This window comes from Phocoena sinus, chromosome 15 (assembly GCF_008692025.1).
Source record: "Phocoena sinus isolate mPhoSin1 chromosome 15, mPhoSin1.pri, whole genome shotgun sequence".
Classification (NCBI taxonomy): Eukaryota; Metazoa; Chordata; class Mammalia; order Artiodactyla; family Phocoenidae; genus Phocoena; species Phocoena sinus.
Window position 1 is genome coordinate 32563545 of NC_045777.1, and position 103496 is coordinate 32667040.

The 103496-nt window shown below is 40.4% G+C and overlaps 3 protein-coding genes and 1 pseudogene across 6 annotated transcripts; 2 read left to right on the forward strand and 2 right to left on the reverse strand.

The window, feature by feature from the left end:
* Positions 1–1093: 1093 nt before the first annotated feature.
* CHGB (chromogranin B) lies at positions 1094–14267 on the forward strand. Its single transcript, XM_032607200.1, has 5 exons — positions 1094–1323; positions 5809–5855; positions 6321–6414; positions 11299–12995; positions 13883–14267. Exons 1-5 carry the CDS (start codon positions 1275–1277, stop codon positions 13964–13966), a joined length of 1971 nt encoding a protein of 656 aa, XP_032463091.1. The 5' UTR covers positions 1094–1274; the 3' UTR covers positions 13967–14267.
* A 5528-nt stretch (positions 14268–19795) lies between these two features.
* On the reverse strand, positions 19796–20224 carry LOC116739467 (annotated as a pseudogene).
* A 1691-nt stretch (positions 20225–21915) lies between these two features.
* TRMT6 (tRNA methyltransferase 6) lies at positions 21916–36862 on the reverse strand. Of its 3 annotated transcripts, none has more exons than XM_032606520.1 (12): positions 36499–36773; positions 33827–33954; positions 32275–32384; positions 31797–31880; positions 31632–31723; positions 31419–31502; positions 31029–31153; positions 29904–30262; positions 29425–29510; positions 28680–28782; positions 28491–28577; positions 21916–27569 (listed from the first exon to the last, which is right to left on the reverse strand). In XM_032606520.1, the coding sequence occupies exons 1-12, from the start codon at positions 36624–36626 to the stop codon at positions 27360–27362; spliced, it is 1596 nt and encodes a 531-aa protein (XP_032462411.1). In that variant the 5' UTR covers positions 36627–36773; the 3' UTR covers positions 21916–27359. The 3 variants fall into 3 exon arrangements, with proteins under 3 accessions (XP_032462411.1, XP_032462413.1, XP_032462412.1); XM_032606522.1 differs by having other exon boundaries at positions 36495–36761; XM_032606521.1 differs by lacking the exon at positions 31797–31880 and having other exon boundaries at positions 36499–36862.
* A 44-nt stretch (positions 36863–36906) lies between these two features.
* On the forward strand, positions 36907–85545 carry MCM8 (minichromosome maintenance 8 homologous recombination repair factor). Of its 2 annotated transcripts, none has more exons than XM_032606798.1 (19): positions 36907–37235; positions 40280–40426; positions 40721–40804; positions 42820–42902; positions 44413–44562; positions 46418–46521; positions 47310–47508; positions 50854–50939; positions 64512–64663; positions 64908–65103; positions 68198–68228; positions 69395–69535; positions 71589–71730; positions 75736–75931; positions 77676–77895; positions 78178–78387; positions 79260–79336; positions 83762–83951; positions 85258–85545. In XM_032606798.1, exons 2-19 carry the CDS (start codon positions 40282–40284, stop codon positions 85348–85350), a joined length of 2499 nt encoding a protein of 832 aa, XP_032462689.1. In that variant the 5' UTR covers positions 36907–37235; positions 40280–40281; the 3' UTR covers positions 85351–85545. The 2 variants fall into 2 exon arrangements, with proteins under 2 accessions (XP_032462689.1, XP_032462688.1); XM_032606797.1 differs by having other exon boundaries at positions 36917–37235; positions 40223–40426.
* The last annotated feature ends 17951 nt before the right edge of the window (positions 85546–103496 follow it).

The window sequence follows — 103496 nt, forward strand, 5'->3', positions numbered from 1 at the left end:
TTCTTTTCTTTTCCTATAGTAATAGTATTCTGTACAACTTGAGATAAAATTATATCCAGAACAACATCAGCAATCAAAAAGCTAGGTCAGCCCACTATTGTAAAGATGTCATGTGTTCCCAAATTGATCCACAGATTAAAAATGTCAGCTATTACCAAATTGATCTATAGATTTGATGCAATTCCTATCAAAATCCTCAGAGTTTTTCATGAAAATTGAAAACTGATTCTAAAATTTATATGAAAATACAAAGGGCCAAGAATAACCAATAACATCCTAAAGAAAAACAAGGTGAGAAGACCTTTTCCACCAGATATCAAGATTTATTTAAAAGCTATGGTGATAGAGAAAGTATGGTACCGCTCCAAGGATAAACAAATAGACCACCGAAATGGAATGGACTGATATTCTAGAACAGTCCAGACACATACCTGTACACATGTGGACTCCAGGTTTTATTCAAAGTTAAACTACAGAGCAGGTGGGAAATATGGTCATTTCAGGAAAAAAAAAAAATTCCCAGAACACTTAGGTGGTGATATGGTTTAAAAAAAAGTGATTGTACCCCTATCTCATACCATGTTTATTCTAAAGCCCTGTTTCCTAAGGAAAATATTGATTTCCTCTGTCATCCTGCTTTGAGAGAATTCCTGAGAAATGTTCTTCCCAAAGGCTTCCCCCCTCCCTGTACATGCTGATCTGAAATAATAAAAAGATTATAAAATAATGAGAAAAAAGAAAAGTAAGTCTGAATGTAGGAACTGGCTGTCGACCAACTGACAACAGTGAAAAGACATACACAGCCTCAAACACATGTTTCTAGATATGGAGGTTGGGGGGTGGTGCGGTGGAGATGAGAAATAAGCTTGAACAATCTAAGCAGGACCTCGCTCCTCTCCCCCCGACTCATTTTAACTACCTCCCCTCACCCTTCCACCCCTTCTTCTGCCTAACTCCCCACCCCCGCTCATAGACCCAGAGCACCAAGGCGACTGTACTGGCGTAAATTTCTTCCTACTTGCGCCACCGCCCCGGGGCCGCCTCATGACGTCAGGGCTGAGCGAGGGGGCGCCGCCTCCTGGGTGCCCGCCCCTCCCGGCCCTGCGGCCCCGGCTTGCTCTTTAAAAGAGCGGGGCCTGCGCCAACCGCGCCACACCGCGGGCACCAAGATACAAGGCTATTTTCCCCGAGTATCTTCATCTCGCCTTCCGTCCACGTCTGCTCACCGTCAGCCGCCGCCCTCTTCTCCTGCGCAGATTCCGGCGAGCCGGACCATGCAGCCTGCAGTGCTTCTCGGCCTCCTGGGAGCCACGATGATGGCGGGTGAGTGGGCACTGTGGGGAGTTCAGAACCGCGGACAGCGCCAGCCTCTGCCTCTCCAGCCGCTCTGGGCATCCTGACTGGCGGATACTGGAAGACGGGGAGGGTTGAGTAGATGGTGTCTCCCTCTTGCTTGAGGTTCTTACTTTCTTCTCTTCCCTGGGTATTTCCCTTCAACTCTCCGCCCCAACGTCTGACTTGGAAAAAGTCAGAGAGCTTCCTAGCCCAACCAAAAGAGTCTGTTTTAATCGATATAAAGAAGACGTGCCCGCGCCTCCAAGGAAACCCCACATTTTGTGCTCACTTCTAAAATGTCACATCCTCTTTACCTGTTTAGAGAGATGCTGTGATAGTCTTATTCTGTATCTGTAATTAAGTGTTTGTTTGGCTTTTTAAAGCCAGATGACCACGGAGAGACAGGAATACATGTATTATATTAGTTGGCAACTGTATAATTTATTATTTTATTATTTAAACATGATTAGATAAAAGTAAGTCTCATGTATATATGTAGATAAGATATATCTTTTTTCTTAACACATTCATATATGTGTGTTCAGGTATATGTATGCACAGGTTTAGTGTAATATTTTTCTGTATTTTGTATTTCTGCCTCTGGGGAGAGGTAATTTCAGATTCAAATGAATCCATCTTTAAGTTATAAATGGTAACTGCAAGAGATATTTTGACTTTTGTATTCCAGAAAAATAATGAGTATAAAATAACCACGAAAAATATTTTTAGAGTAGTAAAAAAAAATCGTTTTAGTCAATTTGGGAGGATAAAATTTTAAGTAGTAGATATTTGAGTGCCTCTTTATGTGTGGAAAATTGTGGGATTGATCTTTCAAACTACTCTGAATCTCAAAGAAATGATCTTTGGAGATTTGGGGAAAAAATGTGTGTGTGTGTGTGTGTGTGTGTGTGTGTGTGTGTGTGTGTGTGTGTGTTGAAGTAAAATCCATGAGTCCATTGAGAAGTAAATATGCCACCACCAGTTTAAATTGGAGGGGTTCTTTTAGCTGTCTTAATGACCTCATAGAATATTGTTCTTATCTGAGATTGAGGTCCCTAACTAGAGTTGAGGCATCGCCATCCATGAATATGAGGGTTTCATTGACAGCAATTACGGGATCCCAAAGAGAAAATGAAAGCCACTGGTAATTTATTTTATTGCAAACTACATACATGAAGAATTTTCTAAAATTCTTGTCACTCTTACAAATTGCCTATAAATGTTCTCGATTTAATTAAAGGAAACCAAATGAATGTTTAGAGTCCTTCCTGGTCAAAAATATTTTCAGAAAGGAATTGCTTAACAAGATAAATCTGTGCTATACATTGTGCTATAGACCACAAAAACAATGTCTTTTATGAGACTTATTTAACTATAGTGGTAAAATATTTATGTCTCTTACACAAGATAATATTTTAAGAAGGGTTTATATTTTAACAGCAACTAAAATCAAGATATTATATTCTTTAAAAATTTTTTTTACTGAGCTATAATTCACACACCATAAAATCTATACTTTTAAAGTGCATAATTCAGTGATTTTTAGTACATTCACAGATTATCACATTTCAGAACATTTTCATTGTGGTAGAAAGGAACTCCATACGCATTAGCAGTCATTCCCCATTCCCACCTCCCCCAAATGCTTGGATATTAGGCATGGTAGCCTTCAAGCAGAGTTTGTTCTTTAGCAAAATCACAGGAAACCTGCAGAAACCATCTGGCTCATTTCCTACCATTATGAGCTTCTGAAGGAGATCCACACCTTTCTACAGGAGTTGTTCACTCTAAAAATTAATATGAGTGAAGGAGCTATATGCTATTCATATATACTAGGTAAGATGGTTTCTGCATTCAAAAGCGTTAGCGGGGACTTCCGTGGTGGTGCAGTGGTTAAGAATCCGCCTGCCAATGCAGGGGACACGGGTTCGATCCCTGGTCCAGGAAGATCCCACATGCCGTGGAGCAACCAAGCCCATGCGCCACAACTACTGAGCCTGCGCTCTAGAGCCCTTGAGCCACAACTACTGAGCCCGTGTGCCAGAACTACTGAAGCCCGTGTGCCTAGAGCCCGTGCTCCGCAACAGGAGAAGCTACCGCAATGAGAAGGCTGCACACCACAACGAAGAGTAGCCCCCTGCTCGCCACAACTAGAGAAAGCCTGCACGCAGCAACAAAGACCCAATGCAGCCCCCCCCCAAAAAAAAAGAGTTTGCGTACCATGTTATTTTATAGCTGTATTTTCATTCTGGGATGAAACCTTAGTTTGGTAGTCTTATGGAATATTAATACTTTGGAAGTTATTCTCAGATTTATCATATGATATTATTTGAAAAAATTTCTGCCATTTGACTACTTCACTTTTATCACAATTATTGGGTTTTCTTTTGTGCACCCTTAATGTTAACTTTTACAAAAATAAGTTAAACTACTTTAGGGGTATCAACATACCTTCGGTTATTACTTTGCTGCCACAGATTCTATTGGAAGAAATACAATGGAACTTAGATGTCTCACTAGATGCATAATATGCTTTCATAAGGAGACCTTAGTTCCTTTCCATCAAAAAGATGTCTGAAGAGCCTCAATTAGGAAAGAGAGTTGTTCTGTAAAAACAAACATGAGCTACAAATTGTTCAGAGTCACAAAAGAAAAATATTCCTCTCCCCTCAAATCAGATGACTGTTACTACTTTAGCAATATCAGTAGTTAATAATAGCACCTATTAAACATTTGTGGAAAAAGAAAAGTTATTAGCAAGAAACTGCATTTACCAAAGAAAGTTTAGTAAAGCTAGAATTTTAAAAGGCACTTTCTAGTTTATGACAGAAGTAATTCTCTCAGTTATTTCTTTTCAGAGCATTTTACAGATCTCAGGTGGAAAGAGTAAGTGCCAAAGTGGGAATGTTCTCAAATAACAGCCATTTGGGGGATAAAATAATGGACCCTGAGTACCAAAGGTGGCCATCCAGATCTTGTCTGAACTACATTTCAGGAAGATAGTGGGGTCATACCTTGTTAATCACTTCTTAAATATTTTACCAGTGATTTTAACATGCTGCATAACTTTGGGCCTATTGAAACAATTGGAGTAGATCCCAGGCTGTGCTTTGAAAAGGAAAATTCAGTAAGGTGAGCAAATGAAATAGGAGTTTTATTTCTAGATTGAGCCCTATGATATGTAATTGATTGGGAGGAGGTAAAGAGATTGGAAAGCAAATATTTGGGGAGGAAAGGTCAGGTTGCTGGTAATAAGAAACAGCATTTGAGCAGCTTCCATCTCTGACGTCTGAGAGTTTTGCTCTTGCTCCAAGTAGCTCTTCACTTGTCTCAGAGACCTGGAAGAATCTTCTGCACTGAGCTCTCCAGCCATAATAGCAGTTTCTCTTCTAGGGAGTGTCAGGAGAACTGTAGAGATGGGCCTATATGTAAATGCTTTGAGCTTCTCCAGTGGAAAGGGTTTAGACAAAACAAAGTCAAAGTGAAAGATAAAAGAATCAAAGCAACTTTGAAAAAGGAAAAAAAAAAAAAAAGCACTGTAAAATTAAAAACACCTGAAGCATTTCCTAAGCTGAAAAGGCACTTCAATCACTGGTTGAAAATAAGCAGAATCTCATGAAATTTAATTTAAATAAATTAAAATTTATCTTTTTGCAATATCCTCATGAACTATCCATTAAACACCTATTTGCATATGATATTATGGATTCAACAATATCCTGGTAAAATTAGATACCTCCCATATTCTTTACATGGCTGCAGACAACATGGGGGAAGGGAAACAACACTGATACAGACACATAAGTGTGCTTGTCCAAGAAAAGGCTTGGGGGGTAAAACGAGGTAATTAATTATATAAGATAATCATAACCACATTTTGTAAATAAAGTGAGTTTCAGGGAGAATATTTTCTTGGGGACAGGAAAAGGCAAAGGGAATCACAGATCTTTACCCATTTTGAGTAGGCAGAAGGGTTGAGGAGGGCACCCCCGTTTCATTTAAACTAGGTTTGTTTTAAACTTTTTATTGACATATAATATATGTACAGAAAACTGCATATAGATCATAAGTATACAGCTTACTGAATTTTTCCCTCCTTAAGCACAGCTGTGTAATCAGCACCCAGATCAAAAACAGAACATTGCCAGTATCCCAGAAGCTCCCCTTGTGTGGATTTGATTTATATTGGATATAAGATAGCATTCATTTTCAAATCATGTTTATGACATTGCTAGGGGAAACAGCTGTGTGTGTATGTGCATATGTGTGTGTGTGTGTGTGTGTGTGTGTGTGTGTGCGCAACTGGGGCAATTCTTGTCCCTGGGACAGACATCCGCAACTATCTCCACTCTGCTCAGCTCTGACTTTGCCCCTCCCTCCAAGTAACATGCTGGGGGTGGGGTGATTTTGTGAGTTTGGGGACACACAGCTTCCAAAAATCAACTCACTTCCCATTCTTTTTTTCTTTCAAAGCTGTCAGTTCTATGCCAGTGGACATCAGGAACCACAGTGAAGAAACGGTAAGTTGAAATGGAAGTCTGGAATCTAGACTTATATCTAGACTCTGGATTCTCCCACCCCTTATCTCATCAAACTAAACAAAATAAAAAACAAAAATAGACAAACAACAATGAGGAAATGGGAGCAAGTGATATCCCTCCTGCCCTGGGCTTTTACCTCCTTCTGGATGTTTTAGTGCCCCTGAGGATAGCTGTCATCACACTGTTTTCCTTTGAATCTGTTCAGAAATGGGTGTTTATTTCTCTTCTCTGGATAGTCTTGACCCAATGCCTTCTTGCATTGCTCTGTGGGGTGGCCTGGGAGGTTTCATTACAGTCCTATATGTAAGTCTACATTCCTGACCCAAGGGGTCTGCATCGGTACGGGTCACATAGCCAAGCCTCTTTTGACAGCAGCTCTGGCTTAAGTAGTCAGGCATCCCAGTGATACCAGCTTTCCCAGCCTGCTTTCTGGTTTCCCCCTAGGTGACTCGCTGCATCATCGAGGTCCTCTCAAATGCCTTGTCGAAGTCCAACACTCCACCCATCACCCCTGAGTGCCGACAAGTCCTGAAGAAGAGTAAGTATCCTCCACTTCAGGAGATCTTTGTCCCTTGAGTAGTTCTTTCTCTTGCTCCCTCCGTTTCGCCTTCCACTTTACTTCCATATGAACCAGGGGCATGATGCAGTGGGAAGACTACAGGCTAGATCAGTATCTGGGAGATGACATATGGCTTCCAAACCCTGCTCTGCCACTTAATAGCCGTGTTACCATGGGGAAGACCCCTTGCCTCTCTGGGCTTATTTCCTCAAAGTAAAATGAGGGAGTTGAACTGAATGATAGTCTGTGAGCTGTCTATATAGTTCTTAAATTCCTTGGTTTGAGAGTTTGGAATTTTAAAACAGACTTTCATTTGGGTGGAGTGAGGTATGGGGAGTGCTCATTTGTGATTAGACAGGGAGGCAAAGTGTTCTGGAAGCAATGGAAGATGAAAGGATAGAAGGAGACAAAAATTATTCTTCTCTTTACCTTCTACTCTTCTGACAATGAGGAGCTAGAAGCTTGGAAAGGTGACTGGGAAACTTCTGGCCTGTTTACATGACAGATTGGTTAAACCATTTTAATACATAGCCTGTTAGAATGAGAGGACTACCAAGTGGTATCAGGAGTTCCAGGCCTGAGAACTGGAAGGGGTGGGGGTAGACTTAGAGCATCCAAGGAGTCAGAGCAATGCCCTTCTGGGTCTAGACTGGAATGTTCCTCTATACAAAACAGCTTATGTTGAAAACAAAATTTAAACAGTGATACGAGCAGTATCCATTGGAAGTTGACATAAAGAGGTAAATTTTACAAAACTATGCATCTCTGGGACTTCCCTGGTGGTCCAGTGGTTAAGACTCTGTGCTCTCAGTGCAGGGGGCATGGGTTCAATCCCTGGTTGGGGAACTAAGATCCCGCATGCTGCACAGCATGGCCAAAACAAAAACAAAAACTATGCATCTCTTTTAGCATGAAGTCAAATTGATTCAAACAAATCCGAAAAGCTCTGTTCTCTTCAACACCTTTCTCTGCTTTTAAATTTTGAGTCAGGCTGAGAACAGTGGATTTTCTTTCTTCTTTTCACCTTCAAAATCTCCTATTGCAAGATAATATTCTCTTCCTGTTGCTGCACATGAGGCCCATGCATAAAATTATAACAAGTATGAGTGACTAGCCAAAAGAGTAACCTGGGGGGACTCAATCCACTATTGGGGGCTTCAGGATAACCATAGTAGGTGTGGGGACCTGAGACTGTAGGAGACCCATGCACAGTGGAAGGAAGCTTCTCTACCACTCCCAGCCTACATGCCTCTTTCATGAGCTTGTCAGAATGAGTTTATTAGCCATTGCAGGGAATGAGTGAGAGCAGGGTGGGTCTCCAGGCAGGGACTAAATGCTGCTCCTTTGGGCAAACCCATCTCGTTATCTCCCTTCCCATTTCTTTGTTTACCAGACGGATGCAGAAGTTTTGGGTCTGTCATACTAGGTCATCAAAGAACCAAGATTGCTTAGGAAGAGTTGTTGATTGTAGGGCTTTGCTAACTGCCAAGATCAGATTCTTAGCTCTCAGGTAGGATTCTAGCCTCTGCTCATCACTGATTGTGCCCTGGGGTCTTTTGAGTCTCTTGAGAAAGCCCCAGGAAAACTGGTAAAAATCAAATGACCCATGTCTATCAGTACCTTGGAGACATCATACCCAGAGAGCCATTAAATACTGAGATCAGGGAGATTTGAGCTCCTCCGGGGTTGCAGACTCAAACACCAGCCAGGGCCAGGAAAATACGTAAGAGAAAGGAATAAAACAGGACAGGAAGTGACTCACAAACTGGAGGATACAGGCCTCTTCTAAGGAGGAGTAGATTTTTCTCAGCTTGAAACCTATTGTGAGAGAAATATAGATTCTGTTACCAGATCTTGGGATTTTTCAAAAGAATTTAAAATTTGGATATCTAAGCAATATCTCCTAGTATTTAAGTATTGCCTCTGAATTCAAATTTACTAAAAATGTTATTTAGGCCAAATAGAATTCACCTTTGGGCTACCAGTTCATAACTTCTGTCGACTGAAAAAAAAAAAAAGAAGCACAACCTAAAATTTGAGATTTATATTTTATTCCATGGACATACTAAGGACTTAAGCCCAGGAGACAACCTCTCAGATACAGTCTGAGGGACTGTTTTGAAGAGGTAAGGGAGGAGGCAGGATATATAGGCGTTCTTGCAATAAAAACCAGATAGTCAGAACATCAAAATATTACAGTTAATGAAAGAAAACCAGACATCTTAAGTTAACGAATTTAGCACTTTTCTATGTATGGGAAGATGCAAGAGTCTGGGCTTACTGAAGTCATTCCTTTCATATGCACCTTAATTATCTTGTTTTTTCCATCCTGAATCCCCTCTGGGTACACAGTGAGGTGTGGCTGCAGTGCCTAGATGGCCAGGACACCCTTTGTTTACTGATTTGGCAGGCGACATTCTTTGTCCACACTTCTGTTCTATTCTGGTTTTCTCTCTCCTGCTGAAATGTCTTATGCTGATCACAGGACTGGTGGAGCTTTCTGCCAACAAGTTGGATGAATTCCTTCATGTAGCCTCCCTCCCATCCCCAGCCCATCTCTGTCTCCACTCCCACTCTCTCCAGCACATCTCAGTTAGCACACGCTTACTGAGCAAACAAACATTTGGGGAGCAGGGAAGAATCATTTTTTCATGGCTTGAAGAGATCTTAGGAATTCATAGTCCAATTTCTTAACAGGTATAACAATTTCTTTGATCTGGTCATCTCTGCAACATGATAGTTAGGGATGGAAGGTGCATTTTCTCCTTTTTACTTGAAGTAAGAGTGAGCTTCACACCTTGGTTTTACAGATTGACAAGACTGTATGCTGCTAATCACAGCCTTCCTCAGATCTCACCTGAGGGGACTTAAAGCTAAATTTAGGAGGAAGTGCTAAGCCTCAGGCAAGCTGCTACAAGCAGCACACATTTAACCTGGAAAAAATAAAAATGCTTCTCTTCTTGACCAGCAGGCAGTAGGAAAAGGGCCACACAGCCTCTGCCTCGGGAAGCTGAGATTCTGTCCAGATGACATCAGTATCTGCTCAAAGCCTCCCTGCTTACCTGTGCATACCTGGTCAGCCCTGCCTCAGTGCTACACACACCACCACTGGCTCTTAAAAGGCAAAGGCACTGGTGAGGGGCCAGCCCTCAGGTGTCTGGGTGTGGAAGGTCAGGGACCTTTCAGTTGCCTCATAAAACATGAAAATATTATCATGCCAGGCTGGGCTTTTAAGCAGAGAGGAATAGACTGTCTGCTATTTCTTGGACATTTTTACAAAACAGACCAATTTTTTCTATTTTGCAAATATCAGTTCAAAATGACTCATCAAGAGCCATTCAATAGAAACATCATGTGAACCACAAATATAATTTCAAATTTTTCAGTAGCCACATTAAAAAAGTAAAAAGAGACAGGTGAAATTAATTTTAATAATACATTTAATTTTGTCCAATTTATTTTATTCAATATATAATTTGTACATACAATATGTTTATAATATATATTATCTTGTACATCCAAAATATTATCATTCCAACATATAATCAATATGAAAATTTGAGGTATTTTACATTCTTGTTTTTCATCTGAAGTCTGAAATCTGGTGGTTTCTTACATTTACAACATGTCTCAGTCTGGACCAGCCACATTTCAAGTCCTCAGTAGCCACAAAGGTTTGGTGGCCCCCACCATGGATGGCGCAGACGTCAGCCTAGAGCTGTGAGCAGCCTTGGCTTCAGGTGTTCTATATGAACTCAGTGACATCAGTTGAAATCCAAGCCCTCCCAGCTAACAACTCAGACAGTGTTAACTGCATATCTTCTTTCACAGGATGCCCTTGAGTTAAGGAGGATTTAGTGAAGATGCTGTCAACATTTGGAAAAGATGAGAAAAAACAGCATTCAATTAAAATGTCGGTTATACTGTCTACTGTTGATTTGTGCAATACAAAGATAACTCCGTTTACTGAAGTTCATTCTCAACCTTTGAGAACATGTGGGGTGGATGGGACCTGAGTGAGGGAAGGACATGGTCCTTTCCACTGCTGTGCAGTTTTCTCAGGGAAGAAACAAACACCCTGCTTATCACCAATTACTAAGTTTTATTGTCACTTACTGCTAAGTTGCAGCTACACAGTTGATTGGATAATAAAAGTCTGGTAAACTAATTAAACACATTTTTAATCCTTTGTTGAATCTTATATTTCCCATTTTGGGCATTTAACTTCATTTAGCTGGATTCTAGTGGGAACCATTTACACAATGCTAACTTTTAAACCCCTACTTAGAGCAAACATGGAAATAATGGTCCTGAATTACACCTCTCTGAGCCTCAGTTCTCTGTCCACAAAAAGAGGAGGTTGAAATACGCAAACTCTAAGGTATCTTCTGGTTCTAAATTCTAGTATTTTATAAACCTATATTTGGATTTCAATTTGGTCATTGAAAGATGCTTGTTCGGGGTTATGAAAAAATAAATATGCAGAGAATTTATTATCAGATTTAAACACAGCTAAGGAGTTTTCATACCATTTCTTTCTTTCTTTTTTTAAATATTTATTTGGCTGTGCTGGATCTTAGTTGCAGCGCGCGGGATCTTGGTTGCAGCAGGCAGGTTCTAGTTCCCTGACCAGGGATCGAACCCTGGCCCCCTGCACTGGGAGTGTGGAGTCTTAACCTCTGGACCACCAGGGAAGTCCCCATACCATTTCTTTTAAAAGTAATCTGAGTATATTCTTTATTAACTTAAAAAATTACCCAAGGACTTTCAGGATCTTTAGGATTTGTAGTGATCACTGAGGCTGTGCTTACTGAACCACAAACAATTCTGAAGTATACTTACTCTTTTTTATTTTCATTATAGGTGGAAAAGAGCTCAAAGATGAAGAGAAAAGTGAAAATGAAAACACAAGGTTTGAAGTGAGATTGTTAAGAGACCCAGCTGACGCCTCAGAAGCCCCCAGGACCTCCAGTAGGGAGGACGCAGGGGAGGAGGACGCCCAAGGCCAGACAGTGGCAGACACAGAGGGCGGTGGGCACAGCCGAGAGCGGGCAGGCGAGCCCCAAGGCAGCCAAGTGGCCAAAGAAGCAAAGGCACGCCATTCTGAGAAGAGCAAGGGACACGACAGGGAGGAAGAAGAGGTGGAGAAATATCAGAAAAGGGAGCGTGTGGAAGATGGCAGTGAGGAGAGACACCCTGGGGGGCCAGGAGAGGCACAAACTGCTCTTCCCAGTCACAGAAACCAGACTCCAGCTAAGAAAGAGGAGTTAGTGTCCAGATACGATACGCAGTCTGCGGGGGGCCTGGAGAAGTCTCACAGCCGGGAGAGGAGCAGCCAGGAGAGTGGAGAGGAGACCGGAAGCCAGGAGAATGGGCCCCGAGTGCCGCAAAGCCACCCCGAGCGCCAGGAAAGACCTGAGGAGAGCGACGAGGATGTCAGCCCCGAGGCGGACAAGCGACGCTCGAGGCCAAGACACCACCACGGGAGGAGCAGGCCCGACAGGTCCTCTCAGGAAGGGAGTCCTTCCGCTGAGGGAAGGGGGTACTCCCGGGAGGAGCCACACGTGGGCACAGGCGGCTCAGGGGAAAAGAGAGCCCGCCATCCAACCCTCTCCAGGGCTTCGGAGGAAGAAGCCGAATACGGGGAGGAAGTGAGGAGTCACGTGGCTGCCCGGGCTCCCGGGGACCTGGAGGGGGCACGATATGGGGGCAAAGGAAGTGAAGAGCACCGGGCTCCCAGGCCTCGCAGTGAGGAGAGCCCAGAGCAGGAGGACAGGAGAAAAGGCCTCAGCCTAGAGCTGAATAGCATGGCGCACGGCTATGACGAGGAGAGCGAGGAAGAGAGAGGCCAGGAGGGGGGACCCCACCACAGAGCCCGGGGAGGGGAGCCGGGAGCCTACTCCACTCTACACCAAACAGAAAAGAAACGGTTCTTGGGTGAAGCGCACCACCGTGTTCAGGAAGGCCAGACAGACAAGGCGAGGCGGCATCCACCAGGCGAGGTGCGAAATTACCTCGACTATGATGAGGAAAGGGGTGAGGAAGGGGCCCGAGGGAAGTGGCCACAGCTGGGGGACCCGCAAGACTCTGAAGAGAACAGGGAAGAAGCTAGGCTTCGAGGTAAACAGTATGCTCCCCCTCACATCACCGAAAAGGAGAGATTAGCAGAGCTTGTCAGTCCATACTACGACCCTCCCCAGTGGAAGAGCAGCCGGTTTGAGAGAAAAGACCACCTGGATGACAATTCTCTTGAGGGTGAAGAGGAGAATGGGCTGACCTTGAATGAGAAGAATTTCTTCCCAGAATACAACTATGATTGGTGGGAGAAAAAGCCCTTTGAGGAGGATGTAAACTGGGGGTATGAGAAGAGAAACCTGGGCCCCAAACTGGATCTGAAAAGGCAGTATGACAGAGTGGCCGAACTGGACCGGCTCCTTCACTACAGGAAGAAGTCAGCTGAGTTCCCGGACTTCTATGGCTCGGAGGAGCAGATGCGCCGTCGCCACGCAGCAGAAAATGAAGAGGAGAGAGCTGGCCAAGGAGTTCTGACGGAGGAAGAGGTATGCTGTGGGGCTTTTGCTTAAAACTAACTTCAGGTGGTTAATTTTAATATGTTATATACAAGACTATCTGATATTAGGGGGAGATATGGATGGGGATTAATCACCATAGGACTGTACGCCTAATAACGGAGCGGAGACAACCTCTGGGTTTGATTTCCACCTGGCATCTAGCCATTGTCCACAGCCCTGTCCAATTCCTCCCACTGCAGTGCTGCAGTGCCTCTCAACCTCGGCTGCACGTTGTAATCACCTGAAGAGCTTGAAAAATTACTGACATCTGGGACCCACACCCAGAGATTGTTTGGTACTGGATGCTGCCTGGGCATCAGGATGTTTTAAAGCTCCCAGGTGGTTTCAATGTTTAGCGAAGGTTGAAAACCACTGGTCTAGTGTCTTCTCCTTGGTCATTTGACTTTTCATCACTATTTCCCAGGGTATGAAAGAACAGGTGATACAGAAGTTAGTTGCTTAGTTTCTATCTCTGTCATCTCTTGGCCTATAACAGTCAGACATCTACGTGTAGGGGAAGTAACATTACCAGAGCTTTACCTTCCTTAACAATGTTTTTTTCCCTCAATATTGATTATGTAGGTTGGTGCTTCTCAGGCTTGAATGTGCCTCAGAATCATGTGGGATTTCTAGCCTTAGAGTTTCTGATTCAGTAGGTAGGCCCCAGGTGGGGCCCAAGAACCTGTATTTCTGACGAGTTCCCTGGTGATACTGATGCTGCTGGTCAAGGAACCACACTTTGAAAACCACTGATGTCGGGTATCTCCTATAGCCTCTAACATATCAAAAATTCCCCTTTCTGTTCAGACTCCCTAAAACTGCAAAGAGCTAAATTGATCTGGGACCTCATGCCTCTACTTTTCTGTATTTTCTAGGAAAAAGAACTTGAAAACTTGGCTGCGATGGATTTGGAACTACAGAAAATAGCTGGGAAATTCAGTGGTAACCGAAGGGGCTGATGGTCGTTGGAGCAAAGGGCAGATTTTAAAAGCAGCCTTCACATGATCTGTTTTCCACCACTTCACTGAAAGACCCCATTTATTTACCCAAAGGCAGAAAGTAGAATTTACTGTTCATCAAATGTTTGACATGATTGGAAATGTCCTTAATTTTTGCCAGAATGTTATTGAAAATATGAATAGCATGACTTGTAGCATATTCTTTATCAAATAATAGATATATTAACACGCTTGTGACAATGACTGTGCTACTGTCCTTGAAAAAATGTCTCAGTTTGAAGTAATAAAAGATTCACCTGAGGCCAAAATTGTCATGTTCTCAGCTTCCTTTGGGCGAATAGGGAGGAGTGTGACTTTCAGATCCATTCTTCAAAGTAAATTCTAAAATATAGCACTAAGATTTGTTGGTTTGTTGGTGTTTGGATACAGAAATGAAAAAAAAAAAGGAAAAGAGCAAACATCTGAAATAAAAGAATGTGGAGGGGGCTTCCCTGGTGGTGCAGTGGCTAAGAATCCTCCTGCCAAGGCAGGGGACGCAGGTTCGAACCCTGACCTGGGAAGATCCCACATGCCGCAGAGCAACTAAGCCTGTGTGCCACAACTACTGAGCTCGCGTGCCTAGAGCCCGTGCTCCACAACAAGAGAAGCCACCACAATGAGAAGCCTGTGCACCGCAACGAAGAGTAGCCCCCACTCACGGCAACTAGAGAAAGCCCGCGCATAGCAACAAAGACCCAACGCAGCCAAAAAAATAAATAAATGAAAAAAAGAATGTGGAGGATATAAAGAGAAAGAGATCAGGAAAAGACATTGCTCCCCCAGGCTGGAGAAAGATTAAATAGGCTTGAAGAACCTGTTTCAAAAATTATTATAAGCCATTACTTTTAGAATCCGATTATCTGGAGAGCTCTGGGAATAGCTGGCCAAGGGTCATTTTTCAGGGCTGAGGAGAAAGCCTGGATAGTGGGAAGAACTCCAGACTGGGAATCACAACATCTGGAGTAGGCCAGACAGATCCTTGGACCTTCACGGCCTGTCTCATATCTGCTCTATAAGAAGACAGGGCTCTGACTCTAAGTAACTGTGTGACTTTGGGCAAGTTACTTTCCCTCTCTGGGCTTCAGATTCATCAGTAAAACAAGGATATCTGTTCCATTGGGTTGTTGTGAGGATGACTGAATTTAAGCAAAACACTCGGAGTAGTGCCCAGTGTAAGGCAATGGTGCAGAAAACAGTGGCTGCTACGATTTTTATGGCTGCAGCTTCTCACAGCAAGACCAACGGACAATAGCCCTTCTCCCTTCTTTTACTTGGCATTTCATTCCTCACAGATGGTGGCTTCTACTTGGTTGATTACTCCTGTTTTGGCAGTTCAGGTAAAGCGTTGTCCTCTGGGCATCACCCATGACTTTTATTCATCTGGAAGGCCTGGTTCTCCTCCTCTTAACTAAGTTAAGACTTGCCTGTGATAATTTAGCCAGATTCTTGTCAGGTTAACTCTTGGTGACATACTTCTCCAGGAGAGTGTCAGTTTATCATATAGAGAGCAAGCCAGTGTGATGAATCAGTGTGATGAATCTGACAGAAAATTGTTCTAAATCTGGGCACACACACTTCTAAAAGGCTGCTTATTGTCTCTCTAGGTATTTTACCAGCCATGGGATCATGACGGGCTGCTCGCAAAGGCGAGTGGGAAGCGCTGGGGGTCATGGCTGCTGGAAGCAGTCCTCGTGGGACAAGGAGTTAGGATACAAATATCGTTCTGGTTTCTGGGGGCTGCCATAACAAAGTACCACAAACTGGGTAGTTTAAAACAACAGAAATTTACTCTCTCACAGTTCTGGAGGCCAGAAGTTCAAAATTAAGGTGTTGGCAGGGCTACACTCCCTCCAAAGTCAGTAGAAGAATGTCCTTCCTGCCTCTTCCAGCTTCTGGTGGCCCCAGGCGTTCCTTGGCTTGTGGCAGCATCATTCCAGTCTCTGCCTCCATCTTCTCATGACCATCTTCTTTCTATGACCCTCTCCTCTTCACACAATGTTCCTTTTATAAAGATACCAGTCATGCTGGATTAAGGGCCCACCCTACTCCAGTATGAGTAATTACCTCTGCATCAATCCTATTTCCAAATAAGGTCACATTTGGAGGAACTAGGGGTTGGAACTTCAACATATCTTTTTCTGGGGGCAAAATTCAACCCAAGCAGGCCAGCTCCCGCACCCCTCAGGTGGATTAACTCTGAGCCGCATATTCTGTGCCTCCTAGAACTCCCCGGGGGATTGAGCCCCAGGTGCCACAGGTGGCCTGCTCTCTAGTGCACCCTTTATGGGCTCTCTTTACCTCCCTGTCCTGCTCCTACTGGTGACCCTACTGGTGTTTCCTGGGATCACCTCCCAGATAAACCGATTGTCCTCAACTTCTCATCTCAGGGATTGCTTCTGGGAAAGCCCAACCTAAGAAACCATTCAACAGCAAGCTCAAACTCGTCTTATGGTAAATAATGTAACCACATGTTGTAATACATTGCAGTTATAATCTCTTGTGTTACTGTGTCTTGACAGAAGATACTGGGAAATGCTTAACACGTTACAATACATGCAAAGCAATATGTCTCTCCCCTTCTGTACTGCAGTCCAGTAGAAAACAAAATCATTTCCTAAATAAAGAGAATTCAAGGGGCTCAAAATGAACAGGGATTTACTTACTGGATGAGAGAAACACTGCAATGCATCAAATGCCAGCCTGGCAAGTCACACACACACACTCACACACACACACATGGTGGGCACTGCTCATGAGGAGAAGCTGCTGGCATATGGAGCACAGCTCTGCATGGTGCCCCAGGCTTGGAAATGGTTCACACAGCTTCCTCCTGGCCCACTGCCTGGTGAGGCCCTGTGCTCTAGCACAGCTTTTCATCTTAGTTTGCTGACACTTCAGGGCAGGGGAATGTGCAGGCATGAATGACCTATCAAAGTTGCAGGAGACATCCAAGAGAATCCCACCTGAGCCGTGGTGCCCAGCAGAGTGCAGTTAGGACCTCTGGGTGCCACCATTTCTTTGAGAAGGAGTCAAGGACTGACCGGGTTACTGTTTTTTCCCCCTTTAATCAAAATAATATATGTTGATGGCAAAACACTGAGTGAGTGTTATGAGTTGAATTGTGTGCCTCAAAATGGTATGTTGAAGTCCTAACCCCTGGCACCAGTGAATGTGACCTTATTTGGAAATAGAGCTTCTGCAGATGTGATCTATAATAGTTACGATGGGGTCATTAGGGTGGGCCCATATCCAATATGAAGAGGGAAATTTAGATACAGACACATACAGAGAAGAATGCCATGTGAAGACAGACATACAGGGAAGAAGTCCATGTGAAGACAGTGGCAGAGACTGGAATTATGCTGCCACCAGCCAAGAAACACCTGGGGTCACCAGAAACTGGAAGAGGCTAGGAAGGATTGCCCCCTAGAACTGTCAGGGGGAGTGTGGCCCTGCTGACACCTTGATTTGGAACTTCTGGCCTCTAGAATTGTGAAATAAATTTCTGTTTTAAGTCACCCACGTGTGGTACTTTGTTAGGGCACCCTATGTACCTGATATAATGAGAAACAAATGGCCTCTGCCCCTCCTCCCAAATCCTTCTGCAGATGCAGCCATCTATAGTTACTTTACAGTTTTTTTTCTTACTTGAGTATTTAATTGTCACAGTCTCTAATGTTTTATCAAATGATGGGACAGGAGGGGAGAAAGTGTCCTATCATTACAAAATGAAAATCCACAACATACCATTGTAACATATACATAATTGGGAGATCTCAGGTGCTAAATAATTAACTAAATGCAACAATTACTATTTTTAGCTCAGGAGCTAGTCACTTGGACACATAACAGGCCTCAGTGAGAAAGTGAAGACCAAAAGGAAGCAGGATGAGCCACATGGACACCTGGGGAAGGACACTTCAGGCGGAGGGAACAGCAGATGCAAAGGCCCTGAAACAGGAATGTGGTTGGCACGTTTGAAGAAGAGCAAGCAGGCAGCATGGGGGACAGTCATAGGGGATGAGGGTAGAGAGGGTGGAAGGGTCCAGATCATGCAGGGCTTTGTAGGTCCTGGTAAGGACTTTTGCTTTAGCTATTGGAGAGTTCTCTGGAGGACTGACATGATTTGCTTTACATGATAAAAACACTGTGGCTGCTGGGTTGAGAGAAGGCTGTAGGGGAAGTGAGGGCAGAAACACAGAAACCAGCAAGGAGGCCACTGCAAAACATCCTGGCGGGTCATTGTGATGGCTTGGACCAGGGTGGTGGCACTGGGGGTGGGGAAAAGTAGTCACACTCAGGATCTAGTTTGGAGGCAGATGACAGGCAGGGCCGATGGATTTGGTGTGGCAGGAGGGAAAGACAGGCATCAAGGATGATTCCAAGGTTTCAGTCCTGAGCAACTGGGAAGAAGGGAGGTGGGTAAGGTTACAGGAGGGACTGGCTTAGAGGGGAGGTATGCGGAACTCAGGTTGGGATTTGTTAAGTTTGAGATGTGACTAGACGCCCAGTGGAAGTGTTGAGTAGGTTGTATGGGCCTGGAGCTCAAGGAAGAGGCCGGCTAAAGACAGTGTGGGAGTCACCATCACAAAGATGGTGTATAAAGCCTCAAAATGGGGTGAGATCACCTAGTGTTATATAAATGAGCCAAAGATGACCTCTGTATATCTGCCCCAAAGTTGTTTATTTCTTCACTGTAGGCTGCGAACTGTTAGCTCAAAAGCCCGTCAGTGCCAGACCCAAATTTTATACATTCATTCATTTTAAACATAGCCCAAAGGAGCACATTTTTGGATATTCAGGGCCCATCTGCTTTGCATACCCCTGCCAAAATATACTTAGCATCTGCTGGCCATTGATAAGATAGAGCCATGTGACTACAAGACAGACCTCAATCCTTATAAGCTGTGAGACTCCTGCCCCTTGGACCTCTCTGACTCAGCGACTCCCTGCCGTGCCGAGCGGCATTACCTAGACACCAAAGGCACCACCCCGACTCCCCTCTCCCTGGGAGTTCTCTTGCCTTCCTCCCCTTGAGTAGCAACCCCCTTGGTGTAGCTTCTGGACAGATTCCTGCTATGAGGAACATCTCTCCCTCCCCGCCCTTGCAAACCTGTCAGAGCATCATCATCACCCAATAAAGTAGGTATGCGCTCCTGCCACCTCATGGTGCTATCTTTTTCTTTTATCAGTTCCCAAATCCCTTGAACATCCTACACCCAGGCAGCAAGTATAGACAAAGAAAAGGAAGAGGTGCAGTTGCTGAGCCCTGGGGCACACTGATATTTTCCTAAACATTCATCTCAGAAATGATGAGGAACCAGCAACAGAGATGGAGGAAAAAAGGCTAAAAAGGAAGCAGGGAACCAGGAGAGGAAAACTGTCACACGGAGAGGGGTCAAATGCTGCCAATAGGTTTAGAGGACTGAGAAAGAGCTTTGGATTTCACTTTACATCTTTTTTATTCCCTGTAAATTCACTTACTGCTTTAAAGTTTTTAACTGTTTCAGCAGTTACAGGAATTTTTTTTTAAATCAGAAAAAAAAATATTTACATTTTAAATACAAAAGAAAAATTTTATTCTTGGTTTACCTCTAAAAACCAACCACTTACATGCTCATGGTTTTGTTTTTTTTTTTTTTTTTTTTTTTTACTAACCTATTCTATCTATACAACGTGTGCATCCTGTGTGATTACTAAGCATTTATTACCCTTGGATTTTCTGTGTCAGGTTTACTTTGTTGTGGAGTTTCTTTAAAAAAGCTAAGTGAATTTGTCCAATAAAAAGTCTCACATTTTTTGGAAAACCAGTGATGCAACATTGTTTCCAGATCTGCCTCCAAAGCTGAACTTGGGTGTTGGTAGCTCTTTGAGAAGTTCAGATCTTCACTGAATTCATTTAGCAATGATTCCTTGGTTAAATTATATTAGGTTATTAGAAAAAAGTCTTTCACTTTTCAACATTCTGGAAAGAGATTTCACATAATGCTTCACCTTCTCAATTGCACTGTTAGGATTAAGGCTTATGGCATCAATAGTCCCTTTGGCAATAATAGTATGAAATCGAGGCAGCTTTGCAGAAAGATTCAAAAAGTCTTCTACCTTCAACTTAATAAACCTTCTTTCTCTATAATATTTCTGGAAAGCTGTATCAATTCCAGTAATGTTAGGGAAACCAAATTCTGCCATTTCCAGTTTCACTATCAAGTACTGAACCATCCAGTAGAATCTTGTGTTTTTGCATCTACCTTAGTCGAGCTATACCTGCTTCTACAAATGAGATTAATCCTGTATCTCCATATTCTTGGAGAGTTTGCAGTTCTCTCTCACAGATAATAGCATCCCAGTGCTCTTGGGTCCCCAGCCATTGGGACGAAGCCATCCCCTCTGGGACTGCCCCTCTGACTGTGCCTGGGGCCCCAGCGCCACTGCTCTGTTTGTTCCCACCACGCTCCGAAATGCTGCCCTCCTGTTCCATTCATTGCTTCACTTAAATCTGTGGTCAGCACACTTTTCCTTAGAGGGCCAGATGGAACATATTTTAGGCTTCGAAGGCCATATGGTCTCTGTCACAACTATTCAGCTTGGCCATAGCAGAAAGCAGCCATGGACAGACAATACTTGAACAAATTAGCCTAGCCGTGTTCCAATAAAACTTCATTTATGGGCACTGCAATTTGAATTTCATGTAAGTTTCACATATCACAAAATTATTCTTCTTTTGCCTCCATCCCAACATTTAAAAATGGAAAAAACTGGTTTTAGCTTGAGGCCATACAAAAAAACTGGCGGTGCACCAGATTGGGTCTGTGGGCTGTGGCTTGCTGACACTTGGTTTAAAGCAGGCATATTCTTTCTTATTTTTGTCTCCTCTATTCCTTGAGTCTGTCGCCTTACAGCTACTTTGTGTCACTCACAGGTGATGGAAAAGAACTGTGAGAGGCCACCTTACTTACACGTATTTGTTTGTGGAAAATACTCCCAGAAGGCAAATAACTTTTCACTCTCACTTCCTCCGCCCTCTGGATTAATTTCTCTACTTTTCCAAGTGTGCTGGTTTAGAATGATAACAACATACAACATATTGAGGCCACCCACATTTTAAAACAAGTTTTCTTTAGTACCTTGTTAACTTTCTGGCAATGTGAAAATGAAATGTCTAAATCTTTCCAGTCCTGTTTTAATATCTCATTTAAATGCCAGAAGCCCAGGCTACTAATGAACTGTAAGAGGCAAAAATAAAAGGAGGGGGGAGTACATCACATTAATTTCCTATGCTTCGAAGATTTTGCACTTCCTCAGAAAGGGTCAAAAAACAGTGGGTGCCTAATAAATGTTAATGGGGGTAATTAACAGCTTATCAGGTACTCACATTTCTTGCCATCTGACCTGTATTACATAAGGCCAAGAAAAATCTGTAATTTATTTTACAAAAATTAATACTAGCCCAGAGGCAACATACTATTTCTAGTAAAGATATCAGATGTAATTGGATCCTTTCTAGCACTAGTTAAATAGAGTCCAAAATCAGGACCATTTAGAACAACATGAATTTTAAAAATCAGATTTTTAGGACATGCTTCTTAGTATTTACTATTGCTATTGTTAATATTTACAATCAATGCTTTATTTTTTTAAATTAATTTTTATTGTAGCAGTTGTTTTACAATGTTGTGCCAGTTTCTGCTGCACAGCAAAGTGAACCAGTCACACATATACATATAAGCCACTCTTTTTTAGGTTCTTTTCCCATATAGGTCACCACAGAGCACTGAGTAGAGTTCCCTGTGCCATAGAGTAGGTTCCTGTTAGTCAACCACCTTATATATAGTAGTGTGCATATGTCAGTCCCAATCTCCCAGTTCACTCTCCCTTGCCCTTTTCCCCCCTGGCAACCATGAGTTGGCCCCCTACGTCTGTGACTCTCTCTCTTGTCCTGCAAACAAGTTCACCTGTACCATTTTCTTAGATTCCACATACAAGCAACATCGTATGATATTTGTCTTTCTGTCTGATTTATTTCACTCAGCATGACAATCTCCAACAACAAATGCTTTAAAACAAAATGTACATGCCCTTTTTCTTCAAAAGTTTATACATATTAAAAAAGAATATATTTTTGGCTTTTCCATATACAACCAATAAATGAATGATTACCCATTAAGATCTGGTTCATATGAGGGAATTCCCTGGTGGTCCAGTGGTTAGGGCTCCTAGCTTCCACTGAAGGGGGCCTGGGTTTGATCCCTGGTCGGTGAATTAAGATACCGCAAGCCACGCAGCGTGGCCAAAAACAAAAAACAAAAAAATCTGCTTCATATGAGAGGGGACCAAGATGGCAACATAGAAGGGTCCTGAACTCCCTCATCCCTCATTCGGATACAATGAATGTTCTCAACTTCATCCTTGCCACGGTACTGTACAGTCGAGAGGGAAATGCCAACCCCAACTCCCAGCCTCTCCCTGAGGGCCACAGGGTTTGGACCACAACATAGCACCCCAACATTTAAGAGTCCCACTCAAGGAACCAACGGGCCTCCTAAAGACCTAGCTCTGAAAGCCAAGGCGGTTTAGGTCCATGAGACCCACAGGACTGTAGCAAACAAAGTAGCAGTTCTTAATGGCAACCAAACACTTGCTGCTGTGGCCACCCCCCAGGGCTCAGTGCAGAAGTAGCAGAGAACAATACCCATCTCCCAGCCTTTCCCTGAGGGTGTGACTACACACTTTACAAGCTGCTGCTTGAGCGCTAGGCTTCAATTTAGCACACATTTAGGGACTGGCTGTGATCCAGGGCCAACAGAGTCTATGAGCACTTTCCCTACTTTCCACCTCTGGTTTGCCCCAACATTATCCGATTGCCAACCTCTCTGGAAGGAGCTTGTATGCATGTCTGGCATCCCAGCTGCCACCCAAGGAATAAAACCCCAAATCTAATAGCCAATGAGAACTGCATTCACGAGTCCCACAGGACTTTAGCAAAGAAGTTTTTATATGGGTGCAGGAGCACCCCCTGCAGCTATACATCTGGGTTCAGTGTAGAGGGAGCAGGCAAAAAATGCTCACCTCCCAGTTTCTCCCTGGAAAGGGCTTAACTACATACTTTCCCAGCTGCTGCCTGAGGATCCACTTCTAATCAGCCTGCATCTAGGTGTTGACAGCAATTCTACCCTTTGGGATATTGATGGGTCATGGCACACCCTCAATTATTGGGAGCCACTAAGAACAAAGTCAGGGGTACTTAACAGCTTATCAGTTGCTCTTCAAGTAGCTTGGAGATCAGAAAGTCTTGAGAGACAACCAAGAGCTCAGACTGGGCTAATTGATGAGGTTTATCTCCTATATGAGATCATTCTGTCAAGAATGTGAGAGGTGGCTATTGTATCTAATGTGCAGGCACCAAGACTGAGAGTGAAAGAAAATAAACAGAGGAATATGTTCTAAACAAAAGAACACACAAAATCTCCAGAAACAGATCTTCATGAAAGAGATAAGTGATTTTACCTGATAGAGTTCAAAAAAATGGTCATAAAGACGCCCACCAAGGTCAGGAGAGCAATTCATAAATAAAGTGAGAACTTCAAAACAGACAGAAAATATAACTACCAAACAGAATAATTGAATATTGAATAATACAATAACTAAACTGAAAAATTCAACAGAGGGGTTCATAGCAGACTCGATTAAACAGAAGAAAGGAGCAATGAACTCAAAGACAGTCCAGTGGAATTCATCCAGTCAGAGCAACAAAAAGAAAATAAGAATGAAAAAGAGTGAACATATCTTAGGAGACCTGAGATACCATCAAGTGGACCAATATACACATTATAGAGGTTCTAGGAGAAGAGAGAGAGAAAGGAGCAGAAAGCTTATTCAAAGAAATAATGGCTGAAAAGTTCCCTAACCTGGAGGAAAAAAAAACAGACATCCAGATAAAGGAAACTCAGAGTACCAAATTAGATGAACCTATACTGACACACATTACGATTAAATTGTCAAAAGTTAAAGGCAAGGAGAGAGACTTAAAAGCAACAAGAGAAAAGCAACTTGTTACGTACAAGAGAACCCCCATAAGACTACAAGTAGATTTTTCAGCAGAAACCTTACAGGCCAGAAACAAGTGGGATGATATATTCAAAGTGCTGAAAGAAAAAACTGCCAACCAAGAATACTATATGCAGCAAAGTTGTCCTTCAGAATTGAAGGATAGAATTTTCCAAACAAACAAAAGCTGAAGTTTATCACCACTAGATCAGCCTTACAAGAAATGCTAAAGGGAGTTTTTCAAGCTGAAATGAAAGCTGCTAATAAGCTATTTAGTAACATGAGAACATATGAAAGTATAAAATTCACTTACAAAGGTAAAATATAAATTCAGAATATGCTAATATTGTAATAGTGGTGGGTAAGTCACTTATAAAGACAAAAGTATTAAAATATAACTACAATAATTTATTAATGGACACACAACATGAAAAAGACAAAACATCAAAAATACAAAATGTAGGGGTAGTGTAAAAGCGTAGACTTTTTGTATGTGAATATATATCCAAAGAAAATGAAATCAGTATCTTGAAGAGATATTTGCACTCCCATGTTCATTGCAGCATTATTCACAATAGACAAGATATGGAAACAACCTAAGTGTCCACCAACAGATGAATGGATAAAGATGTGGCATATATATACAATGGAATATTATTCAGGCACAAGAAAGAGGGAAATCCTGACACTTGTGACAACATGGATAGACTCTGAGGGCATTATGCTAAGTGAAATAAGCCAAGTACTGTATGATGTCACTTATATGTGGAATCTAAAAAAATCAAACTCATAGAAACAAAGTAAAATGGTGACTGCCAGGGGCTGGGCGGTGGGGGAAATGGGGAGATACTGGTCACAAGGCACAAACTTTCAGTTATAAGATGAATACATTCTGGCGATTTAAGAATGTATACATTCTGGCGATTTAATGTAGAGCATAGTGATTATAATTAACCATAATTATATACTGGAAAGTTGCTAAGAGAGTACATTTTTAATGTTCTCGCCCCCAACCCAAATGGTATGTCACAGGTGGTGGTGTTAGCTAATTCTGCAATACATAACTGCATCAAATCAACATTGAACACCTTAAATTTACACAATGTTATTATGGCAATTACAACTCAATAAAACGTCATACAATTTTAATGTACCTTTATGCTAAAAAATCTTCTAACTGGCACCACTGTATATTTCCAAGTACCCTAATCCAATGGAGAAGTAAGATGGACATCACATAATGATTTTGTCTTTACTTTTTGATGGCCACTCATTAAAGTGCTATTTCACATAGCTCTCCTGGTGACTGGATGTCTAGTAGTCATAGAATTACCCACTCATGTGCTCCAAAGGTGGATGTCCACTTTATAAACAAGACACTCTTGATATGTGTGTATACACAGAAGTGTTTCTCAAGGAGTGGGTTCCGGCCCAGCAGCACTAGTGTCACCTGGAAACTTAGAAATGCAAATTTCCCGCCCCATTGCAGACTTAATACTTAGAAACTCAGTGGAGCCCAGCAATCAGTGTTTTAATAAGCCCCCCAGGGGATTCTGGTGCACACTAAATTTTCAAACCACTGAATTAAGTCATCAGTACTCAAAGATGAAGTAAATTACATGAATGAGAAAACATTAACCTGTAAAGGTTAACTTTAAGTTAACCTGGTGCAAAAGTCCATAAGTCAACTCCAGGGGCAGCTATATGGGCGCACACGTCCTTGGCAGTGCAGACCCCCACACTGAATGGAATGAGATGGGACTTGAAAACTGGTTGAGTTTCAAGTAGGAGATGGTTCTAACAACAGTGACCAGTGGAGACCAGCCACTACTGAATCTAGTCTGTGCATATATTGTGTTCTCTTCGACCAAACTTGACTGGTTGCATGTGAGTGACAACTGTTTGCAAGGACATGTTCAGTGACATGCCAATCCAGGCACGTTTTCTTACAAAGACCATGTGTCACAATCAGCTGAAAGCCAATGAATGCGGCATCACTGACAGCATCATTCATGTAAGTCAGACGGATCACAGTACGAAATGCTTTTATTCTTTAAAAGCAATTGTTTTAAGAAAAAGGAATCAGAACTGTAGTTGTTGGTAACCACACTGGCCATTTTTAGAATAGTACATGCTATTAGGAAAAAGCAATTTCTTTTTTTTTTCTGAGATGCCCCTTGCTGGATGATTGCATCTATTCTATAACGACATGAACAATACACACGATGAGCATGTTTAGTGAGCAAGACTCAGACTCTCAATGGGCAAGAGCTGTGGCTTCCTCTAAACACTTTTCTTGGCTGCAGATGACCAAATAATTTAATTACACTTTTTCAGAGCTTAGAAAGGCTAACCACCTAGTCATGCCAGAGCTCAACAAACCAGCATTAATAATCACCAAAAAAAGGCACTTTAAAATACATTTGACAAGGAGTGACACTAATGCAATGAGGACTGGTCTAAGCCCTGCACTAAACTTTGTTACAGTTCATATGGACAGTGTGTTCTCTCTGTCTCCATGTGGATGTGTGTGCACATATAAATATATGTATGTATGCGCATATACCAACATCCATATACATGTATCTATCTATCTCCATAAGTCTCTGGGGAGGGAAAAAACCATTTCTGTTTCATTTAATAGTACACAAAAATTCTAGTCACTTTATTTAGAACAAAGAATGAGAGGATTGGCAAATTAATTCAAAAAAGTACCCTAAAACACCTTTCTACTGACAAAAACAGCAGTAAAATAAATACTCAGATCTTTTCTAGGTCATCAACTATTAAAATAATAAAATATAAAATTATTAAAAGTTTATTCCATTGGAGGGAAAAGGGTGGACATTTTTGGTACTGTAAGTCTCACACACATTCATATTGCTTAGGTTGAAGAGAACATAATGAACAGAGGAAATGTCTTCCACAAATTCCTTCGTTTCAGTACCCAAGTTTCACTGATGGTGTGTTACTCCACTTGGCTTAACATATAAACAAAGTTTTGTATAAATATATTTCTTTGATCTCTAAATTCTCAAGATATTTGCACAGACCACTAAAAGTACTTAGAGGATTTTTGTGAAATAAACACAACTGGCCATATACCAGTTTACTGCTTACCCCAGGCTTGGGTATTCTGGCTCGAGGTTTTGACAGACAGAACCAATCTGTGTCAGAGGTGGACAAAAGGCTTACTTGTCCTTCCCACGAACAGGGGTATAGACATGTTCTCATTCTTAGGATATGAAAACACAATTAGTAATGGCATTTAAAGTTTACTTACTAACTGCATAATGTCTGAGAACAAAAATCAAAGCAATTTTTGAAAGGTTGAGTCAGACTCTGGGCACTTCCGTTTTTTAGCTGCTGGCTCTTCAGTCTTGTGTGATTCTAAAGTGCTGGTGCTAGATTTGAGACTGGGGTCTGCTTTAAGGTTGTCCATGGCAACAGTGAAGCCTGAGAGAAGGTACCCCCCACCTCCGCTCATCAGTAGTTTGGGATGACTTCGATCTGGCAAAACCTAATCAAGACAGAAAGACAGACATTCATGTTTTCCTAAGCAGATAAAGCCACGTTAACAATACACATGCCAGAAATGAGAATTTAAACGACACAGATTCACCTGAAGAGAGACCAATTTAATCAGACCAATTCCTAAGGAGGTCCATCTTTCATATGACAGTGCAGATAAAAGCGTAGAAATTGGTTTAAGTGATTTTCTTTTGAAATATAAAACTGAAACCATTTCTCTTAAACCTGAAGCAAGTTTCTGGTGGTGAAAGGGCGACTGGTTTGTGTAGTGCTCTGGGCCTGGTTTTTCTCCCTCCTTTAATGGGCAATTTTTGCTCTGCGGTTCCTCGTCATCCTGGCTGAGACTTTTTCAGAGCAGCACTGCATGCTCTTCCTCCCCTCCTTCCTCCCACTTGTCACAGGCATCAGACCTGTATCATGGTCTGACAGCTCTCCCTGTCTAATCCTGCTCCCGTTTGTCTTATCTTTCACAGGCATTTCTCTTACACTTTTAATTCTATCTTCGCATATACGTTCCAGAGGACCTGAACTGACAGAGCCCACCAGGAACTCTCGAACACTTGCTGCAAAGACATGCCAGCAGAAAGGGTCACTTTCTTGTTAGCCTAGGGATTTTGCTATTATCAGTTATTCCCTCTACAGTGATCTCAAGGCCTTGGGGAAACACAAACCATAGTCGTTTGCATTTTAAATGTCTCTGGACTCGGGTATCTGAGTAATAGACCATGATGTGAAGAAAGAAAAAAGGGTCCGGAAAGGTCAGGGCACTTTCTCTGAGTTATAGACATGAGACTCCACCATATCTATAGATAGAAACAGGGAGATCCCTATTTAACAGCTTCTGGTACTACTGTGCAGAGCCAGCGACCCAGGAGAGCAGCTCCCAGGGACTGGCTGTGAGAACACATACCTGGTAATTTCTGAGCCAGGTTTCAGACAGCCTGAGATTGATGACCCCTCCTCTTTCCCGCAGTTTTGTGTAGCATTCCAACAGAGGCTAAAGGCATAAACAGAGTTCTGTTAATAATTATTTTGAGGGTGCAATTTGAGAATCAACATTCAGATGGAAGAATTCCTGTCCACTCTGTTTCAGTATTACCTCTTTATATTGACAGTACACCACGAATGGCCTTGAAGGAGCCACAAAGTCCAGCAAAGACAGCAGCAGTGGAGTGGGATGGAAACGACTAGCTACAATTAAACTGCAAGGAAAATGTTAGACAAATTATTTCTCTATGTCCCCAAACCAGAGCATAGGTTTTAAAATATCACGTATTTATTTGCATGACTCACACAAGGAAGCACTTTAAATACAACATTCTAGAGATTCCAACAATAAAATCATGAGCTATTACTTTCTAGGAAACACAAACTGGATTATAAACTCTCATGGTGACTGGCAACTCTATGCGGCCAACTTAGAGTTGGCAACTCTAATGACAGTCTTGATTTAAAAAAAAAAAAATCTGGAAGAAAATCCAACATCGTAATACTGGCTTTGCAGATACCTGAATCTGCCTTTCCTGTCAGGTTTTCCTTAGCCCATGCCCTTAGTCAGTAACACATCAACTGGAATGCCCCCCAACCTACACCTAGTGGGACTACACAGCCCAACTTGATGTGACATCATTGGAGAAATTTCAATTTCTTCTAAAACTCTGAAACCAGCATAATCAATTTCCCATCTCTGCCAGATGCAGCCTCCTTTCTTTAAAAACGCAAGACAGAATCATCATGTTTGCCCTCACTACAACCAAAATAGACAAGCAGACAGAGAATGCTAATCTGCTTGAAGCAGAGCCCACGAGCACCAAGATGTCTCCTGTGTTCTTTCAGCAACACACCCGTCTGCGTTTCTTTCACTCAGCAGAGCAGCAGCCTCTAAATGTCTTTTCTTCTGCTCTTCTTGTCTCCTCTGCTTTTCCTGAATCTTCAAGAAGAAAAATAAGATACCAACATACTGAGGTCATTCAGTCGGGTTTATGGAAACACTGGTCTGTCAAAACATTTTAACAATATTTATCAACTTGGACTAAGGCAACAGAAGGAGATCATTTATAAGGAAGCTGGAAACACATAAGAGAGCCCTTTGGTTATAAAACCACCATGCAGCCACCTATACAATGCTTCTGTATCCTAAAGCTCCATCCTAAAGATTAAATCACACGTGTGTACACTCACACACATTTTTTATCTGTCTGTTTTGATATTTGTTATCTTGGGAGCTGATGCTCCAAAGCCAAATCAAATCTCAGGGCTTACATGAAGTTAAATGAAGCCTGAGGAAGATACTGAGGGTAGTGGGAACTCTTAACATTCTTACATAATCCTTTTTGCTTCCTCTCTCTTTAGGCTCCTTATAGTCTGGATCTTGAGAGACAATTTCCATTGTTTCTTGTTCTTCTGGGTGATTGCTCTCTGGGGCTTCTGGCATGCTGTCTTCATTCTCTTGTTCTGAAGTCTGTTTTTCCTCCAGTGTGCCATTACTTTCTTCAACCGAAGCACTGTCTTTTGGCTCTGAAGATAACATCTCAGCAGAAAATGTTCCATTTAAAAGACTGTCCACTTGGTTGAGGGGGAATTCATAAAGACCACTGAGGAAAGATTTTGGAAATCCAAAACATGCTGTTGCTGCCCGAACAGGTCCACCTCCAGGGTACAGCTGAATAATGGAGCCAAAACCTGAACAGACAAAAGAAACAAATATCTGCTCAATGGAGGTGGCTCTAGACTATGCAACCCTCGGGGTACTACACAGTAAGGAGACTGAAGGTCTCTCTGCTTTACACTGTTCAGAGGTTGAAGGTGATGCAGCTCCTCTGGGGTCCATCTGGAGTCCATGCGTATTCCCAATGGGGGTAACAGAATTCCAAACAGGTACACAGGAAGTCTTAAAGAAGTGTACCCCCCTTGACACTACAGTAAAACCCTGTGATCATACAAATATTGTATGTTACATGATTGGTGATTGGTTCTCAGCATCCCCCAAGTCCAATCTTTAAACAGGACAGTTAGAAGTTCTTATCTTCAACAGGGTCATAAAAAGGGCAGACAAATCAGGCTGTGTTGTACTCTTCTAGTACAGAATACATCCCTAGTATTCTTCCCACCCTATACTCTCAATTCAGGCCAATAAAATGAGCACCAACTATCCAAGAGTTTAACTGAAATCATGGTCCTGGAGGTCCTAGCCAGTCACAGGCTTCAGAACCATCCCCACTGACACAGAAGCTGGAAAGGACACTGTGTCGGGAGTGTCAGCACAGCTCAGGCTGGGAGATGTGGGCTACGGAGAAAGGTCCCAGAGACTGGAGCTGTGCAGGCACACCCAAGTCATTTCATTCGCTTCCAGTAACTCAAACTCACTTTCCATGACTTTTGAGTTTTTTAGACCCCTCGACTCAAATCATGGTAGGGTTTTAATGAACTTGAAAACGTTAAATCTTACCTCCCATTCGTTCCATCATTGCACCCAGCACCAAGCCTGCACATGTTTCCATCACAATCATTTTATTGCCAGCACGGATATTTCCCAACGTCAGCATCTGGGCTAGCGTATCGTATCTCATGTGGCTAAGGAAAAAAAATGATTCATTCATTTATAGCTAAGCAAAGTCTGCTATTTTAATCATAATTTTTCAAGTTTTGTTTGTTTCATAAAAATGATGTTGATAAGATTATCGATTGCTTTGGAGGCAATAGTAAAAAAGGACTTACAATTTATGAAGTAGGAGGACACTTTATGCAGATGAGCAAGATTTTCATTTTACTTAAAATCATGACTTTCTTAAAGATATACTTTCCCCCAATTATACTTTTGAAAGGAAACAAAGCGTACTTAATTTTTCCAGGTTCTCTTGCATAATACATAACTGAAAGAATGCGGGTGGATGGCTTCACAACAGTAATCATGGCTTCATATCTGGGGGAAGGAAAATCAGAACATCAATTTTAAAAAGCTAGTTTAAAATATTTTATTTTTAATAATACATTTTTTAAACCTATAAAAAGATTTTATATTTTCATCCTTTTAAAAACAAAAATTACTTACTTCTTTTTCTTCTTTTTTATATATTTATCTTGAGCAAATTCTGTCTTGTCTCGGAATGTTGTACTATTTTCAATTAATTGCTGAACTATTTCCTACAAGAAAAGGAGCAAGCAGATTTCCTGAAACTTTATTTTCACAGCACAGATAACTTCAAAGGTTTCTTACCCCAGAATGTATCCAAATGTCTGATTCTCCAGGCCCTTTTCCACAGAAGTCCAAATGGGTGAACTTTGTATTTTTATACTCTATCTAGAATTTGTATTAAAATATAAGTACTTTAAACTCCATTTAAATCAAAGTAAAAGAACAGACATATACAATAAAGGAAGAAAAGAAGTAAAGAAAACTGTCAGTCCTGAAGACACTGGCTGAAAACATTACTGAAAATGAACAAACTTAAGCTCTGAGATGAACTAAGTTATCAAATTCTCTTTTGCTAACACTATTAGTAATGCTATTCACTTACATTCCTGCCTATAAGAAACAAAATCTTTGATATACTGAATTGCATATACACTTCAAGCTATTTTTAACAGAAGTGTACAGTATTTTTACATTTTACCTTAGGAGAAGTCTGCTTTAAAATGCAAGCAATTTCCTAAATGCCAAATGAAAACAAAACAAAAAATCCTTTGAATTTTACCTCGCCTTTAATGCCTTTGTCCTTTAAAGCTTTTATGTCATCTTGAGTAAGTTTCTGAGATTTCCCATCATCAATTATATTTCGATTATCAGTGCCCGCTTCTTTGGTCTCTAAGGAAGAAAATTGCTCTATGACATGTATGATCTGAAATTATTTAAAAATCTTTCCTATTCTAAGTTCGTATCCACATCCAGCCCATCAGCCACTTAAATCTGGCCTTCCAGTTCCACTGCCCCCACCCCAATCCACTATCCTTTCTTGTCACGACTACTCCAAGCCACTCACTCATATTCTTGTCCCCACTCTTGTCCCCTTACAATCTACGTGACACCAAAGTTCTCTTTTTAAAATGCAAATTGGCTCATCTATTCCAACGCACAAAACCACAGTGGCTTCCAGTAGCAATTCAAAGACGACCTGCACGGTTGTTATATGACCTGGCCCCTGGCTACCTTTCCAGGGCTCATTTCTCAACCCCTGTACTCAGCCACATTGCCCTTCTTTCTGTTCCTTAGACACACAGCAGCATGGTCTCAATGCGGGGCTTTGGCACTTGCTGCTCCCTCTGTCTGGAATGCTCTTGTGACATCTCCAAGTGGGTGGATCCTTTCCATCACTCAGGGCTGAGCTCACCATCTCAGCCAAGTTTCACATCTTTCAATCAGCCTTCAGTACACCTCCCTACTCTACCATCTGCACAGCACATATCACCATCTGAAATTATGCTGGTTGCTTATTTTTGGTGTTCCCCACTGCTAAATAAATTTTATGGGATAGTCTATCTAAGGAACTACTGAAATTGTACTGCTTAATCATGTCTAGAACATATCTGGTGCTTAATAAAAACATGAAGGTTGATTTAAAAGTATTTAGTAAACTGGTTTGAACCAGAACTTCAATAGTGTTTTAATTATTTAATTTTAATAATTAAGTATTTTAATTTTATTAATATTTAAGCACATTTATTTTGATAAAAATTTAAGTATTTAATTTTAATTAACAATAATACTAAAATTATGGGGTCGTTACTCTAACAGGCAAGGCACTGTTAAGAACTTCTCTGTGAAGCTTGGGCATTAAATGTGTTTATGGCCCTATTTTACTGATGAGAATATAAAACTTAGAGAAACCAAATAACTAGGTCAAGGTTATAAAGTAAGTCATGAAGCTGGAACTTAAACCTAGTCAGCTGAATTCAAAGCCAGACCTATTATCCTTACCCTATATGCTAACTACCTCAAGAGCTGGTAACTTCTAGACACCAACAGGGCTCCACACCCACTCTTACAATGAAGCTGCAAGGATTCATGGCATCAAATACCTGGCCCAAGGTCGAAGAGCTGGTTAATGATGGGCAGGAGTCAGAACCCAGGTATCTCAAAGCCAAAGGCAGACCCTAATGCATTCCACCAAGCTACAGTTCTTAGATTATGAGTTTAGATTTCTTTGGGGACAGCCTGGGCTAGCATTCTAGAATTAATTCGAGTTGACAGGTTTCTGAGTAGCCAGCTCAAGAGCAACTATTTCATACATCCTAAATAGTACAGTGCACCTGAAGTAGGCTCTTCCTTCTTCTTCTTAGGCTGAAGACTTCCTCCACTGGTCACTTCAAATGTGGTTCCATAACTATGGCCAATGACGTTATCCAGATAGAACCACTGTTTTTCAAAAGTTACTTTTCTGGGGAAGAAATGCAATCAATTAGCTGAATCTCATTTGTATTCAGTATAGGAAAGATTTATTCAATCTAGGTTATTTCATAATCAGTCTCCCTAAAGGATGATTAGCACCATTATCTCTGACCATGAACTGACAAACGAACTAGAGAGGATTGGGTTGGGGTCAGAAACACAAAACACTGCACAAAATTAATAAAGAAGCCACAGACACACTGAATTTGGAATGAGAAACAAGGACAGAAGACATTCCTCTTCTGAGGCATTGGTCTGGCTCCAAGTTGCACTGTCTGACAGGATGTCCAAACTCGCAGACTTTGGATTTCCTGAGTAGCAAGACTGCCATGCCACTGAGACACACACTGTGACGCCTCTTGTAACTTACACAAGAAAATCTCAAAACTGAACAATCATTGAGATGACAGGGATTTAACAAATTCCCTGGCCTAACTGGCCATTTTCTTTGAAAATCATCCAGTAAAAGCAAATGATATTTACATATGAACATTATTGACAATCTACACATTTGTAAACAGTTCCTAACACTGATGAGGCTCTACTGAGGCCCAGGCAATCTTAGCTTTTCCCATTACCCAGATTTTTATCTTCTTAACAATGTAAAAGGGAAATCCCACAAAAACAAAAAACTTTCCTTTCAAAAGACAAAAACTAACAACCACTGAGTGTCGATCAGGGGTTAGGTAGTATGTGCCAGGTGTTTCATACTTTTTGATTTAATTCTCAATTAAGTAATCCTGGGGCACAGCTCTTTCCAGGTGAACAAACTTGAGACTGAGGGAAAAGTGTCTTGCCCAAGATTCAGTTACACAGTAGGAATTGGGATTCAAATCCAAGTCTGCCTGACTTAAAAGCCTGGTTCTTTCCACTGCACCACACGGTCTATCCAGCAAAGAACAAATGGATCTCAGGAAGGCCTGCTTAGCTTCAGGACATGGCCCGTATCAACAGAACTCTGAATTCTGAAAGATGTACACTGGTTAATTTTCTTTATGCCCCATCCTACACCTTCTCTTTCTTTCTCTGTGCCCCAAGAGGCCAACCATGACAGAATGCACAGACCACATCACACAGGCTCCCTTGCTGAAGGCTTCCCACAATTCTAGACCCTTGGATGCATCACCAGTCTCTCTACTGGTTCTCTAAACCTTGTCACATCTCTGTATGTGTATGTGTCACATCTTCATTAAGTCTCCTTACTTGAACCACCTGAGTGAATTTCTCCAAGATCCTAAGTATCCAGACAGGGCCAATTCTTGCTCGTTGCTGGGTCCTCAGTGATTAACACATAACAGACACTCTAAATATTTGCTGACATGAATCCCCTCAGAGAAGCTGAAACTCAGCTCAGCCCAGATGTGTACCCTCCCCCACCTCATCCTTTGAGTAGCCCAGTGCTAGCAAAACACTGTGTCTGAGCTGGGTTGGGTTTACCCCCTGGCAGCTGGTCTGATATGCAAAGAAGGGTGTGTCACTCAAACTGACTGGCCTGACAAGAGGTCACTGCCCTAGTGAGGAAAGTGGGACCCAGTCAGAAGGACATGGAGCTACACCTTCCTTGGGGAAGAGGGGGATGTGCAGAGTCTGCTCACAGAGGCAAGACTGCTTCTGCCTAACCAGATGAGTGCAGCCCCGAGGAAAGAGTGAAGGGAGAGTCTGGCCTGGGATGTAGTTGAACTCAAAGAGTCATTTTCTAAACAAAATGGAAACTAATGCTATGGCTTCTGCCAAGAAAACTGATGAAAAGTGTTTCAAAATAAATGTCTAAAGAATACTTTTTAGAAATAAAGATGTTACTGTCTGTCTCCTTGGGAATGAAAAGCTCTTATCTAAAAAAGCACATCTGTAAGAAGCAAACTCAAACAACCACATCTCACGATAAAGCAACTTAAAAAGACAATACTAGAAAGAAAAACCAAAGGTTCATCTGCACATGGAATCGTTCATCGAACGTATAACCCTAAGGACTTCGCTGCACTGCTATACTTAAATTAAAAAGCTTAAATAATTAGTATTAGCACTTTACACATTTCGAATCAGTAATTCTGAAAAGAAAAGAGCACTGGTTTCAAGAATACAAAATAAAGTTGTGATGAGGGGGGCTCTGGGAGGCAAGAATGAGACTAGAGGGTGAAGAGTGGGTTCTGTGAGAAGACAGGAGAGAAGAACTCAAAACCTGGGGAAAGAACCACAGGACAGGGGGTGGGGTGGGGGCCTGGAGAGAGGGGCGGAGCACCTGAGGGCCAAGAATTGGAAAAGGACCCTGGAAAAAGTGAGATGCTTAAGATGGAGGGCCAGTATGAGATCACGGAGGGGAGTTCTGTAGGAAGACAGAAGGAGTGAGGGAGATCTCGAGGGCCAAGGATGGGATCCTGGGGGCAAAGGCCTCTGTGGGAAGATCCCAGAGGAGATAACGAGGGACAGGATTGGGAATCCAGAATGGATTGGGAATCCAAGAATGGTACCCTGGAGGGAGAGGGTGTCTAGAAGATGAGGGCGGAGAACCCCTAAGGCCAGCGACCCGACTTACTTTCTCCGCTGGACCTGCACTGCTTTAAACACATCTTCCCGTTTCAGCACCACGAAGTCGCCGTCGCGGATGCGGTGGTCCCCGGGATGCGGTGGCCGTGGGCCCGGTTGCTCCTCAGAGCCCTCCATGACGCTCAGCCGGTCTCCGAGCTCCGCAGCGTCTCTCCAGTTCCCCGCGCTCTGCCCCTGGCCCTGGGCTGTAACCGCTGGCAGCCTCACCTCCCACAAACCAAGAGGACTCAAAGCCCTCTGACCGGCACCGCCCCCACGTGCTGCGCGCCGCTTCCGCTTTCCGATAAGAACCTCAGGACAGCTTCCGGGAGCCTCAAGGCTTCCGTCAGGCCGATCTCCTTGATTGGCTGCCCTCCGTCACGCCCCTCCGGTCTCGCCGCAGCTTCGGGCGGAAGTTGCGTCACAGAAGCGCCAAAAAAGAACTTGGAAAATTGGCGTTTGGTTAGCCGTGCTGTTGTGGCGCCGTGCTCTAGACATTTTCCGGCTCCGCTGTGCGGCCTCGGTGGAGAAGCTGAGGTCCCCAAGCCGCTGCTACAGACGAGCTTCGATCCCGCGCGGGGACGTCAGGAGAGCTGAGGGTGAAGAGTCTGCGGGGCTTGGGCAGGGACACCTGAGGAGCTCGGACCGCGGAGTCTCCTCTCCGCCCCGTCGTGCTTCCCCCCGAGAGGAAGTGAGAACCAGCCCAGCCAGGAACTAAGAGAGTTTTGGGACCTTCATCTTTTGCAAGTAAGAACTTAGTCTTGAGGAGACGTAAATGAAGTGAGGTATTTAACCAAGCATAGTAGCCCGACAGGTGGCGTTTACCCATTCTCCAGTCCTACCTCTTGCATTTATGTTGGAATTTTTACTAGTTGTTCTCACCATATTACCTCGTTTGAAAAAGATACGGCACGAAGCATTGTCGAAGGAGCACTTCAGCTTGGTAATGTGGAGATGAAGTTTGAGCTCAGTACTGTCAACAGACAACTTTGATCTTGATCAGTTCGCTTAATTTCTCTGGTCTTCAGTTTCTTAACGTATGGTGTGGTCTAGATGATTACCAAAGCCCTGTTAGTGCCCATAACATGAACTTGTTATTAACTTATTTACTAATTTAAATCGCTTTAAATAAAGATGCGGATACGCTGTCTTGTAATGAATTGCATTACAGTCTATGGATATATTTTTATTTATTTTTATTCTTAGGATATGACCTATTTTCTTTTATTGAGGTATAGTTGATTTATAATGTTATGTTAGTTACAGGTGTACAACATAGTGATTCAATTTTTATAGGTTATACTTCATTTAAATTTTTTTGGGGGGGGCTGTGTTGGGTCTTAGTTGCGGTGCGACCGCTCTTCGTTGTGGTGCGCAAGCTTCTCTCTAGTTGTGGCGTGCGTGTTTTCTCTTCTTTTCAGTTGTGGCGCGCGGGTTCCAGAGCGTGTGGGCTGTGTAGTTCGTGGCATGCAGGCTCTCTAGTTGAGGTGTGTGAGCTCAGTAGTTGTGGCGTGGGGGCTTAGTTGCCCTGCGCCATGTGGAATCTTAGTTCCCTGACCAGGGATCGAACCCGCGTCCCCTGCCTTGGAAGGCAGATTCTTTACCACTGGGCCACCAGGGAAGTCCCTATTTTTAATTTCTTGAGGAAGCTCCACACTGTTTTCCATACTGGCTACACCAATTTGCATTCCCACCAACAGTGTACTAGGGTTCCCTTTTCTCCACATCCTCCCCTACATTTATTATTTGTTGTGTTTTTGACGATAGCCATTATGACAGGTGTGAGGTGATATCTCACTGTGGTTTTGATTTGCATTTCTCTGATGATTAACGATGTTGAGCATCTTTTCATGTGCCTCTTGGCCATCTCTAAGTCTTCTTTGGAAAAATGCCTGTTCAAGTCCTCTGTTCACTTTTTGGATATTGAGTTGTATGAGTAAACTATTTTCTTCAGCAGACTTTATTTTTTAGAATAGTTGTAGGTTTACAACTATTGTTGTAAAAATTGCACAGAAAGTACAGAGTTCCCATATAGGTCCTCTTCCCTTCCCCCACCCCCATTTCCCCCATTATTAGCATATTGCATTAGTGTGATACATTTGTTGCAATTGATGGACCCAAATTGATACATTGTTATTAAAATCCATAGTTACATTAGGATTCACTCTTTTTGTTGTATAATTTCGTGGGATTTGACAGATGCATGATTTCAGTATCATACAGTATGGTTTCACTGCCCTGTGCTCTACTTATATGAATTATTTTAAAACCCATTTAAAAACTTTTTTTGGCTGTGTTGGGTCTTCGTTGCAGTGTGCAGGCATTCTCTAGTTGCAGCAACTGTTGTGGTGTGCAGGCTTCTCATTGCGGTGGCTTCTCTTGTAGAGCACAGGCTCTAGGCCCATGGGCTTCACTACTTGTGGCGCATGGGCTCAGTAGTTGTGGCTTGCAGGCTCCAGAGCGCGGGCTCAGTAGTTGTGGCACACAGGCTTAGTTGCTCCGCAGCAGGTGGGATCTTCCTGGACCAGGGCTCGAACTCGTGTCCCCTGCATTGGCAGGCGGACTCTCAACCACTACGCTACCAGGGAAGTCCCTTAAAACCCATTTTTAAAGATCACTTATGTATTGATTTATTGCTTTTCAACAAGGAACTATATGGGTTTGAGTTTAATAAAAATGAGTCTTGGGAATTCCCTGGTGGTCCAGTGGTTAGGACTCAGCGTTTTCACTGCTGTGGGCCCGGGTTCGATCCCTGATCAGGGAACTAAGATCCTGCAAGCCGCACGGCGTGGCAAAAAATAAAATAAATTTTTTTTTAAAATGAGTATCTCACCATGTACAAAGTAGAAAAAAGCAGGAAGGGATAATTAGCCCCAAAAATGATATTAACAAATATGGATATGCTTTCAGAAAAACTTTATTGCATTTCAACAAATTTATCTAAAAATTGCAAATAACCCATCTATCAGTATTGGCCTAGAAATGATCTTGCTTTCATTGTCGTTTTAACACAGTCGTTCTAAATCTGGAAAATTAACTTATTTTCCATTTTGGCCCCTACAGGACAAGAAAGGTTGAAACATGTATGTACCCGTCCCACTCCTGTGCTTCCCCAGAAAGATCTGTCTTAGATACCTATGTAAGAATATCCAGGGAGTTCCCTGGTGGTCTAGTTGTTAGCATTTGGTGCTTTCACTGCAGTGGCCTGGGTCGGGAAACTGAAATCCCACAAACCATGCAGTGTGGCCAAAATAAAATAAATTAATTAATTAAAAAAAAAGGGATATCCATGTATCTCTGATAAAAGTGGATATGGCACAGCTGGATTGTCTATATATAAGGAGCTATGATGATATATTCGTAATGTCACAGGTCAGGATAATGTTCAGGCAGTGCTGCCCTGTAATAAGTCTCACCACACTACAGAGGTATCTTAGAGTTAATTACCTGTCTTATTTTCATTTCTATTGTGAGAGTTCCATGGAAACAGGTGTGGTACCTTTTCTTATACCTTTTCTTATTTTTATCCCATGACAAATCCCATGACAAAAATAAGAAAAGGCATAAGCACTCAGTATACTTGGTTAAACATCTGTGGTAGGCCTTAAAAGGAGATGAGGATTAGAAGAATTACTGCAGAGTGTTTGGGGTTTGTACCATGCTGTGCAACATTGCTGGTCTCAAACTAGAATATATATTAATTTTTCATATTTTCTATGTTAATACATTTTTAGGAGCACTGTTTCTCCTACAGTTTTGATGAGGACTTCCTAATCTCTATCTTTTAAAAGACATGAATGGAGAGTACAGAGGCAGAGGATTTGGACGGGGAAGATTTCAAAGCTGGAAAAGAGGAAGAGGTGGTGGGAGCTTCTTAGGAAAATGGAGAGAACTAAAGCACAGACCTGACCTGAATAAAGCCACAGGAAAACATCCTGGTAGGGGAGGCCAACGGTAGTGCAATATTTTTTTCCTTCATGAAGGAATCTGTTCATGCCTGTCATGAAGAGCAGTTTAACTCAAATTTGTCTGTCTTTTATTTGACATTACCCTTAAGGTAATAGTTGGATGTTAATATCCAAAATTCTTACTGAAATCTGTAACTTAGATATTCTGTTAATAACATGTCAGGGTCTCATTGTTATAAGGAGAAGCAAATAGGAAAAAAAAATGTTCTGCTTCTATTAACCTAGTATTCTGTTTTTGTGGTTTTGTTTCTTTTGTTTTTTCAGAACAAACCCCACAGTCTTTGCTACTACAATCAACGTTGGATCAATTCATACCATATAAAGGCTGGAAGCTTTATTTGTCAGAAGGTAGAGTTAAAAGTGCAAAAAGTACCATAAGTCTTATTTTCTTTAACATTTTTTGGATGCTACATCTCATACTACTGCTCATTTGGCTTATATATATATTTATCTCCCCTTTTCTTTAATCTTAGTTCACCCAAACAATTGAATTATGTTTATGTTTCAAGCGCATAATTTTTCATTTTTCTATAAGTCAGAAAAACAAACCACACTAGGTATTTCAGAAAGAGGAGTTAATACAGGGAATTGGGTATACAGATAGAAGACTGAAAGAGCAAAAAGGGAACACTGAGGTAAACTCCCAGATAGTGTTAACTTTAGAAAGCAACAACCACCCTTATGCCTAAGGGAACAAAAGATAAGTAGTGCTGAGGTTATCAGAACCTAAGAATGGAAAGGAGGAGCCACAGCATAGCTGTGGCTTTGACCTTTGAGGGGCACCCCACAAAGCTGTGCTTGGACCTCTGAAGGATATCTTTCAGAGCTGTGCTCAGACCACCGAGGCGAATTAAGCAGGTTGCTGCTGGTAATTCTGGCAGGAGAGTGGCATGGTTGGTGCTTAGAGCTGGAGGCTAGAACTGTAGCTATCCTCTGTAGCTGGAGAGATGCTGAAAAGAATTGGAAACAATAAATTCCTTCCTTCCTGCCACCTGCCAGTCTCTAAAGTTGCCTCTAATTGTCAGAATCTTACAGGAGTCTGGGAAATTCCATGTGCAGATCTTGATCAAAGAATCACAAAGCTGAAAATAGAAGAATAGGCTTGGAATCAAGAGACAACAGCCAACACAGTTTGTGTAGAAACATAGTTAAGGAATCTGCTTTTTGTAATCCAGAACATCAGTTAACATCATACATCTGTCTGTATGGGTTTTGAGAATCGTCTTTCCTGTGCTCCGATAGTGTCATATGCTTGTTATGAGATATGGGTTTTGTGTTTATGTATATCTGTGTTTTTTTTACCCACTGGACTGTACTGCTTAAGGGCAAGGATCTTGCCCCATACCGGGCACTCATTATTCATTTTGTGAATGAATGAAGTGCTTTACAAATGTTTGCTGTGTTGAGAGTCTGTTTTTCTCTGGTATATAGAAATGTTATGTTTCATAGTTGTTGTATCTTTTGTTGCTTTAGGATACATTAGCCACCAACACTCACAGTATTTCCCTAGCAGTTAGCTCAGAATACTAGAGAATACTAGAAGTGATCTTTGGACTGGTCCTAAAAATGGAGTTCACTAGTTGCCTTTGGCCAGTTGTACTTCCGAACTGCTTCATTGTACTGTTTCTCTGTGGGAGACCAATTCAAAAATGTTATAGAACTTTACAATGTAGAAGATAACTTTACAGTTTTGGGACCAGAGCCGAGTGGTAGTCTGCCTCTCCTGATCTCAGGAAGGGATTTGACAAATGGCTATTTGGGCTAGTAGGATATCCTTTGCAAAGAAATAAGAGTTTAGTTAGTGTGCTAAGCTTTGGCTTTAAAAAAATTTTTTTAAACCTCAACATATTTATTTATTTTTTAACGTCTTTGTTGGAGTATAGTTGCTTTACAACGTTGTGTTAGTTTCTGCTGTATAACAAACTGAATCAGCTATACGTATACATATATCACCATATCCCCTCCCTCTTGCGTCTCCCTCCCACCCTCCCTATCCCACCCCTCTATGTGGTCACAGAGCATGGAGCTGATCTCCCTGTGCTATGCGGCTTAAGTTTTCGCTTTATTATGTAAGCTGTTTGAACTAGTAGATCTTACTAGGTATCACAGCTCAATGTAAAGATTTTCAGATATTGGTGCTTTTAGAGAGAGACACTTCCTATCTGCCTTTCAGATTATGCAGACCTAAACTTGTTTTAGAATCTTATGTTTACATTCTATACCAGTTCTTAATCTAAATGTAATCAGAATGTACAGCAATTAGAAGTCATCTACCATGTATATAGTATTTCTTCTGTCTCATGAAAAATATGATTGTACATGTGTAATTTTTATTAGTGATGATGCCATATTTGTTGGATTAGTTTACAGCGACAGCTCTCCTTTTATTGAGAAGATTCAAGCATTTGAAAAATTTTTTGCAAGGCGTATCGATTTATACGATAAGGTAAGGTTCTTGCATAACAAAGCTACTAGTCCACCTTTATGTGTCATCTTATTGAACAATGTATTTGAGGTGCTAGTGATTGTGTTTATAGACACTGGACTGCCTTGGTCCAGCTGCTAGCTTCCCACTTACCAGCAATATGGACTTCGGTGAATTACTTTCTTTTGTGTGTTTTCTCGTCTATCATTAGAGTATGAGAGTATTATTAATACCTACCACAAAGGGTTGTTAAGAGACATAAATAAGTTAATACATTTTAAATATTAGAACTGTGCTTGGCACAAAACTTATAGTACTTATTATCACCATATATATTTTTAATTTAATTTTATTTATTTTTTATATAGCAGGTTCTTATTAGTTATCTATTTTATGCATATTAGTGTATACATGTCAATCCCAATCTCCCAATTCATCCCACCACCACCACCACCCCCCCACCACCTTCCCCCCTTGGTGTCCATATGTTTGTTCTCTACCTCTGTGTCTCTATTTCTGCCCTGCAAACTGGTTCATCTGTACCATTTTTCTGGGTTTCAAATGTATGCGTTAATATATGATATTTGTTTTTCTCTTTCTGACTTACTTTACTCTGTATGACAGTCTCTAAATTCATCCATGTCTCTACAAATGACCCAGTTTCATTCCTTTTTATGGCTGAGTAATATTCCATTGTATATATGTACCACATCTTCTTTATCCATTCATCTGTCAACGGGCATTTAGGTTACTTCCATGACCTGGCTATTGTAAATAATGCTGCAGTGAACATTGGGGTGCATGTGTCTATTTGAATTATGGTTTTCTCTGGGTATATGCCCAGTAGTGGGATTGCTGGGTCATATGGTAATTCTATTTTATTTATTTATTTATTTTTGAGGTACATGGGCCTCTCACTGCTGTGGCCTCTCCCATTGCGGAGCACAGGCTCTGGACATGCAGGCTCAGTGGCCATGGCTCACGGGCCTAGCTGCTCCGCGGCATGTGGGATCTTCCCAGACCGGGGCACGAACCCGTGTCCCCTGCATCGGCAGGCGGACTCTCAACTACTGTGCCACCAGGGAAGCCCTGGTAATTTTATTTTTAGTTTTTAAGAAACCTCCATACTGTTCTCCATAGTGGCTGTATCAATTTACATTCCCACCAACAGTGCAAGAGGGTTCCCTTTTCTCCCCAGCCTCTCCAGCATTTGTTGTTTGTAGATTTTCTGATGATGCCCATTCTAACCGGGTGAGGTGATACCTCACTGTAGTTTTGATTTGCATTTCTCTAATAATTAGTGATGTTGAGCAGCTTTTCACGTGCTTCTTGCCCATCTGTATGTCTTCTTTGGAGAAATGTCTATTTAGGTCTTATGCCCATTTTTTGATTGGGTTTGTTTTTTTAATATTGAGCTGCATGAGCTGATATTATCACTATATTAACATTATATGCTTTCTCAAAGTATGTGATTGAATGCTCATATATGGTAAAAAAGCAATCATTATTTTCATACCTTAATATTTTGTAGGATGAAATAGAAAGAAAGGGAAGTATTTTGGTGGATTTTAAAGAACTGACAAAAGATGATGAAATAGCTAAATTGATACCAAATATAGCAAATGAATTAAGGGATACACCTGACAAAACCCTGGCTTGCATGGGTCTGGCAATACATCAGGTAAGTGTTGATTTTGTGAGACTTTTGTCAAAGTTTTAAAGGAAGATTTCACAGTCACAGTACCTTCTCTAAAAGATTCTTAGTTTTTACCAACAGACCTTTGCTAGAAATGGAAGGTTGCTGTCCTGTCAGAGGAAGACTTCATAGGCGTGGTGGGGTTTAGAGTGGGTCTTAAAGTGGTACTGAGGACTGGACATAGAGCAGAGGAGGTCAGGGTATCCAGGTGAGGGTTCATTAAAAAGATTCGTTGCAAAGATGTATACACTGCTAGTGACCCAAGGCTGGGAACCTTGGCTGTTGTCTTCAGACTCCTCTTGCTCATTAGTTCTTTTTTTAAATTAATTAATTAATTTATTTATTTTTGGCTGTGTTGGGTCTTCTGTTCTGCGCACGGGCTTCCTCTAGTTGCGGTGAGCAGGGGCTACTCTTCGTTGAGGTGCGTGAACTTCTCTGCGGTGGCTTCTCTTGTTGTGGAGCACAGGCTCTAGGCGCAAGGGCTTCAGTAGTTGTGGTGCACGGGCTCAGTACTTCTGGCTCACAGGCTCTAGAGCGCAGATTCAGTAGTTGTGGTGCACAGGCTTAGTTGCTCCGCGGCGTGTGGGATCTTCCCGGACCAGGGCTTGAACCTGCATCCCCTGCGTTGGCAGGTAGATTTTTAACCACTGTGCCACCAGGGAAGTCCCTCTCATTAGTTCTTCATGTCTAAATTACCACATCCTTTAACTTCTATTTCTAAAATATCTCTTAAATCCACCTCTTTTCCATCCTTACAGCCTCTGTCATAAGACTTCATTATCTTTCCTTAACTGTTGCCATACGTGGTAAAACACGATTTGTCCTTGGAAACTGTGGTGACTCTTTTCTGCCAAATGATATCCAAACCCTTTGTGTGGCATTGAAAGCCTTCCATAACCTGGTTCAACTTCCTCTCCCTGCTCTCCTTCATTCACTGCCATCCAGCTAAACTAAGCTCCCTCTAGGATTCTTACACGTGCTGTCCATTTGGCATAGAATGCCCCTTGCCTCACACGTCCAAATGTCTTGGGCCTAACTCAGTTGTCACTCTGAAACCTTTCTCATGACCCCTTTTCAAAACTCACATGGTTTTTTTGTCTGTAAATCTTTATGGTAGCAATTATAGCTGCATATTTGCATCTCATTTTTTCAGACTGGCAGCATACTGCTTTGTACACAAGTAGATGTTAAATATTTATTTTACTTAATGTCAAATGCCCAGGAAGTAAATATTGGTTATTTCAAAGGTAATCTTTATTTTCTTTATCTTAATCACTGAATTTGGAGAAGTAGAAAATATTTGTTTTCCAGAATCCATCCAGAATATCTTTAGGGGGCTACTGTAAGGACTTTTAATACTAGGTTTAGTTGAGGCAGAAAGTAGCAGACAGGGATGCTGGAGTTTTCCAGCCCAAGGACAGCAGAACCCCAGGTAAAACATAATCCACTATAAAATAAGTAATCATAATAAAATATCAGAATTTTTTTTTTTTTTTTATGGTACGCGGGCCTCTCACTGTTGTGGCCTCTCCCGTTGCGGAGCACAGGCTCCGGACGCACAGGCTCAGCGGCCATGGCTCACGGGCCCAGCCCCTCTGCGGCACGTAGAATCTTCCCGGACCGGGGCACAAACCCGTGCCCCCTGCATTGGCAGGCGAACTCTCAACCACTGCACCACCAGGGAAGCCCTAAATACCAGAATTTTAAAGGGCAGTTAGAGTTCTGTTAATATGCTCTTCTGAACTGTTTATATTCTTAACTTCATATTCTCTATAAAAGAGTTCTGCTTCAAGAGGGTATCTTGTTTTCAAACTTTTGAGTAAATGTCTGTCTTGTCTAGGTGTTAACTAAGGATCTTGAAAGGCATGCAGCTGAGTTACAAGCCCAAGAAGGATTGTCTAGAAATGGGGAGACAATGGTAAATGTGCCACACATTCATACAAGGTGAGGAATTTGCTGGTATTGAAGTATTATTCAGAAACAGGCATTAAAGACTATTTAAGAGTGAGAACCTTATTTTATAAAGCCAAAGAAATCAGTAAAAAGTATATGAGTTTCTTGCTAACTCATTGGTCATCACACCCAAGTGAACCTGCTGAATTTGAAGAGATCATGATAGAAATAAGCTTTTTCTGCCTAAATAAGTTGATCTGTGAACCTGCAAATTTTTGTAAGCATTGATTTTGGATGTATGCTTATCAAGACCCTGCTATTTACATTTAATAATCCATGTGATACACTAAGTGGTGTGATTAAATTTTGTTAAAATTATTAGATTTCTATTAAACACAGAGAACAAATGGAATTTTTTCTTGAATTCAACTTTTTATTGTATTATAAGATTTTAAATTCTCATTAGAAGAGATGAATAAGGTAATCATCAAGGTTGTTTCTTTGTTTTTTTTTTTCCTTAGAATTTAAAAAAGACATTTCCTAACTTTCTTGAAAGAGAAGTTGGAGACTCAGAAGTTGCTGAATTTGAGACTTTCCTTTTGGCATTATTTTTTTCCTTTTTCCCTAGAGAACAGCCAATGAGACAAGAGGAAAAGTAAAGATTTAACTTTTTTTATTTTTAAGAATGATTTAATACTTGTAAAATTCCTGATATATATGGGGATGATATGGTTTGAGAATTCCATAGTTTCTTAAAGGGACTTGTGAAAATGCAGAAAACCTCAGCTTTCTGCTCATTTTAAATGTATAGATAAATATGTTCCTGTTTTTGTTTTTAGGGTATACAACTATGAGCCCTTAACACAGCTCAAGAATGTCCGAGCAAATTACTATGGAAAATACGTTGCTCTGAGAGGGACAGTGGTTCGCGTCAGTAATATAAAGCCTCTCTGTACCAAGATGGCTTTTCTTTGTGCTGCGTGTGGAGAAATTCAGAGTTTTTCTCTTCCAGATGGAAAATATAATCTTCCCACAAAGGTTATACCATGTTCTTTAACTACTTCCTTCTTTATCTTGGTAAAGAAGGCAAATCAATTTACAGAAAACATTTCCCAGTGTTTCTAAATACAGAGCTTATTTTTATTGTTTATTTTCAGTTTTTAAATTATAAAATACTTCAGGGTACAGAAAATAAACAAAACATCTCTACTCACCACTCAGAATTTACATTTTGTCAGCTCCAGCTGTATCTTGAAAGAGGTAAAGCATTACTGGTACAGCTTTTGTCTCTTTTTTACCCCTTGCTTGTACCATTCCCAGAAACAGTCATTATCCTGAAGTTAATTTGTATTCTTTCCGTTCATATTTTTATATTCTGGCTTAATAAGTACACATATTGTTTTCTTTCCTTTATTCTGCTGTTGGAAAGTGATGCATTCCTTTTTTGTTAACTTTTTTTTAAAACTATAAATTTAAAAACTATAGAAAAGTGTAGAGAATAATGTAACTAATATCTGTGTACTACCATTATGGGTTGGCAAATATTTAGCTAATTTTTTTACAGAAAATATTAAGTGTTATAAAGGTAAAGTCTCTTTGTTTCCCTCCTCAGTTCCATTAACTTTGTTCCACCCCTAGAGCCACTATTCTGAAATCAGCATATATTCCTCAAGTCTGCATTTTCATACTTGACTATATATGTAGGATTTGTTTTGTTTATGTTTACGTAAATGATATACTGAATGTAGCAAATTACAGCATTTTTTCATTTGGTTATTTTGGAGTTCTACCTATCTTAATACATATCTAATTCTTTCATTTATTGTGTGGAGTAAATGAATGGCCACTGTTTATCCATAGTCTTGGCAGACATTGTGCTGTTTCCAGTTTTTCACAATTTCAAATAACGCTGCAGAGAACATTCTTGTACATGTCTCCTTAGCAGAGGAATTTCTCAGTTATATGCTATGCTTATTTTTAACATTTTTAGATGTTGCCAAAGTACTTTCCAGAATGTTGGTCCCAACTTACACCCCTGCTGGTGGTGTTAAGTGATTACCATTTCCCCATATTTTCATTAACACTTGGTATTGTTAGGTTTTTAAATTTTTGCCAGACTGATGAGTGTAAAATGGTATTTCATTTTTAATATGAATTTCTGTGATTTCTGTTATGTTTGAGCATCTTTTCACATCTTTATTGGCCATTCAGTTTCTTTATTGAATTTTCTGTTCATTTTTCTGTTTATACTATTGATAGGAGTTCTTTATGAATTCTAGATACTGAGCATTGATTTCTTACATTATAGATATTTTCTCCCAGTCTTCAGTTTATCTTTTAACTTTGTGGTACATTTTTTGCTTTAGAGTTTTATCAATACATTTTGACATGGTTAAATTGATCAGTCTTTTTCCTGTGACTTTCACATTTTCTGCATGGCTTAAGAAGGCCTCCCTCACTCACTCGTTATAAACATCTCTCTTACATTTTCTTTCAATACTTTTAAGTCTTGTTTTTTCTATTTAGATCTTTTGTCCATCTGAAATTTAATTTTGTGAATGGCATAAAGCTAAGGATCTAATATTATTCTTTTAGGTGGAAAGCCAGTTGTTGCCATTTATTAATTAAGCCCTCTGTTTCTACTGATGTGTAATACATCATCTGTAGTACACTGTGCTGCTGTAGACATGTGAGTCTGTTTTATTTCACTGGTCCTGTACCAGGTCTACACAATCCTATTTACATTGACCTTATTAAAACTTTTGATAACCATACCGATTCTTCTTTTCCAGAGTTGCCTTTATCATCCTTAGACTTTAATAAGTTTAACATTTATTACATTTTTACTCAGATTGAAATTCCTAAGGCTTCCTTCTCTTGTAGGAAGAACAGAGAATGTTAGATTCAGCTATTGGTTCTGAATAATCAATGGTGTTGGTAAATGGGTGTCACCTACTATTTGGGCTTAAGATTCAGGACTGCTTTTAGGTCAGAGAGGCCAGATTTTTTTTTTTTTTTCCCTTTGGCTCATTTTGTGGAATCTTAGTTCCCCGACCAGGGATTGAACCTGTGACCTCAGCAGTGAAAGCACAGTCTTAACAACTGGGCCTCCAGGGAATTCCCTGGAGAGGCCAGAATTTAAATCCTGATTTAAATTGGATATTTTCTGTAAACATTATTTTGTCAGGGTATTTCCATGCCCTCTAATACAGTAGGTGGTAACGCTGACTTCATTAACTCGTGTCTGAACTTCAGTGAATCAAAGTGATCAGAAAGACAGGTGTTCCAGCTGATCTCTGTTCCAGTCACTATTGCTACATAACTAATCACCCTACAGCATAGTGGCTCAAAATAACAACAATCATTTTATTATTTCACATGGTGTCTGTGGGTCAGGAGTTTGGAAGAACTGGTTGGCTGGGTACTTCTGGCTCTTGGTCTCTTAGGGAGCTGGAATAGCAAGTGACTGGACTCACTGGGCACTGGCCAGTATCTCTCTTCCACGTTGTCTTTCTGTGTGGTCTGGTTTTGGCTTCTTGCCCACAGTATGGCAGCTCAGGACACTCATTCTGCTCACATGACTGACAATAGCTTCAAGAGACAGAGGTCCAGCTGACTGGCAGAAATGGCTTTGCCTCTTTTGAGGCAGCCTCAGAGGTCAGGCAGCATTACTTCTGTCACATTCGGTTGGTTACAAAGTGAGTTACAAGCCTGTCCACATCCCAGGAGGGGGAAATTAGACTCCAGCTCTTTATAGGGGAGTGGCAAGGTTCTAGAAAGGTTTGAAGGGTGATACAATTACAACCGTATTTGGAAAACACAGTCTGCCACAGTCTCTCTACTTATAAATGCATTTTGAGGTACAAACAGCAAACAAATGACTTACGAAAACTTGAACACAACTGACTTACATGTTGAGGACTGCCTGTGTGGTACAATAAACATTATACTATACAAGCAGTGCAAAAGGAGGTTAGATAGGAGAATTGGGGATTAAAGAAGACCCAGGAAAGGCTTTTGAAAAGGGGAGGATTGGAGCTGGGTATGTGGGACTGGATACAAGGAGATGTTCAAGGATTGGGAGACTACTTGGGCACAAAGGAAGGAATAAGTGCTTGGTGTGACAGGTGTGTAAAGAGACTTGCATACCCACAGCAGAAAGAATAAGAGCAGTCATCAAGAGGGACCAGCTGAAAAAGTGCCTCAAAAACAAAATCAATACAGAAGAAAATAGAAAGTCATTGCAGCTTTTAGTTCATCTTACTTTAATACCATTCTGGGACCAACTTTTAAACCAATACTAAATGAAGCATTTTAACTTGAATTTTCCTGAGATATGATTGTAGTATATCAAAATTTAAGTGCGTATTAATCTTGTTGCAGTGTCCTGTGCCTGCATGTCGAGGGAAGTCATTTACTGCACTCCGAAGCTCTCCTCTCACAGTTACGATGGACTGGCAGTCAATCAAGTAAGCAATCAGACTATTAAATAAAAGGCAGGTTTTAGAGCCCTCATACTACCAAGTAAATCTACAGTATTCCTGTATTATACTTTGATGCTTCTCTGTAGATTGTGATAAAGTATATAATAAAAGGTTTACTTGCTGCAGAGTTATGTGTTGGAGTGATAATTGTCTTTATTTGAGATTTGTTTTCTATCAGATTCCAGAAAGGATTTAACGTACAAGTATTATGTCCTTTTGCTATTGAGAAATCATTTTATATCTCATTTATGTGACTCATTGAATTGGATGTATATATAAGCAAAGCTGTATGTTTCATGCCATAATGTGATATCCTAGAAATAATATTGGTTTGAAGTTTTAAAATAGAGGATCCCTTAGAAATAGATACGTTTCATTTTATGTTCACAATATCCATGAGGCATTTTCTATAGGTGATTAAAAAAACCTTTTTTTTTAAAGTCAGACAGTTTTCTCTATGTGTGTATATTTTTAACAATTTATTCCATTTTTTTTCTGGCTGTAGTCCCATAACTCATCCCTAAATATAAAATAATGGGTAGTTTTGAAGTCAGGGTGCTATCTAGGAAACTTGGCTGAAACAAATGGTCTTTAAAAACTAAGAACAGGGCTTCCCTGGTGGCGCAGTGGTTGAGAATCTGCCTGCTAATGCAGGGGACACGGGTTCGAGCCCTGGACTGGGAGGATCCCACATGCCATGGAGCAACTGGGCCCGTGAGCCACAACTGCTGAGTCTGCGCGTCTGGAGCCTGTGCTCCGCAACAAGAGAGGATGCGATAGTGAGAGGCCCGCACACCGTGATGAAGAGTGGCCCCCGCTTGCCACAACTAGAGAAAGCCCTCACGCAGAAATAAAGACACAACACAGCCAAAAATAAATAAATAAACAAATGTGGGGTTTAAAAAAAAAAAGAATATTATTTAAAAAAAAAAAACTAAGAGGGGGGACCTTGAAGATGGCGGAAGAGTAAGACGCGGAGATCGCCTTCCTCCCCACGGATACACCAGAAATACATCCACACGTGGAACAACTCCTACAGAACTCCTACTGAAGGCTGGCAGAAGACCTCAGACCTCCCAAAAGGCAAGAAACTCCCCACGTAACTGGGTAGGGCAAAAGAAAAAACAGAGACAAAAGAATAAGGACGGCACCTGCACCAGTGGGAGGGAGCTGTGAAGGAGGAAAAGTTTCCACACACTAGGAAGCCCCTCCGCGGGCGGAGACTGCGGGAGGCGGAGGGGGGAGTTTCGGGACCGCGGAGTAGTGCACAGCGACGGGTGCGGAGGGCAAAGCGGGGAGATTCCTGCACAGACGATCGGTGCTGACCGGCACTCACCAGCCCGAGTGGCTTGTCTGCTCACCCACCGGGGCGGGCGGGGCTGCGAGCTGAGGCTCGGGTTTTGGTTTTGGACGGAGCTCAGGGAGAGGACTGGGGTTGGCGGCTTGAACATAGCCTGAAGGGGTTAGTGCACCACGACTAGCCGGGAGGGAGTTCGAGGAAAAGCCTGCACCGGCCGAAGAGGCAAGAGACTTTTTCTTCCCTCTTTGTTTCCTGGTGCGCGAGGAGAGGGGTTTAAGAGCGCTGCTTAAAGGATCTCCAGAGAAGGGCGCGAGCCGCGGCTAAAAGCGCGAACCCCAGAGACGGGCGCGAGCCGCGGCTGAGGGCGCGAGCCCCCGAGACGGGCGCGAGCTGCGGCTGAAAGCGCAAACCCCAGAGACGGGCGCGAGCCGCGGCTAAAACCGCGGACCCCAGAGACGGGCGGGAGACGCTAAGGCTGCTGCTGCCGCCACCAAGGGCCTGTGTGCGAGCACAGGTCACCCTCCACACCCCTCTTCCGCGGAGCCTGTGCAGCCCGCCACTGCCAGGTTCCCGGGATCCAGGGACAACTTCCCCGGGAGTACGCACGGCGGGTCTCAGGCTGGTGCAACATCACGCCGGCCTCTGCCGCAACGTCACGCTGCCTCTGCAGCTGCAGGCCCGCCCCGCACGTAGTGCCCCTCCTACCCCCATCCCCCAACCCCCGGCCTGAGTGAGCCGGAGGCCCCGAATCAGCGGCTCCTTTAACCCCGTCCTGTCTGAGCGAAAAAACAGACGCCCTCCAGCGACCTACACGCAGAGGCAGGGCCAAATCCAAAGCTGAGCTCCTGTGAGCTGTGAGAACAAAGAAGAGAAAGGGAAATCTCTCCCAGCAGCCACAGAAGCAGCGGATTAAAGCTCCACAATCAACTTGATATACCCTGCATCTGTGGAATACCTGAATAGACAAGGAATGATCCCAAATTGAAGAGGGGGAATTTAGGAGCGAGATCTATGATTTTTTTCCCTTTTCCTCTTTTTGTGAATGTGTACGTGTATGCTTCTGTGTGAGATCCTGTCTGTATACTCTTGCTTCCACCATTTGTCCTAGGGCTCTATCCGTCCATGACTTTTTTTTAAAAATTCTTTTTCTTAATAATTAAGTTTAATTGTGATAACTTTATTATACTTTACCTTCGTTCCTTCTTTCTTTCCTTCCTTCCTTCCCTCCTTTAGACAACGAATCACCCCAAATTGAGGAGGTGGTCTCAGGGAGCAAGATTTATGATTTTTCCCCCTTTACCTCTTTTTGTGAAGGTGTATGTGTATGCTTCTGTGTAAGATTTTCTCTGTATAGCTTTGCTTCCAACATTTGTCCTAAGGTTCTATCCATCCCTTTTTTTTTTCTAAATATTTTTTAATTCAATAACTATATTATACTTTATTTTATTTTTACTGTATCATCTTTCTTTCTGTCTTTTTTCCTTCTTTCCCTCCTTCCTTCCTTCCTCCCTCCCTCCCTCCCTCCTTTCTTTCCTTCTTTGCTTCTTTCTTCCTTCCTTCCTTTCCTCCTTTCCTTCTTTCTTTACTCATACTTCTACTAATTCTCCCTACTTTTTCTCCCTTTTATTCTGAGCTGTGTGGGTGAAAGGCTCTTGGTGCTCCAGCCAGGAGTCAGGGCTCTGCCTCTGAGGTAGGAGAGCCAACTTCAGGACACTGGTCAACAAGAGACCTCCCAGCTCCACATAATATTAAACGGTGGAAATATCCCAGAGACCTCCATCTTAACACCAGCACCCAGCTTCACTCAACGACCAGCAAGCCACAGTGCTGGACAACCTATGCCAAACAACTAGCAAAACAGGAACACAACCCCACCCATTAGCAGAGAGGCTGCCTAAAATCATAAGGCCACAGACACCCCAAAACACACCACCAGACGTGAACCTGCCCACTAGAGAGACAAGATCCAGCCTCATCCAGCACAACACAGGCACTAGTCCCCTCCACCAGGAAGCCTACACAACCCACTGAAACAACCTTAGCCACTGGAGACAGACATCAAAAACAACGGGAACTACGAAAGTGCAGCCTGCAAAAAGGAGACCCCAAACACAGTAAGATAAGCAAAATGAGAAGACAGAAAAACACACAGCAGATGAAGGAGCAGGATAAAAACCCACCAGACCTAACAAATGAAGAGGAAATAGGCAATCTACCTGAAAAAGAATTCAGAATAATGATAGTAAGGATGATCCGAAATCTTGGAAGTAGAATGGACAAAATGCAAGAAACAGTTAACAAGGACCTACAAGAACTAAAGATGAAACAAGCAACGATGAACAATGCAATAAATGAAATTAAAATCACTCTAGATAGGATCAATAGCAGAATAACTGAGGCAGAAGAACGGATAAGTGACCTGGAAGATAAAGTAGTGGAAATAACTACTGCAGAGCAGAATAAAGAAAAAAGAATGAAAAGAACTGAGGACAGTCTCAGAGACCTCTGGGACAACATGAAACGCACCAACATTCGAATTATAGGGGTTCCAGAAGAAGAAGAAAGAAAGAAAGGGACTGAGAAAATATTTGAAGAGATTATAGTTGAAAACTTCCCTAATATGGGAAAGGAAATAGTTAATCAAGTCCAGGAAGCACAGAGGGTCCCATACAGGATAAATACAAGGAGAAACACGCCAAGACACATATTAATCAAACTGTCAAAAATTAAATACAAAGAAAGCATATTAAAAGCAGCAAGGGAAAAACAACAAATAACACACAAGGGAATCCCCATAAGGTTAACAGCTGATCTCTCAGCAGAAACCCTACAAGCCAGAAGGGAGTGGCAGGACATACTGAAAGTGATGAAGGAGAATAGCCTGCAACCAAGACTACTCTACCCAGCAAGGATCTCATTCACATTTGATGGAGAAATTAAAACCTTTACAGACAAGGAAAAGCTGAGAGAGTTCAGCACCACCAAACCAGCTTTACAACAAATGCTAAAGGAACTTCTCTAGACACGAAACACAAGAGAAGGAAATGACCTATAGTAGCGAACCCAAAACAATATATAAAATGGAAATAGGAACATACATATCGATAATTACCTTAAATGTAAATGGACTAAATGCTCCCACCAAAAGACACAGATTGGCTGAATGGATACAAAAACAAGACCCTTATATATGCTGTCTACAAGAGACCCACCTCAGAACTAGAGACACATACAGACTGAAAGTAAGGGGATGGAAAAAGATATTCCATGCAAATGGAAACCAAAAGAAAGCTGGAGTAGCAATTCTCATATCAGACAAAATAGACTTTAAAATAAGGACTATTAAAAGGGACAAAGAAGGACACTACATAATGATCAAGGGATCGATCCAAGAAGAAGATATAACAATTGTAAATATTTATGCACCCAACATAGGAGCACCTCAATACATAAGGCAAATACTAACAACCATAAAAGGGGAGATCAACAGTAACACATTCATAGTAGGGGACTTTAACACCCCACTTTCACCCATGGACAGATCATCCAAAATGAAAATAAATAAGGAAACACAAGCTTTAAATGATACATTAAACAAGATGGACTTAATTGATATTTATAGGACACTCCATCCAAAAACAACAGAATACACATTTTTCTCAAGTGCTCATGGAACATTCTCCAGGATAGATCATATCTTGGGTCACAAATCAAGCCTTGGTAAATTTAAGAAAACTGAAATTGTATCAAGTATCTTTTCTGACCACAACGCCATGAGACTAGATATCAATTACAGGAAAAGATCTTTAAAAAATACAAACACATGGAGGCTAAACAATACACTACTTAATAATGAAGTGATCACTGAAGAAATCAAAGGGGAAATCAAAAAATACCTAGAAACAAATGACAATGGAGACACAACGACCCAAAACCTATGGGATGCAGCAAAAGCAGTTCTAAGGGGGAAGTTTATAGCAATACAAGCCCACCTTAAGAAGCAGGAAACATCTCGAATAAACAACCTAACCTTGCACCTCAAGCAATTAGAGAAAGAAGAACAAAAAAACCCCAAAGCTAGCAGAAGGAAAGAAATCATAAAAATCAGATCAGAAATAAATGAAAAAGAAATGAAGGAAACAATAGCAAAGATCAATAAAACTAAAAGCTGGTTCTTTGAGAAGATAAACAAAATAGATAAACCACTAGCCAGACTCATCAAGAAAAAAAGGGAGAAGACTCAAATCAATAGAATTAGAAATGAAAAAGGAGAAGTAACAACTGACACTGCAGAAATAAAAAAAATCATGAGAGATTACTACAAGCAACTCTATGCCAATAAAATGGACAATATGGAAGAAATGGACAAATTCTTAGAAATGCACAACCTGCCAAGACTGAATCAGGAAGAAATAGAAAATATGAACAGACCAATCACAAGCACTGAAATTGAAACTGTGATTAAAAACCTTCCAACAAACAAAAGCCCAGGACCAGATGGCTTCACAGGTGAATTCTATCAAACGTTTAGAGAAGAGCTAACACCTATCCTTCTCAAACTCTTCCAAAATATAGCAGAGGGAGGAACACTCCCAAATTCCTTCTACGAAGCCACCATCACCTTGATACCAAAACCAGACAAGGATGTCACAAAGAAAGAAAACTACAGGCCAATATCACTGATGAACATAGATGCAAAAATCCTCAACAAAATACTAGCAAACAGAATCCAACAGCACATTAAAAGGATCATACACCATGATCAAGTGGGGTTTATTCCAGGAATGCAAGGATTCTTCAATATACGCAAATCTATCAATGTGATAAACCATATTAACAAATTGAAGGAGAAAAACCATATGATCATCTCAATAGATGCAGAGAAAGCTTTCGACAAAATTCAATACCCATTTATGATAAAAACCCTCCAGAAAGTAGGCATAGAGGGAACTTTCCTAAACATAATAAAAGCCATATATGACAAGCCCACAGCAAACATCATCCTCAATGGTGAAAAACTGAAAGCATTTCCACTAAGATCAGGAACAAGACAAGGTTGCCCACTCTCACCACTCTTATTCAACATAGTTTTGGAAGTTTTAGCCACAGCAATCAGAGAAGAAAAGGAAATAAAAGGAATCCAAATCGGAAAAGAAGAAGTAAAGCTGTCACTGTTTGCAGATGACATGATACTATACATAGAGAATCCTAAAGATGCTACCAGAAAACTACTAGAGCTAATCAATGAATTTGGTAAAGTAGCAGGATACAAAATTAATGCACAGAAATCTCTGGCATTCCTATATACTAATGATGAAAAATCTGAAAGTGAAATCAAGAAAACACTCCCATTTACCATTGCAACAAAAAGAATAAAATATCTAGGAATAAACCTACCTAAGGATACGAAAGACCTGTATGCAGAAAATTATAAGACACTGATGAAAGAAATTAAAGATGATACAAATAGATGGAGAGATATACCATGTTCTTGGATGGGAAGAATCAACATTGTGAAAATGACTCTACTACCCAAAGCAATCTACAGATTCAATGCAATTCCTATCAAACTACCACTGGCATTTTTCACAGAACTAGAACAAAAAATTTCGCAATTTGTATGGAAACACAAAAGACCCCGAATAGCCAAAGCAATCTTGAGAACGAAAAAAGGAGCTGGAGGAATAAGGCTCCCTGACTTCAGACTATATTACAAAGCAACAGTAATCAAGACAGTATGGTACTGGCACAAAAACAGAAAGATAGATCAGTGGAACAGGATAGAAAGCCCAGAGATAAACCCACGCACATATGGACACCTTATCTTTGATAAAGGAGGCAGGAATGTACAGTGGAGAAAGGACAGCCTCTTCAATAAATGGTGCTGGGAAAACTGGACAGGTACATGTAAAAGTATGAGATTAGATCACTCCCTAACACCACACACAAAAATAAGCTCAAAATGGATTAAAGACCTAAATGTAAGGCCAGAAACTATCAAACTCTTAGAAGAAAACATAGGAAGAACACTCTATGACATAAATCACAGCAAGATCCTTTCTGACCCACCTCCTAGAGTAATGGAAATAAAAACAAAAATAAACAAATGGGACCTAATGAAACTTCAAAGCTTTTGCACAGCAAAGGAAACCATAACCAAGACCAAAAGACAACCCTCAGAATGGGAGAAAACATTTGCAAATGAAGCAACTGACAAAGGATTAGTCTCCAAAATTTACAAGCAGCTCATGCAGCTCAATAACAAAAAAACAAACAACCCCATCCAAAAATGGGCAGAAGACCTAAATAGACATTTCTCCAAAGAAGATATACAGAATGCCAACAAACACATGAAAGAATGCTCAACATCATTAATCATTAGAGAAATGCAAATCAAAACTACAATGAGATATCATCTCACACCAGTCAGAATGGCCATCATCAAAAAATCTAGAAACAATAAATGCTGGAGAGGGTGTGGAGAAAAGGGGACACTCTTGCACTGCTGGTGGGAATGTGAATTGGTTCAGCCACTGTGGAGAACAGTATGGAGGTTCCTTAAAAAACTACAAATAGAATTACCATATGACCCAGCAATCCCACTACTTGGCATATACCCTGAGAAAACCAAAATTCAAAAAGAGTCATGTACCAAAATGTTCATTGCAGCTCTATTTACAATAGCCAGGACATGGAAACAACCTAAGCGCCCATCATCGGATGAATGGATAAAGAAGATGTGGCACATATACACAATGGAATATTACTCAGCCTTAAAAAAAAATGAAATTGAGCTATTTGTAATGAGATGGATAGACCTAGAGTCTGTCATACAGAGTAAAGTAAGTCAGAAAGAAAAAGACAAATACCGTATGCTAACACATATATATGGAATTTAAGGGAAAAAAATGTCATGAAGAACCTAGGGGTAAGATAGGAATAAAGACGCAGACCTACTGGAGAACGGACTTGAGGGTATGGGGAGGGGGAGGGGTGAGTTTTGACAGGGCGAGAGAGAGTCATGGACATATACACACTAACAAACGTAGTAAGGTAGATAGCTGGGGGGAAGCAGCCGCAAGGCACAGGGATATTAGCTCGGTGCTTTGTGACAGCCTGGAAGGGTGGGATGGGGAGAGTGGGAGGGAGGGAGACGCAAGAGGGAAGACATATGGGAACATATGTATATGTATAGCTGATTCACTTTGTTATAAAGCAGAAACTAACACACCATTGTAAAGCAATTATACCCCAATTAAGATGTTAAAAAAAAAAAAAAACTAAGAACATAGGGGAAAAGTGAAGTAGATTTCTACCAAGCCCAGTCCTAGCTTGACCTCCTAATGCCCTATAAAAACCAAGACCAATATATACAGTAATTAACTGTGCACTATGCTGAGATCTTTACAGACACTCCATTTTATAAAAGATGAAATGTTTAAAACTCTTTGAGTATGATCACGTGGGGGAGCCTGATTTCCAGCCCATGTCTATAGCACTTTCACCACTGAAGGGGGTGGTGAGGGCCTCAAAGGTGCTATAAGGTTCACAGTACATGCATAGAAGATTCAGAGTGATTTAATTATTTGAACAAAATTTCTTTGTTTTCAGGTAAAAATAGACTAAAAATAGGCTTAAATATTTTAACTGGGTTTGAATGATCATCTCCTAATATTAGGAAATCAAACTTAGGGGTAGATGATTTAGAAAAGGAGGACATTTAAGTCCTTTTCTTGAGTTTTTAAAAGTAAGGTATTGCTCAGGTTCATTTTAAATGAGTTAGTTATAGTAAAACTTTGTTAATGCAATATTAGCTTACATAATTAATTGTTTTATTCTATTGCTGTATAGGTATATAAAATGATTTTTTGCCCTAGAAGAAAGGCCTCCTTCCTGCCATATATAGTAAACTCAGTTTCAATTTTTTCTGAGCCTTAGCTTGGATGGCCATAAGGAATTAAGTTATTGTTTCTCAACTAGTGCATTGAAATGTTTGGATGAGTCAAGGTGACAGCTTTATTGTGTATATCAGAATCGAAGCCTTACAGTTGCAGCAGTCCCAGTTCTAGAAGTTCATCTGATGAAGACAGTCACAATATGTGCAGAAATAGCTTGCCGAAAGTATGTTTTCACAGTGTTGATAACCAAAAATGGAGAATAACCTAAACATCTGAAGAAAATATTATAAAAAGGATGATACTATGAATTATTGTGTAGCCACTAATTCTGATGTAGGAGTGTGGGAAGCCGTTGTTCTGCCATGTCGCAGATAACGGGAAGCCTGTGTTCTGCCATGTCGCAGATAACGGTTATTAGGGAGTAGCCCAAAGGCTATGTGCCACACATGCGCCACGACAAGCCAATATGCTAATGAAGGATCAGAGTTGCATCCAATAAATTGTGAACAGCACATATCTTGTTGAGTTAACCAGCCAACCACAGGTTGCCACAGGGTATAGTGCATTATAAAAAGCCAGTGTGAACAAGGCTCGGGGTCTTCCTTCCATCTGTCTGAAACCAAGCTGTACTCCAATAAAGTGTGATACGAGAAGAATCTAGCGTGTGGTGACTCGTCATTCTGCTGGTCAGAAGCGGCTCGCCGCAAGTGGTGCCGAAACCCGGGAACTTCGTACCCCGCATGGAGGACCGATTCAGAACTCGACACACGGAGTGGACCGTCGGTGAGTAGTCCAGATGCCCTGAACCGGAGCAGGGAGATTGGCAGTTTCCTGAAAGGCAATTGGTCCCGAGAGGCTGAATTGATGCTGTTAAACCAGAAGATACAGATTAAGACTTTAAATGCTACTAGGCTATACCCCGTTACGCTTGGGGACTTTACTACCTGGCTGTCCTCTACCTTTACCTTCTTTAAGGAGTGGGTCGGTGTAGGGATGTTTGCAGTGTGTTGCATGGCAGGACTTGTGGTGTGCCTGTGGTTGATATGTCGTTTGCGAACTCGGACAAAGCGAGATAAGATGTTGTTCACGCAGGCATTGGTGGCCATTAGTAAAGGCGACTCCCCTGGCGCCTGGATCTCCATCTTGAACGACCCGTAGTGATTGCCCTTGCACAAAACGGTTTATGACCATTGCACTTTTGATGGGAATCACGAGGCACATCAGCCCCTGCACTCCGCGGTCTGTGTGGACATTGCACGACGGGGAGGGTGATGAGCCAGCTTCTCGAACCAACTCTTGCTCAGCGAGCATCCCATGGGGTGAGCGCTTGTGCAGGCATTGTTCGAGTTCAGCTCCTGGGTCTAAGAAAACAAAAAGGGGGAGATGTGGGAAGCCGTTGTTCTGCCATGTCGCAGATAACGGGAAGCCTGTGTTCTGCCATGTCGCAGATAACGGTTATTAGGGAGTAGCCCAAAGGCTATGTGCCACACATGCGCCACGACGAGCCAATATGCTAATGAAGGATCAGAGTTGCATCCAATAAATTGTGAACAGCACATATCTTGTTGAGTTAACCAGCCAACCACAGGTTGCCACAGGGTATAGTGCATTATAAAAAGCCAGTGTGAACAAGGCTCGGGGTCTTCCTTCCATCTGTCTGAAACCAAGCTGTACTCCAATAAAGTGTGATACGAGAAGAATCTAGCGTGTGGTGACTCGTCATTCTGCTGGTCAGAAGCGGCTCGCCGCATAGGAGAGTGTTTTGAAATGGCATCCAAAAATGTTTACAATGAATTTAGTGATAAAGCAGGTCACAGAATGTTCTCTACTGTACAATACTGACTTTATTAAAAAAAAAAACCACTGGTAAATACAAAAACATGTTAAGAGTATACTGTCTGGGAGGTCAGATGAAAGTAATTGTTATTTTTTTCTTTCTGTTTATCTGTGTTTTTAAATTTTTACAAAGGTGACACATAGAAATATGTGTTCTTTTAATAAGTGTAAAAATATACTGTTTTTCTTTCTTTTTTTTTTGGCTGCTTTGGGTCTTTGTTGCTGCGTGCAGGCTTTCTCTAGTTCTGGCGAGTGGGGGCTACTCTTTGTTGCAGTGTGCCGGCTTCTTATTGCAGTGGCTTGTCTTGTTGTGGAGCACAGGCTCTAGGCATGCGGGCTTCAGTAGCTGTGGCTCGCAGGCTCTAGAGCGCAGGCTTAGTAGTTGTGGCGCACAGGCTTAGTTGCTCCACGGCACGTGGGATCTTCCCAGACCAGGGATCAAACCCGTGTCCCCTGCATTGGCAGGTGGATTCTTAACCACTGCGCCACCAGGGAAGTCCCAAAAAATATACTTTTTTAAAGCAAGGTGACCTTAGCATGTTGTGTCACTTTGACACTTCTCATTGCAGTTCGCCAGTGTTTAAATATGCATTGAGGGTGAAAGTAGTGGGTAACCATGGAGCAGGGTTTGTGCTTACATTCATCATTTAAGTGATTAAATTAAGAAGTTTTAAAATAATGTGTATGTTTTTAAAAACTCAATCAGCATAGAAGGCCACAGTTCCCACAACTTCTTGTTGCCTTATACATAATTCTAGATAGCATTCTTATGTCTCTTCCTTCACTTTACTTATCCAGTCTGTGAGCTGAGAATGTTAGAGACATGGTACCTGCTGTCCCTTCTCCCTCTTCCACCTTTTTTCAGTATGATGTTACTTTTAAATTGTCAAGGTTTACTTCTGTTTTCTAATGAGAATTATCTTCCATGTTTTATTCATAGGTCATATCTAATGAAACCAACAAACAGCACTTAACATTTTTATGATAATGTAAATATTGTTCAACAGAGAATCAAGTCAGGTGATCAGATACCAAGAGAAAGAAATGTAATTTGTGTCACTGGGTTGTTTTGTTGGAGTTTTTTGCCCTTTAAAGGAAAATGATCCAAGCATCAAAATCAAAAAGGATTCTTTTCTTATATTCCACTGAGTTAGCCCATATTTTAATATGCTTCATATTTGGACTATAACTGTCGTTTAGCACTTTTCCTAATCTTTTTATCCATGGTGTTCTGAAAACGTCTGAGTCTATCTAATTGTGTCTTCATCCTGCTTGATACTGATTGGCCCTTTTCTTCTAGAGTTGTCTTCTACTCTAGAATATCTATTTTCTATTTTCTCTCTTTGGGCTTCTTATCAGGTGTATCCATTCAATTGTTTGTCCTTCACCCTTTGTTTTCTTTATGCTCTTTTCTAGATTTCTTTGGCTTTTGCTTGTATACTTTCTATAAGTGTTTGATTTTTATATACATATCTTTAATTTTTCTGAACTCACACTTGTTTTCCAATAGTTTCTTTTTCATAGCAGCTCATTCTTGTTTTATGATGGTAACATTTTCTCAGAAACTCTTAAGCAGTTTTTTCTTTGTTTTTAATGCTTTTCTCCTTCTTTAATTATTGCCATTTCATCCTCAAATATCTGATGAGGAATGAGAAATTATTTGGAGTAGGTAGGATAAGTTTCCTTTGCTATTTTTTAGGTAGGAGCTTTTCTTTAAAAAGCCTCATCCCTAGATAGAGGGTAGGGTTTTGACGACTAGATTTTGCTTTATGAATGTGTTTTTGAATTTGGCTTGGGCTCCTCAAATGCCAGAATGAGGAGGCTTATGCTGGAGCTCTGATATCCTCTCTCAGCACCTTAGTTCCCCTCATAGAGTAGATGGCTCTGTTTCCTTAAAACAGTGCTCTGGTTTTTGCCAGGTGGGGAAGCCTGATGGCTTTCCTGGGATGCCCTCCTTCTTCTTCTACCCACCTATGCCCCCACCTTCCAAATAATTTCTGAACAGCTATTTGTGACTTGTCTTTCAGTTGATTATCCTGTTTTGTTTCAGCCATCTGCTCCCACTCGCCATTCCTGCCACCTCCAACTTAAAAGCCTCTCTAGGGCTGAGAACATTGGCTCCCACTTCTCTTGTACCTTGTAAATTTTTCCTGTGTGTATTCTGGAATTCATTTTATTTTATCCATCAGTACTTTCCCATTTGCTGTTTTATAAAATTTCATTAATATCTCTTATTTGATGATGGCACCTCTGCATGCCCCAAAACTTCTCTTCACTCTTTTAGTGACTGTTGTTTTGGTGGACACTTTAGAGGGAAGGTAGGCAAATGCATGTGGCCATTATGCCATCTTTAATTGGAAATTGCTGAAGTAGTTTTAAATATACCATTGAACCTTTTCTTTTTTTTTTAAACTAACTGCCCTTTATCTAGCTCAGCATCATGTGGACCCTGAATAGTTACTATGTTGACCAAATAACCCAAAGTCAGTACATGTACTGACTGAAAATTGTTTAACTTTTTAGAATCCAGGAGTCGATGTCTGATGATCAGCGAGAAGCAGGTCGGATTCCACGAACAATAGAATGTGAGCTTGTTCACGATCTTGTGGATAGCTGTGTCCCAGGAGACACAGTGACTATCACTGGAGTTGTCAAAGTCTCGAATGCTGACGAAGGTGTGGTATAACTTTCCTCAATTCAATTGTCCCTCAGTAGTTTGTCAGCATTCATCTTTTCCCTTTTTAAGATACTTCTGAATTTCCATTAATTTAAAGGACTTGATTCTTATATAGGTGAAACTTTTCCTCTAAAATAAAAGTTTATTTATAGCTCACCATGCCTTTCTTTTACAGTCTACTTGAATCTTTGTAGGGAAAATGAAAATACCAATTATTGTATATCATACTTTGAAATTTACAGGTTCTCGAAATAAGAATGACAAATGCATGTTCCTTTTGTACATTGAAGCAAATTCTGTTAGCAATAGCAAAGGACAGAAAACTAAGGCTTCTGAGGATGGGTATAAGCATGGAACATTGATGGAGTTCTCACTTAAGGACCTTTATGCCATCCAGGAGATTCAATCTGAAGAAAACCTGTTTAAACTCATTGTCAAGTATGTATGAGGTTATCTCAAGTTTTACTTTATCATGTGCATGTTGGGGGTGCTCTTGGCTACCAGTAACTGAAAACTAGTCAAAATGTTTGCAAATTACAATTCATTAGACATCTTTAGACCTGTGCAGCCAAGTCATTGAAAGAAGGAGACTAAAGGGTGAACTGCGTACATAATATTTAAAGAAGGGATAAAATTTCATTTTTTCAGTTCAATTCAAAGAATCAGAATAAATAAGGCCATATATGAATATATGAAGTATTATGTTGAATATAAAGAAGTATTTTACATTTGTTAATTGTATAAATAGGAACAAACAAAAAGGACAGAGTGGAAGAGATATAATCCAGCTAATCACCCATCTTTGTACAGCCCATAAGCTGAGTGGTTTTTACATTTTTTCATAGCTGAAAAAAATTAAAAGAATATTTCATGACACACAAAGCTACATGAAGTTCAAATTTTGCTATCCATAAGTAAACTTTTATTGGAACACAGCCACACTTGTTCATTTACATAGTATCTGACTGCTTTTGAGCTACAGGGGCAGAGTTGAGTAGATGCAATAGAGAATGGCTCACAGATATTTATGTGTTTGTACCTTTACAGATAAGTTTGCTGATCTCTAGTTGAAACAATAAGGAAAATTTACTATATTACACAATCTGGTTACTCAACTGAAGAGTCATGGGACAGTGAATTACAAAGTCATTTCAACTACTTGTATGTAGGGGGTTGTTTGTTTACTTTTAAAAAGCAAGAAATAGATTCACATCGAAGTCACTTACTATTGATAAGTATTTCATAATATTTTTTTATTTCCGTGTTATTGCCCTGCAGTAGAGAAGAAGCAGTGTAGAGGCATTTTTGCTTTAGTGATTACGAGCCTTTTCTGGAAGATAAACCTGAGTTAGAATCTTGCTTCAGCCACTTCCAATGTGATCTGGGGCATGTTAATTTCTCCTTCATTTTTATCTTCTTAAAGTAGAAATAATAATACCTGCCTCAGAATGTTGTTCTGAAGATTAAATGAGATTTCATTATGTACTTAACATAGTTAACACAATGTGCTGTTATTTTGAAATATTTTGACAAATTTTTGGATAACTTTGAAGAAATAGGAGAAAATGTGAGAGACCGAATAGTAGCTGTACCAAACAGAGGTAAAGAACTGAGGTTTTGAAGTGCATTGTATTAGAAAAATTGATCTTGTCACGCTTTTCTCTTCACCTAGGCTTTGGGCTCTAGGAGAATTTAACAGTTTTTCTTTCTGCCTTTAATATGTTAATTAGAAAGCTGGGAAAAGTATAGAGTTCCTCAGGAGTTCTTTGTCCTTAAACCCTTAGAGATGTCCTTTGAATAGATGGCCATCCAAACCCACCCTGGGAGAGAGGGTGCTCTGAGCTAGGGTGGCGATGTGATCTGGTGATAAATGTTGGGGTGATGAGTGGTCTGTAGCAGGTGGCCAAGGAACACCCTGGTTGAGGACCAAAACACCTCTTTGATTGGTACCTCTTACCAGTTATAAATAAAAATGAACATTTGAGTGGTCCTTCTTCTGTCATACTTAAGGAAGATAAGTTAGTATGAAAAACCTGGGTTTTCTTCCTACAGTTTGCTTTTACCTTTTAGTTCTAAGTTTGTGATTCCAACATCAAAACTTGAATTTTTCATGGTCCTCCATTTGTGAATCTTGCAGGGGTTGGCAAACTAGGCAGGCTGCTTGTTTTGGTAAATAAAGTTTTTATTAGAGCACAGCCCCACCCATTTATTTACAAATTGTTGGCTTTGACAAAAGTTGGGTAGTTGTGACCCAGACAGTAAAACTGAAACTATTTACTTTCTGGCCCTTTAGGAAAAATGTTGTCAACCCTTGCTAGATTAACAAATTGAGGCCTATGAAAAGAGAATGGAGAAGACAATAGAAGGCTGTTTTAGTTTAGGTTCCTTCAGAAGCAATGATTTGCATAAATGTAGTTTCTTTGGGAGGTGATCCCCAGAAATACTGGGAGGAGAATGAGGAAGTGAGACAGAGAAGGGAGGGCAGTTAGTGTATGGTACCTTAATGGAGGCTTAATAAAGGCTAATCCTTCTGAGGCCTCTGGGACACTTGACTATAGAGCTAGCCTCAGTATTTTTCCATCTAAGGGCCTAGATTTGGGGCTGCTCCTGAGAATATTAGACACCCGAGCACTTCTGGCCTGCCCAGTCTGCCTGCTGATGGTGCTTCTGCAGCCACAGAAAGCCCTTTGGCAGACAGGTGCAGGTGCTTGGTAAGAGGCCAGCAGTGATCATGCAGGAGCATGCTGAACAATGATTGCCAAGGGGAAGTGGCAGGGCACCAACTTCTGTGTTGACATGTATTAACAGGGATAATGATTCACAATTAACTGATTATATCTCTTCCTCCCTGTCCTTTTTGTTCCTGTTTATATAATTGATAAATGGGAACTACTTCTTTATATTCAACATAATACTTTATATATTCATATATGGCCTTATTTATTCTGATTCTTTGAACTGAAAAAATGAAATTTTATCCCTTTATTATGTACTCAGTTCACCCTTTAGTCTCCTTCATTCAGTGACTTGGCTGCACAGGTCTAAAGATGTCTATTCATGTAAAATAGAATGTAATTTGGTATCCTAAAGCCTAAAGTAGAAGACCATGATTATGATCTTTTTTTTTTTTTTTTTTGTGGCGCTCCATGTGGCATGAGGGATCTTAGTTACCTGACCAGGGATAGAACCCTTGCCCCCTGCATTGGAAGCGCGGAGTCTTAACCACTGGACCGCTAGGGAGGTCCCTATGATGCATTTTAAAGGCTAGTAATATAAATGCTTTACAAGTATCCTGCCTCCCTTACACAGGCACACTTTTTAAAACATTCGTCCCTTTATAGATTCACCAAGAATTTTGATAAATTTACTGTTAGAATAAAATTTCTTGAGTTGTTTGAGGAGATGTAAATTTTTATGTTTTACTATTTTCTTTTGATGCTAAATAAAGCAAGTTAAGCAAATTGTAAAGTAGATCTTCTGGTGTATCACTGAAATGTAAGTTAGAATTTATAAGTCATATTCTGTTTTTCAGCTCGCTTTGCCCTGTCATTTTTGGTCATGAAGTAAGTATTTTACTTCCTCTTTGCTCAAAAATACATAAATTTGGCAAAAATAGTATATAGCGATATCACAAATAATAGTCATTTCTGTTGGACAGTTACTCATATTTTATTTATTTATTTAAAGCAATTAAGTTTAGTATTTTTTTAAATTAATTTATTTTCTGTGTCTCTGTTGGGTCTTCATTGATGTGCATGGGCTTTTCTCCGGTTGCGGCAAGCAGAGGCTACTCTTCGTTGCCATGCGTGGGCTTCTCATTGCGGTGGCTTCTCCTGTTGCAGAGTGTGGGCTCTAGGTGCGCGGACTTCAGTAGTTGTGGCGTGTGGGCTCAGTAGTTGTTGCTTGCAGGCTCTGGAATGCAGGCTCAGTAGTTGTGGCGCACACGCTTAGTTGCTCCGTAGCATGTGGGATCTTCCTGGACCAGGGGTCAAACCTGTGTCCCCTGCATTGGCAGGTGGATTCTTAACCACTGCGCCACCAAGGAGGTCCCTCATATTTTAATATGAATCATTATTCTCCATAAATGGATGATATGAAAGATAAACTACAGTCCCTTGTAAGACAGAGCTGCTTACCAATTAGAGTCAATAGGAATGATCTTTTTTTAAAGTGACTCTGGACACTGTAAATGTTAAAGCAGAAATTAACAAAGATTTCTCAGTTTTGTGGAATGGATTCAATGCCTGGCAAGGTAGGTCTTCACTCAGTGACTTTTAAGATACCTGGTTTTATATGCTTTCTAATTTAGGCTTTTTATTGTTTTTGTTTTTGTTTTGCGGTACGCGGGCCTCTCACCATTGTGGCCTCTCCCGTTGCGGAGCACAGGCTCCGGACGCGCAGGCTCAGCGGCCATGGCTCATGGGCCCAGCCGCTCTGCGGCATGTGGGACCTTCCTGGACCGGGACACGAACCCATGTCCCCTGCATCAGCAGGCGGTCTCTCAACCACTGCGCCACCAGGGAAGCCCTAAGCTTTTTAATCATTTACATTAAAGAAGTTTATATTTTTAGACTTACTTTTCTTAGGAAAAGAAAAAAAAACAAAGTTCAATCATGCTTTAAAAAAAAAGAATCCACACACAAATGTAAACATCGGAGGAGCACTCCTTTTGCTAGTCATCTTTATGTTTTTCTCACTTGTTTTTTCTCTCTCTTCTTTCACATCTGAGCTTGTTAAAGCAGGTTTGGCGTTAGCACTCTTTGGAGGAAGCCAGAAATATGCAGATGACAAAAACAGAATTCCAATTCGAGGAGACCCACATGTCCTTGTTGTTGGAGACCCAGGCTTGGGAAAGAGTCAGATGCTACAGGTAGGAAATCAGACATTTAGTATTTGACCTTTTGCTTATAAAATGCATGACTAATTCACAAGTGAATTTTCTTAAAACATACAGTGTTTGTGTTCCAGAGGGTATTATTTGTCAGGTAGTGTGAGTGAGTTGGGGTTTGTGTGAATAATATATAACTTGTATCTGGCCATCCTTTCAAATTGAGCCAGTCTCCTGTCACTCAGGCTGCACAAGCATGCTGCTCTGTTAAGATGTCAACTGTTGTGAAATATTAACCATTTCCCTAACCCCCTTTTTTGTATCCAGCGTTGCTTTGCTAGTCTTTGTTGTTGTGACCTCACCTATGAAAAGAATAGTTCAAGAAAGTAAAGCAGGGTAACCCGTTATCTCTTCATACAGCTACATAAACACTGTATTGGGCTTTAAGAATAGTCTGATAAAGGTAAGAGATCTGTCCTATCCATCTCCACTGCTTCTTTCTGAGTCTAAAACAAGGAAACTTCTATGACCAACCAGTCTGTTGTTGGTCCCCAAGATGATTTTGGCTGTGCCAATCAGAGCCTGGTAGTTCTCCCCTCCAGGGCTTATGCTGGCCCTAGAAAATGCAGCTGGTTGGAGTGCTTCTGGTTTCCTTGGAGTGACACCTGGTAAGCCAGCAATGCATATCACTATCACCTTTGGAGATTTTCGAAAATACCGTGGCCGTCCCCGATATTAAGAATTAAGAATCTCCGGGTTAGGGTCCTAGCATCTGCATGTTTATAAACACAGGTGATTCTGAAGTGCAGCCAGGATTGAAAACTCTTGATCTCATTGTATTATAAACCTACTGTCCTTCATGTCAGAGTCATTATTTATTCCCTATGGCTGAGTGTTAAATCAGTTATCATTTTAATTCCTAATCTGATATTTATTTAATCCTGTGTTTCCTAGTTTTGTTCATTTTGGCCAATTGGGTCAACTTTTTTTTTTTAATTCTGTTCCGAACACATGCTATAAGCCTGACAACTGAGGCATAGAGTACCCAGTTATAGCTGAAACAGAGTTGATAGTAAAAATGAAAACAGTATATACTTAGGTAGAATATGCATGTAAAAGTGCATGTGAGGATCTGAATTGCATGTAAGTCTGCTAGCCCCACTAAGCCAAGGTTTTTAAAAATTAGGCTAACACTAACAGTTATGAGTTGTTTATATTTTTAAATTATGTTTTCCTTTGACCATTAGCAAGCCATCATACTCTCAAACTAACAACTAAGGAATTACAAGTAACAAAAATAATGATAGCTACCATTTATTTAGCTAGGCACCAAAGCATCACTTGGGTTGTATGCTACGCAAGTCCATAGCGCACTATTGACATAGATAGCAGTGTAAGTGCTGTCTCCTAAGGTTGTGGGGTGCACAGCTATGTACAGCAGCCTTGCACGGGGCATGTATTGTATGCCAGGTACCAGGTTAAGTGCCTTGCATATACGATCTCATTTATTCCTCAAGGCAGTATGTGATAAAATATAAGGAAGCTGAGGCTCCGAGAGGTTCAAGAGCAGCACCACCAGTAGATGCATGGTAGAGCCAGGATTTAAACAGGTCTGTCTGACTCCAGAGATCCATACTTTTAGCTGTTGTGTCATTTAACTACCTTTCTGTCGTGCCGTATCTTATTTACTCAGAAGGTGAGCACTGTTGAGCCATTTTATTACCTGATGTTTAAAGAAGCATTGGAGTCTCTGAAACTAAACTTAGTACTTACATTTTTGCTACTTGAACTTGAAAATGAAGCATAAAATGGAATTGTGTAGAGTATTCACATGACCACAGACTTCAGAATCAGGCTGCCTGGGTTTGATTGAATCCTGACGTCACACCTTCATAGCTGTGTAAGTTACTCTCTTCAGACCTTAGTTTCTACATCAGTAATAGGAGTGTTACCTTCGTCTTACTGTGGTGGTGAAGATTGTACAGTAAAGCTCTTAGAAGAATACCTGGCATATAGCTAATATTTGTGAGCAACTACTATAGCTATTATTTCCCTTTTACTTTGGTTGATTCTCTTAAACTCTTTGTTTCATTAGGCAGTGTGCAGTGTTGCTCCACGTGGCGTGTATGTTTGTGGTAATACCACAACCACCTCTGGTTTGACTGTAACTCTTTCAAAAGATAGTTCCTCTGGAGATTTTGCTTTGGAAGCTGGTGCCCTGGTGCTTGGTGATCAAGGTAAGAGGCCAAAGCAAATAATAATTTTGGGGCTTTTTTTTTTTAAGCCCTTTCCTTTTCAATTAATTTCTTTACAGTCTGTTCCAAGAGTCATTTGGACAGCACCGTCCCAACCAGTGAGTTGAGAATGAGTGCCAGAAAAACTAGAAATACACATCTCATCATTTTGTTTGTTTGTTTTTTTTAGGATATGATGGATAGTTTATAAGAAATCTAGTTGGAAGGCTCAGCAGGAAGAGATCGCCAGTTGGCCTTTGCTACCTAAATTTCTCTTTGTGATGCTTTAACCCTATTGGGAAAACATATTCCTGTGCATGTATCAGGCAGTGCCCAGGTTCCAGTCCAGCTGAGGTCATTCATTCCTTCCAGTTTGCCAGTGACATCACATTTCTAAATCTAGTACCTGTCAGCCATGTTTGACACAGCTGATCACTGCTGCCTCAGTGAATACTGTATCTCCTTGGTTTCAAGGACACTGCACTCTTCTGGTTTTCCTCTTACTTTTATTCACTGTTCAGTCTCAGTCTTTACTTGTTCTTCGTCTCCCCAACGTTTTAACTGGTTGGCTCCTCAGGATAACTTAGTTTTTGTACTATTTTCTTCTCAGTCCGTACTTACCTTCTTGATGATCTTATCTAGTTTCATAGCTCTTTACCTACATATATCCTGAAATTTTCCAAATTTATGTTTCCTCCCCCTTGAACTCCAGGCACATATTTCCCCTTGCCTATGCAGTATCTCTACAGCTTTCTCAAACTTAGCGTGTCCAAAACCAAAATCTTGATCTTCCCTTTCAACCTATTCTTCTTACAGTGTTTCCCATCTTAGTAAATGACACTTCCATCCTTTTATTTGCTCATATCAGAAAACGTGAAGACATTCTTGACTTTTTCTCATACCTCACATCCAGTCTGTCAGCAGATCTTGTTGGCTCTACCTTCCAGATATAACCAGTATCCAACCACCTCTCCACTGCTGCTACCCCAATCCAAGACGCCATCATCTCTCACATGGATTATTACTGTGATCTCCTAGTTGGCATACCTGTGACCACCTTTGCCCTTCCTATTGTTTTTAATAAGGCAGAGCAATCCCATTAAAACTTAGATCACATTATTCTTCTATTCAAAACCCTCCAGTGCCTTCCCATCTCACACAGTGAAAGCCCAAGTTTGATAGTGGCCCAGGCACCCTTTAATCACCTCTTTTGCCTCATTACCTGCTACTTTCCTCTTGTTTCCTCTTCCCCAGCTACACTGGCCCCCTTGCTATACCTTGAATACGATCAGCACTCCAGGCACATCACATTCCTGCATCGCAGCCTTTGTACTTTGGAACCTTCTTACCCCAGATAGATAGTCTGCAAGGCTTATTTCCTTTCCTCCTTCAAATTTTTGTTCAGAAGTCCTGACCCCAGTGAGGCCTTCCCTTAACACCACATTTTACACTGTAACCACCCCCACCACCACCACCACCAGCAGACCTGTTCTCCTACCCTACTCTACCTTTCTTTCCAGAGCATTTCTTACCTTCTAATATACCATATGGTCTACTTTTTTAATTGTCTTCCTCCCAACACTGAATAGAATGTAACCTTCACAAGGACAGAGAATATTGTCTTCGCAGTGCTATATCCCGCATGCCTAGAACATAGTATTGATATATAAAAAGCATTCAGTAAATATTTGATGAATGCATAAATTCAACAAACATATATCTGGTTATTATATAGCTCATTAGAAACCTAGCTTATTTTTGCTAGGTTACCAGGTGAAGAAAATAATAAATAGGAAGAGGTTACTCATTATTAAGCTGTCAGACTTTCCATTAAATAGAAGTTGAAGGTGATATAGGATTTAGCTGTGCAGATAGCTAATGTGATTTAAGATGCACAGTGTTAAAAGTCCATGGCCGGGTCTTCCCTGGTGGCGCAGTGGTTAAGAATCCGCCTGCCAATGCAGGGGACACGGCTTCGAGCCCTGGTCCAGGAAGATCCCACATGCCGTGGAGCAACTAAGCCCGTGCACCACAACTACTGAGCCTGTGCTCTAGAGCCTGCGAGCCACAACTACTGAAGCCTGTGCTCCTAGAGCCTGTGCTCTGCAACAAGAGAAGCCACTGCAATGAGAAGCCCGTGAACTGCAACGAAGAGTAGCCCTCGCTTGCTGCAACCAGAGAAAAGCCTGCATGCAGCAATGAAGACCCAACGCAGCCAAAAATAATAAAATAAATAAAGTAAAAAAAAAAAAAAAAAAGCCAATGGCCTTCTCTTTCAAATCTATGTAGATGAGCCAAGCACTATGATGGTAAAAATATCACTGTTAAAATACAAAAGAATATTAGCCGAGACCAGATTCTAGAAACAAATAGAATCCTACTAAAAAATAGGATCCTACTAAAATCTTTACAGAAGACTTTCAGGGGAGAAAACGAGAAATAGAGCTGTTTTATAATATTTCCCTTCTTCAATATCTAATGAAATGACCAAAAAGTTGTTTGAAAAAAAAGCAACAAGATATACCAATTGTAGCCAAACAAGAAAAAGAGTAAAATTTTCACAGCTTAAACTTTATGCTTTAAAACCAGGGGTTGGCAAAGTTTAGTCCACAAGTCAACCCACCCTTCAGCCTATCTTAGTGTAGTCCACAAGCTATTTTAAAGGATTGTAAAGGACAAACAAAAACCCAAGAATACGTGACAGACTATATGTGGCCCACAAAACATAAAAAATTTCATCTGCCCGTTTATAGGAAAAGTTTGCCAGCTCCTGCGTTAAACTTTGAAAAGTGGCAAAGAGGTAGCCTGACTTTGTTCCTACCCTGTCCACACCTCTGAGGAACTGTACTAGTAATCTTGAGAATTTCCAATAATACCATCAATTCCAGAGAGTCCTGGACCTACTGATCATAAAGTAGATATAGAGACATTTAACCATAGCAAAGCCCTCAGGACATGACCACCAAATTGCTCATGGTATGGGGAGAAGCAGAGGAAAAATATTACAAGGTAATGTTAGAGGGCCTCCAGAAACCTGTGGTTTAGACGTAATACACCTGGCACATAAAATGTTTTATCGGGCTTCCCTGGTGGCGCAGTGGTTGAGAGTCCGCCTGCCGATGCAGGGGACACGGGTTCGTGCCCTGGTCCGGGAGGATTCCACATGCCGCGGAGCCTGCGCGTCCGGAGCCTGTGCTCCGCAACGGGAGAGGCCACAACAGTGACAGGCCCGCGTACCGCAAAAAAAAAAAAAAAAAAAGTTTTATCTAGAATGGACCTAGGTACGATCATACTAAGTGACGTAAGTCAGACAGAGAAGGAGACTTATCATATGATCACTTATAGGTAGAATCTAAAAACTGATACTCCTTACTGCCGCTCCTCCCCGTTCAGTGGTGGGTCTTCATATGGTGTTTAAAGAGGTTAAGTGTACAGTTAACTCTACAGTTGTACAGTCAACACCTGGCATTGCTGAGAACTGCACTCTAGACAGATTCTGACTTTAGAGGCTTTGTGTGCCTTCCCAAATCATGCTGTCCACTGTTCCCAAAGGACCCAGCTCAAATAGCACCTTTTTCTTGAAACCTTTCCAGATTCTCCTTCCTCTTTTAACTCCACCCCACCCCCAGAAAATTCATATGATTATGCGTATATATTATAGTTGTTAAAATATGCTATCTTAAATGTGTATATATATCTTAGCTGTTCAAATTTAAGCCTTTAAGCTTTTTGAGGGTCACTCTCATATCTTCATTTTTGTAACCCTCACCACATGGTGACTTGCCCAAGGAAAATGCTAAATGGCTAAATATTATATAACAGTTAAATAAGATAAATATTTTATTTGCTATAAAACAAGCACAAAGTTTGTACTGTATGACATTTTATAATCTTAACTTTTGGAAACTAATGGAAATATGAATTATTGTGGAATAATTTCTATCTTGTCAGGTTTGAAACTTGACGAAAGGAATATATTTTGTCTGAATTATTTTACTGTGGTTGTAGGTATCTGTGGAATAGATGAATTTGATAAGATGGGGAATCAACATCAAGCCTTGTTAGAAGCCATGGAACAGCAATGTATTAGTCTCGCTAAGGCTGGCGTAGTTTGCAGCCTTCCTGCAAGAACTTCCATTATTGCTGCTGCCAATCCAGTAGGAGGACACTACAATAAAGCCAAAACAGTTTCTGAGAATTTAAAGTAAGCCTCTTCAAATATTTATACTTCAATATATTGAATGCCTATAGATATGAAGAAGATAACTGAGGACATAAATGGAGAGTTCACAGAAGTTGCAAGTTTCCAATAAATGGACAAAAATGTATTAGAACACTGCACGTTAAAACAGTGAAGTGCTGGGACCTCCCTGGCAGTCCAATGGTTAAGACTCCACGCTCCCAATGCAGGGGGCACGGGTTCGATCCCTTATCAGGGAACTAAGATCCTGCATGCCACATGGCAAGCCCAAAATAAAATAAAAGAATAAAACAATGAAGTGCTATTGACATCTACCAGATTGGCAGATACTTTAAGTATTAATCATTATTGGCAATGGGGTGGCGAAATGGGTTCTCACATACATAGTTTAGCATTTTGAAGGACAGCTTGACATGTTTATCACTATTTTAAATATATTCTGTTTGTTCCAGCCAATTCTTTTAGTAATTATACTCACAGAAATAGGCACAAGAGTGCACAAAGATATGTTGACAGGGTGGGTCTTACGGCATTGTTTATCACGCCAAAGATTGGAAATAACTTGAAGTGCCCCCATCGGTAGGGAAGTGCTTGAACTAGATAATAAGACTGTACTGTGGAAAGTAGCAATTAGGAGAATGAAGGTAGCTTTGTATGTACTGTGATAGGGGAACATGTCTGTGCTTTATGGTTAAGTGACAGGAGCACATTACACACTTATCTGTATATGTGCGTCCCACTTTTTTCCAAAACCAATGTTTATATCTGGGTGTGTGTATGCTTTCTCTTGTTCTGTACAAGTTGGACAAAATGTATGGAGAGGGGAAAATAGCCTCAAGTGATGCATAAGTGAGAAAAAGACAAAAAGATGCCTCATGTAAAAAATTGGAACTTTAAATTCTAGTGGGAAACAAAAAGCTAATTTTCTAATATTTAATAATAAATACTCTTATTGTAGGAATGGTACATAGTAAAAAACACAATTGTACTTTTAGATCCTGGGTATTTCTGTACTACCACCAAAAAAGCCGTCTGTTAGTGTTTCTTAATAAAATGACCAAGTCCTGTAATTGGAAAGATCAGAAAGATCTTATTGAACAAGGATCCAGGGAACTTGGATTCTGTTTTTTAGTGGTACCACTAGGATGTTGGTCCAATTCTTTAACCTCTCTGGATTTCAGTTTGTTGGTCTCAAATAAAGGAGTTATCTGGTTGGTAAATTTAGAAATGACTAAGCAAAACATAGCACTTTTACTATAATGATTAATAGACATAAGTGCCCCTTTAAGAAAAAGTGGTATTTTTGCTTCTAAATGGGCATAGGTACTTTGAGAGACTCAGTGTTTTGGTGAGACAGGAAATATAAAAGATTAAGAACTACTCATCCAGATAACCTTCGATGTATCATGTAGCATTCTAGCTTACAAGTTCAATGGTCCTAAATCATAGGGAGTGATATAGAACATAGAGAAGAATTTAGTGGTTTAGCTGGTGTGAGAAAAGACTGCGTCCTCAACATACCGATGTAGGTACATATAAGGCTGTGCACATGTGACCTGGTGTGTCTCTGGAGTTGGTGGGTATATTGAATCCAGAAGCTATTGCTTGTTTCTTTAACCTAAAACTTCATTTTTTTTTTTTAAGTTCTACCTGGAACTTGATTAGTAAGCAAGTGAGTAAACAATTTTCTAGGTTTTCTGTTTGTTTTAATTCCGATCACTGTTTCTTCTTTCTTTCACACCTTTAGAATGGGGAGTGCCCTACTATCCAGATTTGATTTAGTCTTTATCCTGTTAGACACCCCAAATGAGGATCATGATCATTTACTCTCTGAACATGTGATTGCAATAAGGGCTGGAAAGCAGAGAGCTGTTAGCAGTGCCACAGTAGCTCGTATGAATAGTCAAGATTCAAATACTTCTATACTTGAAGTGGTTTCTGATAAACCACTATCAGAAAGACTAAAGGTATGCTTCTTCTTAATCATTCAGTTCAGTTTTGTTTGAATGTCAGAGTTCAGTGTGTTGCTGTTGTAGAGCAAGTAGTATGTAAACTTTCATAGCAAATACCTTTTATATTATAATACTAGAGTTTATAAGTTCAGTTGAAATAATCTGAGTCAACTAGACTGAGAGCTAGAACTACAGTGTTTGGCTTATTTGGTCTATTTATCTAAACAAGTTATTTTAGCAGAAAGATTTTATTTGCTACTTATCTTTGTAATCTTGGGCCTTTTTATCATTCTTTAGGTGGTTCCTGGAGAAACAATAGATCCAATTCCCCACCAGCTATTGAGAAAGTACATTGGTTATGCTCGGCAGTATGTCTCTCCAAGGCTATCCACAGAAGCTACTCAAATTCTTCAGGGTTTTTACCTTGAGCTCCGCAAACAGAGCCAGCGGTTAAATAGCTCACCAATCACTACTAGGCAGCTGGAATCTTTGATTCGTCTAACAGAGGTTCGTTGATTTTAAGTTCACATTCTTTTGGCTTAAAAAGGGAGTAGAGGGTAATAAGATTTCTCTCAATTTTCTGTGTAATGATTTGCTTTTCTTCCTACTGAGAGACATTAGAAATGGGTGGATACATTTTTTTTAAAAGCGTTGTCATATACTTAACAATCAAAGTTTAACCACTTTTTTCGAAGCAGGACCAGTTACTTATGCAATGGGTTTTTTTTTTCCTTTAATGACACTTAGGAGACTCTTGAAGTTTGAAGATTGCTTAGGTTAACTAAGGATTTGGGGATTCAAAAGTGAGCATATGGGAACATGGAATGTGTCAAATATCTTAGAAGTATTTGATTTTATATACAACAGGTCTGTAAGTGCCTGTTTTTCTTTTTTTTTTTTTTTTAAGTGCCTGTTTTTCTAACGGCAGTAACATCTATTCACAATTATGGAATGCTAAGAGAACTCTGGCAGTTAAAATTAGCTGGATCAGAGTTTGAGCTTTTTTGCTCCTAGAATCTGAGTAACTCATCTTTGTTGTTTTAACAAATTAGTTAGGCATGATTTCCTGAAAGTTCAAGGCAAGTCTATTTCATAATCAGATCTTCTAGAATGAGCATTCAGAAAGATGTTCAAAAAATTTTTATCTACTAAAATCTATTTTAGTAGATAACAATAGATTTTAAAATGAGTGATAATTTTCATACTCAAGCTTTCAGATAATTTTTTAAAATTGTGACTTTTCATACTACAGCCCCTCTTCCCAAAAAAGTTTTGTGTAAAATGAATAAATGAAATAAACTTAGACATACTATACCTGCTCAATCAATGTTAAATATATTTATCTTTTGTTATCTGAAGATGGTTGTTTTCTTTCAAAGGCACGAGCAAGGTTGGAATTGAGAGAGGAAGCAACCAAAGAAGATGCTGAGGACATAGTTGAAATTATGAAATATAGGTAAGATTACATTTTAAATGCTGTTTTAAGTGAAATGCCAGTCATCTTTCCATCTCAAATTATATATTTAACTGGGACAAGCAATATTATTTTTATTTAGCCCATTTGATCACTTATTTTCCTCAGAACAAATTGTACTTTACTGGTTTAAAATATTCCCGTGGAAATAATCTTTACATTTAAAAAAAGGGTTTTTTTGAATGGGTAATACATTCACATAGTTCTAAAATCAATTCAAAAACATACTTTGAGAAGGCTTGCCTCCATCCTGTTTACCATCCACCCTTGCTCTTTACCAGGACACCCATTACTTTCTTGTAAATAGCATATAACTTACTCTGTTCTGTACCTTTGTTTTTCAATTGAGATATAATTAACATATACCATTATTAGTTTCAGGTGTACAACATAATGATATTATATATATATGTGATATACGTATATCAAAATGATCACCACAGTAAGTCTAGGTAACGTTCATCACTGCACAGTTACAGTTTATTTTCTTGTGATGACAACTTTAAAGATCTCCTCTCTGGAGACTTCCCTGGTAGTCCAGTGGTTAAGACATCTGCCAGTGCAGGGGGCGCAGGTTCCATTCCTGGTCAGGGAACTAAGATCCCACATGTTGTGTGGTGTGGCTAAAAAAAAAAAAAAGAATTGACAGCTTATAATTTTTTATTGCTGGCCCCAGAGTAACTAACTGCCTCATAATGAACAAAATTATTAACAATTAATGACTACCAATGCTTTCGACCAATTCCTAACATATTACCCTCTATATCTTAATATCTTACTGGTTTAGCATCACACAGCACTTGAACCATCAATTTTCTCTTTTACGTGACTCACTACTAGGGTTCGAGGGGTCTTGTAGGTGAAAATTTTACCAGGCTGGCTTCATTGTGCTGGAGACCCTCCAGTTGATCATTTATAAGCAAACAGATAGGAATTACTAGACTTTCTCATACAACATGCTGCCAGGGCTCAGTGTACCAGCATATGAAGTAAAGGAATGGCCACAAAAACCAGCTGCCTGCCTGACTTCTAGTAGGCCTAACTTCCTGGGAGACGAGACCAATAAGAAACTGAGAGTCCTAATAGAGATCCTTTTTTCACTAGGAAAGTAAGTCACTGAACCCAACCAAAATTCTAGAAATCTTGGATTCTAAAATTTTTTCCTAATTGAAAACAAGCACCAACAACAGGGACTTCTTGTTTAATGACAAGAAGCTGCCTCTTTGCTCACAATCTTGAGTATGTGTATCTTTCTCTTTCTGTGCATCGTACCCTTAAGTGCTTCACCTTTGGGAGTGGAGCCAAGATTGCCGCTCCTGGTTTTCTTTTCTTTTTAATGCTCTCTCGCCCTTTCTTTGGGTTTTCTGGTGCCTGGCTCTACTGAAGAGTGTCATGTGCTTCTACTTCATAGACTGTTGGCAGTCAAGCAAATCAAGGGTCAGACTACCCCAGCCACTCTCCTTCACCTGTAGCATTTGGTTTTTGAGGCTTTACCCTTTGTCACTCTCCCAAGGCCTCAGACCCCAAACTTTGCCTCAAGCAGCCAATCTGGTGTTTCTCTACAGTAAATCCACAGGTCTGTGGACAACATGGATTAGTTCTCATATCTGAGCATTATACTTAAGCAAGGTATATTATGTTCTAATTGCCTTTTCAATAAAAATACTACAGTGCTCATTTATGAATAGTTATGCATGTCTGAATACTCATGTCAGACAGTATTTACATGTGCTTTTCCTTGTGGAACTTGTATTTGTTTCTACTTCTCAAAGTTGCCTTGCTGGTAAAACTGAATTAGCATCAGGCTGTTAGTTTTCTTCAGGGCTCCTGAAAAAAGAGTTCTCATTATTAAGTGTAAATAGCACCCACATGAGATTTCCAGTTTGTTTCCCTGAATTGCTTGAGTGTTTATTAACTTTTATAAAAATTTTCAGGGAAAAAAGAGGCTAGTTTGATTCCAAATGATTGGAGTTACCTGGCATTATTTCCATGGTAGAGATCAAGACCCAGTTAAACACGTTGAGACTAGATCGTGAATTATCGGCTTTGTGATACTTAACATGCTTTCTGTTCTCAGTCTAAACTCTGAGAGAAGGGACCTTATCTGTCGCATTTACCATGTACTCCCAGGGCCCAGACTGATGCCTAGCACACAGTAGGCCCTCAGTAAATGTACTGCATTAATGGTAAGGTTGATCTTAGTAATCATTTTTCATTCATTAAATCTTCCATTTGAGAGTTTCTTTTGTTTTTGTTTTGTTTTTTGGCTGCACTGTGTGGCATGTGGGATCTTAGTTCCCTGACCAGGGATGGAACATGTGCCGCCTGCAGTGGAAGCATAGAGTCTTAACCCCTAGACCACCAGGGAAGTCCCCATTTCAGAGTTTCTGTCTCCTCAACTTTTGAATGTTTGCCCTTAACGTGGTTTGGAACCTGTAAAATTACATTTTAACTGGGAAGCAGAAGCCTAAATAAGAAAAATCTAAACTGTGACAATACATCACAATTATTAGAGCACATAGCTATAAAAACCACATATTTATAGGCAACAGTTCACATAAGCTTTCTCTTAAAATTGGAAATAAACTAGGAAGCAGAAGAGAACAGAGCCACCTTCAAAGGTTAAGAGATCATTGTGAGAGTTTTTTCTATTTGAGGAAAGTAACTCATATTTTACATACTCTTCTTCAAATCACAGATATGCCACTCATTAGCTGTGTAACTTTGGCAAGTCACTTAACCTTCCAAGGCTTTGTTTCTTCATCTATAAAATGGGAATAAGAATAGTCCCTAAGTCATAGGGTTGCTGGAAGGACTAAGTAGAATAGCACATGGTAAATAAATATAATTAAGGTAAATATTAGCTATTATAATTAATATAGTAGCCTAAAGCATTTGTGATAACTGTTTTATGAGAAATAAGTATATGGTAAATTATATGGTAAAGTAGTTAATCATAAATAAGATTATACTATATATCTAGGGGAAACACACATTCATCAAATTGTTTTATCAATTATTACAATCTTGGATGACTCATATTCCTATTTGTACAGTTCATTCTCTTTCATGTGGGCTCCTATCTATTCAGGGAACAAAATGAAGCTGTGTTTTTAGTAACCCTTTAAACTCATTCCTGTGAGCTCCTTAAAGGCAGGGATTGCACCTATTTTGTTCACCACGATAAGCCTACTGCCTCGGAAGTGACCAATAGTATATTTGACTAATTAATTCCTGATTAAATAACATCTTTGCCTATTAGCCTGGCTGTGAGACTACATATGTCTCATTTATAGGCAGAGAATTCAGGCAGGGAATCAGCAACAGGGCTGGCTAATTGTATGTCTAACCAGTACTTTCAGACTTCTGACTAAAATTTACTGTCAAGTACATATTTCTTTCCTTGATGATACTGTGAAAATAGGAGGAAAGCAGCAGAGAGCTGGAGTAATAGGCATATCCTTTAATATCTATCACTACTGCAACTCAGCAGAACCTTTCTAGTTCATTATCCAGAGTATTTTTCAACACCTTTTATTTGCCAGATGCTGCACTAGGAGCTGGAACACATCTTTACCAAGTGAAGCCTAAATTTAGTATGTTTAGAATTTCTTTTTTCATGAATCAAAAAGAATGTTCCAGGGCTTCCCTGGTGGCGCAGTGGTTGAGAGTCCTCCTGCCGATGCAGGGGACATGGGTTTGTGCCCCGGTCCGGGAGTATCCCACATGCCGCAGAGCGGCTGGGCCCGTGAGCCATGGCCGCTGAGCCTGCGCGTCCGGAGCCTGTGCTCCACAACTGGAGAAGCCACAACAGTGAGAGGCCCGCGTACCGCAAAAAAAAAAAAAAAGAATGTTCCAGGTATTTATATTGTAGCCTATCAACTTTGTATTTTTATGCATTTCTCTTTGCAAATATAGGGAGTTTCTTAAAAGTGGTAACTGTCCAAAATATTTTTATCCCCAAACTGTTAATACATAGTGAATTACACAGTGGCCACTCAATAAATACACATGTTTAAATCTCTGTTACGTGAGCCTCAGGGCTACTTCCACAATTTTTTTTTTTGTTTGTTTTTGCGGTACGCGGGCCTCTCACTGTTGTGGCCTCTCCCGTTGTGGGGCACAGGCTCTGGACGCGCAGGCTCAGCGGCCATGGCCCGTTGTGGGGCACAGGCTCTGGACGCGCAGGCTCAGCGGCCATGGCTCATGGGCCCAGCCACTCTGCGGCATGTGGGATCTTCCCGGATTGGGGCACGAACCCGTGACCCTTGCATCGGCAGGCGAACTCTCAACCACTGCGCCACCAGGGAAGCCCCATAATTTTCTTCTTATAACCTGGAGGCCTGGGACAAAAATTTCTTTAGCTGTGCCACACTGGGTAACTTTGTTTTTCTTCCTTCCCATAAGCATGTTAGGAACTTACTCTGATGAATTTGGGAACCTAGATTTTGAACGATCCCAGCATGGTTCTGGAATGAGCAACAGGTCAACAGCAAAAAGATTTATTTCCGCTCTCAACAACATTGCTGAAAGAACTTACAATAATTTATTTCAATTTCATCAACTTCGGCAGATTGCCAAAGAGCTAAACATTCAGGTATGATAAACCAAATAATTAGTAAATCTTTTTATAATAATTTCAGGAGGCCTTTATTAATATAGTAGAATATTTAAATATCAAATGATTTGGATTAAAAGAACAGAATAGGTGTCTTTGGAGTACTTAAAAATACAGGCTTGTTTTCTTTAAGATATAAAATTAGCTGCTTAGAGCTTCAGAAAAACAGTTTTTATCTAAAATTCATACCTACTAAAGAGTTTTCAACGTCTTGATAGGGGAAAACATCATAGCAAGACTCAGTTTCCATGTTTTCCTGGCAATCCCTGTGGGCAAGTCATCATCCTTATAAATTGTTGAACCTCAGTTTTCTCATTTGTTAAATGGACATGATTCCACCTGCTTTACCTACTTAAAAGTTTTAGTGAAAATAGGTGTAATAGCACTTTAAACATGTAAAACAGTTTATACAGAAAATTGCTCACTCAATTTCAAAAGTTAGTCTAATTTTTGTTTTGAAGCTAAGCTAAAACAAATATAAAAGATTTTCTGCAAACTGGAGTTATTTATTTTTAAATGTACAGCCTGTAATCCTTTTTTTTTTTTTTAAGAAGATGTTGGGGGGCTTCCCTGGTGGTGCAGTGGTTGAGGGTCCGCCTGCCGATGCAGGGGACACAGATTCGTGCCCCGGTCCAGGAAGATCCCACATGCTGCGGAGCGGCTGGGCCCATGAGCCATGGCCGCTGAGCCTGCGCGTCTGGAGCCTGTGCTCCGCAACAGGAGAGGCCACAACAGTGAGAGGCCCACGTACCACCAAAAAAAAAAAAAAAAAAAAAAGGAAGATGTTGGGGGTAGGAGTTTATTAATTAATTAATTTATTTTTGCTGTGTTGGGTCTTCGTTTCTGTGCGAGGGCTTTCCCTAGTTGTGGCAAGCCGGGGCCACTCTTCATCGCGGTGCGCGGGCCTCTCACTATCGCGGCCTCCATTGTTGCGGAGCACAGGCTCCAGATGCGCAGGCTCAGTAGTTGTGGCTCACGGGCCTAGTTGCTCTGCAACATGTGGGATCCTCCCAGATCAGGGCTCAAACCCGTGTCCCCTGCATTAGCAGGCAGATTCTTAACCACTGCACCACTAGGGAAGCCCCACTGGAGTTATTTTTGACTAGCTAGGCATTATAGAATCCAAGGTTTATATGTAGGCAGTTTTTTCTGTAAGAAGTACAAATAATTTTATTTGCATAAGAAACTTGACAATTGTATATTACTGTTTGAGAGATTCATTTTAAAAATCATATTTTTGTATATTACTTAATGAGCTAATAACTCTTTTGATACTTTCTTCCAGGTAGCTGATTTCGAAAGTTTTATTGGATCACTAAATGACCAAGGTTACCTCTTGAAAAAAGGCCCAAAGGTTTACCAGCTTCAAACTATGTAAAAGAGCTACCAAGCCAGGCCCTCCTGGGTTTATTATGAAGAATATGCACCAAAAAAAAAAAAAGTGTTATCTGAAAAATGACATCCCAAAAGTAATGTAATAGGAAAAGAGTGTTGAGCTAATTTAAGAAGTGATAAAGTCATGTGTTAATTTTTTACTTCTCCAAAAGGCTAAAAATAAATTGTTTATATTTTATCTAAATGATGTAATTAGAAATTATTTATAGTTTTATTTTTGACCTGTCTTTCATTCTTATAAATATTTCATAGTCTTGCATATCACATGTGCATCTGGGTAAGCATTTACAAAGTTACATTTAAATGTTTAAATAGTTCTGACACACAAAATTGAATATCTTTTAGAAATAAATTGAAACCAACTTTCAATTCCCAAAAAATTTGGAAATTTTTTTTTTTTTTTCCTGCAGTACGCGGGCCTCTCACTGTTGTGGCCTCTCCCGTTGCGGAGCACAGGCTCCGGACGCACAGGCTAAGCGGCCATGGCTTACGGGCCCAGCCGCTCCGCGGCATATGGGATCTTCCCAGACCAGGGCACAAACTCGTGTCCTTTGCATCGACAGGTGGACTCTCAACCACTGCGGCACCAGGGAAGCCCATAATTTGGAAATTTTTATATTGACTTTTTTTTGACTTTGGTTTATAACATTATATAAGTCTCATGTATACAATATTACAATTAGACTTCTGTATATACTACTGCAAGCTCACCAAAAGTCTAGTTTCCATCCATATATTGACATACTAAGCTTAACATCTTAGCTACTGAAAAAAATTTTAAATAAATAGCTGTGCGAGGCTAATATTTTTTTCAAAGTATATTTTATTTATTTATTTATATATATATTTTTTTTAGTTGTTTTTTTTTTAGCCATGCTGTGCATCTTGCGGGATCTTAGTTACCCTACCAGGGATCAAACTCATGCCCCCTGCAGTGGAAGCGTGGAGTCTTAACCACTGACCACTGGACTGCCAGGGATGTCTGTTGTACAAGACTAATATTAAAACCTAGCAGCATCTGTTCCACTCTTCCACATGCCCTATTTTTCTGTTCAGTCTCAACTGTTCTCGCATTTACCTCCATTTTTCTAAAGGACACGCTAGTAATGCTAATTCTTTTCTTTTTTAATTGAAGTATAGCTGTTTTACAATATTGTGTTAATTTCAGGTGTACAGCAAAGTGATTCGGTTATACATATATATGTATATATTCTTTTTTTTATTATATTCTTTTTTTCTATTCTTTTACATTATAGTATATTATAAGATACGAATATAGCTCCCTGTGCTATACAGTAAATTCTTGTTATCTATTTATAGTAATGCTCATTCTTGAGTTTTCAGTTTCAAAAATTATATTGACTTTTTACCTTAGAAGATAAGAACGTGGTTCTCTTAAATCCTTCTACATACATACATAAATGCATACATACACACTTCCCCATTTCTTTCCAATTTAGTTATATATCATAATTTTTAGTTAAATCTGTATTTGGCTTTAATCTTATTATGACTGTTGAATATATTCATCTCCTTTCTTGTACAAATTTTGTTTTCCTTAGAATTAATAATTTGTTTCTCAACCACTTAGCTTTGACCCCAAGGCTCCACTGTAAGTCTGAATCTCCTCTCAGAATACACAGACAAATCAAATAGTCTATTTTAACTTCTTGGAGACATCTCTTCTGGAGTTCTTCAGCCTTTTCCATTCTGAACTACATATCTGTCATCATGAGATGTCTCATTTTCTCTCCCATTTCCTGGCTCCTATGTCTTTCTCTTTCTTGTTTTACTCCTTTATTTTGGTGGAATCCATTTTCTAGTAGCTTCCTGAGGAAGATTTTATAAGGCACATTCTATCCTTAGTCATGGATTGATAGTTTGGGCATAGAATTTTAGTTTGGAAATAATTTTCACTCAGAATTTTAGATATTACTCTGTTGCTTTTAGTTTTCAGTTTTGCTGTTTGGAAATCCAAAGCCATTCTGATTTTGATCTTGGTATGTGACCTTTACTTTCTCTGACAGGCTATTTGTACCTTCCCTTTTCCATGGTGTTCTGAAATTTTATAGTGTTTAAAAACTCTATGCTGCTGGTTTCTTACGCCAAAAATGTTGGAGTTATCTTAACTCTCTCTCTTATCCCCTAATCAATCCATCAACAAATCCTCTCAGCACTATCTTCAAAATGCCTGAAATCTGATTACTTTTTGTTACTTCCAGTTCCACTATTCTGGCCCAAGCCATCATCTGTTGTTCAGCTTCATAAGGACAAGGACTTTGCTTTATTCACCACTACTGCCCTAGCATGTAAAACAGATTTTGACCACATGCCCCTATGAGGTAAACACACATGAAGTGGATGATTATACCACTTATAAATGAGGACACAGAGTGATACAGAACTTAATCAGAGTGGTTAAGCAACTTGATTTAAGAATATAGAAAAAATAAGAGAATAAATGAGAAAGGAGTTTCTAGTTACAAGAAGGAGGCATTCTCCCCTGTTTCTCTCTGGGAAGTTGCTCAAAAGCAATGAGGAAACTGAAGAACAAAAATATATAGTCCAGGGCTTCCCTGGTGGTGCAGTGGTTGAGAGTCCGCCTGCCGATGCAGGGGACACGGGTTCATGCCCCGGTCCAGGAAGATCCCACATGGCCGTGGAGCGGCTGGGCCCCTGAGCCATGGCCGCTGAGCCTGCGCATCCAGAGCCTGTGCTCCGCAACGGGAGAGGCCACAACAGTGAGAGGCCCGCGTACCGCAAAAAAAAAAAAAAAAAAAATATATATATATATATATATTTATATTTATATAGTTCATCTTCTGTGAACCAGGAAACAACTTGAGACCCCAAACCCCAGCACTAGGAAGGACTCTCAAGAGCTGTCAGGATGACCCAGGCAGCCTTGCATGAGGGAGGAGGCAGAGATGATGCCTATGGCTGAAGATTTCCAAAGGAAGCAACGAAGTGTTTCTCAGAGTGTACTTTGCACACCTCTTGGAGAAAAATGTAAAACCCCACTGTTGCAATAGTGTGAATATGGCATACAGATTGGCGGCAGCAGCTTCTAAGGAGAGGTTAAATGAGAAGTTATACAGATGCCACTTTGAAGGAGAAAAAAAAATATGGCTGTCCTCAAATTTCTCCAAAACAGCACTCATCACTGAAACATGTAGAGCAATGCCCACAAAAAAAAAATTTTTTTCTTTTTTTTTAAAATTCTGGCTGCATTGGGTCTTTGTTGCTGTGCGCGGGCTTTCTCTGGTTGCGGTGAGAGGTGGCTACTCTTCATTGCGGTGCACGGGCTTCATTGCAGTGGCTTCTCTTGTGGAGCACAGGCTCTAGGCGCACGGGCTTCAGTAGTTGCAGCACGTGGGCTCAGTAGTTGTGGCTTGCGGGCTCTAGAGTGCAGGCTCAGTAGTTGTGGCGCACGGGCTTAGTTGCTCCGTGGCATGTGGGATCTTCCCGGACCAGGGCTCGAACCCGTGTCCCCTGCATTGGCAGGCGGATTCTTAACCACTGCGCCACCAGGGAAGCCCACAAAAACTTAAAAAAAATAATTTTATACCCAGATGTTTAGATCAGGTTTCTTAGTTGCAAACCAGGAGTCAACAAACTTTTTCTGTAAGGGGCCAGATAGGAAAAACTTTAGGCTTTCTGGGTCATATGACCTCTGTCACAGCTATTCAACTCTGCCATTGTTACACTACATAAACAAATGAGTGTGGCTGTGTGCCAATAAAACTTTATTAATAGACACTGAAATTTTAATTTCATAAAATTTTCATGTGTCTAGAATGATAATCTTTAATTTTTTTAATCCATTGAATAACGACAGATAGTGGGTCCAATCTGGCCCATGAACTGTGGTTTGCAGACTCTTGGTTGCAAACAGTAGAAACCGACTCACTTGATTAAGCAGAAAAAGGAGATTTTTGAAAGAATTTTCGTTAGCTCACAGGATTGTTGGAAGGCTGGTGAGTTAAGAGGATAACCTTCAAGGAGCAATTTCTAAAATTGGCCTTAAGAGGAAGCTGCTACCACCCTACTGCCTCACAAGGCACTAGAGGAAAGTGCTGTTGCCTTCATGTCCCATGGATGTCACTTCTGTACCAGGGACATAGGGAAACCAAAATACAACTTACAGCAAACTAGATGACTGGAAAATTAAAACCAAAAAAAAAAAAAAGGCAATGTGCACTGAACGTTTAACTGTAGGACAAATAAATGTGATTATTGCCATAGAACAGAATGTAAATATTAAGTCCTGATATTAAAAAAGGAAGGAAGGAGAAGGTAGATAGTAGTGTAAATACGATGTCTTTGTGGGATAGAGGGTTAAAAGGTATTTAAAGATGATAACTCTATTAATAGTATAAAAAGTACATTTCACAAAAGTCAGCACAGATAACATCAAAGTAAGGTGATAGACGAGAGAGAGAAGGAAGAGGAAATATACTACATGAATAGTATACACATCTACTATATGTTTATATAATATATACTTATGTAGTATAAATATACTATGTTAACATACATTGTTCAAAGAGGAAAATAACAGATACTGTTTAAAAGGTCAGATGTTAAAATTATTAGATGAAATTATAAACCTAAATTATCAGAAGAAACTCTTCTGTGTTTCTTAGATCCTCTGTTGTCTACTTGGCATCCATTAATCGCAAGGCCAAACTAATGTCCAAAGTTGTTTACATCTCTGCTGGGATCCAGCTTTCTCTGATTACAAACCTTCCAACAACAAATGCCAGTATCTATGTTTCACTTCTTGCCCAGTAGGGGACATCCTCACCTCACCAGTTCCCACAACCACAGCAATAAACACTTAGGCTTCCCCCTTGCTCCCGCCTTCTGACCAGCCTTGATGCTAACCCCTGTGGCCCTTTGTGGTGTGGTATTGCCCACTTCTCTTGGGAAGTGTAAGTAATAAATTCATTCAAAGGCAGTTGCCTCATGTCTGTTAGCTTACCATTCCTGATTAAAATAAATCCCAGGTACAAATTTTAGAACAGAAACATACAAAGCAAAACAAGAAAACATATCGTGGAAAGTTTTAGAAGTAAGAAAAGAGCCTAACATATTCATGACAGAAGTAAACCTAAACCTAAATATGTCAAATCAATAAATGCAAATGGGCTAAACTCGCCTATTGAAACAAAAGTCTTTCAGATGGGATCACAAACTCTTGTATGCAAGATACACTTAAAGTCAACTAGAAAGTTGAAAATAAAAGTATGGACAAAGGTGTACCAGGAAAATACAAACAGAAAGCAAGGGTGTCATCTTAATATAAAAGGAGACTGAAGTCAAGGCAAAGCTTTATTAAACAAAGAATATTTTCTATAATTCTAAGCAGAGCAGTTCATAAAATTATATAATAATTATGGATATGTTGCAAATAGCGTTAGGAAGCAGAAACTATAAGAGAGACCAGGAAATGCAGAAGTCAAGTAGTAAGAGACTCTGGTTTACTTCTCTCAGTTCATGGTAGTCAAGTGGATAAAAATTAAGAATAAAGAAGACATTCTCTAATAACACCATATACAAAAATAAACTCAAAATGGATTAAAGACCTAAATATAAGACTGGAAACCATAAAACTCCTAGAAGAAAACATAGGCAGTACACTCTGACATAAATCGTAGTGGTATTTTTTTTTTGGATCTGTTTCCTAAAGCAAAGGAAATAAAAGAACAAATAAATAAATGGGACCTAGGGACTTCCCTGGTGGTCCAGTGGTTAAGACTCCACACTCCCAATGCAGGGATCACAGGTTCGATCCCTGGTCAGGAAACTAAGATCCCGCATGTGGTGCAGTGTGGCCAAAAAATATATATATAAATAACTAAATAAAAATAGGGACTTCCCTGGCAGCCCAGTTGTTGGGACTCCATGTTTCCAGTGCGGGGAGTGGGAATGCGGGTTCAATCCCTGATCAGGGAAATGGGATCCTGCATGCCCCATGGGGAGGCCAAAAATATATATGTATATATAATGGAATACTACCTAGCCATAAAAAAGAATGAAAATTTGCCATTTGCAACAAAATGGATGAACTTTGAGGATATTAAGCAGAATATCACTGTAGATTACAGTTGAGTGGAGGGTGGGGTGTAGCTATTGGAGTCAGGTAATAAATAGATTTTGGGCCCAAGTCCATCTTACAGTGGACCAGTGGGTCCCTGAACCTACCCTATAGTTACTTCAGTTCCTGAATGCCTAATTGGAGCAGACATACTTAACTTAAAAAATCTCCACTTGGCTCCCTAATTTGTGGATCAAGGCTATTCTGATAGGAAGGCCATATATTATTATCATAGTATCGTAAGGCCAAAATAGTAAACCAAAGGCAATGCTGCATTGCTGGAGGAATCACAGAGATTACTGCCACCATTTCTTTTGGAAGATAAAGTGCACTATTTAATTCATTTTATTATAGAAGATGTCTTAGAAAGACAGCAGTAGAATGTTTTAAATTACTCTAATTGCAGCTGCAATTCCAATTGTAGCCTCTTTACTAGAGCAAATCAGTGTAGCCCCTAGAACTTGGCAGGAAGCTATACATTTGGCAAATGCTATTTTCTCTATCCCATTAATAAGAGAACACTGGCAGCAGTTTGCTTTCACCTGTCAAGAACAATATTTCTTCATTGTCTTATCTCAGATCCATGACAACTCTGACTCTCTGTCATAATTTAGTGTACAGAGACTTGGACCATCTCCCCATCCCATGGGATGCCAATTCTTGTCCATATACTGATGACGTCACGCTGATAGAATGATAAGTGAGCAGACTATACTGGCTACCCTAGATACCTTGGCAGGTCATCCATACCATAACCTTGGAGGTAAATCCCACAAAAATTTAGGGGTCTGTCTCCTCAGTGAAACTTCTGGATTCCAGTACTTAGGAGCATATCAGAATATACCCTGCAAAGTGAAAGACAAGTTGCTCTACTTTGCACCCCGTTACACTCTGAAAGAGTCACAATACTTGTCCTGCTTCTTTGGATTTTGGAAGCCAGGTACAACACACTAGGTGTGCTACTTATATAATAAGTATAATCCATAATACTTTTAGTTTTGAGTGTGGCTCAGGGATACTGTGATTTATGAATTATATATTCATCCCTGTTTCTGGCACAGAGTTTCCCAAACCTTTGGAATTTCCTGAGCAATAAGCAAAAAAATGGGAGCATTTTTTTTGTCACAATACTTGGTCTCTTGTCCTCAGTTCCTGAAATCACTTCAGAGCCGTAAAAGTGAAATGGGTGTCTTATCACCTTTCCATCACTACGGGGTTTATGTTACTGAAGGGACTTTTGGAAAGCACCTAAGGGTTACTAGGGAAGCAACTACACAATCGGGGGTTGGAATTTTCAGTCCTACCCCCTGATTTCCAAAGAGGGGAGGGAGACTGGGGGTTGAATCAATGGCCAATGGCTAATGATTTAATCAATCACGACTATGTAATGAAGCCTATAAAAGTCCAAAAGGAGAGGGTTAGGGGCGCTTCTGGATTGGCGAACATGTGGAGATTTGGGGTGAGGACCTGGAAGCTCCACATCCTTTCACCGTACCTTGCCCTATGCATCTCGTCCATCTGGCTGTCCCTGAGTTATATCCTTTTATAATAAACCAGTTATCTAGTGAGTAAATGGGTTTCTGGAGTTCTGTGAGCGGCTTTAGCTAATTATTCACACCCAAGGAAGGGATTTGTGGGAACCTCTGATTTATAGCCAACTAGAAGCACAGGTAACAACCTGGGCTTGGGATTTGTATCTGAGGTAGAGGGCAGTCTTATGGGACTTCACCTGTGGAATCTGATACTATCTCCAGGTTGATAGTGTCAGAATTGAGCCAAGTTGTAGGATACCCAGCTGGTGTCCAGAGACTTGCTTGGTTGTGTGGGAAAATTCCACCCCCCACACTGGAATTTGATCCAGGACCCAAATAGGCTCAGAGCAAGAGAAGGCTCGCCAGTTGGTTCAGGCTGCAGTGCAAACATCTTAGTGATGTTGGTGCTCTAAATTTCTGTGTCAGATTACTCGATGGAACCTGGTCCCGGCAGGTCCTCATAGGCCAATCACGACGTAGGCCTCCAGGATTGGCAGAAGTCCTGGTTCTCTTCAGCCAATAACTACTCCTCCTCTTCAGAAACAGCTCCAAGCCCTCTACTGAGCCCTCATCTACTGGCCACAGGACACTAAGAGGTATTCTCCGATCCACCAAGCCGTAATGTTAATGTTGAGTGGGTGTAGCGGCATTCATCATAAAGTGAAAGGGGTGTATGGAAGAACAGGCTTGAGTTGGTCCCAAAGGCCCAGTATGTTTTCAGGAATGTGACTCACACTCCCAGTGAGTCTGGTCCTGTCATACTGCTCTCTCCCTTCCATATCTGAGGCCTCATAGGGTAGTTCAGCTGAGAAAGAAACATTTTGAACCTGGCTTACAGGTGGTTCTGCATGACATCTGGCACTAGCCAAAAGTGGCGTGTTGCTATATTACAGAATCTCTAAGGAGAACACAGTGTTCTGAAGAACACTGGGAAAAGGATTTTTTCCCCAGTGGGCATAACTTCAAGCATACATCATGTGGCTTAGCCAGTCAGGACGTATAAGAAACAAGATGGTCAGGCCTGTGCTTAACTTAGAATAAAAGCAAAAATACATGAAATGGCTTACAATGCCTTTCACATCTTGCCCCATGTTCACACTCTAACCTCAGCTCCTACTGCGCTCATTCCTCTCGCTCACTCTGTTTCAGCCACACTGGTCTCCTTGCTGGCCCTTGTACAAACAAGGCACATTCTACCAGCGAGTCTTTGCACATGCTGTTTCTCCTCTCTGATCTGCTTTTCAATCAAAGGGCCACATGGGTCATCCCCTCAACTCCTTTGGGTCATTACTCAAGTATCACCTTCTTAGTGACATCTTCCCTGGACATTGTTTAAAATTGCACTTCCCCAACCCTATCTTCCATCTCTGTTTCTCTGTTGACAATCTAATATACTATACAGTTTATTCATCTTGTTTATGTCTGTTTCCTCATCCCACTAGAATGTAAGTTTCATGGGGATAGGAATTTTTAACTATTATCTTCACTGTTAAGTCCCCTTTTCCTATAATAGTACCTGGCACTGACAGGCACTCAATAAGTATTTGCTGAATGAATGAACATCAGTCTGGGGAAGAGGCTTGTGAATAAGTTTCTAAGAATGTACTCTGAGTCTGGGTGTACTCTGTACACCTGGGTCCACATGAATGCGCACCAAAGGAGCTTTGCAACTAAACAGATATCACCTATTCTGTGGATGTCAGCTAGTCTCTTTCTAGAGCCACCTCAGCCCTTGGCCAATGAGTTCATGAACAAAGTGACCATGGGGCCTGGGGTTGCAGTTAGGCATGTGCTCAACAACATGAACTTCACCAAGACTGACCTAGACTATCACCATTGCTGAGGGTCTAAGTTGACAGCAGAGCAGCTTATCTGAGACAACACAGTGCCAAACTTCAGGGGGATGAGCTTGCCACTTGGTGGCAGATCAATCACTTTGGGCCGCAAGAGGGCAGCAAGTTGTTTTCTCTGGAAGAAGTGAGCTTATTTTGGATAGGTCTGCTCTTGCTGCCTTACTTTTTTCAGCAATGCCATATGTGAATTTATTAAACTTATTTACTGTCATGATATCCCACGTATTACTTCTCACTAAGGAAGTCATTTTACAACTGAAGAAGTAAGGCAATGGGTTGAAGTTCATGGGTACTGTCTTTACCATGTACCCCATCACCTAAGAACATCTGGCCTGAGGGAATACTGGAATGGACAATGAAAAATCAGTTACGATGCCAGCTAGTTGATAATATCTAGCAAGTCTGGGGTACTGTCCTACAGGATGAATTATTTTCTCCAAGCCAGTGACCACTTTATGGTGCTGTTTCTTACACAGCCAGAACACATGGGTCTAGGAACCAAGGTGTAAGAGTAACACCTTGTCACTGTTACTTCTAATGATCCCTTCATAAAGTTTTTGCTTTGCATGCCCATAAAATTGGGCTTTACTAGCTAGAGGTCTTACTATCCAAAGGAGGAAGACTTCTACCAGAAGACAGGACAATGAATCCATTGAACTGGATGTTGAAACTACCACCTAAACATTTTGGCTCTTGTGCCTGTGATGTAGAAAACATAAAGAGGATTAGTGGGCTTCCACTTGACAATTAGGAGAAAACTGGGTCACTGATATAAATTGGGGCATGGAAGACATTTCCAGAACTTAGAGCGTCTTCTAGGGCAGTTCATAATATGTTCACATCCACTAATAGAAGGTGGTGGAAACTATAGGCAGGATCATTATGGGCTCAGACACCTCAGGATGAAGCTTTGAGTCATCCTACCAGGTAGAGAATCCAGACCAGCTGAGATGCTGACCGAGTAAAAAGGGAATACAGAATGGGAATGGAGAAAGATAGTTCTAAATATTAACTAGAACCTCAAGACCAGTTGCAGAAAGAAGGCCTGTATTTGTACATGAAGCAACTTGCCTCCCCCCTTACTTCCCCTATTATTTGAAATAAAATGTATTGGTAGTAGTCAACTTGATAATTTAGTCCTTTGGATAGAGGTTATCAAGCAGAGCGTAGGAATAAACACCACACAGTGAGTGATAGATCTTTATAGCTTCCTTTTATAAAGAAGGGAAATATGTTTTTACGTTGTCATGTTAAGTTGCCGTTGTTATACAGATGTTTATGAATGGGTAGAATGAACATGTATGCATATTGACTAGCCAAAGAGGTGGATGGTAGTAAATAAAGTGATTTTGATACCCGACACCCAATCCATCCTCCTAGTGTGCCTTCCTATAATGCAGAGGTTGGAAAGCAAAGAAACATTTCCCAAAGTTTTTTTTTTTTTTTTTTTTTTGGCTGTGCTGCGTGGCTTTTGGGATCTTAGTTTTCCCACCAGGGATGGAACCCCAGGCCCATGGCAGTGAAAGCACGGAGTCCTAACCTCTGGACCGCCAGGGAATTCCCTCCCAAAGTCCTTTTGCCACTTGAATTCTGAGTGTGAATTGGAGTCCACTGATTAGATTTGGAAGGTAGAATTGGAGAGCCATCTTCCTCCTGCTTGCTGTTTTCTGCTGGCACATGTAATTGAGGAGACATTTAATTTAACTTCTCTGCAGCAACATTCTAGCAGTTGTTAAGAGGCAGTTGTGTGATGTTGGCAGGCCCCAGTTCTCCACCTTTCTTGTTGTGGGGGTAGAAGCTCCCCTGGCAAGCCAGGCCTGTAGTGTTTTTCTGGGAGTCAGCCCTGGAGACCCAGCATGCAGCCCATTCCTCCAGCCCTTCCAACAATATTACAATCATCTCTGTTTTACAATCCTTCTTTTTAATGTGCCGAGAATGGTCTGCATTTCCCGTAACTAAATCCTCACTGATATACCTTTATCCAAAGCACTCTACCCAGCTCACCTACTACATACTTTAAAAGTTATGAGGCAATATTAATTCATAAAAACTACATACTAGTTTTATTTGAAGTTATAGAGGTCACTATCAGAAGAACTAAAAAAAGCTATACCAGGTTTGCTCTGGAGCATGGGCCTAGGGGTGGAAAGGTAGAGTGTACATATTTGTTTTCATCATCAGCTTTTCTACACAATGGAATTAGTTACTGTATATATATATATATATATATATATATATATATATATATATATATAAAACTATATATATATATAACTTGATAAGATAGACATAAAAATAAATGAAAAGGTTAAAAAAATTGAGTGAGATTTTGACATTTAACTTGAAACTATTTTTAATACACAGACTTGCAAAGTCACTGAATAATTCATTAAGATGAGAACCTTAGCCTTACTTCCATATACAAATAATAATTTCAACAGACTTCTTCTAGATATATTGAAAACACTGGATAGCCTGAAAACTTCTCTTTCTCAAAGAAGGTCTATTATCTAAAGTATTGGAAATGGCTCTCCTTCTCCATCCTGAGAGGCACTGTATTCACAGGTTTGGCAGGCGAATGTCAACCCCCCTCCGATGACATCCACGTCCTAGTCCCCAAAATCTGTGAATATGTTAGGTTATACAGCAAAGGAAAATTAAGATTGTTAATCAGCTGGTCTTAAAATTGGGAGATTGATTATTCTGAATTATTTAGGTAGGCTCAACATAATCAGAAGGAATTTAAAAGTAGAAGAAGGAGGCAGATGGAGTCAGAGGAAGATGTGACTATGGAGAAAAGGCACAAAGAGAAGCAATCCTGATGGCTTTTTAGATGGAGGAAGAGGGGCATCAGGCAAGGAATGTGGGTGGCCTCTAGAATCTGGGAAAGGCAAGGAAACAGATGCTACCCAGAGCCTCTAGAAAGGACCACAGCCCTGTCAATGCCTTGATTTTAGCTCAGTGAGATCCGTGTTAGACTTCTGACCTTCAGACCTGTAAGATAATAGATTTGTGTTAAGGCACTAAGTTTGTGGTAAGGTGTTGCAATAGCAACAGGACAGCGATACAACATCGTGTAAACAGTATTCTAGCAAAAGGAGCTGATATCTAGTCATGACACTGAAAACCAGCTGTTAAAAAAAAAAGAGGCAAGTCATGCATTTTGTTGTCTCCTACTCACTGAATGTTTGGAGAACCTCTCAGTGAAAAAGACTCTTAGCTAGCATTTCGGTTGTGGAAGTTTTTCACATTTTGTCATTGACACCTTCACTGTGAGACAGTAAGAAAGATGCCTTTTTTGCTATAGTTTCTGTATCATCAGAGGTTACTCAAACAGCAGCTGGACTATGAGAGGTTCTCAGTGAAGGGTCTGGGATGAAGGACACACCCCTTCACCAAGGTGATGAATAAAGAAGAGTGAGGCACTGAAATTTCTTGGTTGCTAGGTTGACACCTTTAAAAGCTGAGGTGTTATCCCCTTTTCTTCTCTGCTTAATATGTTAAATTAGGGGCCATAGAGAACAAGCACAAGATGTGAACGTGGCAAAGAGTTCACATCTGAACTCACAACCTGAGCTCTGAACACAGAGGTGTGAGTGAGCATTGCCCACAATGGTTATGACCATGGGGTTGGTGAGTGGGTCTCCTGGGCTATAGAAATTCCTTGAAATTTTACCAAAATTTGTATTGCTTATTTTTTATAGCTTTCATTGGATTATATAGGAAGTCTTCAAAACATTCCATGGAAGATGCTTTTGATCTTTTAGGGGCTGGAGTCCAGACAGCTTGCAATGTAAGCTCTCTGAGAACAGAGACATGTAGATTCCCTAGAATCTAAACATGAGTGGTATAGAAGAATTTTCTAATTGTGGAAGAAAGGAAATAATATGTTTAGTTTAATTTGCTTCCTGGGAAATGGGCTTGGAATTGACAAAACATAGAAGAGGTGGCAGTAGCCAAATATCAGAGGGTGGTTTTAGTATCAGAAAACCTATTCCAAACTGTGGCTGATTTGTATACAAGTTGATATACTTTGGTAACAGCCAGTTTTACTGGGTAAAAATCTCAGTTTTAGTGAGTGGGTAAAGACTGAAAAATATTTCAAAAGGGATCTAGCCCTGTATTTTGTTCAAAATATAAGAAGAGTCATAGTTTAACTCAAATTTTGCCAAGAAACACAACTGTTTTCTCTACTAGTACTGAGCCTCTCAGCCCTACAGCACCTTTTCCTAGATATGAACACGTGCTCCAGAATTAAAGTTATTAAACAACCTGATTTAACTGAAAAAAAAATTAATGCTGGAAATTCCCTGGTGATCCAGGGGTTAGGACTTGGTGCTTTCACTGCCAGAGCCCGGGGTTCCATCCCTGGTCAGGGAATTAAGCTTCTGCAAGCTGCGCAGTACAGCCAAAAGAAAAAAAAAAAAAATAATGCTGAGTTGTGTGGAGACGTGGTTTCTAAAAATATGAGGACTAACAAACTATTAAGTTTTCGAGGAATATGAGGTATGTATAGGAAATCAGTAGCTGAAGAATATTTATTACATTCAAAAACACTTTAAAAAACAAAAGTCTCAAATTTGTATTCACTTTGCAGGTATTATATAACCCCTTTAAAATTAAAGTGCTGAGTATTCTGTGGAGGAAAAAAATTATCTTGTGCTCACGTTTGAAGGTTTCTCTCAGAAGTAAACCACTGAAAGAATCCACAGTATTGCTTTAAATTTTTTCCATTGGGGAGGGGGGTGTGAAGGAGGTGTTTATCATCTTTCAAATTCAGTCACTTGTCCTGAAATGGATTGGATAGTTAGATGATAACATTAAAATAGGTCTCTCTAAGCTATAGCAAACAAGATTCTTAAATTTTTGACAAGGAGAAATGGAACAAAAAATAAAGCAAGTCATACACTAAATAATGTTAAAAATCCTGCTGTTACTTTAAAAATATTTTACTACTGGGAATTCCCTGGTGGTCCAGTGGTTAGGACTCGGTGCTTTCACTTCTGTGGGACCAGGTTCAATCCCTGGTCAGGGAACTAAGGTCCCACAGGATGTGTGGCGTGGCCAAAATAAAATTTTTTTTATTACTAAGGGAAAATAGGACAAAAGTATTAAAACCAACTCTTTCACTTCCTTGTTTGTAGATAATGCCTGCCTATGTGACTGTTTTTACTTCCTTTGAAGCGTCCTACAAGAAATGAACCATTTATATGAGTTTTTATAAACTCTTAGCTAAAGACTTGTTCACATATTCTCAGAAAGGAATAATCAAAGGCTGGCACTAGAAATTGACAAAAAAAGAATTTAGTTTAGATCTCTTAATAATTTAAAGAGCAATCTAAATTATAGAATTTATATAGAGTTCATCTCTGCAGGCCGTGAAGAGCTTGACCCTACCACTAATGCCCTGTCTTGGGTACATGTGTTTCAAATCTAAACCCGATCACTTCATTCCTTCCTGTTTAGACTGTTAGTTCATGTAGTTATTACAATGGTTTAAACCTGTACCTTATTTGTGTTACTAAGTATTCAAAATACCTTTGGGGTTAGGATGAGTAATTAAAGCTCACTCCTACAAAACTTAACTCTCCTTGATTCCTGAGGAGAGAAATAATTTCATTTTCCTGATTTGGCTTTAACTTCCAATTATTATTTATATAAGACCCATCCACTTGCAGAGCTATTTTCTTTGCACTATGATTATTTTCTTCTGGTCCCAGGAAACAGAAAGTGGCTCAAGTTTATTGTATCCCAGATCGAACAACTTAATATAAGTAACAAACACTATACCTTATTGTATGTCTAATATAAGAAGAGGGTAAACATATCTCTATGTTTATCAATAGACTATTAACAGAAAATATTAACAAATAGATTTGGGATAGTTTTCTTTTCAAAAAGCTTATGCTTCAAATAGAAGAGACAAGTGGGAAAGAATGAGTGGGTTGCAGAATTTTCAAAAGCCTGAAACCAGGATCCAGGAATCTTTAGCAGAGGTAGGATGTGCCTATTTTCAGCCAGCCCGACCTGCACCGCTTTGCAACTAACCAAGGAAAGCCTGAGTGGTGATACAATACTACCCTCTAGGGGCAACATTTTTACTTTCACAACTTCCACAGCAAAGGATCAATCAAAAGATAAGAAGCCATACACAGGGGCTTCCCTGGTGGCCCAGTGGTTGGGAATCTGCCTGCCAGTGCAGGGGACACGGATTCGAGCCCTGGTCCGGGAAGATCCCACATGTCGTGGAGCAACTGTGTGCCACAGCTGCCACGGGCTGTGTTCCACAACTGCTGAGCCTGTGAGCCACCACTGAGCCCACATGCCACAGCTGGTGAGGCCTGTGTGCCTGGAGCCCGTGCTCCGCAACAGAAGAGGCCACTGCAATGAGAGGCCCGTGCACCACAATGAAGAGTGGACCCCGCTCACCGCAACTAGAGAAAGCCTGCGTGCAGCAACAGAGACCCAACACAGCCAAAAATAAATAAATAAATTTATTAAAAAAAAAAAAAAGCCATATACGGTACAGCTCCATAGCTCCGCTGTGACTGCACAGTAGATATTAGTAGCTATTGTTGTTAGCATTTATGCTTTCAAAGAAGTAACTTAAGCACACTGTCAACTGGCTAATTATTCAAGGTTACTTACAATCCTTTCTTTTCCTGTTTTGTTCTGTTAGAATTTACATGATTGACTGCAGAAGTTGGGATAAGACACCTGACTAGTTTTTTTAAAAAATAATTCTAATAAAAAGGGTGAAGAGATAAAAATTGGAATTAATTTCAGGCAAGAGACTTAGGGCTCATAGACGGATACTTACTTGGATTCTTGTTACAGGCTTACTTTTCCAATTATTTTTTCCTAATTTTGGGAAAAAGTCTAGTGACAGAGATTCCCAATCCCTCAGACATATGAGCTGCCCACCTATTTAGTTAATCTTATTGGATAGAAATTAACTTATACAATTTATAAAACAGGGAATTAATTTATTATAAATCAAATACTAACTGTAGAACTTTTAGGTTTCCTCTGCCCCCTGCCCTCCCCTAGCTGAATATGTTAGCAAATATGCTTCACTACTACTTACTATGTGTATCCTAACAGCTTATATCTGGGATTGATGTTTTACTGGATTTCTGCATTTTCTCCACCCTTCATCCCAGATTAATCTGTTCATTTCTTGACACTTGTCATGTTCTAGAAAATGAGATCAAAGACTGATAGCTGCATGTTCTCCTGTCTTAAAATGTTAAGGAAATGGTCTGTTGGAAGCACTGTTACTTTTTAGTTCTATGTATTGAGCTGTCATTGACCTTTAGGCCAAAATGCCAGACACTTAACTGCCCTTCTTTATAAAGACTTAGTAGTAATATCAGTAGTCCGTAGTAAAGCTGACTTTCTGTATTACATATATATACATATATATAATAGTTTCCTATATTTTATTTAACATTTTCCAGCTTTATTGAGATATAATTGACATATAACATTGTGTAAATTTAATATGATGATTTGATACATGTATATATTGGGAACTGTTTACCACAGTAATGTTAGTTAACACCTCCATCACCGCACATAATTATTTGTGTATGTGTGTATGTGGTGAGAATATTTAAGCTCTACTCTCTGAGTAACTTTGAAGTATATAATATAGTACTGTTAACTATAGTATCCATGCTGTATATTAGTGCCCCAGAACTTATAACTGGAAATTTGTACCATTTAACCAACACCTCCCCATTTCCTAGTTTACTATATTTAAAGTGTGAGTTTTGTTTTAGTTGGGGGTTAATTTTTTCTCTAATTTTATATTGAAGTGAGAAACAGAAGAACATAATGAAATCACTACACAGACAACAGACAAAAGTTTTATTTTAAAAATTTACAGTTTAGTATAATGTAACTCCATACACAGAAATATACAAAAAATACATACGACTAAAATTGTATTTTAAACAGAAAACCATAAATTATATTTCATGGTTTAATTTCTGTGACTATTTTTTGCCTATGAGCCAAAAGGCTATCTCCAAACAATAAAGCAACTAAGTGAAGAGCTCAGGTGTTATTCTTGATGGTATCATTCTTGATGGCCCTGGATAAAACTAGATTACCATAAATTGATAGTACATAAATTGAATAACTAATTAAACATTAAACTAGAATTTAGAAAAAACAAGATTAAATACCAAAAGGAAAAGAAATAAAAACTATCAGAGCAAGAAATGAAAAAAACATGAAGAGAAAAGCAAGTAAGATCATGCCCTCATAGCAACTATTAGAGGCAGATGCAGCAGGACTGACAGCTTATGGAGCACAGAGAAGAAAAAATCCCAAGAGACAATGAGAAAGTGTCCTAAATTAGGAGAAGGTGGAGAGTGAATAAACGGAAAGAGTAAACGCAGGTCCCTGAGTGGAAGGGATAAGAGACTGAAATACTGCCCACTCCCCCTTGACAGGATTATCCAGAAAGTCTATGTATCAGTTGTAGGTATTTGATTCCAATATCATTGTTTTTTAAAAGAATTATCCTTTTTACATTGCTAGTACAAACACTTAATTTTTCTCTCAATATCAGCATTTCAATATGTGTGTAAGAAGTTGAAGATTTCTTTTGATAAATACTCAGCTCTACAATGAC

Bases quoted from the DNA above. Each gene is read 5' to 3' on its own strand.
- CHGB (XM_032607200.1), top strand. From the start codon at position 1,275: ATGCAGCCTGCAGTGCTTCTCGGCCTCCTGGGAGCCACGATGATGGCG. The intron at 5,856-6,320 runs GTAAGTTGAAAT...GTTTCCCCCTAG, and splicing joins GGAACCACAGTGAAGAAACG to GTGACTCGCTGCATCATCGA. The intron at 12,996-13,882 runs GTATGCTGTGGG...TGTATTTTCTAG, and splicing joins GAGTTCTGACGGAGGAAGAG to GAAAAAGAACTTGAAAACTT.
- TRMT6 (XM_032606520.1), bottom strand. From the start codon at position 36,626: ATGGAGGGCTCTGAGGAGCAACCGGGCCCACGGCCACCGCATCCCGGG. The intron at 31,881-32,274 runs GTAAAATTCAAA...TACAAATTCTAG, and splicing joins ACAAAGGCATTAAAGGCGAG to ATAGAGTATAAAAATACAAA. The intron at 31,154-31,418 runs GTACGCTTTGTT...TTTTTTCCTTAG, and splicing joins AGAGAACCTGGAAAAATTAA to CCACATGAGATACGATACGC.
- MCM8 (XM_032606798.1), top strand. From the start codon at position 40,282: ATGAATGGAGAGTACAGAGGCAGAGGATTTGGACGGGGAAGATTTCAA. The intron at 44,563-46,417 runs GTAAGTGTTGAT...TGTCTTGTCTAG, and splicing joins TGGGTCTGGCAATACATCAG to GTGTTAACTAAGGATCTTGA. The intron at 69,536-71,588 runs GTAGGAAATCAG...TTGTTTCATTAG, and splicing joins GAAAGAGTCAGATGCTACAG to GCAGTGTGCAGTGTTGCTCC.